The sequence below is a fragment of the Folsomia candida genome, unplaced genomic scaffold (genome assembly GCF_002217175.1).
Source record: "Folsomia candida strain VU population unplaced genomic scaffold, ASM221717v1 Fcan01_Sc005, whole genome shotgun sequence".
Lineage (NCBI taxonomy): Eukaryota > Metazoa > Arthropoda > Collembola > Entomobryomorpha > Isotomidae > Folsomia > Folsomia candida.
Genome location: NW_019091197.1, coordinates 8,014,518 through 8,117,815, shown reverse-complemented (window position 1 = coordinate 8,117,815; position 103,298 = coordinate 8,014,518). Strand labels below are relative to the sequence as shown.

Sequence of the window (103,298 nt, the reverse complement as noted above, 5' to 3'; positions counted from 1 at the left end):
AGTTTGAACGAAGTTAAAGTGGCATGATTGAGCGAAAATTGGCATTTTCCCCATTCAAATGCGTCGACCTTTGCGTTCATTTTTACTCTTTTTCCCTCACTTTCGCTTCTCGCAATTTTGCCTTTGAAAATATTTTTTTGAAATTTGAATTATAAATATAAGTATATACAATAAATGTATAACTGAAATAGGAAAAAAATAGAGTTATGTAGAATTAACGATAATTTTTTTAGATAAATTATTAACTTTGAGAATATTTTTGCCTTCTGCTATTTAAAAAAAATTATCGCAGGGTTTAAATTTAATAATTTATAGTAAGGATTATGGGAACCCGATCACTTGGACTTTTGACCTTTAAAGGGTCAAAAAATGATTCTGAAAATCTCAAATTTTGCTAGGATATTACAAATATTACTGTTCGCGATATCCGTAAACATAGAATACTTTAATCAATTATCCACTTCATATTTAATCTTTTTCTTCACATACTTCATTAGTTCTTTTTTGAAAGACTTTGCAAATTCGTTGTTAATTTTCTCCAATCAGAACCGAAATTTTATTAAAGTATCGACCGTTTCACGAACCTAGAAGTATTTCTTCTTATATAGAGTTCAAAATTTATTTTTTTTTGACTAAGACGAAGGATGTAGATGAGGTTTTCATTTTTCAACATCAAACTGATATTTTTTTCGATTTCTTCCTAGATGGATGCTGCATTGTAGATTTTAGCATTGGTCAGGTCAAAAACGTATATTGCATATTTTCTATACCTCATAATGTGTGGAATAAGATGACATATCACACATTCTTTGAAATCCATTTTGACATTCATACGACCATCATATACGCAAGGGTACTAAATATGGCCAAAATGAACCATCGCCTGCTAAACTACAGATTTTTTCGGAAATTCCAAAGAAAATTTTATTGTATCTTCGGTTCTCACTTGAGTGGGATATTAGGGGTGGAAAAATGGCCTTTCCGGATTTTTTGTGTGTGCTTTAAACATGTAGGACTCGTCGTGAATGATCAAACCTTCTGGTGAAATTTTGGTGCAAAACTTGGGACGTGTTGCGTTTGCCATTATTTCTTGAGCTTCCGTGTATTTTTCTGAACATTTTTCTTCATGCGCTCACACCCTCAATTTATTGGCTTTAATATGGTGCAATCAGTTTGTATTGGTCATTAATATCTTCGACACACCAGACACGGACTTTCATGGGTATTTTTCAAAAAACAAATTAAGCGTTTTTAACTTTCGTGGGGTTGTTATAGTGTTTTCTTTTCATAGTGCTTTTTGGAGGTTGACATTTTCGGATTCTACATACTTTTTTATGTATGTCTTAATTTTTGCCGAAATATACCCGTCTTCCTTGAAATGTAGTCAGGCATTCTCTTCATCTTCGAGAAACGAATTCTGGTACTTACACAAAACTCATTTCGCGAATTCTTCACTTTGAAATCGTGTAGGAAATTTGTTTGCCAATGAACATTTATGAAATTTTGAAGATTCGTAGTTACAGATATTTGTAACATTATACAAAAAATTTGGATTCCTAAAACGTTTTTTTGACTAGCCCGTAGCTAAAGTTTAAAGTGATCGGCTTCCCATAATCCTTACCTTATTAAATTAAATAACGATTATCGTTATTTTTACATGACCCTATTTTTCCCAATTCCAGTTATACATTTATTGTATAGTTTTATATTTTTAATTCTGACTTCGAAAATTATTCTCAAAGTCAAAGTTGCGACAAGCAAAAGTGAGTAAAAAAAGAGGAGAAATGGAAACAAAGGTCAACGCATTTGAATGGGGAAAAATGTCAATTTTTGCTCACTCATGCCACTATAACTTCGTTCAAACTGAGCATTATGAAAAACCCTAAACATGTGTCAAATTATTTATGTAAATCTACATAATTACGTAGTTTCGTCAAAATCGGAGCGAGACCGCTGGTGGCATCGCATTGTAAGTGGTGCCACACCCCCTCGGCGTCAGGGGCTGCGGTCGCGATGTGATCAATTAATTAATTCAAATGAATTAATGAATTAATTATTGATTAATTCTAATGAATTAATGAATTAATCATTAATTAATTCTAAGGAATTAATGAATTAATGATTAATTAATTCAAATGAATTAATGAATTAATCATTAACGAATTAATTAACTAATGGATCAATCAATTAATTCAATTAATTAATGGATCAATCAATTAATTCAATTAATTAATTGCGCAAATTAATTCTCAGCATTCTCAGCATTCTCAGCATTATTGCGCTACTTATGTGTCGTGCTTTGCCGCACTTTATTTAACAAAATATCCATAAAAATAGATTTCAGAATCTGCAACAACTTTTCGCGTGGCAAAAAAATGATAAAATGGGCCCGACGCGTGGGTGTGAATGACACGAAAAAACCGAGTTTGTACTCCTCCACACCTTCAGTTAAATCTATTTACTTAAAAAAATAATAATCTGGTAGAAATTTTGTTTGGTCTACAAACCCAACGTAAACATGACACATGCATAAATACATATGTGCATATTTATGCATACTGATATTTTCACGTAATTACAAAACGTGTTTCCAGATTATAGGAACAAGGGAAAAAATTGTGTAACTTGAGAACGGCTGGTCCAATCAGCGCCAAATTTGACAATCATAATTTTGTCATTATTGCGGTGCTATATTCTGAGTTTCAAATTTCTGTTTCAAATAATGGGGCCTAAAATTGACCCTAAAGTGGTGGCGTCAGTTTCCAAAGCCAAATTGGCCTATAGAGCTATCAAATCTGTTTTAAAAGATTCTGGAAACGACCTAGGTGTGACCACTATAAGTCGTATTATCAGTTTTGAAGGAATTAGGAGACATGCAGTTACATCCGGTCAACCTGTTCCAAGAAATCGATACCCTTCAAAAAAGAATTCGGCCACTTTGAAGAAAATTGATCCTCTCACTAATAAGGAAAATCCCCCAAGCAAGAGGCAGATTACAAAGCAATGCCAGATGTCCCCGGGGTATGTTAGTAAAATAATACATCAAGATTTGGTTAAAACGGTCCAGAAAAAAAAAGTCTAGTCCACGCCCTAAAACCGTCGCATATCGCAAACAGGGAAAAAAATTCCCGGAAGCTCTATGAGGGTCATCTCATAGAATGAGGTGGAAGGTCAGAATTTGCCGTTACACTGGACGAGGTACTATTCTTTACAGAAGACTGTAAAGGAACAATAAGAATTTACTATACAAAGGATCGAAAAAAATTATCAAATTATGTGTGCCAGAAGAAGGAAAAGTTTTCTGATCGGATGATGGTTGTTGGCGCAATGAACGGCCGTGGCGTGTTACCACTGATTCATGTCGGTTCAAATGCAAAAATAAATTCGAAGTATTATGTTGACAACGTGTTGCAAAAATTTTTGGAGGTGGAAATTCCAAAGTTTTACCCTGGCGAGCTGGACAAAGTTTACATTCACCATGATGCTGTAACATCCCGCAAAGTTCACGCAAGAATACGGCAAAGATTTGAAGCGAAATACAGGAATGACCTTGATAACTAACTCTGAGATCCCTATCAAGTCACCATGGACACTAGTCCCATGGATTTTTTTGGGTTTGGTTATCTCAAACAGAAGGTTTTTAAAAGGAGAGCATCAACTCTGGGTGGACTTTGGAAAGTTCTGAATCAGGAGTGGAATCTTGTAACACCTGAAACATGTCGAAAAGTGTTCGAAAACTGGAAATTTAGGCTCAGGCTTGTTCGGGCGATGTCCGGAGAACACATTGAGAATACTCAAGCAATTCATAATCGCCGTCGTCAGTAAATGTAAGATTTTTTCCCTTGTTCCTATAATCTGGAGACACGTTTTGTATATACAAATAAAGGGACATATGCAGGCTCAAAATATAACCCCTAAAAACGAATTAATTAAAAACAAACTAATTATCTTTAATTGATCACATGCTCTATACTGCGACATGTCGACAACACAGAAAAACATGTTTTGCCCAAATTTCATGCATATCGACCGCAAAATGCCGAAATTAGGGCGTGGCGACAAAATCTGTCGTCGAAACCTTACTGGCCATATTGCGACATGTCGACAACACCGAAAAACAAGGTTTCCCCAAATTTCATGCCAATCGCCCAAAAAATGCCGAAATTAGGGCATGGCGACGCTTTTCGACATGATTTCGACAAATTGGTCCCACCCCCTTAATAGGGTGTCACCCCATAGCCGTGAAGAGCATGTGTTGAAAATTTCAAGTCGCTGCGACGAACCGTTCTCGAGTTTTAGTGTTGACGGACAGACAGACGGTCGGACCGAAAGACTAACTAACCGATCGCGTTAAGTAGCTTGCGCTACTTAATAAGTGTAAAGAAATTCTGCATTCGTGGAATATGATTTGTAGTTATAAGAAAGTCAATACGCTTAATGATATTTGTAAGTAATATATGGACCAGTACTGTTCTCAAGTTATGTAAATGTTAGACGCTACGAATGATTTTAGCTTGACCACCACCACCACTATTATTACTCGTCCACACTTTAACATTATTTGAAAAATTGTATTTATTTATATATTTTGTTTCTCCAAATTTTAACCATACATTGTGAAACAGGTAATTTGTACTTAATAGTAGCTCGCATGTACACATGTATTCATTCATCTACTTATTTAATCTTTTTAGAAATAATGGCCAAGGATCATTCATGTACAATTCGAGTCTATGTATATTAATTTTACACCAGAGGTAGTAATTATAATGGTCACCATAATTTACCTAATTAATTATTATTATAAAGCATGTCAATTTTTCACCACATAGCCTGATGAAGAGATTCGAAACCGGTCGCAATGGTGAATAAATCTGATCCTCATTCAACAGTTTAAAGTGTTCCTTGTTCTTATTAGCAATGCAAACTGTGCAGCTTTTCTGGTATTTATGTACGAGCAAGTCTCCCCTGGATGTCATGGGAATTGATGTGCACGAGTTATATAAACAGTGTTTATTAAACACTATTTGTTGGAGATGGTTGGACTTGCGAAAAATACCAAAATATGTTGTTGTTCTTCAACTCTTACATACATATATACATGTGTATATACCAAGAATACATAGGATGACCTCATGTGTTGACTGGGTTTTCATGAGATTCCATGCCAACCCGTCATGTAAATCTTCCCTCAAGCAAAATAAATACATAAATATGTATGCAAAATCCAATCTTAAGTATTCAGACATACATGCATAAACATGTACATGCTTGTGTGCAAAACAACTTTTTTCCATAATTTACTCACATATGTATTTATGTATATCTGGATAGAAGAATTAAATAATAAATACTCTTGTAAATAAGCAAACATTTTTGAGCGAGTATAAAAAGAAGCTGTGACCCGTGTCGGAACATTCATTCTGCAAAAGGATTCATATTTCCATAGAAATTTATATCGCTGGATTTTCACCATGAAAAGAAGCCCTCTTCTTTTGTGTTTCTTTGTCTTGATCGCTGTGGCGTCCACGGTTGGTAAGTCAGTCGAGGGCCAGATTACGCATAAATAAGCAAATAAAAGTGTGTACCCTCGAAACAAAATTTTACCAAATTATCCCGGTCAGTAGCAATAAATATATTTATTGCTGCTCACTTACCTCCTTGTAACCACCGTGGTCACAATTTTCTCAGAGTGGTGACAACTTTCATACATACATCAATGCGTACAATGTTCAAACAAAAATTTACAAAAGATTACGGTAGATTCAAAATTATCATTACATTTCAATTAATTTCTTAACGTTAGGGCCACGTTTGAGTTTCGCAGAAATTATTGTTACTAAATATTCGGTGACGAATTCTTACTAGCTGAATACAGCCACTTGGTAGAGTGATTTTTCTAATATTACTCATTTACATATTTAACTATTGATTGATTTGTTTACCAGAATCGTGTCGATGTATCGGACTTGGTGAGTGTTGCGCGGGAAGAGAGTGTTCCCAATATCATGACGGGTCAATTTGTTCCGGAAAATGCTGTGTCCGAGGTCCTCGCACAACTGGACCCAATAATGCTTGTGGGGACAGATGCGCTTAATTAGTAATCACTTGCACACACGGAGGTGAACCAGTACATATCATTCTATCCAACACATGTAGAAAATAAATAACACTGAATAAATGTGTCTGTTAAAGTTTAATTGGTTGAATAAAAATACGGCTCAGCATCAATTAATTAATAATGGTGCATTTTTATTTGGTAGAATTATTTTAAAAAATATCCATAAAAATAGATTTCAGAATCTGCAACAACTTTTCGTGTGGCAAAAAAATGATAAAATGGGCCCGACGCGTGGGTGTGAATGGCACGAAAAAACCGAGTTTGTACTCCTCCACACCTTCAGTTAAATCTATTTACTTAAAAAAATAATAATCTGGTAGAAATTTTGTTTGGTCTACAAACCCAACGTAAACATGACACATGCATAAATACATATGTGCATATTTATGCATACTGATATTTTCACGTAATTACAAAACGTGTTTCCAGATTATAGGAACAAGGGAAAAAATTGTGTAACTTGAGAACGGCTGGTCCAATCAGCGCCAAATTTGACAATCATAATTTTGTCATTATTGCGGTGCTATATTCTGAGTTTCAAATTTCTGTTTCAAATAATGGGGCCTAAAATTGACCCTAAAGTGGTGGCGTCAGTTTCCAAAGCCAAATTGGCCTATAGAGCTATCAAATCTGTTTTAAAAGATTCTGGAAACGACCTAGGTGTGACCACTATAAGTCGTATTATCAGTTTTGAAGGAATTAGGAGACATGCAGTTACATCCGGTCAACCTGTTCCAAGAAATCGATACCCTTCAAAAAAGAATTCGGCCACTTTGAAGAAAATTGATCCTCTCACTAATAAGGAAAATCCCCCAAGCAAGAGGCAGATTACAAAGCAATGCCAGATGTCCCCGGGGTATGTTAGTAAAATAATACATCAAGATTTGGTTAAAACGGTCCAGAAAAAAAAAGTCTAGTCCACGCCCTAAAACCGTCGCATATCGCAAACAGGGAAAAAAATTCCCGGAAGCTCTATGAGGGTCATCTCATAGAATGAGGTGGAAGGTCAGAATTTGCCGTTACACTGGACGAGGTACTATTCTTTACAGAAGACTGTAAAGGAACAATAAGAATTTACTATACAAAGGATCGAAAAAAATTATCAAATTATGTGTGCCAGAAGAAGGAAAAGTTTTCTGATCGGATGATGGTTGTTGGCGCAATGAACGGCCGTGGCGTGTTACCACTGATTCATGTCGGTTCAAATGCAAAAATAAATTCGAAGTATTATGTTGACAACGTGTTGCAAAAATTTTTGGAGGTGGAAATTCCAAAGTTTTACCCTGGCGAGCTGGACAAAGTTTACATTCACCATGATGCTGTAACATCCCGCAAAGTTCACGCAAGAATACGGCAAAGATTTGAAGCGAAATACAGGAATGACCTTGATAACTAACTCTGAGATCCCTATCAAGTCACCATGGACACTAGTCCCATGGATTTTTTCGGGTTTGGTTATCTCAAACAGAAGGTTTTTAAAAGGAGAGCATCAACTCTGGGTGGACTTTGGAAAGTTCTGAATCAGGAGTGGAATCTTGTAACACCTGAAACATGTCGAAAAGTGTTCGAAAACTGGAAATTTAGGCTCAGGCTTGTTCGGGCGATGTCCGGAGAACACATTGAGAATACTCAAGCAATTCATAATCGCCGTCGTCAGTAAATGTAAGATTTTTTCCCTTGTTCCTATAATCTGGAGACACGTTTTGTATATACAAATAAAGGGACATATGCAGGCTCAAAATATAACCCCTAAAAACGAATTAATTAAAAACAAACTAATTATCTTTAATTGATCACATGCTCTATACTGCGACATGTCGACAACACAGAAAAACATGTTTTGCCCAAATTTCATGCATATCGACCGCAAAATGCCGAAATTAGGGCGTGGCGACAAAATCTGTCGTCGAAACCTTACTGGCCATATTGCGACATGTCGACAACACCGAAAAACAAGGTTTCCCCAAATTTCATGCCAATCGCCCAAAAAATGCCGAAATTAGGGCATGGCGACGCTTTTCGACATGATTTCGACAAATTGGTCCCACCCCCTTAATAGGGTGTCACCCCATAGCCGTGAAGAGCATGTGTTGAAAATTTCAAGTCGCTGCGACGAACCGTTCTCGAGTTTTAGTGTTGACGGACAGACAGACGGTCGGACCGAAAGACTAACTAACCGATCGCGTTAAGTAGCTTGCGCTACTTAATAAGTGTAAAGAAATTCTGCATTCGTGGAATATGATTTGTAGTTATAAGAAAGTCAATACGCTTAATGATATTTGTAAGTAATATATGGACCAGTACTGTTCTCAAGTTATGTAAATGTTAGACGCTACGAATGATTTTAGCTTGACCACCACCACCACTATTATTACTCGTCCACACTTTAACATTATTTGAAAAATTGTATTTATTTATATATTTTGTTTCTCCAAATTTTAACCATACATTGTGAAACAGGTAATTTGTACTTAATAGTAGCTCGCATGTACACATGTATTCATTCATCTACTTATTTAATCTTTTTAGAAATAATGGCCAAGGATCATTCATGTACAATTCGAGTCTATGTATATTAATTTTACACCAGAGGTAGTAATTATAATGGTCACCATAATTTATCTAATTAATTATTATTATAAAGCATGTCAATTTTTCACCACATAGCCTGATGAAGAGATTCGAAACCGGTCGCAATGGTGAATAAATCTGATCCTCATTCAACAGTTTAAAGTGTTCCTTGTTCTTATTAGCAATGCAAACTGTGCAGCTTTTCTGGTATTTATGTACGAACAAGTCTCCCCTGGATGTCATGGGAATTGATGTGCACGAGTTATATAAACAGTGTTTATTAAACACTATTTGTTGGAGATGGTTGGACTTGCGAAAAATACCAAAATATGTTGTTGTTCTTCAACTCTTACATACATATATACATGTGTATATACCAAGAATACATAGGATGACCTCATGTGTTGACTGGGTTTTCATGAGATTCCATGCCAACCCGTCATGTAAATCTTCCCTCAAGCAAAATAAATACATAAATATGTATGCAAAATCCAATCTTAAGTATTCAGACATACATGCATAAACATGTACATGCTTGTGTGCAAAACAACTTTTTTCCATAATTTACTCACATATGTATTTATGTATATCTGGATAGAAGAATTAAATAATAAATACTCTTGTAAATAAGCAAACATTTTTGAGCGAGTATAAAAAGAAGCTGTGACCCGTGTCGGAACATTCATTCTGCAAAAGGATTCATATTTCCATAGAAATTTATATCGCTGGATTTTCACCATGAAAAGAAGCCCTCTTCTTTTGTGTTTCTTTGTCTTGATCGCTGTGGCGTCCACGGTTGGTAAGTCAGTCGAGGGCCAGATTACGCATAAATAAGCAAATAAAAGTGTGTACCCTCGAAACAAAATTTTACCAAATTATCCCGGTCAGTAGCAATAAATATATTTATTGCTGCTCACTTACCTCCTTGTAACCACCGTGGTCACAATTTTCTCAGAGTGGTGACAACTTTCATACATACATCAATGCGTACAATGTTCAAACAAAAATTTACAAAAGATTACGGTAGATTCAAAATTATCATTACATTTCAATTAATTTCTTAACGTTAGGGCCACGTTTGAGTTTCGCAGAAATTATTGTTACTAAATATTCGGTGACGAATTCTTACTAGCTGAATACAGCCACTTGGTAGAGTGATTTTTCTAATATTACTCATTTACATATTTAACTATTGATTGATTTGTTTACCAGAATCGTGTCGATGTATCGGACTCGGTGAGTGTTGCGCGGGAAGAGAGTGTTCCCAATATCATGACGGGTCAATTTGTTCCGGAAAATGCTGTGTCCGAGGTCCTCGCACAACTGGACCCAATAATGCTTGTGGGGACAGATGCGCTTAATTAGTAATCACTTGCACACACGGAGGTGAACCAGTACATATCATTCTATCCAACACATGTAGAAAATAAATAACACTGAATAAATGTGTCTGTTAAAGTTTAATTGGTTGAATAAAAATACGGCTCAGCATCAATTAATTAATAATGGTGCATTTTTATTTGGTAGAATTATTTTAAAAAATATCCATAAAAATAGATTTCAGAATCTGCAACAACTTTTCGTGTGGCAAAAAAATGATAAAATGGGCCCGACGCGTGGGTGTGAATGGCACGAAAAAACCGAGTTTGTACTCCTCCACACCTTCAGTTAAATCTATTTACTTAAAAAAATAATAATCTGGTAGAAATTTTGTTTGGTCTACAAACCCAACGTAAACATGACACATGCATAAATACATATGTGCATATTTATGCATACTGATATTTTCACGTAATTACAAAACGTGTTTCCAGATTATAGGAACAAGGGAAAAAATTGTGTAACTTGAGAACGGCTGGTCCAATCAGCGCCAAATTTGACAATCATAATTTTGTCATTATTGCGGTGCTATATTCTGAGTTTCAAATTTCTGTTTCAAATAATGGGGCCTAAAATTGACCCTAAAGTGGTGGCGTCAGTTTCCAAAGCCAAATTGGCCTATAGAGCTATCAAATCTGTTTTAAAAGATTCTGGAAACGACCTTGGTGTGACCACTATAAGTCGTATTATCAGTTTTGAAGGAATTAGGAGACATGCAGTTACATCCGGTCAACCTGTTCCAAGAAATCGATACCCTTCAAAAAAGAATTCGGCCACTTTGAAGAAAATTGATCCTCTCACTAATAAGGAAAATCCCCCAAGCAAGAGGCAGATTACAAAGCAATGCCAGATGTCCCCGGGGTATGTTAGTAAAATAATACATCAAGATTTGGTTAAAACGGTCCAGAAAAAAAAAGTCTAGTCCACGCCCTAAAACCGTCGCATATCGCAAACAGGGAAAAAAATTCCCGGAAGCTCTATGAGGGTCATCTTGCAGGTGGAAGGTCAGAATTTGCCGTTACACTGGACGAGGTACTATTCTTTACAGAAGACTGTAAAGGAACAATAAGAATTTACTATACAAAGGATCGAAAAAAATTATCAAATTATGTGTGCCAGAAGAAGGAAAAGTTTTCTGATCGGATGATGGTTGTTGGCGCAATGAACGGCCGTGGCGTGTTACCACTGATTCATGTCGGTTCAAATGCAAAAATAAATTCGAAGTATTATGTTGACAACGTGTTGCAAAAATTTTTGGAGGTGGAAATTCCAAAGTTTTACCCTGGCGAGCTGGACAAAGTTTACATTCACCATGATGCTGTAACATCCCGCAAAGTTCACGCAAGAATACGGCAAAGATTTGAAGCGAAATACAGGAATGACCTTGATAACTAACTCTGAGATCCCTATCAAGTCACCATGGACACTAGTCCCATGGATTTTTTTGGGTTTGGTTATCTCAAACAGAAGGTTTTTAAAAGGAGAGCATCAACTCTGGGTGGACTTTGGAAAGTTCTGAATCAGGAGTGGAATCTTGTAACACCTGAAACATGTCGAAAAGTGTTCGAAAACTGGAAATTTAGGCTCAGGCTTGTTCGGGCGATGTCCGGAGAACACATTGAGAATACTCAAGCAATTCATAATCGCCGTCGTCAGTAAATGTAAGATTTTTTCCCTTGTTCCTATAATCTGGAGACACGTTTTGTATATACAAATAAAGGGACATATGCAGGCTCAAAATATAACCCCTAAAAACGAATTAATTAAAAACAAACTAATTATCTTTAATTGATCACATGCTCTATACTGCGACATGTCGACAACACAGAAAAACATGTTTTGCCCAAATTTCATGCATATCGACCGCAAAATGCCGAAATTAGGGCGTGGCGACAAAATCTGTCGTCGAAACCTTACTGGCCATATTGCGACATGTCGACAACACCGAAAAACAAGGTTTCCCCAAATTTCATGCCAATCGCCCAAAAAATGCCGAAATTAGGGCATGGCGACGCTTTTCGACATGATTTCGACAAATTGGTCCCACCCCCTTAATAGGGTGTCACCCCATAGCCGTGAAGAGCATGTGTTGAAAATTTCAAGTCGCTGCGACGAACCGTTCTCGAGTTTTAGTGTTGACGGACAGACAGACGGTCGGACCGAAAGACTAACTAACCGATCGCGTTAAGTAGCTTGCGCTACTTAATAAGTGTAAAGAAATTCTGCATTCGTGGAATATGATTTGTAGTTATAAGAAAGTCAATACGCTTAATGATATTTGTAAGTAATATATGGACCAGTACTGTTCTCAAGTTATGTAAATGTTAGACGCTACGAATGATTTTAGCTTGACCACCACCACCACTATTATTACTCGTCCACACTTTAACATTATTTGAAAAATTGTATTTATTTATATATTTTGTTTCTCCAAATTTTAACCATACATTGTGAAACAGGTAATTTGTACTTAATAGTAGCTCGCATGTACACATGTATTCATTCATCTACTTATTTAATCTTTTTAGAAATAATGGCCAAGGATCATTCATGTACAATTCGAGTCTATGTATATTAATTTTACACCAGAGGTAGTAATTATAATGGTCACCATAATTTACCTAATTAATTATTATTATAAAGCATGTCAATTTTTCACCACATAGCCTGATGAAGAGATTCGAAACCGGTCGCAATGGTGAATAAATCTGATCCTCATTCAACAGTTTAAAGTGTTCCTTGTTCTTATTAGCAATGCAAACTGTGCAGCTTTTCTGGTATTTATGTACGAGCAAGTCTCCCCTGGATGTCATGGGAATTGATGTGCACGAGTTATATAAACAGTGTTTATTAAACACTATTTGTTGGAGATGGTTGGACTTGCGAAAAATACCAAAATATGTTGTTGTTCTTCAACTCTTACATACATATATACATGTGTATATACCAAGAATACATAGGATGACCTCATGTGTTGACTGGGTTTTCATGAGATTCCATGCCAACCCGTCATGTAAATCTTCCCTCAAGCAAAATAAATACATAAATATGTATGCAAAATCCAATCTTAAGTATTCAGACATACATGCATAAACATGTACATGCTTGTGTGCAAAACAACTTTTTTCCATAATTTACTCACATATGTATTTATGTATATCTGGATAGAAGAATTAAATAATAAATACTCTTGTAAATAAGCAAACATTTTTGAGCGAGTATAAAAAGAAGCTGTGACCCGTGTCGGAACATTCATTCTGCAAAAGGATTCATATTTCCATAGAAATTTATATCGCTGGATTTTCACCATGAAAAGAAGCCCTCTTCTTTTGTGTTTCTTTGTCTTGATCGCTGTGGCGTCCACGGTTGGTAAGTCAGTCGAGGGCCAGATTACGCATAAATAAGCAAATAAAAGTGTGTACCCTCGAAACAAAATTTTACCAAATTATCCCGGTCAGTAGCAATAAATATATTTATTGCTGCTCACTTACCTCCTTGTAACCACCGTGGTCACAATTTTCTCAGAGTGGTGACAACTTTCATACATACATCAATGCGTACAATGTTCAAACAAAAATTTACAAAAGATTACGGTAGATTCAAAATTATCATTACATTTCAATTAATTTCTTAACGTTAGGGCCACGTTTGAGTTTCGCAGAAATTATTGTTACTAAATATTCGGTGACGAATTCTTACTAGCTGAATACAGCCACTTGGTAGAGTGATTTTTCTAATATTACTCATTTACATATTTAACTATTGATTGATTTGTTTACCAGAATCGTGTCGATGTATCGGACTTGGTGAGTGTTGCGCGGGAAGAGAGTGTTCCCAATATCATGACGGGTCAATTTGTTCCGGAAAATGCTGTGTCCGAGGTCCTCGCACAACTGGACCCAATAATGCTTGTGGGGACAGATGCGCTTAATTAGTAATCACTTGCACACACGGAGGTGAACCAGTACATATCATTCTATCCAACACATGTAGAAAATAAATAACACTGAATAAATGTGTCTGTTAAAGTTTAATTGGTTGAATAAAAATACGGCTCAGCATCAATTAATTAATAATGGTGCATTTTTATTTGGTAGAATTATTTTAAAAAATATCCATAAAAATAGATTTCAGAATCTGCAACAACTTTTCGTGTGGCAAAAAAATGATAAAATGGGCCCGACGCGTGGGTGTGAATGGCACGAAAAAACCGAGTTTGTACTCCTCCACACCTTCAGTTAAATCTATTTACTTAAAAAAATAATAATCTGGTAGAAATTTTGTTTGGTCTACAAACCCAACGTAAACATGACACATGCATAAATACATATGTGCATATTTATGCATACTGATATTTTCACGTAATTACAAAACGTGTTTCCAGATTATAGGAACAAGGGAAAAAATTGTGTAACTTGAGAACGGCTGGTCCAATCAGCGCCAAATTTGACAATCATAATTTTGTCATTATTGCGGTGCTATATTCTGAGTTTCAAATTTCTGTTTCAAATAATGGGGCCTAAAATTGACCCTAAAGTGGTGGCGTCAGTTTCCAAAGCCAAATTGGCCTATAGAGCTATCAAATCTGTTTTAAAAGATTCTGGAAACGACCTAGGTGTGACCACTATAAGTCGTATTATCAGTTTTGAAGGAATTAGGAGACATGCAGTTACATCCGGTCAACCTGTTCCAAGAAATCGATACCCTTCAAAAAAGAATTCGGCCACTTTGAAGAAAATTGATCCTCTCACTAATAAGGAAAATCCCCCAAGCAAGAGGCAGATTACAAAGCAATGCCAGATGTCCCCGGGGTATGTTAGTAAAATAATACATCAAGATTTGGTTAAAACGGTCCAGAAAAAAAAAGTCTAGTCCACGCCCTAAAACCGTCGCATATCGCAAACAGGGAAAAAAATTCCCGGAAGCTCTATGAGGGTCATCTTGCAGGTGGAAGGTCAGAATTTGCCGTTACACTGGACGAGGTACTATTCTTTACAGAAGACTGTAAAGGAACAATAAGAATTTACTATACAAAGGATCGAAAAAAATTATCAAATTATGTGTGCCAGAAGAAGGAAAAGTTTTCTGATCGGATGATGGTTGTTGGCGCAATGAACGGCCGTGGCGTGTTACCACTGATTCATGTCGGTTCAAATGCAAAAATAAATTCGAAGTATTATGTTGACAACGTGTTGCAAAAATTTTTGGAGGTGGAAATTCCAAAGTTTTACCCTGGCGAGCTGGACAAAGTTTACATTCACCATGATGCTGTAACATCCCGCAAAGTTCACGCAAGAATACGGCAAAGATTTGAAGCGAAGGACAGGAATGACCTTGATAACTAACTCTGAGATCCCTATCAAGTCACCATGGACACTAGTCCCATGGATTTTTTCGGGTTTGGTTATCTCAAACAGAAGGTTTTTAAAAGGAGAGCATCAACTCTGGGTGGACTTTGGAAAGTTCTGAATCAGGAGTGGAATCTTGTAACACCTGAAACATGTCGAAAAGTGTTCGAAAACTGGAAATTTAGGCTCAGGCTTGTTCGGGCGATGTCCGGAGAACACATTGAGAATACTCAAGCAATTCATAATCGCCGTCGTCAGTAAATGTAAGATTTTTTCCCTTGTTCCTATAATCTGGAGACACGTTTTGTATATACAAATAAAGGGACATATGCAGGCTCAAAATATAACCCCTAAAAACGAATTAATTAAAAACAAACTAATTATCTTTAATTGATCACATGCTCTATACTGCGACATGTCGACAACACAGAAAAACATGTTTTGCCCAAATTTCATGCATATCGACCGCAAAATGCCGAAATTAGGGCATGGCGACGCTTTTCGACATGATTTCGACAAATTGGTCCCACCCCCTTAATAGGGTGTCACCCCATAGCCGTGAAGAGCATGTGTTGAAAATTTCAAGTCGCTGCGACGAACCGTTCTCGAGTTTTAGTGTTGACGGACAGACAGACGGTCGGACCGAAAGACTAACTAACCGATCGCGTTAAGTAGCTTGCGCTACTTAATAAGTGTAAAGAAATTCTGCATTCGTGGAATATGATTTGTAGTTATAAGAAAGTCAATACGCTTAATGATATTTGTAAGTAATATATGGACCAGTACTGTTCTCAAGTTATGTAAATGTTAGACGCTACGAATGATTTTAGCTTGACCACCACCACCACTATTATTACTCGTCCACACTTTAACATTATTTGAAAAATTGTATTTATTTATATATTTTGTTTCTCCAAATTTTAACCATACATTGTGAAACAGGTAATTTGTACTTAATAGTAGCTCGCATGTACACATGTATTCATTCATCTACTTATTTAATCTTTTTAGAAATAATGGCCAAGGATCATTCATGTACAATTCGAGTCTATGTATATTAATTTTACACCAGAGGTAGTAATTATAATGGTCACCATAATTTACCTAATTAATTATTATTATAAAGCATGTCAATTTTTCACCACATAGCCTGATGAAGAGATTCGAAACCGGTCGCAATGGTGAATAAATCTGATCCTCATTCAACAGTTTAAAGTGTTCCTTGTTCTTATTAGCAATGCAAACTGTGCAGCTTTTCTGGTATTTATGTACGAGCAAGTCTCCCCTGGATGTCATGGGAATTGATGTGCACGAGTTATATAAACAGTGTTTATTAAACACTATTTGTTGGAGATGGTTGGACTTGCGAAAAATACCAAAATATGTTGTTGTTCTTCAACTCTTACATACATATATACATGTGTATATACCAAGAATACATAGGATGACCTCATGTGTTGACTGGGTTTTCATGAGATTCCATGCCAACCCGTCATGTAAATCTTCCCTCAAGCAAAATAAATACATAAATATGTATGCAAAATCCAATCTTAAGTATTCAGACATACATGCATAAACATGTACATGCTTGTGTGCAAAACAACTTTTTTCCATAATTTACTCACATATGTATTTATGTATATCTGGATAGAAGAATTAAATAATAAATACTCTTGTAAATAAGCAAACATTTTTGAGCGAGTATAAAAAGAAGCTGTGACCCGTGTCGGAACATTCATTCTGCAAAAGGATTCATATTTCCATAGAAATTTATATCGCTGGATTTTCACCATGAAAAGAAGCCCTCTTCTTTTGTGTTTCTTTGTCTTGATCGCTGTGGCGTCCACGGTTGGTAAGTCAGTCGAGGGCCAGATTACGCATAAATAAGCAAATAAAAGTGTGTACCCTCGAAACAAAATTTTACCAAATTATCCCGGTCAGTAGCAATAAATATATTTATTGCTGCTCACTTACCTCCTTGTAACCACCGTGGTCACAATTTTCTCAGAGTGGTGACAACTTTCATACATACATCAATGCGTACAATGTTCAAACAAAAATTTACAAAAGATTACGGTAGATTCAAAATTATCATTACATTTCAATTAATTTCTTAACGTTAGGGCCACGTTTGAGTTTCGCAGAAATTATTGTTACTAAATATTCGGTGACGAATTCTTACTAGCTGAATACAGCCACTTGGTAGAGTGATTTTTCTAATATTACTCATTTACATATTTAACTATTGATTGATTTGTTTACCAGAATCGTGTCGATGTATCGGACTCGGTGAGTGTTGCGCGGGAAGAGAGTGTTCCCAATATCATGACGGGTCAATTTGTTCCGGAAAATGCTGTGTCCGAGGTCCTCGCACAACTGGACCCAATAATGCTTGTGGGGACAGATGCGCTTAATTAGTAATCACTTGCACACACGGAGGTGAACCAGTACATATCATTCTATCCAACACATGTAGAAAATAAATAACACTGAATAAATGTGTCTGTTAAAGTTTAATTGGTTGAATAAAAATACGGCTCAGCATCAATTAATTAATAATGGTGCATTTTTATTTGGTAGAATTATTTTAAAAAATATCCATAAAAATAGATTTCAGAATCTGCAACAACTTTTCGTGTGGCAAAAAAATGATAAAATGGGCCCGACGCGTGGGTGTGAATGGCACGAAAAAACCGAGTTTGTACTCCTCCACACCTTCAGTTAAATCTATTTACTTAAAAAAATAATAATCTGGTAGAAATTTTGTTTGGTCTACAAACCCAACGTAAACATGACACATGCATAAATACATATGTGCATATTTATGCATACTGATATTTTCACGTAATTACAAAACGTGTTTCCAGATTATAGGAACAAGGGAAAAAATTGTGTAACTTGAGAACGGCTGGTCCAATCAGCGCCAAATTTGACAATCATAATTTTGTCATTATTGCGGTGCTATATTCTGAGTTTCAAATTTCTGTTTCAAATAATGGGGCCTAAAATTGACCCTAAAGTGGTGGCGTCAGTTTCCAAAGCCAAATTGGCCTATAGAGCTATCAAATCTGTTTTAAAAGATTCTGGAAACGACCTAGGTGTGACCACTATAAGTCGTATTATCAGTTTTGAAGGAATTAGGAGACATGCAGTTACATCCGGTCAACCTGTTCCAAGAAATCGATACCCTTCAAAAAAGAATTCGGCCACTTTGAAGAAAATTGATCCTCTCACTAATAAGGAAAATCCCCCAAGCAAGAGGCAGATTACAAAGCAATGCCAGATGTCCCCGGGGTATGTTAGTAAAATAATACATCAAGATTTGGTTAAAACGGTCCAGAAAAAAAAAGTCTAGTCCACGCCCTAAAACCGTCGCATATCGCAAACAGGGAAAAAAATTCCCGGAAGCTCTATGAGGGTCATCTTGCAGGTGGAAGGTCAGAATTTGCCGTTACACTGGACGAGGTACTATTCTTTACAGAAGACTGTAAAGGAACAATAAGAATTTACTATACAAAGGATCGAAAAAAATTATCAAATTATGTGTGCCAGAAGAAGGAAAAGTTTTCTGATCGGATGATGGTTGTTGGCGCAATGAACGGCCGTGGCGTGTTACCACTGATTCATGTCGGTTCAAATGCAAAAATAAATTCGAAGTATTATGTTGACAACGTGTTGCAAAAATTTTTGGAGGTGGAAATTCCAAAGTTTTACCCTGGCGAGCTGGACAAAGTTTACATTCACCATGATGCTGTAACATCCCGCAAAGTTCACGCAAGAATACGGCAAAGATTTGAAGCGAAATACAGGAATGACCTTGATAACTAACTCTGAGATCCCTATCAAGTCACCATGGACACTAGTCCCATGGATTTTTTCGGGTTTGGTTATCTCAAACAGAAGGTTTTTAAAAGGAGAGCATCAACTCTGGGTGGACTTTGGAAAGTTCTGAATCAGGAGTGGAATCTTGTAACACCTGAAACATGTCGAAAAGTGTTCGAAAACTGGAAATTTAGGCTCAGGCTTGTTCGGGCGATGTCCGGAGAACACATTGAGAATACTCAAGCAATTCATAATCGCCGTCGTCAGTAAATGTAAGATTTTTTCCCTTGTTCCTATAATCTGGAGACACGTTTTGTATATACAAATAAAGGGACATATGCAGGCTCAAAATATAACCCCTAAAAACGAATTAATTAAAAACAAACTAATTATCTTTAATTGATCACATGCTCTATACTGCGACATGTCGACAACACAGAAAAACATGTTTTGCCCAAATTTCATGCATATCGACCGCAAAATGCCGAAATTAGGGCGTGGCGACAAAATCTGTCGTCGAAACCTTACTGGCCATATTGCGACATGTCGACAACACCGAAAAACAAGGTTTCCCCAAATTTCATGCCAATCGCCCAAAAAATGCCGAAATTAGGGCATGGCGACGCTTTTCGACATGATTTCGACAAATTGGTCCCACCCCCTTAATAGGGTGTCACCCCATAGCCGTGAAGAGCATGTGTTGAAAATTTCAAGTCGCTGCGACGAACCGTTCTCGAGTTTTAGTGTTGACGGACAGACAGACGGTCGGACCGAAAGACTAACTAACCGATCGCGTTAAGTAGCTTGCGCTACTTAATAAGTGTAAAGAAATTCTGCATTCGTGGAATATGATTTGTAGTTATAAGAAAGTCAATACGCTTAATGATATTTGTAAGTAATATATGGACCAGTACTGTTCTCAAGTTATGTAAATGTTAGACGCTACGAATGATTTTAGCTTGACCACCACCACCACTATTATTACTCGTCCACACTTTAACATTATTTGAAAAATTGTATTTATTTATATATTTTGTTTCTCCAAATTTTAACCATACATTGTGAAACAGGTAATTTGTACTTAATAGTAGCTCGCATGTACACATGTATTCATTCATCTACTTATTTAATCTTTTTAGAAATAATGGCCAAGGATCATTCATGTACAATTCGAGTCTATGTATATTAATTTTACACCAGAGGTAGTAATTATAATGGTCACCATAATTTACCTAATTAATTATTATTATAAAGCATGTCAATTTTTCACCACATAGCCTGATGAAGAGATTCGAAACCGGTCGCAATGGTGAATAAATCTGATCCTCATTCAACAGTTTAAAGTGTTCCTTGTTCTTATTAGCAATGCAAACTGTGCAGCTTTTCTGGTATTTATGTACGAGCAAGTCTCCCCTGGATGTCATGGGAATTGATGTGCACGAGTTATATAAACAGTGTTTATTAAACACTATTTGTTGGAGATGGTTGGACTTGCGAAAAATACCAAAATATGTTGTTGTTCTTCAACTCTTACATACATATATACATGTGTATATACCAAGAATACATAGGATGACCTCATGTGTTGACTGGGTTTTCATGAGATTCCATGCCAACCCGTCATGTAAATCTTCCCTCAAGCAAAATAAATACATAAATATGTATGCAAAATCCAATCTTAAGTATTCAGACATACATGCATAAACATGTACATGCTTGTGTGCAAAACAACTTTTTTCCATAATTTACTCACATATGTATTTATGTATATCTGGATAGAAGAATTAAATAATAAATACTCTTGTAAATAAGCAAACATTTTTGAGCGAGTATAAAAAGAAGCTGTGACCCGTGTCGGAACATTCATTCTGCAAAAGGATTCATATTTCCATAGAAATTTATATCGCTGGATTTTCACCATGAAAAGAAGCCCTCTTCTTTTGTGTTTCTTTGTCTTGATCGCTGTGGCGTCCACGGTTGGTAAGTCAGTCGAGGGCCAGATTACGCATAAATAAGCAAATAAAAGTGTGTACCCTCGAAACAAAATTTTACCAAATTATCCCGGTCAGTAGCAATAAATATATTTATTGCTGCTCACTTACCTCCTTGTAACCACCGTGGTCACAATTTTCTCAGAGTGGTGACAACTTTCATACATACATCAATGCGTACAATGTTCAAACAAAAATTTACAAAAGATTACGGTAGATTCAAAATTATCATTACATTTCAATTAATTTCTTAACGTTAGGGCCACGTTTGAGTTTCGCAGAAATTATTGTTACTAAATATTCGGTGACGAATTCTTACTAGCTGAATACAGCCACTTGGTAGAGTGATTTTTCTAATATTACTCATTTACATATTTAACTATTGATTGATTTGTTTACCAGAATCGTGTCGATGTATCGGACTCGGTGAGTGTTGCGCGGGAAGAGAGTGTTCCCAATATCATGACGGGTCAATTTGTTCCGGAAAATGCTGTGTCCGAGGTCCTCGCACAACTGGACCCAATAATGCTTGTGGGGACAGATGCGCTTAATTAGTAATCACTTGCACACACGGAGGTGAACCAGTACATATCATTCTATCCAACACATGTAGAAAATAAATAACACTGAATAAATGTGTCTGTTAAAGTTTAATTGGTTGAATAAAAATACGGCTCAGCATCAATTAATTAATAATGGTGCATTTTTATTTGGTAGAATTATTTTAAAAAATATCCATAAAAATAGATTTCAGAATCTGCAACAACTTTTCGCGTGGCAAAAAAATGATAAAATGGGCCCGACGCGTGGGTGTGAATGACACGAAAAAACCGAGTTTGTACTCCTCCACACCTTCAGTTAAATCTATTTACTTAAAAAAATAATAATCTGGTAGAAATTTTGTTTGGTCTACAAACCCAACGTAAACATGACACATGCATAAATACATATGTGCATATTTATGCATACTGATATTTTCACGTAATTACAAAACGTGTTTCCAGATTATAGGAACAAGGGAAAAAATTGTGTAACTTGAGAACGGCTGGTCCAATCAGCGCCAAATTTGACAATCATAATTTTGTCATTATTGCGGTGCTATATTCTGAGTTTCAAATTTCTGTTTCAAATAATGGGGCCTAAAATTGACCCTAAAGTGGTGGCGTCAGTTTCCAAAGCCAAATTGGCCTATAGAGCTATCAAATCTGTTTTAAAAGATTCTGGAAACGACCTAGGTGTGACCACTATAAGTCGTATTATCAGTTTTGAAGGAATTAGGAGACATGCAGTTACATCCGGTCAACCTGTTCCAAGAAATCGATACCCTTCAAAAAAGAATTCGGCCACTTTGAAGAAAATTGATCCTCTCACTAATAAGGAAAATCCCCCAAGCAAGAGGCAGATTACAAAGCAATGCCAGATGTCCCCGGGGTATGTTAGTAAAATAATACATCAAGATTTGGTTAAAACGGTCCAGAAAAAAAAAGTCTAGTCCACGCCCTAAAACCGTCGCATATCGCAAACAGGGAAAAAAATTCCCGGAAGCTCTATGAGGGTCATCTTGCAGGTGGAAGGTCAGAATTTGCCGTTACACTGGACGAGGTACTATTCTTTACAGAAGACTGTAAAGGAACAATAAGAATTTACTATACAAAGGATCGAAAAAAATTATCAAATTATGTGTGCCAGAAGAAGGAAAAGTTTTCTGATCGGATGATGGTTGTTGGCGCAATGAACGGCCGTGGCGTGTTACCACTGATTCATGTCGGTTCAAATGCAAAAATAAATTCGAAGTATTATGTTGACAACGTGTTGCAAAAATTTTTGGAGGTGGAAATTCCAAAGTTTTACCCTGGCGAGCTGGACAAAGTTTACATTCACCATGATGCTGTAACATCCCGCAAAGTTCACGCAAGAATACGGCAAAGATTTGAAGCGAAATACAGGAATGACCTTGATAACTAACTCTGAGATCCCTATCAAGTCACCATGGACACTAGTCCCATGGATTTTTTCGGGTTTGGTTATCTCAAACAGAAGGTTTTTAAAAGGAGAGCATCAACTCTGGGTGGACTTTGGAAAGTTCTGAATCAGGAGTGGAATCTTGTAACACCTGAAACATGTCGAAAAGTGTTCGAAAACTGGAAATTTAGGCTCAGGCTTGTTCGGGCGATGTCCGGAGAACACATTGAGAATACTCAAGCAATTCATAATCGCCGTCGTCAGTAAATGTAAGATTTTTTCCCTTGTTCCTATAATCTGGAGACACGTTTTGTATATACAAATAAAGGGACATATGCAGGCTCAAAATATAACCCCTAAAAACGAATTAATTAAAAACAAACTAATTATCTTTAATTGATCACATGCTCTATACTGCGACATGTCGACAACACCGAAAAACAAGGTTTCCCCAAATTTCATGCCAATCGCCCAAAAAATGCCGAAATTAGGGCATGGCGACGCTTTTCGACATGATTTCGACAAATTGGTCCCACCCCCTTAATAGGGTGTCACCCCATAGCCGTGAAGAGCATGTGTTGAAAATTTCAAGTCGCTGCGACGAACCGTTCTCGAGTTTTAGTGTTGACGGACAGACAGACGGTCGGACCGAAAGACTAACTAACCGATCGCGTAAAGTAGCTTGCGCTACTTAATAAGTGTAAAGAAATTCTGCATTCGTGGAATATGATTTGTAGTTATAAGAAAGTCAATACGCTTAATGATATTTGTAAGTAATATATGGACCAGTACTGTTCTCAAGTTATGTAAATGTTAGACGCTACGAATGATTTTAGCTTGACCACCACCACCACTATTATTACTCGTCCACACTTTAACATTATTTGAAAAATTGTATTTATTTATATATTTTGTTTCTCCAAATTTTAACCATACATTGTGAAACAGGTAATTTGTACTTAATAGTAGCTCGCATGTACACATGTATTCATTCATCTACTTATTTAATCTTTTTAGAAATAATGGCCAAGGATCATTCATGTACAATTCGAGTCTATGTATATTAATTTTACACCAGAGGTAGTAATTATAATGGTCACCATAATTTATCTAATTAATTATTATTATAAAGCATGTCAATTTTTCACCACATAGCCTGATGAAGAGATTCGAAACCGGTCGCAATGGTGAATAAATCTGATCCTCATTCAACAGTTTAAAGTGTTCCTTGTTCTTATTAGCAATGCAAACTGTGCAGCTTTTCTGGTATTTATGTACGAACAAGTCTCCCCTGGATGTCATGGGAATTGATGTGCACGAGTTATATAAACAGTGTTTATTAAACACTATTTGTTGGAGATGGTTGGACTTGCGAAAAATACCAAAATATGTTGTTGTTCTTCAACTCTTACATACATATATACATGTGTATATACCAAGAATACATAGGATGACCTCATGTGTTGACTGGGTTTTCATGAGATTCCATGCCAACCCGTCATGTAAATCTTCCCTCAAGCAAAATAAATACATAAATATGTATGCAAAATCCAATCTTAAGTATTCAGACATACATGCATAAACATGTACATGCTTGTGTGCAAAACAACTTTTTTCCATAATTTACTCACATATGTATTTATGTATATCTGGATAGAAGAATTAAATAATAAATACTCTTGTAAATAAGCAAACATTTTTGAGCGAGTATAAAAAGAAGCTGTGACCCGTGTCGGAACATTCATTCTGCAAAAGGATTCATATTTCCATAGAAATTTATATCGCTGGATTTTCACCATGAAAAGAAGCCCTCTTCTTTTGTGTTTCTTTGTCTTGATCGCTGTGGCGTCCACGGTTGGTAAGTCAGTCGAGGGCCAGATTACGCATAAATAAGCAAATAAAAGTGTGTACCCTCGAAACAAAATTTTACCAAATTATCCCGGTCAGTAGCAATAAATATATTTATTGCTGCTCACTTACCTCCTTGTAACCACCGTGGTCACAATTTTCTCAGAGTGGTGACAACTTTCATACATACATCAATGCGTACAATGTTCAAACAAAAATTTACAAAAGATTACGGTAGATTCAAAATTATCATTACATTTCAATTAATTTCTTAACGTTAGGGCCACGTTTGAGTTTCGCAGAAATTATTGTTACTAAATATTCGGTGACGAATTCTTACTAGCTGAATACAGCCACTTGGTAGAGTGATTTTTCTAATATTACTCATTTACATATTTAACTATTGATTGATTTGTTTACCAGAATCGTGTCGATGTATCGGACTTGGTGAGTGTTGCGCGGGAAGAGAGTGTTCCCAATATCATGACGGGTCAATTTGTTCCGGAAAATGCTGTGTCCGAGGTCCTCGCACAACTGGACCCAATAATGCTTGTGGGGACAGATGCGCTTAATTAGTAATCACTTGCACACACGGAGGTGAACCAGTACATATCATTCTATCCAACACATGTAGAAAATAAATAACACTGAATAAATGTGTCTGTTAAAGTTTAATTGGTTGAATAAAAATACGGCTCAGCATCAATTAATTAATAATGGTGCATTTTTATTTGGTAGAATTATTTTAAAAAATATCCATAAAAATAGATTTCAGAATCTGCAACAACTTTTCGTGTGGCAAAAAAATGATAAAATGGGCCCGACGCGTGGGTGTGAATGGCACGAAAAAACCGAGTTTGTACTCCTCCACACCTTCAGTTAAATCTATTTACTTAAAAAAATAATAATCTGGTAGAAATTTTGTTTGGTCTACAAACCCAACGTAAACATGACACATGCATAAATACATATGTGCATATTTATGCATACTGATATTTTCACGTAATTACAAAACGTGTTTCCAGATTATAGGAACAAGGGAAAAAATTGTGTAACTTGAGAACGGCTGGTCCAATCAGCGCCAAATTTGACAATCATAATTTTGTCATTATTGCGGTGCTATATTCTGAGTTTCAAATTTCTGTTTCAAATAATGGGGCCTAAAATTGACCCTAAAGTGGTGGCGTCAGTTTCCAAAGCCAAATTGGCCTATAGAGCTATCAAATCTGTTTTAAAAGATTCTGGAAACGACCTTGGTGTGACCACTATAAGTCGTATTATCAGTTTTGAAGGAATTAGGAGACATGCAGTTACATCCGGTCAACCTGTTCCAAGAAATCGATACCCTTCAAAAAAGAATTCGGCCACTTTGAAGAAAATTGATCCTCTCACTAATAAGGAAAATCCCCCAAGCAAGAGGCAGATTACAAAGCAATGCCAGATGTCCCCGGGGTATGTTAGTAAAATAATACATCAAGATTTGGTTAAAACGGTCCAGAAAAAAAAAGTCTAGTCCACGCCCTAAAACCGTCGCATATCGCAAACAGGGAAAAAAATTCCCGGAAGCTCTATGAGGGTCATCTTGCAGGTGGAAGGTCAGAATTTGCCGTTACACTGGACGAGGTACTATTCTTTACAGAAGACTGTAAAGGAACAATAAGAATTTACTATACAAAGGATCGAAAAAAATTATCAAATTATGTGTGCCAGAAGAAGGAAAAGTTTTCTGATCGGATGATGGTTGTTGGCGCAATGAACGGCCGTGGCGTGTTACCACTGATTCATGTCAGTTCAAATGAGTTTCAAATTTCTGTTTCAAATAATGGGGCCTAAAATTGTGACGGCAGTTTTATTAATTTGCATATGGGTCTAATACTTGGTTTCACCCCTTGGTTAAATGCGTTTGTAACGGTTTATTCTAATTTCATAGTAATCACCCTTCTAGGGAATATTTTGTTAGCTAATTTATTTGAGTGTTACAATAATTATTTATAGTAATTAAACAAACAAGGATTTTTTATATTATTGCTTGTAACGTTCGTGACAAATTTTGAAATTTTTGCGGATACAAAAGTATTTTGCCTACTTCTCCATAACGTTTTTGGTCATATAGGAGAAAAATATTTTAACAACGTCCACGACTGACGTCACTGTCACTGATGTCAGCATCGTCCATTTCTGCATCCCAAATCAAGGTGCGTCCGTCGAATTTTACGCAGCCGCATTGGACCACATGGAAACAAATCTGGAGATGACTGGACTTTCGACCTAATCCTGGGGTAATCCGACTCAATGACGCGATTACGTTTCAGTCAGATACATCTCTGCAAGGTAAGCATTTAATGGTTGGTGGTGCGTTACGTCAAAATTACATTTCATGAAATATTTATTATTCAGGAAGAATAATCGGGAAATTCTTTCAGGATAGGGGCTTCCCTATAAATTATGAGTATCGAAACTGTTAATGATCATTAAAAACCTTGTTATGAATCGTAATTACCTCGCAAGTCGAATAATGAGAGTAAATTGATCAGAGACTGGCTCACTCTAAATAAAAGTTGTGGAAAATTTACCCAAGGTTGAGTAAAAGAGAGGATGACACAACAATTGTGGAAATTTTACTCAACCGATGGGTAAATTTTGTTCAACTTGTGCAAAATTTATCCAACGGTTAAGTAAAATTTACCCAATTGTTGTGTCATCCTCTTTTTTACCCAACCTTGTGCAAATTTTCCACAACTCTTATTTAGAGTGCTATAAAATCAAAATACACCTCATACTTATCCAGTTCATAAAAACCTAGCATATCAAACACTCATTTCCTGCAATTGCTTTTTGGCAATAAGAAAATTTCTAATTACTGCATCCGACTTTGAGAAAGATGGGAAATCTATGTATCGTGCTTTGCCGCACTTTATTTCAATTGGATCGAACAATGTGAATGTTATAAAACAATTCATTTAAGTTTATGTATATTAGTCAAGGATTACGATTCAATGAAAGAATGACGTTTGACGATGTCAAGCTATTCATAGTTATCAATAGTTTGGGTTTTGATACTTGTGAGTCATTAATAACGAAGTAAGCGAACATATTAGGGACTTCCAAGTTTGTTTTTAAAAAATCGTTTTTCTCGCTGTTTCTGACTTTTTATGTATGCACAATCTACGAAAAAAATCAGAAAAAGCGAAAAAGCTTGTTTTTGCTTGCGAAATTTTTTGACAAACTTGGAGGTCCCTGTTGTCACTTTTCCATGTGAATTACATATTTATGTATGCACATGAAAAGTAAAAGTGCAAATGTATGTCAGTTACGTTGACGGTTTGAATCACCTTTTCAATGCTAATGAAACATTGAAAACGCGTTCGATTTGGGCTTCCCAATGAATTATTACCAGAGTCCGGCTAAATATGTTCTTAAACACTCCGAAATATGCTGTAAAATGTTTAATCAAATCGCCGAAATATTTATAAAAACATTTCTTCAATTCCTTTTAAATTGCTTCAAACTTAATTTATTTAGCATCAAAAACGCCAACAAGAAAGCTTTTGCACTTTAAACTGACCAGCTGACAATATTTCTACATGCTATGATGCCATACATCTACGATAATCGGACAAATAATATGACCACACCCACCTCCCGGCTATTCTGCACTCTTGGTGCATTTTTCAATTTATCCCAATATATTGGCACCATTTTGCATAACCGATTGTTCAACCCCAAAGGTGCTAGTAATTCCAAAATTGTAGTCTTTTCTCAATCGATGTTCTGATTTGATGTGCACCAATTGCGTCACGGGTTGTTTTATACCAATGGTGCGACTAAGATATTCAATACTGGTCAAGGGGATTTTTTATTACCTGATGTAAAAAAAAGCTCGTGAACAGACAGACAGACAGACGGACAGCCGGACAAGAGAAATTCAATAGCTCCCATGCTACGCAGGGTGAGCTAATAATGACATCCATATAATTTAAAGAAAGTGATCTGCTCATATCCAATATAATCATCTGACTTTTACAATGCCATGTATTTATTTAATTTCAATAAAATTCCGTCAAAATATGCTTTTCAGTTCTCAGTACAAAGTTCATATGATTCTCTCCCAAAAAGTTACCATTGCAACAGATTCAAGAAAAGTTTAATAGAGTTATAATACCATTCAGTATTTGATTCATGATTTTATTGTTGCTAAAGTTGCATACAATTTATTTCACTAGAAAAAGGTCACGACCTTGATTAAATGTGATTATCAAGTGATAAAATATACTAGTCGATTGACCATTCCTTTATTTATCTCCCAACTTTTCCACCACCCCGATACTCCACTGTGGACCTTTTATTGCTGCAGCTCCCATAGTCACAGATTTTAGAGCAGCAATCGTAGCCAAATTTACAACCACTCCCATCCGATAGACAGCCCTGCACGCGTATTTATGGACACTTTAGATTGCACAAATCATAAATGCAAACTTTATTGGTTAAAACTCCTTACACATTTCTTGGTATCTGGGTTGCAATCATTTGTGCAACAGTCCTCAGGATCCACACAATCTTTCCCGACACGTGCGCATTTCTACTCAAAAAAATGTACATAACTCGATGCTGTCAAGTGTAACCCCCCGATTTGGTTCAAATTATGAAATTATGTGGTTCAAGTCAATACAACCAATTTTCCTAGAACGAGAGACATCCAAGAGTTAGATGCATTAATAAATATTGACCCACGTATCTTGTGCATACGACATCTCTTTGATGTCTGATTAGCTTCAAAAATTCCGACGTTTCCGATCCTGTGGCAGGGACGGTTACTTTTAGTAAAATCATGACTACCAATTTTATAGTGAACAGCTTCATAGTGCTGGTGTTATAATCTCGGAATAATTCGTCTGACTGATTCAAACCACAATATCAAAATGACATTTGAATGTTCAGATATTTTTTATTCAGATTTGTCATTGTTGTTTGAAAGGCCATAAACTTGAAATTGCATCCTGTCTTTCAATTTATGAATGAAATGTTTGCCCAACATTTCATTGATAATTATCGGAAGTAACGGAAATAATGTTGTTTATTCCCTAATGAATTTAATTTTAACACCGGATTTCGTTCGGGTCATAAATACATTCTTCTACGTTTATTTGATATTACACTATTCAAGGATGACACCAATTTATAATACTTTCCGTTATGGTTTATTTTTTTAGAATCTGAAATGTATACATTTTAAAGTACTTGCGAGAGTTTTTGAGAATCTGAGTTTTTTGGAAATCTCAGGCCGAGATCTACCCTTGCAACGGTGTTCGTCTAATAGAAGAGCTGACAAAGAAATTACGATATTCTTGGCTCATTAAAGGAAGTCGCATCATATCGATAAAAAATGTATGAATCACCAATACTATGGATAACCGGGTGTAGGATCCTGCGGAGAGTTTAAAAAATATTGTATAATATTTTTAAAAAAATATTACGCCGCGGGTAGCTATAATGCTACCTATTACCCGACCCGCTACCCGCAGCCCAACTACCCGTACCCGTGCTTTTTTTATTTCGGCGCGAATTAAAAAAATCAAAAATATGCACGCTTAGAATTACATTCTTTAGAATTTAAAAATTCAGGCTACACAAATTTTGAAAATTAGCCATTTCTAGCAATTTTTTAAATTTCTAACTATAAAAAGATCTCCAAAAAACGAATTTTCAAAATTTCTTGAAATGGGATTTGTATATAATGAAGGTACTAATTCTCAGCATACATGTTTGTATTTTTTAGAATTGTTAAAATTCAAAAATGTATACTTATTTGAATATTCGAGATTTTGCCGGAAAAAGGTTTGAAAATCCCGCCCTGTGCTTATATGCGAGCACTAAAAAAACAAAAATATGGGTCCGCTTATTTTTGATGGTAAAGTCCAAATTAATCCAATCAAGATGTGAATATTACATGTGAAAACCTTATCAGTCCACTGAAAATCAAATTAATACGCAAATACCTATAAAATTAATAACTATTAATTTGCTCAAAATTGTTTATTGAAATAACTAAATACTTTGATAAAGAACGTCCGGGAATGAATGGGAATGCGCGCTCTAGCGAGTATATTGACAAATCAATAAACCCGCGAACTATAATAATTTAAATTTCTGAAAGCCCACTTCATTAGGGTCAATTTGGTATATCACTCTTAAATTTCAAAAATGGATAAGGGTAGAAGAAGCTTGTTTGAAAGGGAGCTGTTAGCAAAACGAGTGATGGAGTTCTACAACACGACAGCCAACCGAGACTCCAAGGTGACCTAGAACTTTTTTAAGCAGGAAGGAATTCCAAGTTCAAATGTGTATTCCTACATAAAAAAGTTCAAGGATTCCGAAAATGTGCAATTCAAGAAGCCAGCTGGTCGTCCGGCGAAGCTAGCGACCACTCGAGTGAAAAATAGAATTGAAAAAATTTTCAAAACCAAGCCATCAACGTCAGTAGCTGTAGCTGCCAGGAAAGTCAAAATTTCCAAAAGCTACCTGGGGGAAATTAAGGTCCATAAATTAGGAATCAAAGCAAGGACCAAAAAACCTGCACCAAATTACAAGCCCGTACAAGAAAGTCGGATCAAGGATTGCTGTCAAAAATTGTTGAAGAAAATGCGTGGAAAAGTAGTGATCCTGGATGACGAAACGTATGTTCCGGTTGACCCTTCAAATCTTCCAGGGCGTCATTTTTTTCATAGCTCGGATCCCTCTGAAGTGGCTTATGAAGAAAAAGTACGAAAAAAAGACAAATTTCCAAAGAAATATTGCATTTGGCAATGCATCTCCAGTCACGGACATGTATCAGACCCGGTAGTTCTCGAAGGGAATATCAATCAAGATATTTATCTGAAAAATTGCGTCAAGGCTGGATTGGAAGCATTTATTAATAGGTTTCACAAAAATGATAAAGTTTTGTTTTGGCCTGACCTCGCCACTTGTCACTATGCAAAGAAAGTGACCGAGTACCTCAGAAAGAAAAATATTGATTTCGTACCAAAAGATATCAACCCACCTAATGTACCCCAACTGTGCCCAATCGAAAAATTCTGGGCACGTTCTAAGTCAGTATACTCCCGGCTTCAAGATGTGCCTGACACCTTTCGAAAATTCAAAGGACGATGGAAGAAAATCACCTCGGAAGTGGCAAAAACTTCGGGAAAAAATTTAATGAAAAATCTTCGCAAGAAAATCGAACTAGTCGCCAACGGGGGTGTGGCGGCCTTAGCTATTAATTAAATTATGTAGGTACGTATTTGGTATTATACATATGCAAAAAGTTTAAAATTCCGATAACTCATTGTGATTTTATGACCACATTTTCAGACCATTCCCATTCATTCCCGGACGTTCTTTACATGTAGATGTACAGTTGCGTTCCTTCATAATTCCCTTGCCTAGTTCACACCAATAATTTGATCATTTTCCACGTAAAAACTGCCATCCTCCATTGCAAAATTACCCCGACATGTTGAAGAAAAGGATGCGAGCCAGAACGCAGAGAGGAAGAGGTTTGAAGTAAAACCGTTCATTCTTCCCCTGTTTTGGTTTAAATTTTTTAGGATTGCTGCAATATTCTGTGGGCAGCTTGTTAAATTTTGATACAAATTCCATGAATAGCAGTTGCTTTTATATCCGGTTCCAGTAGCATTTATTTCGGTATCACTCAACATAGCCAAAATTTATGCACCTCTCATAAATAGTGGGCAAAACAACGAGATAGAAGAAAGCACACACACAAACCTTCCCATGCTAATAACCTTGGTTAACAAAATTTTGATAAGCTCTTATCAAGCTTTATTCTGATATACCCGTAATCCACCCGATAAATAAGCTTCCGTGTAGTCCAAGCACAAATAATTATTTCATAAACAAGTTCACTCAACTTTACTTTTCGTATAATATTTACGCTAGTAATCTAACTCGTGGAACATATACAAATGTTTTGTTTGTCTTTGTTATAGATTTTCTTGACTTTTCAAAATAATGAAAACAGATAATTGGCACTATTACGAGTTAGATTACTAGCGTAAATATGTATTATACTAAAAGTAAAGTTGAGTGAACTTGTTTATGAAATAATTATTTGTGCTTGAACTACACGGAAGCTTATTTATCGGGTGGATTACGGGTATATAAGAATAAAGCTTGATAAGAGCTTATCAAAATTTTGTTAACCAAGGTTATTAGCATGGGAAGGTTTGTGGGTGTGCTCTTTTCTAAGTCGTTGTTTTGCCCACTATTTATGAGAGGTGCATATATTTTCGCCATGTTGATAGATCCTGATATAAAAGCAACTGCAATTCATGGAATTTGTATCAAACTTTAACAAGCTGCCCACAGAATATTACACCAACCCTAACAAATTTCAAACCAAAACGGTGAAAGAATGAACGGTTTTACTATAAACCTCTTACTCTCTGCGTTCTGTCTCGCATCCTTGACTTCAACGTGTCGGGGAAATTTTGCGGTTAGAATTTCCCCCACGTCGTCTACCATCAGTGGGAGTCATCAATTGGTATGCTTTTTCACTCTTCATATCAAATTGGTATTATCAACTATGTTATGAACATGGTAATATTTTCAGATCATTACCCCTGATGACAATTTGAGTCAGAAGACAATTTGGTATCCCTAACGAGGCCGATTTGAAGAACGGTGTGCGAATCGATTTCGGTAAGACCCCGAATGACGCCTTCGTCAAAAGCCGCACCCCTTGGAATGACCTCTACAGCACCTATGGATGGCAACAAGTGACCTCTCGGATGACGGGGCAACTCGGCTCCTCGTTCATAGAGCGGGAAACCACGAGAGTCATAACCACAAACGACTACACGAACGAGAGCGAGCAAAACGTGACGATCCGGGAGACCTTGTCGCACGCCATTGTGGACTCGGTGGAAACCACTTGGAGTGGAGAAATTGCACTAGGAGCGAGTCATAATTTCAACATTGACGTCCTCTTCATAAAAGGGTCAGCCACTTTGACCCTCAACGCCAGGATTGGGTACTCCAACAAGAAAACTTAATCCTCAACTGTTGGATCCAGTACGGAAGTTGCACTAGTCTTAAAACCCAAGAGCTCCGTTACTATCGAGATTGTCTCCAAGATACAGTGTCGGACAGATGTCTACGTCCACATAGTCGCGTCAATTTCATTTTCAAATTGTCACTGAACTACTGAACCAATTTTCATCATTGATATATCAAATTCTCACAAATTTAACGTAATTTCATAAAACATATGAGTTATTTCTGAAAATTCTGGGAAAACTGAGAATCATAGTGCAGAGCGAGAGAGGATGAAATTTGAGCGGAAAGAAAGTCTACGTCCACTTCACTTTAATTGTCAACAACAAAAATCTCTCCAATTTATAAAATCAGGTAACTTAATAAATCTATCAATAACATATGCCGCATTAATTTTTAAATAATTTTCTTCCAGAAAAATATGATGGCGTCGACACGCAAGGAAATTCCTATCGCTATTCGAGATCTTGTCATTCAGGACTGGAAGGGTGGACAAAAAGGGGGCTGTCGCAGAGACAAATATGGACCAAGTATAAATTAGCAAGGACAACCATCCAGACAATCATTAAGAACTTTAAAGCTAATGGTTCAGTCCAAAACAAGGTCAGAAGTGGTCGAAAACCCATTTTGGCTCACCGAGAAGTACGCCACGTGCTCAACAAAGTCAACGTTACACCCTCACTTAGTGCTCCAAAGCTATCTACCGAGATCAAGGAGATGTTCGGCAAACAGGTTAGTCCTATGACCATCCAAAGAACACTGAATAAGGGAAATTTGAAATCCCACAGAGCAGTCCGGAAGCCTCTTATTGTACCGAGGAATGCAACCAAACGAGTGAAGTTTGCCAGAGACCACATTTCCAAGCCACAAACATTCTGGGACATATTTTATGGACTGACGAGTCAAAGTTCAATGTCTTTGGGTCAGATGGGCGTCGTAGAGTGTGGAGGTATCCAAAAGAAGCTTTGAATCCAAAAAATCTCAACCCCACAGTTAAGCACGGCGGCGGGTCGGTAATGGTGTGGGGATGCATGGCTTCAAGTGGGGCAGGAAAAATGGAATTTGTTGACGGAATTATGGACCAATACAGGTACCAGGGAATACTTGACCGTAATATCCAGGAATCTGTTCGAAAACTTGGACTTGGACGACGATTTGTCTTCCAACAAGACAACGATCCGAAACACTCTGCCACGTACACCATGGAATACTTCAAGAAAAAAAAATTTCGAAGCTAGAATGGCCTCCGCAATCTCCAGACTTGAATCCCATTGAGCATCTGTGGGACCACATTGAAAGAGAAATAAGAAAACAATCTTTTTCAGGAATTCCGGGCCTTAAATCCAGAATTCGTGAAGTTTGGGAAACCATTTCTGAAGATGTGACCAAGAATTTGGTAAACTCTATGACTCGACGCCTTGAAGCCGTCCTTAAAGCGAACGGAGGCCCAACCAAATATTAAAAATTAATTGTTATAACATTCCTTATAAATTACAGTTTTTTTTGTATGTTTTCTCTTACTGGACGTTGACTTTTGTCCATCCAATTGTTTTCATTTTGAATTAAAATACATCTCTGGCCTAAAATAAATTTTTTAGCGGAAAACTAATAATGTGCTATGAAATTACGTTAAATTTGTGAGAATTTGATATATCAATGATGAAAATTGGTTCAGTAGTTCAGTGACAATTTGAAAATGAAATTGACGCGACTATGTGGACGTAGACATCTGTCCGACACTGTAGGTGAAGGTGAGGCTAGGATGAGGTACAACGCCAGGTTGGAGGGTTACGTGGCAACAAATTACAATCCAAAGTACAAGAATCATCATTTCTGGGCAATTCCGGTAACCAGCGTGCTTCGCGCACTAGGAAAACCCAACCCAACCATTGTCACACAAACGATTAAGAGTTCGGTCTACTTTACTAAATCAATTGTCGTTCGGGATCGTAGATCCAGGGCAGTTTTACGTGAGTTTGACGTCAACAATCGGGACCAAGTCGTAATTTATGAAATGGAGGATGGCAGTTTTTACGTGGAAGATGATCAAGTTATTGGTGTGAACTAGGCAAGGGAATTATGAATGGGACGCAACTGTACATTGACCTGTATCAAAGTATTTAATTATTTCAATAAATATCTATGAACACAAAAATTGTAACCAATTTTATAGACATTTGCGTATTCCTTTAATTGTCGGTAGATTAATAATGGTAGTTTTTCTAATGTAATATTCAGATCTTGATTGGACTAATTTGAACTTGTTTACCATCAAAAATGTGCGAACACGTATTTTTTGCTCTCATTTAAGCGATAGGTGGGACCTTGAAAAAATTTTCCAGCGAATATCTCGAATACTCAAATAGATGCAAAATTTGTAGAAAGCATGTAAACATAACCAAGTAACATTTGTAGATATGTACTATGCCCACACATCCTTGTTCATTACATACTTTAGGAATTTGTCCAAAGTATCATCGTGTGGTTAATTATTTAATTAAGTTGATTCTGAATTTTAAATTCCCAATTGCTTGTTAGTTTATTAATTTTATATTTAATTTTAGCAAAGTATGTGGACAGTTGTTCTGGCGAACGTTGTAAAAATTATGAACGTAACATATGCAACTAAGCATTTCTGCATACATGACATCTAAAAAAAATTGCATGAAAAGGTTTTACCTAAAAAAACTTGCATTGCCAGCATTTAGACGAATTTTACTTCTCAGAGTTAGTTAAAGTGGTGCATCATACATAGGTTACCCGATTTGCGAAAAATAATCAGATTTTACTGAAATCTTGCAACCATTTTAAAATTGTGACGCACTTCCACCGAGTCAAAATAGGTTAATTTCATCAAGAAAATAAACAACGGTTCAAAGTTGATCTGCCCTCACGAACCTGATAAATAGATTTGGGGAAAATAATTTTTGGATCCCTATGGGGCAAAAATGTAAAGCTAATCGGCTGATACACATCGCATAAAAAATTATTAAATTTGAATGAGAAATACTTACAATGGAGGTCTCCCAACGTATGCTCACCTATTTTGACCAAACTGGCGTCGATCGACCACAAACATAGGTTAGGTTAAATAAATCCAGCAGAATATATTGATTATGCCTCGCACTACACATATTGTCCTATTCGTGGTTGCATGTTTCAGGTGGGGATTCAACACTGAAAGTGCGATAAATTGGGATGGCATATATTTTAATGCGGACATAACGATGTTGTGCACTTCTGAGTGTTACAGAGACCTTGAGGTAGAAAGTGATCAACATCGTTATTTCGACGAGGTACGATTCTTGAATCCCTACACACAGTTACGTCACTTTACAATGTGTCACACCACAAGAATTTTTCATCTTAGGAGAGGAATTAGCTTTGTTGGCACATTTAAATGTCCCGCCACCGAAAAATCAGTAAGACATAAGGCCATCTTCATAAGTCTGGCTGAAACCATGGGATACCATCAAGGTTATTAATTGAAATGCGCATACCTCCTTTCTGTTGCGGCTATTGAAATGCGACAAGATTTCGTTTTTTCGGATATGTCATTTGTTGACGGAGGAAATGGCCAATGCGTCCGACAAGCTGCTCGAACGATTGGAAGTGCGAAACTGATCGTTTTTGATGAGAGTGTAAAATCACCGATATATATTCCGTGCTTGACGTATGATCCGATCAAGTATGCAAATGTGGGGGGTATTAGCTTGTCAGGGATAAAAAAGGTTTGGGACGTGCAGAATATGAACATGAACAAATACCTGGCGTACGTGTTGGAGGTCGTACTGTGGATTTATTATAGCCGGTCACCTCATTTGCATATTTTGACACATTCGCGAGAGACATAGAGTTTATTCAACATGGAAAGCCCGCATCGCCGAAAATGGGCATAGTGAGATTTATGCAAATGAGGTGACACGCCTAAGTAAAAGGATAGTACGTTTAACTTGTGGCCATTCCTTGTGGATTTCCCAATGTAAGTGTTGAGGATATCTGTGTGGTGGGAAGAAGTGGGGGGTAGTATAATCTGGCTTTGGTTAAGTTTAAGGAAGATGAGTGGAATACAAAACTTTTCGGAGGGAAAAAGGGTTTCGGACCGATTTTGTATTTAGCGGACGAAGCTACGTACGACACGTCAATTTTGGAAGTTCGGCTTTTGTCTTTTAATTTTATAACTGTCACCGGGAAAGCAGCGCCATCTAGTGGGGTGGAGGCTTTCGGTTCCCCTTTCGACTCGGTTACATGGATTTGTACTTTACTTATGGTCGAGGCATTTAAATTAAAGACAATTTAGTCTATATCTTGCTGAGAGGCTTGTTGGCCGATCTTGTAATGCTTAACAACATTGGAAACTTGAAATTCGAATTACTTTTTCAATTGTTGACCGAATTTCAAAATTCCGCCTGTTTTGGGAACTTCAGGTCAAACGGCGAAACATACATTCCCAGATTTTTCAAATTCGACCACACCCCCTTACAATTAAGGTTACAAGTTCAAAAACCACGTAAAATAAAAATAATTCCTGTAGCGGAATTCCAAAGTATAAAATCGAATCACTTTTCGAAAACATGCCCTGAGGCACAGGTCACATTAAAAAAAATTCAAATGGTCACATGCCCACCCCCAGTGGGTGTGGTCATGGGCGTTTTTCGGGTTTAATCGAAATCCCGTCATGTGATATATCATTTTTCTCAGCCGGATGAGGGGATCTCAATGGAATTACAAAATTTCGAAACCACACCCTTAGTGGCTGTGGCTAAGGGCGTCTTTTATATTCAATTTGAACCATGTCATGTGATAAGGTATGATTCATAAATAGTTGGCCATTTTAAAAAGAAAGGTATTACAACACGAATAGTGGAAACTACAACAAGTTTGCCAATATTTGTCACAAATACGATTCTTCATATAAAACCAAATAGTTTGGCACCGTCGATACCTTTGTAATCAATTTCTGGTCGGTTTTTCCACGTATGGTTAATTATGGAATTTCCCGACTGTCTCCTCGCACTCGTCAGCTTTGACCCATGACAGGTCGAAAACATAACGGGTTTTTCCGTGTAGTCGGTCGTCTTAAGTAATATCTTTTCCAAAAGGTCCAAAATCTTTAAATACTTCTTGCTTGGGGGACATTGGACGCTTTTCCAATTTAGACAAAAAATCAATTGTTTTCTCCTTGAAGTAGCCAGAAACGTCTTGACGATATTGGCAAGTAACCTTGTGAGCACAAAATAAGACTTGGGTTTTTTGATGACCACTTATCAAAGTAATTAATCGGTAGTTTATACGGCTTGATCGGTAAAGAGATGCGGTCATGGTCTTATCCGTAATGCAGGGCTGCGAAATTGCTCCATTTTCGTTAACCAAACGGGTGGATTTTCGGAAATTTTGATTTAAGAATCATCTTGTCTACAAATTTTACATCCCCACTAGTGTGGGGATGAAAAAATTCCTGAGTGCAAACTTCTCGTGGGGTTATTTGGATGCACGCTTGGTCACAAGGGACAGGTATTTTGGACCACATTTTTTTCCAAGATTTGTTTCCAAGATGGTCTTATCTGGGAGTGGTTGTCTAACGGTGGTTATCAGGGAGTTGTCGTCCGATGGTCTTATCTGAGAGTGGTTGTCTGATGGAGTGGTCGTCCGATGGTCTTATCTGGGAGTGGTTGTCTGATGGAGTGGTCGTCCGATGGTCTTATCTGGGAGTGGTCGTCCGATGGTCTTATCTGGGAGTGGTTGTCTGATGGAGTGGTCGTCCGATGGTCTTATCTGGGAGTGGTCGTCCGATGGTCTTATCTGGGAGTGGTTGTCTGATGGAGTGGTCGTCTGATGGTCTTATCTGGGAGTGGTTGTCTGATGAAGTGGTCGTCCGATGGTCTTATCTGGTAGTGGTTATCTGATTGTGGTTATCTGGGGAGAAGTGAAAGTGGAGTTTCATCTCTGTCGCAGAACAAGCCACTTCTGTGGAAGTGAAGTCGAAGTGGAAGTAGAAGTGGAGTTTCATGACCATACTGCAATCAAGCTTGACTTCAGTGATGACATTTTTTGGATTGATCTCGACACATTGTGTACACTCTCAAATATAACCACCTCACTCCATTCCTTGGACTTGTTCACCTGTAGCAACAGATCAAATGGTAATTTTTATTTGTGAATATCATAATTTTGGTATATGTAGCTTGGTCCTTGCGCCAAAGATTGATGGTTAAATTGTACTGAATTATCTGTATTTGATGAAAACGGACATGTGATTTAATTTATCTCTAAGGCAACCATTCAAGCCTGGTTGTCTAGAAAAAATCAGGGTAAAAAAACGCCGCGAAATTCAAATTCCCCCATATGATCTGCTTGGTTTTGATTGTTTTTTTAAGTTTAAACAAGGTGGCGGCCTGCACTCATTACGAGTCATATTTTCATGTAGGAAAATAATTCATTTACATTTCGCGACCTTTGTTTCAACGAAGCCGGTAAAGTATACTACAATACCATAGTCAGTGGAAGGCCCTCACCTACTCATTTCAAAATATTCACTTTATTATTTTTTTTTCAAGTCGTTAAAATTTTAGAAATTACGGGGTTTCTTAAATTTTATCGGAATATAAATATGTAATTGGTTGATATAAAGTGCCGAGTCTTTTCAAATAAGATTCATTAGCCTATTATCTCCCATTTATCTTTAGTTCTCGTTTGTTTTAAATTTAAATTTGCAACTTGCTAATCTCTCTCCTTGGTAAAAGCGTACCTCAATCAGATTTCATTATTCTGCATTAGTTAGCCTCTGGAAGACACGGAGTGCCACCTCTATTATCCCTGCCAACCATAGCCCGCAAAATGTCTATGAACCGTCCTCGGTCCATCATGTTAACAAATGATGGACCAAGGACCGTTCATAGACATTTTGCGGGCTATGCTCCCAACTAACAACTGATTCTTGGTTCCTTTCAGGAAGGTATCCCCACCCAATGGACGATTCAATGTTTCTCGCCTGCAATGACGAGGAGATGGCAGAGTTCAGCTGTCCTTCCCCACTAAAATTTCAGCAAGAGATGAAATCATGTCAATACCAGAACCAGACGGAAGAGCCGCAACTCTCTTGTTCTGGCAAAGTTCTACCCGGTATCCCCTGCTCTCTTTACTACGTTTGCGACTCGGATGGGACTCCCAACATCTTTAAATTTTGCATCAGCCCTCGTGTTTGACCCCACTAAATCCGACTGTTGGGTTCCTGAAGAGGTTTCATGTGCCACTGAACCTAAACACCCTTTACTGATTTAACCAGATGGATAAATCCGAACCAAGTGCCCCAATAATGACGAATTTTCCGTGCACCTCCCAGAGAGTGTGAAGTTTACAAAATAAATTAAATCCAGATTTTGCTTAGTACACATAATAAAATTTATATTTGTAAAAGATATACATAAATTATAAAGATAATTTTAATAAAGCAGTAACACAATTTGATTGGAGGCTAAATTTCTACGTACGCCAACGTGCAGGTCGACTTTTTAGGTAATATTTACTTCCAAAAGTTAGTAAGCCCAAATTTCTTCCCCTGGCCTTCTCTGAAAATTTTGCTGCCATAATTCTTCATGTTTTATAACCAATTAATAATGAATCATTTTTGGTTCAAGTTCCAGAATTTTTACGTTGGCAAATGCTGAGCAATTTAAGACGAAACATCGATTCCATTACATTTTTTCTAAATATATTCGTATTTATTTCATGTCATTTATGTATAAAAATGTGGTCATGTAAATCTTAATGTTTTAACCCAACACTCAAAAGCCCATGGCTGTATCAAATGACTACGGAAAGATATTTTAATGATTATGTAAAAAAGATCTTCACCCACTTTATCAATAATCGTCGTGTACTTTTCTGGGCACGGGAATATACAATTATGCAATACTTCTTCTGGATTACCTGCGGTTAAAAAAATCGAATTGCATGAAAAAAAGGATAATGCACCCAACGTCCCTCAGACCATAGGTGCGCAGCTTCCGACTTCCGGAAGTCGGAAGCGGCGATTTTTGCTCGGAAGCTGAAGCGCTGGAAGTTGGAAATTTTGGTCGGAAGCGGAAGCACTGGAAGCTGAAGCGAAAATTTTGGTCGGAAACGGACGCCGGAGGTCCTCGGAAGCAATGCTGTAGATGCTGTCGGAAGCAACATCCGGACGTCTGAAGCTCGATTTTTGGTCGGAAGCACTGGAAGTTGCAAGCGAAAATTTTGGTCTGAAGCAGAAGCACTGAAAGCTGGAAGCGAGAATTTTGGTCGGAAGCGGACGCCGGAGGCGAAACCTGTTGGAAGCTGCGCACCTATGCCTCAGACAAGATAGGAATGATAGGGGTCTATGGACCGTATCAAGCAAAAAAAGTAAATGGTAGAGACCTTGTTTATAACTCCTGAAAATGTCTTTGGAATTCGGAGAGTTAGTACAATTGATTAAGGAATTAATTGTTTCAGATTTTACAAGCATTTTTTCAATAGTTTCTTTCTTTTGTACTCACACCCCATTTGTGAATGCATATTTATCACTATTAGCGAGACGACCAGGATTGCGTGCTTATGCACTAGATGCGTGGCTCACATCGTGGGATTAAGTCCGAAATCTCAACGTTTTTGATAGTGTCTTTATTTAAAATATGTATATAGGTGTATGAAGCTAAATATCGTTCCCTTGGTGGGTATTCATTAAATTTTTAAGATTTATCACGAAAATAAACATCGCAAATATTTTTTTTGCTAGCTTTCAATTTGTAATAGCTTTTGGGTTCACATTAATTAACTTACACGGTAACAACATCTCATATGTTCATCTGATGTGCAACCCTGCCATATTATTTTTTTGCGATGAGATCCATACTGATAAGTGAATCTCATGACGTCAAGAACAGATAAGTGGAATCTGTATACAACCTACTTCAAATATTTTCCCCACAACCAACTCATTCGCACAAGTCTGCTTCGCACGTCATTACTAACACATTAAACAGCAAAATATAAACTATTCGGTGCGATGAAGTTCTACATACTTTACTGGATCTTTGCCATCCTGCAGTGCGCCACCCTTCAGGACGCTTTGACATCCACAACTGAACCCTCGGAATTCAAATGTCCGTCGCATTGTGATTACTGTTCTCACCAAATCTGCCACCAATACTTTACAGAATGGCACTATAGAGACAGCCTTCCGGGATGGTATGTAAATTTTAAATAAATAACTTTGACTATTAACATGAATTGCTTGTGGCGGTGAACTTTATCAACGTTTAGTTTCCCTCGCTAAACCGAATGCTCTAGTTTCCTAAGGAGGACAACCCCTCACCGACAGAATCAGGGATTTCGATGCCCTTTGGATATGTTGTAGTACTAGGTGAGTGTCTAGCAAAAGTGAAGAAGGATTTCATTCCATGGCCCCATTTGCACCAGCCACGCCCACTTAGAGGTGCGAAAAACACGAAAAATGCCTTGTTTTGGTTCATTACAAAAATCACCAAAAATCAAATTTTGATCGGATTTTCATAATTTAAGCGTTTTTGTGATCTTAGATAGTTGCTTTATCATATCCAATAGCAAACTCACCTTTTTTAATTTTTTGAGTATTTTCGAAAATTTCCTGACCAAGGGTATGCCTTCGAAAAAATCAAAATTTCAAAAAAGATGAGTTTGCTATTGGATATGATGAAGCAACTATCAAAGATCACAAAAACGCTTAAATTATAAAAATCCGATCAAAATTGGATTTTTGGTGATTTTTTAAATGAACCAAAACAGGGTATGTTTGCACCTTTGAGTGGGTGTGGCGGGCGCAAATAGGGCCATGGAATCAAATCCTTCCACACTTTTGCTAGACTCACCTAGGACTGCAACATATCCAAAGGGCATCAAAATAGGTGATTCTGTCGGTGAGGGGTTGTCCTCCTAAGATCATCCGCCTTTATTTTGTATCGTTTTAACTGAACTAATTGATTTAATTAGTACTGTTGTTATTGCAAGTTGTCACCAAAACTTGGTAACAAAAGTTTTCCTCACTAACTATCGTTATTATTTGTCGCTGGTTTCAGGGTGGGTTTGATAATGGGGACTTCAGTCGCAGTCGGAATTGCGATTATCGTCGGTATCATACTTTGCTCGTGTTTCTGCTGCCGCTGTTTCTGTTTTGCATCGTACCCGAGACAGAACGATCCCAAGATGCACGTTGTTTGTAAGTCCTTTCTAACGAAGCGATAAAGACCATTTTCTATAACTTGTTTTCAATTATGATCGTATTTAATTAGATCATACTGACGAATTACTTCCGCCAGACTTTGAGCACATCAATTGTCACCAAGTAAACCAGTTGCCAGAGAAGTCTTGACCACTTATTTTCAATCTTGCGCCCTCACACAAATACTAATATTAAGACACATGCACTATAAAAAATTATTTGGTTCGAATAAATCGGAAAATGTACGCGTTAACCAATTTTTATTTGCGCAGCATATCCAAAATGAGAATAAAATTATGTATACCCGAAATACTCGAAATTTCAAAAATTTCAATTAAAATTATGTATTTATTTTTAAATGCCAATTTCAAAACTAATTTTCAATTCTGCCCCTGGTATTTTTGAGAATATGTTGAACAGTTAAAACATGTATGTATAGTTCGCAAGAAGAAATATGTTACGAAATGAAGGCGATTAAACGTCCACACATACATATGCTTACAAAAGGCTAAAGATTGCTATGTGATCACGTTTTGATGAGCTATAGCTTGGGAATGAGTACCAACAGACAGCCTAAATTATGTACATATCTAACAAGGGAAGGTCCCCGACTGCTTATCGTGTCCAGGGTACCCACTATGTTTTTTAGAATCTACTAGGACCCTAGACGAAGGATCCATTCATGTTTCCGTGTTAATCGCATATTTGGCGCCATGGCGTGGCGATAAAGACACAACCACAAAGGTACAAGTTACATACCCAACCCCTGACTTGATCACCTTGCCCAATCCATCATCTACATAGCTAAAGTAGAAAATGTATGATTGAATTGATTACGATAAGCGAGGTTGATGATGTCTGAAAATTAACCATGTACTTTGTAATCTAATTTACCGTACCTTCACTTATAGCCAAATAATTTTATTCATTATATGTTCAACTGCTGATCATACAAAATTATACAAAAATGTTCTGTGGGGTACACTTTCTCATATTTTTCTCTGTCTTCTCCCACATTAATTGTGCAACACTCGAGAGTTCATTTCCATCCACCACCGAACCCTCGGAATTCCAGTGTCCGTCCCATTGTAGTTTTTGCACCGTGGATGAAATCTGCCGCGTATACAATGGCACCTTCTACTATGACGATGAAGTCCCTGGTTGGTAAGCAGATTTACAGTAAATGAGGTTATTCCAAGATATTTATAAATTATCTGTATTCATACATGTTCAAAAAATATTCATTCATTCAAAGTTCATACATTAAAGCCTTGAAAACAAATATTCATTTCTTATTCACTTATTCATAATTTGTAAAAAAATATTCACTAATTATTAAACACTTGTTTATTATTCACAGTATTAACTGAATTTCTCAACTGTCCCTATGCATGAAGCATTGGGTAAAAAATTAATGATGAAAAAAATATTCATTCATTATTCATTCATACCAATTGAATAGATATTCATTCAATATTCATTTATTCAAAAACCAGAATAAAACATGTATTAATTCAATTATTTAATATTGAATGAATAATTCATTCATACATCATTACATGAATGAATGTGAACATGTATGCTTGTATTACAGAAATGTTTAAATGGTTTGCCATCAAAGGGATGCTTATTTATTTCCTAATCTATTTCTCCTGGTTTCAGGGTGGGCTGGGTAATTGGTCTGGAAATCGCAATCGTACTCATTGTTCTTATCGGGCTGATCCTTACCTGTTGTTTCTGTGGCCGCTGTTTTTGTTTTTCATCCTATCCGAAGCAGAAAGAACCCAGAAAGAACGGTGTTCTGTTCCACTTTCAGAGTAAATAATTAATGTATTAATGCTAAACATTACTCGTTTTTAATTAAGAATTAATGTAATCAGATTTCGTCCACGAATTACCTCTAGGTGAGATAACTAAGGGCCGTTAGCCTGTAAGGTGCTGACAATCCTGCTCTCTTATTTTCAACCCTATCCACACCTCCAACAGCTGAATGGATACGATAAAGGAAAATCTACTCAAATCGCCTGTACATATTATAGTGAATAGAATATGTATAGAATATATTTAGAGAAAATAATACATTCTCCATCCTTCCAACTTTAATTAAAGCTTGAATGGTGTAAGGTATATTTTATTTTTCTTGTACATATGTAATCGGCTACCCCGGTCTCAATTTCTTAAAACGACAGCAATGTAATTTTATTCAACCCAAATAAAGCATTCTTTCCTTTACATATTTATCCATGCTCGAGGTAGACATCGCACGCAGTAATTTTTCATCATTTACGATTAATTGAGTGCTTGGTTAACATTGTTTGGCGTTCGTCCATTTGGTAGGATTCCTAACTGAGATACTTATTACATTTGACCGTGCAAAATTTTTTTATAACATTTTTGAAATTATTATTATATGTTTCACTCGTATTTTTATGGAAAACGGTAAACAATTTCGAAATTTGACATCATATCTCGTATCGATATTGTTTAGAATGTACACTTATTGCTAGATTTATACATCTAGCACAAAAAACTAAACTAAAAACGTTTTTCCATATTGATACCATTGCACACCTATACAATACATGATATAATTAGATGAATTCAGACAATTCTGCTTAATATCGGACCATACAATTTTTACTTTACAGGAAGCCCCAAATATTTCATTTAGAAAATTCTGATGACATGAATTCTTATTGCATCATCATATTTAATTCGTACATGATAAATTTGTCCTCCATTCTAAAGGATTAAGTGATATAAATTGTGACATAATTTGTTGACACGGTACAACTTTTTGCACGCAACACTACCTCGACAGGTCCTACTCATACCTCGATATCTTATCATTGATTAGATAATTCCAACTTCAAAATGATATCGATTCATCACTATCCCATGACTCTGATAGTAAAAATCTGACTAAATAATATATCTTAGTCGTCACCCAATTAAATTAATCAGTCCGCTAAATTGTGTCCTAAACACAGGTTTAACATTTCCCAAAATGTATCTACTCCCACTAATCCTTTCTGTAATATTCATCCCGACAGTATCCAGCCAGTTGACCGCTGTCCGATGCAACTCCACCCTTTGGACAAGACTCTCAAGCAGTACGTCCATCTACAACGGGGACGACTCCATCTACATAATTGGAGGAGTGGAAAACGTCATGAAACAGAACGTAATATGGAAATATTCCATATCTGCCCATCAAGGGGAACTCTCCGCCCAGCTGCCACTGCGCATGTCGCACGGAACATCTTCTATCGATCCCGCGGGGAACATTTACTACCACGGAGGCTATTCGCTCAGTCAGTGGGAAAGAACCATTTACAAATATTCCCCCACCAACGGAACTGTCCATAATGTAGGACAACTTCCCATGGCGTTTAACCGCGTCGCTGTCGCGCCGCAAGGATCCGATACCAGAGCTCCACGCCGCCGATTTAACGCCGGCGCGCCGCCGACACCGACTCAATTTTTGACGCCGCCGCCGCCGATGAAAACGGCCGGCGCGCCGCGGCGCGCCGCCGGGCATAAAATTTAAAATAATGTAAATATGGTTCGGACGCCGATAATTTACATGATACACGTGCTGCGTATATATACCCCTTACACTACACTCCAAAAACAATTGATGATGTTAATAATGCACGACTCAACCTTGGATATTCTTACACGCATTCGAAAAGTACTCCGCGTACTTTTAGAGCATATTTTCAAATTGTATGCTATATAAATTTAAGGGTATTTAAGGTGAATTTTTGCGCAGTAAATATGATAGTACATACATATGTATTTGATATTTATTTTCTGATTTTTTGAGGAGGAAATCCTTGAGAAAGTATGTGGGAGAAATTCTGTCGGAATTTTGTTAAGAAATTCCTTGCATAATTAAGAAAAAATTCCTGGGAGAATTTAATCGAAGAAATTCTTGAAAAGGATTACAATAAAATACAATTTCTTACAATAAAATCTCAAAATTTTCATGGAAGGCAAACTGGGCAAATTCTCAGGTAAGCTTTGTAGCAAAATTTCTGCGAATTTGGTTGAATAATTTTTTGATAAATATCGTACAAAAAAAGTTATTTGCTAGAACAAATCAATAATTTTTGACAAACAAGTTTTTGAGACAATTTTCAGGTACGCAGAGTGAAATTAGGTGGAGGACATTTTGCAGGGGGACCAAATTTTTGGGAAATTTCTGAAGAGAGATTTGAGGAAAAAACTTATGAAATTCTTGCGCAATGATTCATATAATTCTGAGGGGCAAATTTTTATGTGATTCTTAGACATGAAATTTGTACGGAAATTTTCTAGGGTTGAGTTGCAACAATTTTCTGGGATATTTTTGGGATGGAAATTTAATGAAAATTGTGGTGTACAAATTCATCATAAATCTAGAATCTTTTCTTCCGAAGAAAATTCTGGATGGAATTTTGCGGAAGAAATTCCAGAGAAATTGAAATATTTTTGGGTGCTGGTCAAATTATAACAAAAACAGGTTTATCGACTTAAATAACGAAAACAAATTTAACTCGAGCCCAATCGGAAGAAATATGTGCAAGTTAAAATATGATATCCATCCATGACAAATATTTTTTCGAATTTAAATTTTGTATTTTTAAACAAAATACTGCATTCATCAACGGATTTTACGAATTAAATTGTAATTATGGAATAAATGCAAATTTTGTTCGCTTTGGTTGAGTCATTAAAAAGTGACAAAGGGACGAGTCTCAAGTTGCTCTCATCATTGTGGGAAAATTCCTCCACATGGTCCAGTACGTCTAATGTCGAAGTGCACAGTGGAATATTTACATTGAACTAATCGAATATCTAGCATAATGGCCGCCCCCACTTTGGATTTGCCAAATCTGCTAATATCAGGGACATTATCAGTGCTACTCTCATCCAATCCAAATAGTGAGGTATGGCGATATTTTGGCAAACTTGCCAATTTTGGTGAAGTTATTCTACAGAAACAATCTAAAGTGTTTTGCAAATTATGCCTGGACTCTGGAAATTTTAAGGAGTAAGCCAAAATTAAATCAATTACCTTTATTAAAAAAAATTTAAATCTTAAATTTGGATAGGTACAAATCAAGATTGTAATATAATTTAGGTATTCTTGCCACGTAAGCACTGGAAATCTGCACACGCACCTGCAACAAAACCACCAAATTGACACGAAAACTAAAAGCCATGCGAAGCAAATGCAAAAATTGACAGCGTATTTTGAAGGGACGTCCAGGCCAACTCAACCTTCGGACGAGAAGTGGAAACTGGGGCGTGAAATTTGTCTTTGGTTCTGTAGGGACCTTCTTCCGTTTCACACCGTCGCAAAAAATGGATTCCAGAATTTTTGTTGTCAATATGGAATCACTAATTCATCGCGGTCGTTACCAGACGAGCAAACAATAGGAAGTGCGGCTTTGAACGACGTGTACAATCTGACGTTAGGAAAAGTTAAAGCTGCCCCATCCTCAGCCGGAGATGGCGTGTCCATAACTCTTGATTGTTGACAGACAATTACAGAAGAATATCTTACATCACCTACACATGTCACTGGATAGATGATCTTTGGAAATTGCAAAATATTTCACTTGGAACTTCACCGTTTCCCCATCCTCATACTGGCGAGGCGATTGCAGCTGATATTCAACAAACTCTGAAAAATTTCAGCTTGGACGGGCGAATATTCCGAGTTACCACGGATGGTGGTGCCAACATAATAAAAGCACTAAAATTATGTGGACTCCAACGCCATCCTTGCTTGGCGCACGGAATGCATAATTTGATAAAAAAGGATTTTTTGGACAACGGAACTGAAGATTTAAAAACCTGCAGTGAAATCTTGAAAAAAATTAGAGCAGTTCACAGGAGTCTACTTTATAAATACGATGAACTATCCAGTTCCGCAACGGAAATTAAGGCTAGAGAAGAAACCTCCGAAACTGGTACTATTTTATTCTTGCATTGAATTAATTTATCTCCCTGAAATGAACAAATAAAAATGAGATATTTTTTAGAGGAAATTCTTGCACTTGACGATCAATATGACACGATGCTTTTGGATGAAAATTGCACGGGAACATTCACTACTCTCAAGCGCGACGTCCCCACGCGATGGAATAGCATCCAAACGATGTTGACGAGCTTTTTGGAAAACAGGTAATTTAGATAGTTTATTGAGCACTTAACCAATTTACAAATCTCAAGATTTGTTATTTCAGCGATTATTAAAGACGTTCTGGAGAGACACCAACTGTACGAGAAGATTTCATTGCCCTATGAAATTAAAGCAGCGATAGAAATTAAAAAAGTTCTCGAGTTCTTCGAAATTGCTACTGATGTTTTGCAAGGTTCCAGTTATCCTTCTATACATTTGTCACTTCTGATAAGATCTGAGATCGTCGACAGGTACATTTAATAAATTATTGGGCGATGGGAAATTTAATCTGTTATATATGCATACATACATATACAAATGTATTTATTAGAATTTCCATGCAAGATGCGGATTCCGATTTGACTAAATCAATAAAGAAAACTTTGTTGGGTCATTTGGAGCACCGGTTTCCTGTTACCGAAGATATCGTATGTGCATGCTTACTTGATCCAGGCATGAAGCGATTAACAATTATTGAGACCTACCTTGCTGAAAAGAATCAATCGAAGTTAAAATTCTTAATGCAAATGTGCAAGTCATATGGCACCCCGGTTCGTGGCGCTATTGTTCATAAAGAGGTAAATTTAATTTTTTCTGTATTCACTTCACACCCATTTTTACAAAATCAGAAAAACATCAAAACTAATTTTAAATTAATTAATTAAATTTGTATCCGCTCCAATAGGGCGCAGAGAATGACGTCAAGGATGAGCCAAAAACCAAAAAGAAGAAAAACTTTGTGGACATCAAAAATGAGTTGCTGAAGAAACATTCTCTGGTAATCCCTGATGAATCCTTGGACGCTGAAGTAAAGAAGTACCTTCTTGTCGCCATCAGCTCGGAAGATGTGTTGGATTGGTGGAGGAAAAACGAATATGGATTTCCAAATCTAGCAAATTTGGCCAAGAGGTTTTTAAGCATACAAGTAACTAGTGCGCCATCGGAACGGGCATTTTCGACGGCTGGGTTAGTCGTCACATCTCGCCGATCGTCGCTGCATCCGTTAAAAGTCAAGAAGATTTTGTTCGTGCATGACAACTATGATGCCATGCTCGATATTTAGTTAACAGACTGGTAATTATCATATAGTCAATCTAAATAAATTCTGACAAATGTATACTAAATGGATGAAGACAACGTTTGTTTTATTCAACCATAATCAACTCTCAATCTTATGTGATCCTGAGTTGTCTTGCATGTACCCATGCAATTTCAATGCATTACTTTTGGACGTTCCGCAGTGGTATGTCTACTTGATCACATTCTTACATATGCTCATGTCCCTTGATCGCGGCCTATTTTCGCCTCTAACTAATCAATTTACCATATTTAATTTTCAGAATTAAAATATTTTGCATGAAACTCATTAGACAGAATTCAATTCCCATGAAAATATATTCCACATAACTCAATTTCTACGAAAATATTTTGCACCCAATGAAGATTCTCTATGAAGATTCTCAACTCAATGAAGATTAAAATATTTTGCAAATTACTCAATTTGCATGAAAATATTTTCCACAAAGTTAAAAGTTAATACTACCGTTAAGTTAAGACGTAAAGTTAATAATTTTATATTATATTAAGTTCAGTGTTCCTGCTGTTTAAAAACACCTGCACAAAATTAGTGCATAAAAATGTTTTCATGCGTTTAATAACATCCACCAAAAATCTGGAAAAGTGCACAAAAACAATTTAGCTGATTACCATGCAGCAACGCTGAATATTTACGATATTGGACGAATCCTAAGTTATGTTACGATGTTTTTCATTCAACAATATTAGCAATGTCAACCCATTTTTTAATATTTGGAATTTAGAAATATTTTTCGTAATTTCCGCCTTGATAAAATTTTAATTGTTAGAAAATGGAAATGCTTGATTCTTGTTGAGCGTATATAAAAGTGAAATATGAAATTAATGGCATTCTGACTCGATGTTCATTATTATGCATTTTTGTGCATTTTATGCACTATGCATGCACAAAAAGAAACACTGATTACGTTATAATGGAGCGAGACACAACTATTACTATAGAATAAAGGAACTTGTAAAGTTAATAAACTGACCCGCTTTACTGAACTGAAGAGTAAAAAACATCGGCGCGCCGGTGACAGAAGATTCGGCGCCGCGGCGCGCCGCCGCCGACCTAAGATCCGGCGCGCCTCGGCGCGCCGCCGCCGCCGAAGGTTTCCCTCGTTCACGCCGCCGCCGCCGACTTTTACATCGGCGTGGAGCTCTGTCCGATACGACGTACCTCATCTTCGGCGAGTCAGCACCCCTGGTCGTTGTGGCGCTCAACATGGAAACAATGACGTCATCGAATCTCTCCTCGTTAGGAAGAGACAATTACGGCTATTTCACCGCTACCCATCACGACGGCGAAATTATCATCTTTGGAAATAACTTTGTCTGGGGCGATCCTCTCCCGCTTCAATCCGTGGCCAGATTTCATCTCACCTCGCCCTACGAGTATAGTCATGGCGGAAAACATGCCCGGAATAATGCGTCAATTGTCATCCGTATCGGACGGAGAGTACTCTTACGTCGTTGGGTATAAGAACAATTCCTTAATTCAATATGATCCAGTAACTGGGGACAATGTCGTTCTTTACGTGGAGAATTTTCTGGCGGACCAGACATCATATTTATCCGACGCTAGTACCGTCTACGTTGAAAAGTTGGATAGGATTTATATCTTTGGTGGGATATCGTACGAAAACGGGACAGAGAAGCGGCACCGCGATATTTGGTATATTGATTTATCCCATAGAACCACACCCGAGCCGGATCTCCTCATTTGCACTAATAGGACAGATGGGATGTATGCTCATCACGAATTTTGCGGTAGGCTGGTAAAGGAGTTTTATTATTCCCGAGTAGCCAAGTCCTGCAAGTTTTGTACAGAATCTTTCAATAAAATCTGTACCGATTTTCTGCCAGTTTGGCCAATTTTTGTTACAGAACCGGTACAAATTTACTGGCAGTACAGATAATCTGTACAAAACCTGTACAAAATCTGTACAAAACTATCTGTACTAACCACCTGTACAAAACTTGTACAAATTTACGTGCACAAAATCTGTACAGATCGTTGTGTACAGATTTTGTACAGGTTTTGTACAGATTATTTGTACTGCCAGTAAATTTGTACTGGCTCTGTAAAAAAAATTTGGCCAGACCGGCAGAAAATCTGTACAGATTTTATCTGTATTGAGGCTGCTACTTGGGGTATTTTGAAAATTTTGGTTACAACATTTAACAACTTTTATTGCAAAACTTATAGGTTTATCAACTGTTATGGAGGCATAGCTACAGGGTATGAGTGCCCACTTCCACTCCTTTTCGACCCAGTTATGAGAACCTGCAATCATCCAGCTATGGTCAGATGTGACTTGGAATGTACGACTCGTCCAGATGGAATTTACCCTCATCCGATTTCCTGTAAAAAATTTGTTATCTGCTATGGCGCCGTAACGAACGTGTATGACTGCCCGGAACCCCTCATATTCGATCCCATCCTCTTGAGATGTGAACATCCAAATATTGCCGAGTGTCAAGTATAGATGTTGGGGAGGCGTAATAATACGTACATATTATCTTTCCATGCAAAATTCTGCACACTTTTATGATATAGTTAAATCTGGACTTTCTCTAAAAATAAATCACATGAAGTATTAAACTGTCACAGATTGGACGAATCAGTTTTGTTTTTCACTTTAAATTTTGTGTCAGTGGATCAAATTATTAAACAAATAAGTGATCGTTGAGGAGGGTTGCAATTATTTGCAATGTGGATTAGGTAACGCATATGAATCTTTTATAAATTTCACCCTTCCAATCACTTTCGATTTATATAAACGTAACCCAAAATATTTACAATGTAGTGGGTTGCAATTTCTATTAAGTTGGGCAATCTTTTGTTATATTGTGATCAATAGATTTTGACTCTTTGGGAATTTTTTTCATCAAGTAAAAATAAAAATTTCTACAAATTAAAACAAATTATAAAACTTTGTTATGCATAGTTTACGGGTCGACCAACGTCGCCTATGACTTTCTGAAAACGTTCCCGATAAATATTGCCACGAGGTTGGTTGGCCCAACGACATTCGCCTTACACTCTGCAGTGGGAAAACGTGGTAACCTTGCAACGGTCAAGCAATGTCAAGCCGGGCAAAATAATTGTTTCCCCCAACTAACAATAAGTTTATGGCAGTGGTAGGTTTGGCATATACTCGTAGTTCATGTAAGAACTTTTGAGTAGTTTGTATTTTCTAATTCATTTAATGTAAAATTTACTCTGTTTAAGTGATTGATATCGTGCCAAGAACTGACAGCAGTCTTATATATTTTATAATATACCCAAACTGCGCAATCACGAGAAAAACACGGGTTTGGAACGAACTGAGGACACCGGTTTTCGTATTAGACATGTATACAACGAGTAGAGAATACGTGTAAAACATGGGGTAAGTGTCTCCAATATTAACGTGTTAAACTCGATCCTGGAGTTAATTTTTATATAGGTTAAATATGCATTTAAATCCTATTAGTTAAGGAAATATTGGTCAGTAGTTTCAATATTTGATTTAAAAAACTTTTAATTCGCCCATCTTTAATATGTGGTAGACACATACTTATACAATAATTGACGACCAACGAATCTTACTGCAGGGTTTATTTAATTTTTCACGGGCTTATAGTTTTATTTAATTGTGACCTTTTTTATTTACTACGACAAGCCGGCAATTAGCCTATAATATGCTACCACCGGTTGTTTGCTATACTTATTAATGACAAGTCAGGCCACCCCACAAAGTAAATACATCCTACAACAATGTTTACACCAGGGTTTCTGTTTTTTGCACTTTTACTGTTTTTTAGTGCAAAAAATGCAAAAAACTGCAAAAAATGCAAAAAAATGCTAAAAATGCAAAAAATGCAAAAAAAACCTACATTACACCAACCGCGAAACTGATTTTTTGACTGCGTGAGCATGACTTACGTCATACTATTTTTACAGAGTTATTTTAGTGAACTTTTTAAAGAACATAACGGATTTTGATATTTCAATCTTTGAGTCACTATGTATGTATTTCGTGGGGGCGATTGCCACTATTATAAATAAATAGGGCCCTCACGCTGCGGTAGCTCAGATGGCTAATTGCAGACTCCCCAGTACATTCGCTTGCGCTGTTACTGTCCAAAACCCCTTTCCCCCTAAGCTAGAAACCCTGTTTTGGGTCACGAACCGCCCAGATTTAACTATGAATTTAGTTAGATTGGGCAAGGACATGGTGATAATTGACTCTGGTGGCAGTGAGTGCCTCCCAGAGATACTAAATCTCAGGGCACAGTACCTATCACAGTCTCCCAAGAAGTGGAAAACAGTCTCAGGGCCATTTCCGCATTCGCAGGCGGCCTCATCAACTATCCCCATACTTCTTAGGTGACTGTTCAGGGTACAGTGCCCAGATAAGATTGATATTACTGACCGGAGATTACTCCGTCTCAGTTGAAGTAATTGTTTAGCGGGGCCGAAACAAACCTCTCCGTTAAACTTGCGATGAACCATTTATTTCACCCCTTCGTTACGCCCGTTTAACACGGTTTATTTGTAATATGACTACATCAAATAATAATATTATTACTAAATAGTTACTACATATAACTAACCAAGTATCATTCATCTTAAGATTAGCCAACTTCACACAAATACAATAAATGGCAAACCTTCTCATGGAATCATCACTACTTGGAAAAGTCTCTATCTTTCATTTAAGAGAACATTGGCTAGTAAAACCAACACTGGCCATTGTGCAGACGAAAGTTCCACCAAATGTTATCAAATGCTTGCATGATGATGTATTTTGGAAGAAAAACAACAAATCTCTACCAAAAGTAAAATACAACAAAGAAACAACTACGATCACCTGGTTTGAAAAGGAGTTCAATGTTTCCTTCTTAAACTGGAGGAATTTGGATAATAAGTGTTCTAAGCTTGTTCTGGACACGAGTCAGGTCCCAAGTTTGGGCCTATGAATTTCAAATGTATTAATACAATTTGATACAACAGCTTTTACAAGATGCAGGCTCATTCCACCTCAAACCCTCCGATGCTCGGCGCATCGATATTTTATATCGCATTAATTTTTATATTATAGGTGCACCATACACAATTAAACATATGACAAAAATTAAAATTTCGAAATTAAAATATTTTGAAAACTTACAAATAATTCAAGAAAAACTTAAGACCGCTAGAAAATGTTATAATTCGCCAACTATGGGTCATATAGGATAGGTTGCATTTATGGATTGTATTCATTAATCAATCATTCATATGTAAAATTTAAAAAATTAAAAAATTTCGACAATTCAGAAATTAGTAATGCATTTTCAAACTCAATTATCTCCTAGTCGCAAAAAATTCGGAAATACAGATATATGCGAAACGACGCCTTTTGACATATTAAAACGGTTAACTCTCAATTTCCGATTTTTTGCGACTAGGAGATAAATGAGCTTGAAAATGCATTACTAATTTCTGAATTGTCGAAATTTTTAAATTTTTTAAATTTTACATATGAATGATTGGTAAATGAATACAATCCATAAATGCAACCTATCCTACATGACCCATAGTTGGCGAATTATACCATTTTCTAGCGGTTTTAAATTTTTCTTGAATTATTTATAACTTTTCGAAATATTTTAATTTCGAAATTCTAATTTTGGTAATATGTTTAATTGTGTATGGTGCACCTATAATAAAAAAATTAATGCGATATAAAATATCGATGCGCTGAGCATCGGAGGGTTTGAGGTGGAATGAGCCTGCAGTTTTTCTACTGTCGTTCTAAACTTGGCACCAACAGCCATGCGAAATTCATTGCGTGGATAAAACCATTCAAGTCATGGATCTGGGGCAACCTGATATCTACCATAGTAATCTCGGCACTGTTATTCGGAGTTACCTCAAGGACTAGTTTTGAGCACACCTTTTTCTCCGTGTTGAGAATATCTTATAGACAAACGACTAGAACCAAAAAGATACTTCATACTCCACATTCTGCTCGGCCTACCAAACATTTGTTTACGCATTTACTAAACTCCCAAATATTTCGTGGAAACATGCGGGTTTTGAAGTCAACTTTTTAGCATGGTTGATATAGGCAAAGTTCCAACATTTGCCAAGCAAAACTACCAAAAAATCCACTTTTCACCATTTTTTGATAAAAAAACAAAGAAAAACTCGAACATTGAAGTTTTGAGTATCCTTGGTGTCAAGGGAATTTATGCAGTGCACACATGTGTGTAAATGGTAAGCAACGGAATTAATTTCGCTACGCATATATGTATGTGTAATTGGTAGGCAACAGAGTAAAAAATATTACACAAATGTGTGTAATTGGTAGCTTTAAAGTTTTAAATCCGCTTAAAGGCAATGATTGACTTAACCCGTTGTCATGGCTACTTCGAAGAATTATGCATTCTTAAAATTTCAAGTTATTTACCAAAGTTAGTAATTCATCACGTTCTAAAAATTCTTTATCGTTTCTAATTTATTATTTAGTTGGCAAAGTGCATAATACTAAATATTAATATTTAACGAATATGATAATTTTGTGTTAAATTCCTCCCACGCAACATTTCACTAAGCATGAACATAAGTTATTGCAATCCATTGAATTTTGGGAAAGGTGCATGATTTATTATTAACCACATATGAAAAATAAAATAATGAAATCTATTTTTCATATAGAAATATATTTAATATATTCTAAACATGGACAAATTAAATAGAGGAACTAGTACATTTAGTAGGTACGCAAGTCTGATCGGACAATAGATTTAAACATAATGTGATGCTAATCTTGGAAATCTCTGAATTTTCCAATTCAGCTTATAACGCATCCATTAATCACGCTACATGATTTATCACGCTACAAAATGACTTCTTTGGTTTAACTAAATTCGTCAGTCTACAAATGGTAACGAATTGAAGAGGAGCAGAATATGGAACATTTTATCACCTTTTCGACAGTATTCCTCCTTATCTTCGGACTACAATATGAAGCAGGTTTGTGAAAACAAATTTTATACGAGTAAACGCAATTTTTTAGATTCTGGGGTTACTCCGCAAATTTAATTAGCGCCAATCCATACATTAAATGTATTGATTAACCAGTGTTTCAAATATAGCTTCTGCCCTTTTTCTTTAATAAATAGACTTTTTGGGTGATTTTTCGAAACACAAAAATGAGCGAAAAGAATGGAATTATCAATACAAAATAAGCAACTTTTTCTGCTCAATTTATCAAGTTGTAATTCCCTATGTATGTAATCAGTCTGTTATGTTGTAAGATAAGCATATATAATTAGATTCGTTCTAATAAATTTTTAGCATTTTAAAACTAATTTTTAATTGACTATAAACTTTTTCAGCAGGAAGTCCAAACAAAGCTACGGTCACGAATGGGGGCATTGATTACAATGAACGTTGTACTTTGAAGGACAAATGCAAATATACCAACACATCCTGCATTGATGGCATCTGTCAATGCCAACCCGGCCACGCGATCCGTCTACGTGGCAAGCAATTCTTATGCGCAGGTTCGTTCATGGACTATGTGATAAATATTTGAAATATTTTTAAATGTTGTATAATTCCAGAAATTATTCAAATCCACAACATTGTCACAATCGAGGTAATTGAGTAAATTTCGTTATACAATTATTAATACATAAATTACTTCAGGATCATCCCTGGGTTATTAAGAACGAGACCTGCTTAAAATCATCCAGTGTGGATAAATCGTGTCGAAATAGTTCTTGCAACTCTGGATTCCTAGTCGACCTAATTCGCAAAATTGACCAAGACATGAGAAATATGAATAATTGCACAATTACGGAAGTGTCTTCGATAGGGTCACTGGACTCGAGTACTAATCCTCCCACGTGGAAGACTGGGATTATGGCAATAGTTGCGAATAATGTATTAAATTGAACACCACAAAAGTATATTTAAAATAAAAACTCTTACAATTTTTTATTCTTGCTAGCAAACTGACCTTGCAATGGCACCATTTGGAGTGAAGCATTTGAGGGTCCCAGAACTCGGAAAGATTATGAGATTTTCGGCCATATTTGTACATAACACTATCAGTGCTACCAACTTCATGTTCGGGTTTCCTCTTGCGTCCGAAATTATTTGGCAGTTTGACCTTATGTAAATTGAAATAGCGTTAATTTATAAGACCGCTCATTTCAAACCGTCAAGTACAAGTTGAATTTGCAAAACTTTAACTGACTTTATACTTTCAGGACCTACAAACTAGCTAAGCAGCGATATTTAGAACAACTCCTAGAGAAATGGTTCGTCAATGGAACGTCATCTTGGTCAAAGAAAAAACAGCTCACGCCTTACGAGCCAAACCGGGTTTGCAGAACCATGTAATGTGGAACTAAATGGACTAATAATAATCATGCAAATTACTATGACGCCGCACATTTAAATAAACATTTTATTAATCATGCAAATATTTCTCCAATCCATACTGATAATTATTGTAACAAAAAAAACCTTTGCAAAATTGAAGTCAATTTTTCTGTTTTCAACATTCACTCCCCAAAGTGTGAAACTGTTGAAAGCTTGAAGACAACAAACGTGTTATATTTTTTAAACCACCTCCTCACACGGTGTAAGTCACACAGAGACAGTATACTAATCACTGATACATTTTGATACATTTTCTACCAAACCATAAGTTTCACATGCACCAAACCTACAACTAGTTGTAGTTTGTTAACTAACGGTAAATTGGTGTAGTAGTTTAAGGTAGTAATGCGAGCGTTAAGGAAGACGATTTTAATTCTTTCAAATATATCGATGTGTTACCAGGATTGTTTTAATGGAGGTATGCAAAATAGAAACTCCAATTTATTATTATTGTGAAATTATTTCGACTGCGGCAAGTGAGATGATTGAAAATAAATACTTCGTATTATTTATTGGGTTACCACATACCAGATTTTCTGAAACTTTGCTAAAATTCTTAAATATTTCTTATAAAACAATCCGTAATTCTTTACAAAAGCAAACTAGCGGATCTTGTCGATACCAAAATTTAAAGTAGAAATAAGTATTTAGTATACTCGGCTAAACATTTTGTATAATTTTTGTGAATACCATTAATTTTTTGGAAACACTATTTCTACTTACTGAAATTACTGCAAAGGAACTTTAAAATTATAATTTGTAAATGAATAAATAAATATGCTTCAATGTTGCGTAACCCTGGTTAGTCCATGAAGTTTCCTGGGGAGGAATTGTCGCTCATCCATCCAAAAATATTAACCAGCCAAGCCAGGTTGTCCATTTGGGGCTCCACATGCGCCGGCAGCTCCACCTGGATGACCCGCACCACCATTTCCTCCTGTCCTTAAAATCTACAGTGTAGACTTCATATAGATGGATTATAATACTGTCCTATTGTGAAATATATAATTTTTTTACCATATTTAAAAATCTGAAAATGCCTTGGTTCTAATTCTCATACGCTGAAATCAGCTGATAGTTACTCATACGGCGGAGCCGTAGCATTTTTAGGGTGATATTTACTTGAGTCACCATCACCATCACCTGGTTCCCCAGTCAGTGCTTGATTGAAATGAATATAGATATTAATATTACTGATGAAATGACGCAAATAAAAGATTACAATGGGTACATTATAAATTTAAAAGAATACAGAACCATGCTATCAGTGATTGACCGATTAGACAATAGGTAAGGCGTGATAAGCCAAATTAAATTCCAATTAATAGTTCATCGCTAAACTTGGGTGGCCAGCTCTGAGTTATGTTTCTTAATTCAGTTGAACTTTTGGAATGAATTATTAATTTTAATGAGGTAAGAAAAGTGCTGAATAACAAAGTAATCAATCCTACCACAAAAATAAAGTGCGGCAAAGCACGATACATAAGTAGCGCAATAATGCTGAGAATGCTGAGAATTAATTTGCGCTATAAAGCTCAAATTAATTAAATTAATTAATTAAAGTAATTAATTAATTAATTGACTGATTGATTAATTAATTGATTAATGATTGATTAATTAATTAATTGACCACATGCTCTATACTGCGACATGTCGACAACACAGAAAAACATGTTTTGCCTAAATTTCATGCATATTGACCGCAAAATGCCTAAATTAGGGCATGGCGACAAAATTTGTCGAAAAAAGTTTCGAAACCTTAATCGCCATATTGCGACATGTCGACAACACCAAAAAACATGTTTTGCCCAAATTTCATGCAAATCGACCGATAAATGCCTAAATTAGGCTATGGCGACAGAATTTGGCGAAAAAAGTTTCGAAACCTTAATCGCCATATTGCGACATGTCGACAACACCAAAAAACATGTTTTGCACAAATTTCATGCAAATCGACCGATAAATGCCTAAATTAGGCCATGGCGACAGAATTTGGCGAAAAAAGTTTCGAAACCTTAATCGCCATATTGCGACATGTCGACAACACCAAAAAACATGTTTTGCACAAATTTCATGCAAATCGACCGATAAATGCCTAAATTAGGCCATGGCGACAGAATTTGGCGAAAAAAGTTTCGAAACCTTAATCGCCATATTGCGACATGTCGACAACACCAAAAAACATGTTTTGCACAAATTTCATGCAAATCGACCGATAAATGCCTAAATTAGGCCATGGCGACAGAATTTGGCGAAAAAAGTTTCGAAACCTTAATCGCCATATTGCGACATGTCGACAACACCAAAAAACATATTTTGCACAAATTTCATGCAAATCGCCCAAAAAATGCAGAAATTAGGTTATGGCGACGCTTTTCGACATGATGTCGACAAAGTGGCCACACCCCCTTAATAGGGTATCACCCCCTACCCGTGAAGAACATGTGTTCAAAATTTCAGGTCGCTGCAACAAACCGTTCTCGAGTTTTAGTGTTGACAGACGGACAGACAGACGGACGGACAGACTAACTAACCGATCGCATAAAGTAGCTTGCGCTACTTAATAATCACAATTTATATTTTACGAACATGATCAATTATACATTTTTGTAATATAGTTATGAAGCATGGAGAATAATTTATGAATTGACAATTGTGTAACTCCATGATGATGGCTGATCCATGAAATATTAATGAAGCTGTCTTAAAACGATCGAATGGGTGGTATTGTTTGATACCCAATGAATTTTTCAGAATATTAATTTTAAAAGTGTGGGCTAAGTTGGTATGCATTTTTGCCCATGAACCTGAACGAATAATGATTGCCGGATTATACAATTTCTTTATTATGGATCACATGCCAGTATTCATTCTTGGGTGGCGTTCGCACTTCAGATAAAATTCTCCACTGCTATTCTATATGGATCAGAATTTTTAATTGGATATCTGATCTGTCATATTCTCATATTTAAGAGCCTCGTATCCCACGGAAAAAATCAAAGTCGTTTCATTTAGCTCAGTTGAGGTTTAGAAGAAATAATTTCGTAGCTTCGTTCAGTTGCCATTAAAATATTGGATCTTGGGGAAACGGGACAATTGAATCGTTTAAATGACTTATTCCTCGGTTAACATTCTGCTCCTTGTGGCGAGTTTGGCATCATTCCTGCTCCACGGTAAGTGTACTTAATTTGAAGAGTAACCAACACTGCGATGCACCACGCGAGAATTTCGATCTATACATGGCAAGTATATTCTGGTTACATTTATGCAGATTCCCATGCCTGCTCAAGAACAATTCTTGATGTACGAGGCTGTTCATCTGCCGGCGCAATAAGTTTCTGTCCGGCTGGATATACAATGGTGGTTGACCACAACAGGATATGCTCCTGCAATAAGTACAAAGACCCGGATGTGGAATATGACAATTGCGCATGTGAGAATTACGTTCATACTTGCTTATACGTTGCAACACTGACTCCCACTGGCGCATGTGGGCGTGCCCTCCGTTATTGCAATGATACCCGAAAAGCGCAACTTTGTAGCGATGATCCTCAGTATGCAAAATTTAAGGCGGCTTGCGCATTTGACAAAATACCGCTGACGAACCTACTGTCTCCTGTTCTTTATCAACCTGCATTCCCCCTGCCCCTCGAGCACCAATAGCCCGTTCCTGAACCCGACTATTTTCGACATATTATGTAACTAATGGGTATTATGGGAAGGATATGTTAGAAATAAAATTTAGAGTAGTCCTAGCAATGTATTAACGCTTTTTAATTGGGAATAAAAACTTCCGTAATAAGCATCAAAGAACAAATGTATTTGTTAATACACTATTAGTCTTATTAAACCGGACACTTTTCCAACGGCTGTACCTCGGCGATATATAAAGATAACAATCTTATATTTTGCACAAAAATACCCAAAGATTTGTGGGTGGATCACATTTCGATTTTGAAGAAATATCGCCCAGATCAAAGGTGTTGATTGTCTTACATTGCCTGCACCATAAGGGATTTTTTTCCGTGGGGATTTTATTTTTTAAAGATTTTCAGGAATTTTCTAATAGTGCAGTTTGAAAAAGTTGAGAAATTGACCAAAATGCCATATTAGTTGATCTATCAAATAAAGCAGGTTTAATTTAATTCGGACCCCGCATTGTGAGCAAAATTACTCATAAACTTTCCATTGATTAGACACTTTATTATTTTTATGAATATGTGAGGAAATAAATATTACGTATTTAAACAAAGTTTGGAGGGTCGCGACTCATCATGCATTACTCCACAGGAAGACGCGCATTAAAAAAACTTAATCTTAGACATAATTGCATAGTTTGTCACAAGACGGACTCAGATTATGGAAAACTATCCTGAAGCATTAAGGGACGCGCGTCACCCCCATAAATTTGCCCCTTATGTGTAGACAGTACATTATGTTTGCACCCCCTGGCGTCACATTTAAGTAATAGTTGACTATGGCACAGGTTTCCCATCCCGTTAAAAATATCATATCCATCGTGCATGCCACTTCTAAGTTGGTTAAGAAATTCCAGTTCAATCCTGTTCGATTCACACCTGGACGACTTGACAGAACAACATCTATTGTTTCGGCTCCACCTGCAGGCCAAGATTTTCAGTCTGGAAGTATTCACCTCAACAAAATCTCTTTCTCCAGATACAAATCACACCTTCAATGATGGATGAGAATTCAGATTGAGTAATCATAACTAGAATAGAATTTGTCATAGTAAATGAATTTTGAAAAATGAATATGGGAAAAATTTGCATTCTGAAAGATACAAATTTGTTTAATGCATAATTAAGTGTATTGCCTGGTCAGTAGTTAGCCTGCACTCTAAATAAATTTGATTAAAATTTGCTCAACTTTGAGTGAAAATCGCAATAACACAACCATTGGTGCAAAATTTAGTCAAGGCTGAGTAAATTTTAGTCAACGTAGTAGGAACTTCGCTCAACGTTGGCTAAAATTTACACCACTGGTTGTGTTAGTGCGATTTTCACTCAACTTTATTGAGAGTGTGCCAAAAAATTTTAACGAATACGTCATCTGGCCGATATCAAGATTATGGTGATGATGCATTGTCTTTTTTTTACAGAGACGAGCCTGAGTAAGTAGGGGTCTGTATAAAGTGAATGTTATGTTTCATGGAATATGAATTAATTTGTTCCTGTAACAAGTTTATTTATACGAAGGTGTGTCTTACGTGAGTAACAAATGTTTTGAGAATTAATGAAATAAACTAAAATAGTCGGATCGAGTCATGGATTTCTGCATGACAACAACTATTATAAGAACTAGATGAGATCAAGTTCACATCTATATCATAATTTCGAAAAGTCCGTCCCGTGAAATTTTCCGTGACATTCCTGCATTTTGATTGGCTGTTGGCTTTCTAGCTCAACCAATCAGAGAACGGATTCGATCTTTGATTACGCTTCTGGTTCTCATTCTGATTATTATGCGGATGAAGAATAGACGGTGCCATAGCCACCGCACAAAATTTATTCAGCAACCTTAAAAAAATTCCCTAGCAACGTAAAAAAAAATTCCTTAGCAACGTCAAAAAAATTCCCTACCAACGTTAAAAAATTCCTTAGCAACGTCAAAAAAATTCCCTAGCAACCTTAAAAAAATTCCTTAGCAACGTCAAAAAATTCCCTAGCAAAGTCAAGAAAATTCCCTAGCAACCTTAAAAAAATTCCTTAGCAACGTCAAAAAACAATCCTAGAAACGTTAGAAAAATCCCTAGCAACCTTAAAAAAATTCCCTAGCAACGTTAAAAAAATTCCCTAGCAAGGTCAAAAAAATTCCCTACCAACGTTAAAAAATTCCTTAGCAACGTCAAAAAAATTCCCTAACAACCTTAAAAAAATTCCTTAGCAACGTCAAAAACATCCCTAGCCACCTTAAAAAAATTCCTTAACAACGTAAAAAAAATTCCTTAGCAACGTCAAAAAAATTCCCTAGCAACCTTAAAATATTCCTTAGCAACGTCAAAAAAATTCCCTAGAAACGTCCAAAAAATCCCTAGCAACCTTAAAAAAATTCCTTAGCAACGTCAAAAAATTCCCTAGCAAAGTCAAGAAAATTCCCTAGCAACTTTAAAAAAATTCCTTAGCAACGTCAAAAAAATTCCCTAGCAACGTTAAAAAAATTCTTTAGCAACGTCAAAAAAATTCCTTACCCACGTTAAAAAAATTCCTTAGCAACGTCAAAAAAATTCCCTACCAAAAAATTCCCTAGCAACGTTAAAAAAATTTAATATTGTTGTGACCACATTATTCAATTATTTGTGCTCTTATTTAATGCCGTAATCATAATTTTCGTTGAGTCCAGTCAACTGGATAATGCTCTAATTTGATTTTGTTACATTACTGTTAAACAAAATGTGGCCCGTCTTTAAGACGGGCTTATAGGCTAGTCTATATTATAATTTCGAAAAGTCCGTCCCGTGAAAATTTTCCGTGACATTCCTGCATTCCGATTGGCTGTTGGCATTCTAGCTCAACCAATCAGGGGACTGATTCGATTTTTCATTATGGTTTTGGTTATAGTTATGGTTATGGTTATGGTTATAGCTATGGTTATGGTTATGATTATGATTCTGGCTATGGTTATGGTTATGGTTATGGTTATGGTTATGATTATGGTTATGGTTATGGTTATGGTTATAGATATGGCTATGGTAAAGGTTATGGTTACGTGAAAAAAATCCTTAGCAGCATTCAAAAAGTTCCTTGGCAACGTTAAAAAATTCCTTAGCAACTTTAAAAATAGTCCTTAGCAACTTTAAAAACATTCCTTAGCAACGTTAAAAAAATTCCTTAGCAACGTTAAAAAAATTCCTTAGCAACGTTAAAAACATTCCTTAGCAACGTTAAAAAAATTCCGTAGCAACGTTAAAAAATTCCTTAGCAACGTTAAAAAAATTCCTTAGCAACGTTAAAAATATTCATTGTCAAAACTAAAAAAATATTAAGTTAATTAGATTTACAATATACAGTTCGAGTCGTATTGTCGGTCTTGATTCATGATTTTTACATAAGGATAAGGATTAACTGGCGGAATTAACCCACGTGAATTTTGTCCGCCAAGTAGTCAGAAGCTGAAAGGTTTTTAGATGACTAAATGCATTTCTGCAAGGTAGTAAGGTCAAAATATTTCTACTCAAGTTGAAAAACAAATTCTTTGAACTACATGATTTCCCTGGAGACCATCAAGCAACTATAATATAATAAATATGATTGTAGAGGAATTTATTCTCAAAAGAGATATTTTTGGGAGTTTTAGCTGCATTGTGTACTTGAGTATTTTATAAAGCATTTCTTAAGCAAAACTGCTTTGAACCGCTATGATTTAATAATTTTCATAGTTTAGTGTCCAATTTTAAATGGGGCCGTCTTTAAGACGGGCTTATAGGCTAGTATTTTATAATTTGAATCTAAAGTATATCGTCGCACTAATTCTAAAATGACGTAAGCGCACTCGACGCTTAATTCTAAAATGACGTAAGTGCACAAAAAAAATTCTAAAATGACGTAAGTGCAATTTCAAAATTATAAATAGGAATTACCTACTAAAAATTGTCCTGTCAAGGGAAATTTTAATTTCTTGGCCCCCCTAGGGAGTAATGAAAGAAGTCTCAAAATTAACAAACCACACCCTCAGGGGGTGTGGTTCTAGGCGCCTAACGTAAGGTGAATAAAATTCTGACGTATTTATTTCATTTCTCACCCTGATGACACAGTCCTAAACGATTATTTAAAATTTAAATACCACACCCTTAGTGGGTGTGGTTCTCGGCACCTATTTTGCACTAAATAAAACATGGCATGCAATATGTCCTTTTTCTCAACCCGATGGTCCAATTTCCACAGTACACTAAAAATTGGCAAACCAAAACATTTAGGGGGTGTGGTTCTTAAATTCAAAACTGAATTTTGACTTGGTTACACCCCCATAATTTCCAAAATTGTATTTTGGAAATCGTAACTTTACTACGATCTTAACTTGCAATGCGCAGGTGGATTTCTTTGCCCCGTACACTCCATTAGCATGAGTCACCAAAATAAAATAAGTGCGCATAAACTCGTTCCCGGCTATCTGGTTGCTTTTAATGTGGGCGAGTTAAATTTGTAATTTACTAAAGGGACAACTTCAGAGTAATCTGGGAGTTTATAATGAATTCGCCAAGCCGACAAAGTCCCAGTATTGTTGCAAGCGTTGAAGATGAAGAGGAAGACACGTCGTCATCTACGACAGGTCGTGAACCTGACTTGATTACATCAGATTCGACAAGTTCTTCTGATTCAGGTTGGTCCTTCATAGTTTAATAGGGTTTAGTTTAGTATTCGATGTTCGAAGTAAAACCTGAGCAAATATCCTTGACCAACTTATTATTATTATTATTTCAGTTGTTCAGCAGCGAAGTGAGGTGTGGAAATATTTTAAGCTTGATCCACAAAGCTCAGCACATTCAATTTGCAACATTTGTAGCACACGGGTACACAGAGGTGTTGGTAAAAAAGCAACAACTTCCACCATGATCAAGCATCTGAAAGGGAAGCATACATCCGAATATAACGGCTTTCAAAAATCTCGTTCATCTATTGAACCTGGGAACAATGGAGAAGTTGAAGAGGAGGCCACATTTCTTCAGCCAAAGAAGCCAAGGTTGGCACAGGTGGGAATTAAAGAAACATTTCAAATGTCGAAGCCGTGGGACATAAACGACAATCGCTCCATTGAAACTCACCGAAAAATAGGCGAAATGATTGCAATCGATTGTCAGCCGTACAAATGTGTTGAAAATGAAGGTTTAAGAAGGTAAATTGCTCATCTACAACCACGTTATAAGGTACAACAGGGATGACACTTTTTGTATTTATTATAAATTAAGCTTTAAAGTGTGTGTGTAGCTTCACATAACTCTAATCTAAATAATTTGTATATCAATTCTACCTAGGTGCCAGGACGCACTTATTTTACTGAGAAGATTGTCCCACAATTGTATGATGACGCAAAAGCAAAGGTGCAGTCCTTATTGAATCGCGCCTCAGTAATATCAATTACCAGTGACATTTGGACATGCAAAGAAAACAACCTAAGCTTCACCAGTTTTACGGCACACTGGATTCATGAATTTGAAGCTTTCAATTTCGTCCTCTGCGCAAAGAACTTTGTAGAGAATCACACTGGACTTGCAATTTCGGAAATTGTCAAAGAAATGTTGAAATCGTAGCAAATAGTCGAATCTAAAGTTCATGTTATTGTCAGGTATATGAAATTCCAAAAAAATTGTAACAAATATCCACACTAGTGCTGTTCACGAACCGAGCCCAGCTAGTTCGACTTCTGCTGGCCTCGAATCCAAGATAAAAGTGTCGATCTGACGTATTTGAATCGGGCCGAAGTACAGTTCGGCTTGTGCTGAAGTTTTAACTAGCTGGCTCTAGTATTCACGTGTGAATTAAGCTAGTTAGCAGTTTCGTTCTTTTCTTTGCTCAGCGTCTCTAATAAGAAGTTGGGTTTGCTTGAATATTAGTTTGAGCCTGGTCGAGTCGAATCGTCGTAATCGAGCCGGACTAGCTCGAACTCGTGAACAGCACTACGAAACACTAATAAAATGTTCACAATTTTTTAAATGTTGTTTGTGATGTGTCAGGTGACTGTGATTTTGTATCTTTTAGGGACAATGCTGCCAACATGGTTAAGGGAATTGATGACGCGGGACTTGCCAGTGTCTCTTGCTTCCTTCACAAGCTGCAATTAGTAATTAAGGATTCAATTCGTTCACGACAGTTAATGATGTGATGACACGAGCAAGGAACATTGCAACGCATATTAATCACTCTCCAAGTGCGTGCTCTTTACTGCAATCAATTCAGAAGGATTTGGGTTTGCCGTGTCATAAGATGGTGCAAGATATGCCGACGCGATGGAATTCTAGCTATTTAATGTTAGAGCGTTTATATGAACAGCGCCGTGCAATATCAGCCATAGCACCCGAAATCAATTTGACAATCCTTTCAAACAACGAATGGAACATTTTGGGATCCCTGGTATCTCTACTCAAGCCATTTGAAGAATTGACTAAGAAAATTAGCTTTAATCGTTGTACAATTGCGGATGTGCTTCCCTCAGTAGCAATGTTACGCAGATATTTGGAGAAGGACGCTGGAGCTCACAACGGCGTTAAAACATTGAAATCAGAGTTACTGCGCAGCTTAAATATACGTTTTGCGGCTATTGAAAAATGGCAACTTCGAAAATCCACCATGAAAATAACACAGAATAGCGACCACGCGAAAGTTAAAAACGATAAATTTTTCTTTGAAAAAATCTCCGCCCACGTCCGTGCATGGTGCGGCCAAGAAGTTAAAGCTGAATATGAACTACGTGTATCACATTAAAGCTTACATATTGAGGATCAAAACGTATGCAAAAAAATCTGCACTAAACCATACGGAAGGTCAATAAAAAATGGAGAGCACAAAACTTCCCAAGCTTGACAACAAAATTTCACCAAAAGATTTGTTCATTCGTGAGGAGTCCTGCGTCTTTAAAACCTGGACTTAAAATCCAGGAATGCAATTTTCCCATGCCAAATATCCCTCTAAAGCAGAACCCAAAGAGAAAATAAAATATTTTTCAAAATTTCCGAAGTAAGTGAAAGAAATGTCTGGTCAGGTTAACATTAGGGTCATATTGGAGTTTGACCTTGAAAGATGAAAACCTTACGAACGTCCCTCGTTTTCGCCCCATACAAACATTTTGGCCCATATACTAGAAGACATAGTCGTAGCTACGAGACGCAGTCGATACTTCAAGAAAATTTCGGTTCCCATTGGAGAAAATTAGGCACAATGTTGCAGATCCTTCCAAAATAGCACTAATGGCGGACGCGAAGAAAACCATTAAATACGAGACGGATAATGAACTTGAGTCTTTGTTGTCGCGGACAGCTAAGGCTAGACATATTTGTAATATTATGAAAAATTTTGAAACTTTTCGAATCATTTTTTTAACCATTTCCTGGTCAAAAGTTCCCATCACCACTATTTCCCATGGCCCCTCTAGGTAGGCTTATCTTGAAGCCACGAATGTATTGACTCAGAAAATGTTACAAATTACAGTTATCAGAAAGTTTTATCACTTCTAGCGGAAACTGAATTTTAGCCGTATGTTAACGGAAATTTAAAAATGTGATCCTAAAAGGGGAAAAAATTTTTATTAGTACGTGCAACTTCGGAGCCCACTCCATATGGGTCGACATTATGTCAAAAACCCATTTTTGAAATATTGAAGGACACTAGTGGGACGTGGTCCTGAGTTAACCTTTTCCTGCGGAATGAAGCATATGTCCTTCCTAAAATATTTGGCGTTGCTGCGGAACGAAGGAAATATCTTTCGCCAAAAATTCGGAGTTATGGCGGAGCAGAGGATATTTCCATCCTAATTTTTAAGGCGTTGCGACGTAGCAACGGATTTATCCGTTATCTCATAATTCGGCATAGTTACGGAAGAAAGGGAATATCCGTTCTTCCGGTCATTGACTTTTTTTCTAGAGTCTAGGATATTTCCTCTCATTCGAAAAATAGTTTTGCCACGGAAGGGAGGATATTTCCGCTTCTTGAAAAAATCCGAATTTGAGCCCGAGTCAGGGTTTAAATATGTACCAGATTTGCCTGATGTCTCTCTTATTTGGCTTTTCTCTCTGATTTCTCTGTGCTTTGTTGAAATGACCATTTTTGAAATCATTGGCCTCTTCTAAGTACACCTGCATACTTCAGTTTGGAAGATATTCTGCCTCACAAATTTGCCAGACGGTCAAAAATTTGTCTTTCATTAGTTTTTATTGAATTCGATTACAAATTTTTTCAAGTTCTTGCTATCAGGCCGATTTTTTCTTGGCTAACCTATAATCGATAATAACAAATTATATCCTAAGAGACAGCTACTGAAGTGGTCTTTCAGAAAATGGTAGTAGTTGGTTACGAACAATTCGAACTATTGTAGACTCAGAATTATTCATGGCGCGCCCATTCCCAAACCTTAGTGGGTGCTCTTTATTAGCTCACCCTGCGTAGCAGAGGAGCTATTGAATTCCTCTTGTCCGTCTGTCCGTCTGTCTGTCTGTCTGTTCACGAGGTTTTTGCATCAATTGATGCTAATTAATTTGCCCCATGTGCAAATTTTAGCAAATTAGTAGCACCATTGGTCTCGAACAGTCGGTAACACAAAATGGTGCCAAACAATTGAGAACATAGATGCAAAACACACCAAACGTGCATAAGAACCGAAAAAAATAACTAGAATTTTTACTTCGAATTTGTCAAGATTTTATGTCAAAACTATGGATGCATTTTCCTCGTTCATTTTCCACCATTGATGGAAAATTATATCACAACTAGCCTATCAGCCCGTCTTAAAGACGGGCCGCTTTTAAGGTTGCTAACGAATTTTTTAAATTGCTAAGGAATTTTTTTGACGTTACTAACGACTTTTTTTACGTTGCTAACGAATTTTTTTGACGTTGCTAAGGATTTTTTTAACATTGCTAAGGATTTTTTTTAACGTTCCTAACAAATTTTTTTAACGCTCCTAACGATTTTTTTAAAAGTTGCTAAGGATTTTTTTAACGTTGCTAAGGAATTTTTTTAACGTTGCTAAGGAATTTTTTTACTTTGCTAACGAATTTTTTTAACGTTATTTAACCATAATAAGAACCATAATGGGAACCATAATAAGAACCATAATAAGAACCAGAATAAGAACCAGAATAAGAACCATAATGGGAACCATAATAAGAACCATAATAAGAACCAGAATAAGAACCAGAATAAGAACCATAATAAGAACCATAATAAGAACCAGAATTAGAACCAGAATAAAAACCAGAATAAGAACCATAATAAGAACCATAAGAACCATAATGGGAACCATAATAAGAACCATAATAAGAACTATAATAAGAACCATAATAAGACCCATAATTAGAACCATAATGGGAACCATAATAAGAGCCATAATGGGAACCATAATAAGAACCATAATAAGAACCATAATAAGAACCATAATGGGAACCAAAATAAGAACCATAATAAGAACCATAATAAGAACCATAATAAGAACCATAATGGGAACCATAATAAGAACCAGAATAAGAACCATAATAAGAACCATAATAAGAACCATAATAAGAACCATAATAAGAACCATAATAAGAACCATAATGGGAACCATACTAAGAACCATAATAAGAACCATAATGGGAACCATAATAAGAACCAGAATAAGAACCATAATAAGAACCATAATAAGAACCATAATAAGAACCATAATAAGAACCATAATAAGAACCATAATGGGAACCATAATAAGAACCAGAATAAGAACCATAATAAGAACCATAATAAGAACCAGAATAGGAACCAGAATAAGAACCATAATAAGAACCATAGTAAGAACCATAATAAGAACCATAATAAGAACCATAATAAGAATCATAATAAGAACCATAATAAGAACCATAATAAGAACCATAATAAGAACCATAATGGGAACCATACTAAGAACCATAATAAGAACCATAATGGGAACCATAATAAGAACCATAATAAGAACCATAATGGGAACCATAATAAGAACCAGAATAAGAACCATAATAAGAACCATAATAAGAACCATAATAAGAACCATAATAAGAACCATAATAAGAACCATAATGGGAACCATAATAAGAACCAGAATAAGAACCATAATAAGAACCATAATAAGAACCAGAATAGGAACCAGAATAAGAACCATAATAAGAACCATAGTAAGAACCATAATAAGAACCATAATAAGAACCATAATAAGAATCATAATAAGAACCATAATAAGAACCATAATAAGAACCATAATAAGAACCATAATGGGAACCATACTAAGAACCATAATAAGAACCATAATGGGAACCATAATAAGAACCATAATAAGAACCATAATGGGAACCATAATAAGAACCAGAATAAGAACCATAATAAGAACCATAATAAGAACCATAATAAGAACCATAATAAGAACCATAATATGAACCATAATAAGAACCAGAATAGGAACCAGAATAAGAACCATAATAAGAACCATAATAAGAACCATTTTGAGAAACCGTATTAGTGCTCTGATTGGTTCAGCTGGAATGCCAACAGCCAATCAGATTGCAGGAATGTCACGGAAAATTTCACGGGACCGATTTTTCGAAATTATAATATAGATTATGCGCATCTTTTGTCCGCTTATTCTGCACCATTAATGCAAAATTATGCCAAAATTGGCTATCAATTGTATCCGCATATGCGGCACCATTGGTGCTAAATATTGTCAAAATTTGGATTACAGGGTGAGCTACTTCTAACGTTACAACGGTTTATTATTGTTTAAATATCGGCGAGTACCCGGCCGGGTACCGGGTACCCGGCGCATATTTCAAGCCGGGTACCGAGTAGCCGGGTACCGGGTAGACACACTACCCGGGGCATCCCTGGACATATGTAAGGAGGCAAGCTGACAGGCGGCTTCAGTTCTATAAACGGGCTGCAAGTTAAGCACTATGACTCATAGTTAAGAACTATGACTAGAAGGGCTTATGATGGGTGACCGTCTAGCTCGGAAATCTCCTAACGCCTATCCGGCTCTGTGTTGTACGGGATAGGTGCTCCTCTCTAAGGTTGGGTGAACCCGGCTGGACTGTCCAGCAATGCCTAAGAGGGAGTCCACTGAAGATTCCAGTTCTTTGTGGTGATGATCCTGTCTCATCGCTTTGTAAATATATAGATGCATATATGTGAGCAGGACACCGTCATGGATTGCAAACCAGCACGCAGAGACTCACTGGAACCTCGTAGAGCTGATATCCACTGACGTTTAAACGGATTTTACCATTTTTTTACCACTATATAAATTATTGTCATCAGTTTTGAGATGGTCACTAGGGGACGCTTAATTAATGGTAACATAAATGAGCTCCAAATCGGATTAATGTTCATCCCTGAATCTCTATTGAGAGGATTCATACTTTTCTGTATGATGAGTCCTTCTCTGAATTTTCTATGAAAATATCTGTGTTCGGAAAATATGAGACTGGCTGAGTCAAAATCAAGCTGACGGTCCAGTCTAACAATGGCAGGATCGTCACCCCACCAATACATACATACATGAGTCAAAATCAATGACGTGTGAAGGGTTTTCTTTTATGTGGGTTGCAATGGCAGATTTTTCGGACTTGTTTTTGAGATCTCGTTTGTGTTCTGACACGCGTTGTTCTACGTAACGCCATGTTTCACCAATATATGGGGATATGCAGCTACAAGGTATTTTGTAGACTCCAGCTCTAATTCCCCTGTTCTTTTCTTTCTGATTACAAAGCAATTGTCCAAGTTTCTTTCCAGTGAGGCAACCAAAAGTACAGTTCAATTTTCGTCTTAAAAATTGAGTCCATCTGGTTGTGAGAGGTCCCATATAAGGTAAAATAACACGAGGTTTCTGTTCTTCATCATTAGTTTGTTTGCTGTTGAAATCCTTTTTTCGCATTCGTTCTAATCTTTGCGAGAATAGTTTCTTTGGGTAACCGTTTTTGATAAGTGTAGTTCTCAATGTCTCAATTTCTGCTTGAAGTGAATCGTCATCACATACCACGAATGCACGAAAAAGAAGAGAGTCGATGACGGAAATCTTTTGTGACCTATGGTGGTATGAGTTGAAATTTAGGTAGCGTCCAGTGTTAGTTGGTTTTCCGAATACACATCGTGAAAGGTTTCCGTCGTCCTTCTTTTTTAGAGTCACGTCTAGGAAATTTAGTCTTGAGTTAGTCTCCTCTTCAATGGTGAATTTGATATTTGAATGAAAATTGTTGAACTCTTCTAAAATACTGTCATCTGTATTGCATTTTGTGCAAGCAAAAACGTCATCCACGTATCGTTTGTAGAAAAATATGTTGGGGAAAGTTTATACAGTGCCGAAGTGTCAGTTCACGTGTACAGTGTAACAGTTTCCCCAACAGTCAACTGCTTTCTCGGCACTGTTATTCGGAGTTACCTCAAGGACTAGTTTTGAGCACACCTTTTTCTCCGTGTTGAGAATATCTTATAGACAAACGACTAGAACCAAAAAGATACTTCATACTCCACATTCTGCTCGGCCTACCAAACATTTGTTTACGCATTTACTAAACTCCCAAATATTTCGTGGAAACATGCGGGTTTTGAAGTCAACTTTTTAGCATGGTTGATATAGGCAAAGTTCCAACATTTGCCAAGCAAAACTACCAAAAAATCCACTTTTCACCATTTTTTGATAAAAAAACAAAGAAAAACTCGAACATTGAAGTTTTGAGTATCCTTGGTGTCAAGGGAATTTATGCAGTGCACACATGTGTGTAAATGGTAAGCAACGGAATTAATTTCGCTACGCATATATGTATGTGTAATTGGTAGGCAACAGAGTAAAAAATATTACACAAATGTGTGTAATTGGTAGCTTTAAAGTTTTAAATCCGCTTAAAGGCAATGATTGACTTAACCCGTTGTCATGGCTACTTCGAAGAATTATGCATTCTTAAAATTTCAAGTTATTTACCAAAGTTAGTAATTCATCACGTTCTAAAAATTCTTTATCGTTTCTAATTTATTATTTAGTTGGCAAAGTGCATAATACTAAATATTAATATTTAACGAATATGATAATTTTGTGTTAAATTCCTCCCACGCAACATTTCACTAAGCATGAACATAAGTTATTGCAATCCATTGAATTTTGGGAAAGGTGCATGATTTATTATTAACCACATATGAAAAATAAAATAATGAAATCTATTTTTCATATAGAAATATATTTAATATATTCTAAACATGGACAAATTAAATAGAGGAACTAGTACATTTAGTAGGTACGCAAGTCTGATCGGACAATAGATTTAAACATAATGTGATGCTAATCTTGGAAATCTCTGAATTTTCCAATTCAGCTTATAACGCATCCATTAATCACGCTACATGATTTATCACGCTACAAAATGACTTCTTTGGTTTAACTAAATTCGTCAGTCTACAAATGGTAACGAATTGAAGAGGAGCAGAATATGGAACATTTTATCACCTTTTCGACAGTATTCCTCCTTATCTTCGGACTACAATATGAAGCAGGTTTGTGAAAACAAATTTTATACGAGTAAACGCAATTTTTTAGATTCTGGGGTTACTCCGCAAATTTAATTAGCGCCAATCCATACATTAAATGTATTGATTAACCAGTGTTTCAAATATAGCTTCTGCCCTTTTTCTTTAATAAATAGACTTTTTGGGTGATTTTTCGAAACACAAAAATGAGCGAAAAGAATGGAATTATCAATACAAAATAAGCAACTTTTTCTGCTCAATTTATCAAGTTGTAATTCCCTATGTATGTAATCAGTCTGTTATGTTGTAAGATAAGCATATATAATTAGATTCGTTCTAATAAATTTTTAGCATTTTAAAACTAATTTTTAATTGACTATAAACTTTTTCAGCAGGAAGTCCAAACAAAGCTACGGTCACGAATGGGGGCATTGATTACAATGAACGTTGTACTTTGAAGGACAAATGCAAATATACCAACACATCCTGCATTGATGGCATCTGTCAATGCCAACCCGGCCACGCGATCCGTCTACGTGGCAAGCAATTCTTATGCGCAGGTTCGTTCATGGACTATGTGATAAATATTTGAAATATTTTTAAATGTTGTATAATTCCAGAAATTATTCAAATCCACAACATTGTCACAATCGAGGTAATTGAGTAAATTTCGTTATACAATTATTAATGCATAAATTACTTCAGGATCATCCCTGGGTTATTAAGAACGAGACCTGCTTAAAATAATCCAGTGTGAATAAATCGTGTCGAAATAGTTCTTGCTACTCTGGATTCCTAGTCGACCTAATTCGCAAAATTGACCAAGACATGAGAAATATGAATAATTGCACAATTACGGAAGTGTCTTCGATAGGGTCACTGGACTCGAGTACTAATCCTCCCACGTGGAAGACTGGGATTATGGCAATAGTTGCGAATAATGTATTAAATTGAACACCACAAAAGTATATTTAAAATAAAAACTCGCAAAGGTTATGAGATTTTCGGCCATATTTGTACATAACACTATCAGTGCTACCAACTTCGCGTTCGGGTTTCCTCTCGCATCCGAAATTATTTGGTAGTTTGACCTTATGTAAATTGAAATAGCGTTAATTTATCAGACCGCTCATTTCAAACCGTCAAGTACAAGTTGAATTTGCAAAACTTTAACTGACTTTATACTTTCAGGACCTACAAACTAGCTAAGCAGCGATATTTAGAACAACTCCTAGAGAAATGGTTCGTCAATGGAACGTCATCTTGGTCAAAGAAAAAACAGCTCACGCCTTACGAGCCAAACCGGGTTTGCAGAACCATGTAATGTGGAACTAAATGGACTAATAATAATCATGCAAATTACTATGACGCCGCACATTTAAATAAACATTTTATTAATCATGCAAATACTTCTCCAATCCATACTGATAATTATTGTAACAAAAAAAACCTTTGCAAAATTGTAGTCAATTTTTCTGTTTTTAACATTCACTCCCCAAATGTGAAACTGTTGAAAGCTTGAAGACGAGAAACGTGTTATAGTTTTTAAATCACCTCCTCACACGGTGTAAGTCACACAGAGACAGTATACTAATCAACACCGTTACGAGTTATATTTCTATTCTCTATTTTTGATCCTCTCTCTCTTTCTACTCCTAGCTGTGTTTTCTGCACAATAAGATGCACCCATCTCATTGTGCATAAATGCATTCCGTGACATTTCCCTCGTTAAACTTTGCTTGGTCTCTCAAGCTCTTAGATCATATTTCGAATGTTGTAATTTAACCAGATTATGCCTATGATTAATGAATTAATTAGGTTACTTTATCTTACTATGCTAAAATAGAATAATGTACTAGTCAAATAAATGCGATGTAAAATGACTCATTTCTCATACGAGACAGATCACAAAGGAGGGGCGTATATTGAAATTACAATTTTTGGATTCACACTGACTAAAATTATAATTTTGGGAGGTTTTATTTTGGGTCTTTTTTGTATCAGTTACGGATACAATTTCACTTGTTTAGATAAGTTTAAAAATTCATTAACAATTTTATCTCCCGAAGAGCAAATACACTGCAAAACCTGCACACAAACAGGAATTAATTTATTCATTATTCGTGGTGTGAAGCAAGAGTGTGTACCCTGCCAGAAATTTCCATCAGAAAACGCTGATGGAAATACCGCTTACCATTTTTTGCCTTACATTTTATTGGGGCCGAAAAATATTGCACTCATACCCTCCTGCTTGCTCGTTTTCGAACCAAAGACATAGGATGCGGCTACCGAGGTAATTATATCTGTTTGACACATATCTTCTTGAATGCACATAAATCGTATAGTTTTTTATGTATATATATATATATTTATTTAAACTATTTGAATTTTGTTTTTAGCTCAACTTCCGTGGTGTTTGCTGCAGAGTGCGGCTAACAATATTTGTATTAATTATACGGCGTATATTTCCAATTGGACGGATATGGTAAATTAAACAAATTTACAAATTTAGCGTAGATATGATATTCATACATTCGTATTACAATTTCCTTAGGAAAATCATCGTCAAATAATTACTTTAGCGATGAACCAGACCATCCTTGTTGATGACGATGCCGTTGAGCAGGAAAAGGAAAGTACCAATCTGACGACGGTAATTTTGGATGACGATACCGCTGAGGATAAAGATGGAATTGTTGTTGGTGAGAACGGCATGGGAACCCCGCATGAAGAAGATGTTGACTTTGGTGAAAGTGGTGTTGCAGATGTCAATATTTCCTGGACAGTTTCTCCTCCTCTTGAAATATCAAATTCCCATTTGAAAGAAACGAATGATGAGGTGTCCAATTTGTCGATTGTGTTGGCAGTAGTACTGGTGATGGCGGTGATGATTTTGGCTGTGCATTATTTTCGAACGACTATTTGGCAAAAATTGAGCTCGAGGCTCTGGTTCATGTAAAACATGGGAACAAATAAGAAAATGATATACATACTTATTTTTTAAGTACCCTGTTTACGGGAAGTACATTCATATGTAAAATACATACGTTTTATTAAGAAGAAAAATGTTGCATGCTTTAATCACGAGATGTACATAAACTTGTTTAGATGGACTTTTTTAGTATGATACAGTTAATACGGAGGCTTTATTGGCATAATGCTATAATTCGCAGAACGCAGGATTGAGGATGTTTATTTGAGGAAACTACGCCAATCTTTTTTCGCATAAATTTTACATTTACAAAGACCCAGGATTACCTACTTAAAGGTCTGAATAATCATTGTGAAGACAATAACCAAATTCGACATAATAATCGTTTTTCTCCTTTATGCACCGTTGAAAACTATCTTCAGAATAATTTGAACTATGTTTCCCAACGCCTCAATGATTATCAACAAGGTCTCACTAATACTCCTCTTTCTCTTTCCAAATCACGTAGCCTTGAAATTCAAAGTCTACTAAATCGGTATAGTTCTTCACGCAATCGACCTGAACCGACACCGTCTTCTTCCCCTTCACCAGCATCTTCCGAGGAACATATCTCGACTACTGCGGTTTCATCTGTTCAATTGCATGCCCCAAATCCCGCCTCTCAATTTGAGGACGCTCGTCAGCATTTTCGCTCACGCCGGCTTCAGCCATCGGTTAGACCCATTTTGCCCCGCGCATTTCCGACTGTGATTATCCATCCTGGTAACCACCCAACCTCTTTACCTCCTTCTTTTCTAAATGCATCTATTGCGACAACTACTGTTCCTCTGGATTCCTTTGAACAAACTTTCCAGGAATATAACAAACTTTGGGGAAGAAACCCACGGAAATATATCCACTTTACTCCATCCCGACAAATGTGCAAAAATCTGTGAACATTTATACGGATATTCAGTCATCCCTAAATGTATGTGAACATACATCGAAGAAGTGCCAGCAAAGTACATAAAGCAATAAACTTACAATTGAATCCAAGTTTCCAACAAAAAAACCACAATTGGGATTATTTTATAGCACAAAAACCAGGCGCCAATCCTGGTAGCTCCAATAAATTCCACAAGCACTTTAATCTTTTACCAAAGGTAGGGCTAGAAAATGCCCAAGCTTTATTTCTTACGAACTTAACTAAATCTAACCTAAACTACCGTAACTTAACTACTTATACTACTCTTAATCTACTCTAAACTACGACTGACTCTCTTTTCGCATTTCGGGAGAGAGGAGAGCCCAAAATTCTATTTTGGTCTCTCCTCTTGTATCCCCGAGTTCTTATGCAAATCGGATGCACCCATCCGATTTACGCGAGAACATTACATAGATTTGCTACACGCAACATTCCCTCTTTCTAATTGTGAGCTTGGTCCCTTCAAGCTCATTATTGTAACTAATGGGTTAGTAAAGTTAGTATAAAAACCTGAATTATTTAGTTTAAATTATCCGAAATTTAAGCTTCATTTCTTCGTCATCATTTCTTTGTAGACGTTCAAGTTGAAAGTTAATTTTCTTGGTATGGTATGCCCAAGAATGGTCAAGAAACTTAACATGTTAGAATAACAGTACTTTTTGCATTAATTCAATCTGGACACCGGTTGGGATTCTTGAATTGTACAATTTTGATCTCCAAAAATTATCCAAAATATTTCCATTTAACATACATAAAGGAAGACAATAATAATATCTAAATCCAGCTTAACCCAAACTGCAGATTAGATACGTCTATAATTTAAACAAATTGAAAACAAACACGACCATAATGTATCAGTCTCATACATGAATGAAAATACAATCATATAATATCAAATAGCATGATTTCAAATACATAATTTCATCAGTTCGAAGAAAGTTACGTAGGCGACCATACGACGAACAATTTAACAAAATGTTGTCAGAAGGCGATTTAAAGGCGAAGAAGTCACATGTTCCTCCCTCCGTTAAAATAAAGTCCACGGGACGACGTGAGGATGAGCGAAAGTGAGGAAGAAAAATCCGTTGTAACAAGGCTATGTAGCAAGTCGCCAAAATATTCGTGTAGAGATGATGGCCCCAGATGTTTTGTACGGAAACGCCTGGATTGTCCCATCAAAATTGTAGAAATAGATATATTGGACGAAATAAAACGTAGGCCGAGTACGTCTTGATCCATACACACTAGATAGATTAAATTATCGCATCAAATAATACAGAAGTCAAGAATAATGAGGTGACTGGGCAATACACATAATTTAGCGTGGCTTTACATATGATTTCAATTTGCGTACTTGCCAATTGCATGTAAATTTTGAACTGCAAGAGCAGTAATTGAGACATCTTTAGTGTGTGAATGTTGTGTTTGTTTGTCAATATAGTGATTACATAAAACGGCTTACAATCAAATCGTAAAAGTGCATAGCGTATAATATATACATACATACATATAATGCATCTGCACATAATGAATTAAATTGATTTACTGAAGACGGAGAATACTCAAAATTTATGGGAGTCATAAAAATTAGTCACTTAAATTGATAAAATAATTAATAATTATTAGAAACACGTAAATAATTTGTGAATGACAAATAAATTGACATAGACAGAGAGTAATTGAAATCTTAGTTTTTTTTTCTTACCAAATACATACATATTCCAGTAGTACAGAAATAGTGGTAACAGAAAATTTAAACAGTCATATTGAAACATGACATTTGAGGTAGTATTATTAAAATTTCTAATAAATGGTAACTTACAAACGTAATGTATGAAATATTCCGTAGAACGATTTAAGAAAACTGCAAAATTTTCATTCACAGTGAAAACGCATTGGGAGTGGGTGCACACCCAACGTGTTCCATATGTTGATGCACATATCAACAAGTCAAAAGTGTGAGGGAAAGTGATCAATTCTCCCAACACAATTTCAACCTGGAGTAGTCGAATTTGATTAGTAAATATGGTAATAAAATCATTCAATAAACCAAATTCAGAGAAGAAAGGTTATAATGAAGTGAAACAAATCGCCGGTACACATTTTCAATTTCAAGCATAAACCGTAATTTCAACTTTAAAAAATAATTAAACTCAAACCATGCATCATTGAGGGAATGCAACAAATGCCTGTGCACTCGGCAATTGTTTCAAAGCCTTTTTATATTTTCTTACTCCTTAAATTTATCCGTTTTCTCTTAAAAATGTGTCGATCGTCGAACGACACCCCCTCCACCTCTAATAAGAAGCGAGAAGTTTGCCCTACTATGAATCTTGTATCATAGCTTTCGACCCTGGGTTTTGGCCACTACCAGGCATCGCTGACCAACAATATCCCCCTCCCCCCATATGAGGCGAGTGGATTGCAGTTCCGACGAAAACTCGGGATCTGCCTTCCAATTCTTCAACTTTTTTAATTTGTTTTTTCAACCCTGGGTTACCTACCAGGCATTGAAAATATTCCTCCAACGCGTTTCAGTTCATTTGTATATATTTCATTTCGTTTAATTGTTATTTGTATTTATTTCATTTATTTTAAGTTATTTTGCATGTATGTCATTTCTTTTCAGTTCCTTTGTATTTATTTCATTTATTTGTATTTATTTCATTCATTTGTATGTGTTATTTCATTATATTCATTTTTGCTCAGTATCCGTATTTCCGTTTTTAACCCATAATTGGGAATTTTTAAATTCAGCCCTCTGAAAGTAAATATTTGCTTTTCGTGTTTTTTTTTTGGGGGAAAAAATATTCACTATTACTGCTAAAAACATGTCAAAAACTCATCCTCAGTTATGTACTCGTAATTTAGGCTAAATTTAATTTTTTGACGTAAACAAAGTAACTGTACTGACAACCTATCAAGATTTTATAATTTCAAAAACCCTGACATCCTTTGTCGTGTCAACTCCATATATTCATTTTCAGATATTTTCCATGTCTGGAAAATAACCGAACTGAAATATTATCAATTTACGAGATATTTTTAAATGTTACGAACTTACATGTACTGAAAAAATAACGAACAATGGAACCCTCACTGCATAAAAATAAAAAAATTGAAAATGCACGAAATCAGAGGTCGACGCCGACAAATTTTCGGCGGCGGTGGCGCCAATTTTTGGGGATTTTTCGGCGGCGCGGCGGCGCGGCGCGGCGTCCCAATGTTGAAGGAATAGGAATCAAATTTTTCGGCGGCGGCGGCGCCTAAAATACTACCGGCGTTCGGCGGCGCGGCGGCGTGAGATCGGCGGCGCGGCGGCGTGAGATCGGCGGCGTCGACCTCTGCACGAAATTGTACGAAATACTTGAATATTCATTTATTTTATTTTATTTTTTATTTTTTATATTCATTCGTTATTTATTTATGAGCCACATTTGTGAGCGTATTCTTTGTCTGTTTTCTTTTTCATTTTATATCCCTTGTTCCATTATTTATTTATTCCTGTTTGCAAATAATAGTAGTGAAATTCAACCTTTCATGGAGTTTCAACTTGTACTAGCCATTTTGCCTTTTCTGGAAGAACAAAAATACAATTATTAATCGTATAAATCATAAAATATAGAACCGCACTATGATATATTTACTAGCAAGACAATTTTGAATTAATGTCCAAGCATAATTAACCACGGAACCCTGTCTACATAAACTTGTTTACCACATACAATTGAGGTTTAGAAATCCAAATGTGCAGGACATATGTACATAAAGGCTAGAAACCGAGCAGTGGCGTAGCCAAGGGGGGGCTAGGGGGGCTTGAGCCCCCCCCCCAGAGCCGGAAAAAAGTAAAATAAAATAAAACAAAATAAAATAAGAAAATAAAAATATAAATAAAATTTAAAAATTAAAAAACTATTAGTTCACAAATTGAAGGTATAAATGTGAGCAGATGTATTAATAAGCGATTGTCTTTACTTTCGAGATTAAAGTCGTATTATCCCGTTTTATGTCGGCAAATTGTTACGTAACAATTGCTTGCGGTTTTTCCAAATCCGAATTTTGATGTAGTTTTTGTCACTTGTAGTTTCCCCATCTCAAAAATCAATCTCAATTATGCTGCTCCTTATTAGCTTATATATTAAAATACATAAACAATATAGGTATGTTCGTTCCACCCACATTAAGAAACTAAAATACAGGGGCTGGCGAGATTATAATGTGTAGCTATTTTGCATAATTACATGAAACAATGGCGGTAATTCCTAATATTTGAAACTTTTCAGAAACTTCGGTTCAAGCTGCATTGCGAACTCACTCTCTCAATTTCGAAAATTTGAAAACGGGTCCAAAAATTAACCCCAAATGGTTCCATGCGATGAAAGATTTCGCAGCATCTGAGATAAGTATTCGGTGCGAAGCCAAAATGACCCCTACAAATTTATTGGAAAACATTCAATTTCAAAAAATAAGACTTTCCATAAGGTCCATTATTATAATAAAGAACTCAACTAGAGAAAGGCACAAGACTGCAGAACTACGACGTCCATAGTCGCCCAACGATCACTCCCCGCATGGTGCGACACTTGTCACAAAAGTGAACCGTGACGCACCAAGTCTCCCGACTAATAATAGGCCAGATGATTCATCAAAATCTGTCGATTAAGACATTTAGGAGTGCGAAAGTTCACGAACCACAAACTTTTTGTTAGGATCACCATCCAGATCTCGAACATTTTTTTAATATAAAAGATTTAAATTATTTCGTAAAAGTAACCTTGTTACATCCACTTATGCCCCCCCTATTTTATCTTTGATGAGAAATGTCAAATCTACACTTAAAATTTCCATCAAAAATTTTTTTAAGAGTTTGGCAGACTTTCAAATGAAAAGTGATTTTGGAAAACTCTGCTATCGGCCTTTAAATCTTCGCTTTCTAACCTAACCTAACCTAACCTAACCAGAAATCATAACTTCACTCTTTATCAAAAAAAGGGTGAGGAACACGATGAGAGAACCTAGAATATTCCGCAAAGCATATTTCGCCCAAAATTTAAGATCAGCGACACGTTCTATAATCTCGCCGGACCCTCAGTAAACATATTAAGTGATGCTAAAATTTGTCTCAAGCTAAACAAACTATCAGCACGAGTTAAATACAAAAAGCGTACCAGCGACCCGAGTAAAAATTTCAACTATTTTCCTGCAGAAAATTGCCCCAATATTCTGCAGAAAAAGTGTATGCATAATGATTTCTGCAGAAATTGTGCAGAACTATGCAGAATTATGCAAATATGTTTCTGCAGAAAAAATGGACAGAAATTTCCTGCAGGATTATACAAAAAAAATTATGCATAATGCAATATGCATAGGGTTTTTGTTGATTCCTGCAGAATTCGACATAGTGATTTCTACTCGGGGAAGCACTGTCCCATCCTGATTTTTGTTCGTATTGTCCTAACTGAGGACCATCCTGAGCTATGATTTCGTGCAGCTAAACTTTCACATAGAAAATGCCATGCAAAATAATGTTTTTGCGAAATATTTGACAAGAGCTGTACTAAAAAACTAAAATGATTTTTTTAGCATATAGCACTGCCGTTGGAATGATGAAATGTTTAAAAGTTATTTTCCTTTCCGTAATTTCATTTTTATTATGAATACGCAAAAATTTGCAAGTTTAATAAAACTTGCTATTAAAATATTGTCAAAATGTGGAATATTTTGTCAATTTTCGTTTTTTAAATTCTAACAAAATTTAAAAGTTCTACTTCTATCAATTGCAACAAAAACTGTTTTAATTGTTGTTTCTTATTGTAAATAACATTAGCGGAAATTTCATAAATTGAAATTTATACTTACATGACAATAAGACAAAATCTCCTTGCTGCTCTTTTAACGCATTTTTCCAATTGTCTGCTAAGTTGATTTTTTTCTCATTTCAAAAGAGGTTGAAAATTTCCAGTTTTTGACGTGCTTAACAAAATAACTTTTACATACTTCATTGCAAAATCTGGTTGGTGCGAAGCATGGAAATATTAATTTGGACTACAAATAGAGATTTCCTAACCCTTTTGAAGCTTGAAAATATAAATATGAAGCAACCAACGAGTGTATTCATTTCGAGTTCGCATATTGGCATAGCAACGTAACTTTTTCGAAATTGCGAATTTTTTGAGGCAACAAGGTAAAGTCACTTCGCAAATTTAAAGTTTCGTTTCAGGAAGAACAACATTCTGTTTAAGAACTTCTTTCCAAATTACAAACGTAGTCTCACTTATAAATTATTTTAGAATTTAAGAAAAAACTAAGCAAAGTTCAAGAAATATAGTTAATTTAATCACAATTTTCGAGAAACTGGCAAACAACTGGATCACGTTTTTTGTTAACCATCATGAAATTACGTACATGTAAATAAGCTTTAAATATTCCGTTCCCAGACTGCTATCAATGTTAAAACAGCATTAGAATTATACATTTATTCGCAGTTCACGCCAAATATTTTTGAAAAATCACGCCTTCGCGAAGTCGAAGAAGTCTTGCTGCAACTCAAGTAAATATAATGGCCAAGTTACGCTATAGGAACAGCCAAATTAGAGTTTATGGAAGGAAGTCAAGACGGAACAGGAATTATGGTTCTCCGACTGCAACACGATCAATTAGAAGTTTATGTGCATGCAAAAGTTTTTGGTATTTAATACATACCTAGTGCTAAACTAGATGTGCTTATATATTTATTCTGTGTTAAAATGTTGTGCTTAAAATGGTATGAACCGCTAGGTAATTGCACGTAGAAATCTTAAAGTTAAAAAGGCCCATATACTTAGGTAAAATATATTTTTCCGGCTGAGCCCCCCCCAGGACCCAATCCTGGCTACGCCCCTGAAACCGAGAAAGATATGTATGTAAGATATGTGTTAGCAGAAAAGCTGGAAATTGCATCGTACAATCGCATCCTCTTTTTTTTGAATGTACCAATGTGTGAAATGTTTGTGTAAATTTCTGTGTGGAAAAGGGGAGGAGTGGAAATTCTGACCGGAGATCCCCTACGATCAGAATTGTGAGCAAAGGAATTAGCGGTCTGCATATCCATGTAGACGGGTAGAATTAGTAAGATCATTGGTACATATGTGTGCACGGAAAAGGGTAAAAAAACTGGAGCATGTTCAATTTGAGCTACTTGAATGATACCCGGATTTCTAAGTTTAGATATGAGGGTCTACATATGTATGTCGGATGGTATGTATTTTATACACTAACTAGCAGAAATACGTAACTAAGCGACAAATATGGTGAAAATATATGTAATCGCATCTAAAAAGTGTCAGCTCGAAAAAGAATTGGGATATCGTCAATCTGAGCTCTAAAACAAACCAACTGCACGGGAGAACAAAAATATCTGGAGTAATAAATATCCAGAAATCCAGAAATAAATTGGGATACTTACCGACCAGGCGCCATTTGTAACCGATATTGGTTCCTGGTAGCTCCAATAAATTCCACAAGCACTTTAATCTTTTACCAAAGGTAGGGCTAGAAAATGCCCAAGCTTTATTTCTTACGAACTTAACTAAATCTAACCTAAACTACCGTAACTTAACTACTTATACTACTCTTAATCTACTCTAAACTACGACTGACTCTCTTTTCGCATTTCGGGAGAGAGGAGAGCCCAAAATTCTATTTTGGTCTCTCCTCTTGTATCCCCGAGTTCTTATGCAAATCGGATGCACCCATCCGATTTACGCAAGAACATTACATAGATTTGCTACACGCAACACTGATACATTTTGATACATTTTCTAACAAACCATCAGTTTCACATGCACCAAACCTACAACTAGTTGTAGTTTATTAACTAACGGTAAATTGGTGTAAGTAGTTTAAGGTAGTAATGCGAGCGTTAAGGAAGACGATTTTAATTCTTTCAAATATATCGATGTTTTACCAGGATTGTTTTGATGGAGGTATGCAAAATAGAAACTCCAATTTATTATTATTGTGAAATTACTTCGACTGCGGGAAGTGAGATGATTGAAAATAAATACTTCGTATTATTTATTGGGTTACCACATACCAGATTTTCTGAAACTTTGCTAAAATTCTTAAATATTTCTTATGAAATAATCCGTAATTCTTTACGAAAGCAAACTAGCGGATTTTGCTGATACCAAAATTCAAAGTAGAAATAAGTATTTAGTATACTCGGCTAAACATTTTGTATAATTTTTGTGAATACCATTAATTTTTTTGAAACACTGGTTTTGTTTCACTCATACCTGCATAGATATGCATGCATATTATTATTATTATTATTATTTATGTCTTCAGACATGGTGTGTACACTGCCTGTATCGGGATGCCGTTTCCTACTTGTGGATAATGCCCACAACAGTGTACATACTTTGGCTGACAGACTAATTTAATTTGTTTATGATAAGATTATGTATGTATGAAATTGTATAATTTCTATAAGATTTAAATGATGTCTGATTGTAAAGGCTAACGCCATATCGATCTTGTTTGAATAAAACCATCCTATCCTATCCTATTCTTATTACTTTGTGACATTTACCAAAGGTTTAATTATAACTCCTAATGATTGTATATCTACAAAAGGAAAATGAAATTAATAATTATTGCTGCATATTATAATATACTCCGGGACGGTATTAAATTCTCTATTATTAAGTAGTTGACTATAATTCAGTACCTTTGACACTGACGAATAGATCAGTCTTGAATTAAATTTTAAACACATTTTAACCTACGTACATACATAAGCTCAGAAAACTAACAAGTTTCGTGCAAATATTTTCTATTTTTTTTAGAAACACGTCCAATATTTGGGACGCGTCGTAACCTCAGCCCGAATGACTCTCGAGGAGATAGAGGTGGCTGGAAACTATTTGAAATTGCCGGTTCAGCAAATTAAGATAATCTTAGAGTGGAAAAAATTAGACAAAATTATAATGTCAAAAGCTGGGGTATTGAGATTCTAATTTTCCAAGGAATCACTTTTATATTTATTCAGCCTAAAATATCTATTGTTTCCAATTCTAAACCTGAAATGGATTTAACCAAATTAACATTAGTAGTTTTTAATGAAAGGATGAGTTTGTAAGCCTATGCATCTTGCGATGGCGTTTAACTAATTTACTTATTTTTCAGAGGTAAATATTTGCTTATTTGTAACATACATTTATGTAGATATATTTGCATTGTTTTTTTTACAAAATTACACTCTAAATAAACCGTTGCACACGAAATGTAGCAAAGGGGTGAAGTGACACGGTCACACGGCCATCGCACGACGAAATGATGGCGATTTCTGAAATCCCCGTCCAAAACTACGTCTAAAACGGTGGATACAAAGAATTCTACAATTTTCGACTTTGGCGTCGTCTACACGGTCACACGGTCACTGCATGTCGAAATGATGGCGATTTCTGAAATCCTCGTCCAAAAATACGTCTAAAACGGTGGAAACAAAGAATTCTACACGTTTGACCATTGGCGTCATCACTGTGGCGACATGACCTTATGAGCTACAACTCCCATCTTCGAACTCGTGCGTACTTCAAAAATTAGAAATACTTTGGCGAAAACCGCATGTCGAAATTCGCATCCGTTCTAACGTTATCGAGGAGATAGACGGACAGACGGACAGACAGACAGACGGACAAGACATTCCCATAAAGGGGTTTGCACCCCTTAATAAATAATATTATGAGGATAGAGAAACCAATTAGCAACATGATCCATAACACGTAGATTGATTTACAAGTTCGATTTATGTAAATCAGGTGAAACGCCTAAATACGAGGATAGTACATACTGATATAACTACGTACGCTCATACTATGGCCACCAAGCAACCAATATTTTGCGAAATAAATATGCAGGCATGTATTAAATTGCATGCAAACCTCTACATACATACACGTGTATTACGTTTTTGCAATGCTATGCGTAAGCATAGCATTGCAAAAACGTAATATGCACGTACATTGAGCAGGTTCTAATTTTTTGCAACATTACATATTTAGGGGTAAGATTTCTTAGTAAGAGGAGCCCATAAAAAAATTTTTACCAAGAAATACGACGTGGTTCCACACTCGATCGTCTTTTATACACGGCTATTCAAGTACTTAACGCCTTTGGCAGTGCGAGTCAGTCTTTTTCTTCAGATCGCCCATGGGAACGTTCATAAATTATGTCATGATATTGCTGGGTGGATAGTTTTGGTCTTCGTATCTTTCCCATGTTGAAATTCCCTATACCTTAACGTTCATGTCGGGTGGGTGAGAAATTGAGAGATTTTGATGACGTAATATATGAATGGCCCCCATCTATTCAGTCTCATTTCAGTTGGTTTAATCACTGTCAGGGGTATGGTATGGTGGTTTGCTACGTAATTCTAATCCACCACCCGACCAGAGCAGATACAATACAGTGCATCTCGGCTGGTTTCATTTTGACGGAAAACTCTTCAAATACAAAACGTATTATCTGTCTTAACGATTTTTGAGTTGGTAGAAAGATACGATGCATACATATGTAACGTAATTGATTAGTACCGCTGGATCCATTAATAATACTTCATCAAGGAAAGAAAGAGCTGTTTGAATTGGGTTAGGTTAAGTTAGCAATTCTTAAAATTTGTATTTACTGAATTCGTATCGCACAAGTGGAAAAATGGAGGCAAATCTACCACCCCCATCAAAAATACGGATTGGAGAGTATTCCCTTACCGAGGAAGGGCATGAATCTGTCGAACCCCACGTACATTTTTCATAGCGGGGAAGGGTTGCTGTCATCTCCGTCTTGTACTGGGTACGTGAATAAATTCCTACATATTTAGATAAGTTCTTATCATGGAAACTCTAATTAACCGGGTGACAGAAAAATTTTTCCCCGGCACTATGTGACTCTACCGTGGGTAATAACATTTACAAAAATAATTGACCAACGTTTCAGCAACAAGTTATATGTAAGCCGAGCCGGTGACATTTTTGTTACCAGAGCATTTAAAATCAGGACCAGATAGGATTTTGCCTCCGTATTTATGTTACCTCAAAGTGATAATTTCATATCACCAAAACGGTACAGTCGCATATTTAGGAGACAATATTTTGCAAAAATAATATTTAGAGTGTATCTAACCTGAAAATGCTAGTGTGTTTATATTTTTTCAGTTTATAATAATCCTCATCCCAGCTTCGTTCATATTTTCCGCCGCATACGTCGTAGTTGCAAAAGATTTCGACATAAATGCTGCCACACCTTCTGATTCTGTTTCTCAAGATTATGATGAATTCGACACTGTGACTCCATCATTCTCCACCGGGGACGAAATTAACCCATCAAGATCTTCATGGCTGACCCAATTTGAGCAAGAATATTTCGGATTTTTCTTCATATTATGCGGACCTAAATCCGGTGCTAGCAGCGACATGAAACTATTCCGGTTTACGGCTGGGTATTTCGCCCTGATTTACTTAATCATGCAGTGTATCCTGGGCGGGAAACTTATGCAAGGAGAAAGAGACGTAGGTGCACCAACATATTTCTCGTGTTTGCTTAATTGGAATCTATTTTTTAAATCATTGCATTTTTTTGATATATTTAGTTACATTACTGGAAACTTAGTTACATTACTGGAAACTTCAGGCTTGGTGGGAAGGTCAGGTGGGGATTTTTTTGGTGTCCGTTTATCTAAATGTGTGCATCTTGGGACAACAAGACGACAGCGTAGTGACCCTCGCCTTCTCCCGCCGACTTTCTACCGCCCTCACGGCCCTGACCTTGTTCACATATATTTCCTACTTTGTCATGATTTGGACCGTGTATCAATTCACGAAGGAGCTCAAGTTGAAGGGGATAGTGTATCCGGACCCTGATAAGGACGGGAAGAAGGAAAAGTTGGAAAAATCCAAGGACGGGTCCCAGTTTACGAAGGATTTACAAGCGATTCTGGACTGGTTGAAGAATGCCCAGCTCAATAATAACGGGTTACATCCTGCTGTATTGAGATGCAATGTGATGGCAACATATTTGGTGGAAAAAATGGTTAAATTTGGGAACAAAATGGATGAATCCCTGCCACATGAGCATTAGGTGTGCATATGCATGTGGTCAGGCTCTGCAATTTAACGCCATAAGCAAAACGATAATGATGAAACACTTCATACACCTTGCTGGATAATCGTACACAAAATTTAATTTTGCATTAATTACATTTACACAAATCATCATTCTTAGATAAGTCTGTTCTGTAATTAAATATTTTTAATTCCTGAAAAATTCAGATTAGGTTACCTAATCTGAAATAAATTGTATGCGGGGCAATACAAATTTTAGAATAAATATTGGGAATTCTAATGGACATTTTACAATTGCAGTGAGGCATTCATCAAAATGAGTTGCTTGATAGCCATACTGGGTGAGCTATTTAATTGCGCTCGAACGATTGGCATTGACATTTATCATAAATACATAATTCTGGAGCATGTTGATCTAATGGTTTCATGAATGAGGGTTGGGTCGTGGAGCAAAGCTATAGTGAGGAAATGTCACGATATTGCTGTGGAAACAGATTACGTACAATTGCAGGAAATTTTAATTTTCTGCATTTCAGTTATTCCACAACGTTAATAAATAATTCGCATATTGGCGCTCACACTATGGCCACCAACCAGCATTACGCGCAATAAACATGTAGACATAAATTAAATTGCATGCATACATCTACACCTTTACAGGGTGTCACACTTGCAGGTCCCGATGATTTTTTTGGATTTTTTTAAATACAAACTCAGCTGTTACTTTGGAATGTGTGAATTAGGATGTGACTCACAGACTGTCTGGAAATGGAAGAACAAAAATGTTATCGAAAACAAAAAACAACTAAGGCGACGCAGAAAGCTGTCGCCTAAAACAAAAACAATGATTAAGCACCAACTTCACAAGAAAACCGGGAGTTCACTGCGTAAATATGCACGGGAGCTGAATGATTCAAATCGGTACAAACAGAAGGGGAAGGAGATTAGCTATATTACGGTTCAAAAATTTGTGAAATCAACAAGGTGGGCTCACACAGCTTACAGACTAACCAGAAAACCTCATATGTCGCAAAAAAATCTGGAGATCGGCTGAAATTTGGAGAAATTCTTCAAAAAACTGGCAATTTGAGTGAAAAAATACTCGGTGAAGAATAAAGAAACCATGACCTTTGGACCGACGAATCGATTATCGAGTTATATCCAAAATTGAGCCAGCATAATGCCCGATACAGGACGGGAAGAAAATCGGATACACCTTCAGTAGCGATCCCGAAATTCGGCCTGAAAGTTCTGGTAGCGGGTGTTTTTTTTGTTCTCATTAGCTTTACCCTCAACTATTCAAACTATTCAACGTAGTAAAAAAATTTGAAGCGAAAATAGTTTATTATACGTAAATACATAATAGCTAGTTTAAGTCAATAGTTTATCACCGCTTCGCTCAAGTCGTAATAATTTATTTCATGAATTTTTACATGGAATTTATTTAAGCTCGTCGAAAATGACCTTGATCCCTGCCATGAATTCTTCACATTGCGGCAAAATTTGATCTGCGGGTAAAAGGACGGTGTATTGCCCTTTGTCCCTGAATTCATAGGTCAGATGTATCTTGGCGGATGGAAAATTCAAGTACGCCCAATCCATACTGGTCCCTGGGGCCGGGTCTAGAAACAAATATTCAAAGACAATTATAAATCGTGAAATTTACTGGACGAAATGATTGTAAAAGCATACGCCAAACATCGAACACACTTCCGGTTGTGTAAACCATGCCATGTGGGATTTGATGGGCTGCCGCGGCCAAGTTTGCTATTCTAATCTAGATTAATAAAATATTTATGTTCGTTGGTATTTGTTGTGGCAGAATTGGGTAAAATTTTTGTTAACGCCTGTCCATAAATTAGGTAACGGAAGGAGCATTTTATATAAATTTGTAGAGGGTGATTTTGACTTTAAATCTATCGAATAGGGTAAAATTTTGAGTTAGACAATTTACAAACGGCGGAATACGCACGTACGTATTCATTATATTCCGGTATTTGCGTAGAGTCTCGTCCCGTCGGAATTAAAACGTTTTGCCCCCAGCTGTGCAGACTTATGTAAGCAATAAGGTTGGCACGGATGGAGTCTAAATATTGCGCAATTGCGATGCATTCCAACTCTGTGAAAACGGCGTCTCCAGCGAAATAAAGGTCGCAGGGGTCTTTAGAACCCCCATCGTTTTCTGAAAAATAGAAAATAGATACTAATTGGCGTTCAAGTTATAGAGAGAGTTAGCCCCCATAAAATGGACGCTTGCTCAAAAGCAATAACCTGCGAATCGGTTAATTATCAGTAGAAAGGTTGAAGTTTTGAAAACTACTAAAATTTACTAAAATTTCCAATTTTTTAATACTATTTTATACTATGTCCGCTACATTGTGACCTTCTTGTCGGAACTAATTAAAAAATTTGGAGAGGAAAAATATGCAGAAAACTCGCAGGGGTAAGAAAAACAAAGTCTTTGTTGAACCTTACCTAGCCAGTAGGCGTCGAAATTTCTATTCGGATCTACGCCACGGCATCCATTTATTGCCGTGGCAGAAGTGTTTGATCGGGTCTTCCTCCAAAATCTGTCCTACTTAGGAATAATAATGGAATTAGATATTTGTTGTTGTGAAATGTGGCCTCAGAAGGTCGGGGGGGAGGGCTTTAGTATTTTAGGGTATGACGTGGATAGTTCTTGCCTATGTGGGGAGATTCTGGGACATGAACAAAGGTCGCCATCCGCGGCCAATGCAGTAAAGGGTTAGCAAATAGGTGGGGGGGGGGCAATCCAGTATTTTTTGTTTTAAGCGCATAAAGTTGAACTAATTTGAAGTAAATTTGTTTAAACTAATCAAAATTAAGCGAGTAATGTGAAAGGTAACTTGATAGGCTGCGAGTCGGAAATTGCGTTTGCGAGATTACTCCATTTTAAGAGATTATGCGCTTTAACTAAAAAAAACTAAATAGGTCTCCCTCGACATTCATTTGAATTTATACGGTTAAATGAGAGAAAACGAATCCGTCCGGGTTAGCCATGGGTAAAATGTGAAAATTAAAATCGTCCAAGTAAGCTTGAATCTCAATATCTGGGCTATTCAGGAGTTGATCGATTAAATAGAGCCCGACCGCGGATGAAATCCATTCTCGGGCATGCTAAAATAAGGTTCCATTTGAAGAAATAATTAGCTTAAAAATGGCGGTAGTAATATTCTTACAATATTAGAATCAATCCATATAATTGGTTTCGTGGTGCTGCCCTTGTTAATTTTGAGGAGAAATAAGTCCCTTCCCTCGAACGATTTTCCGATCGTTGTGAGGGTCACGAGGTCAGGATGTCCGACACTTTGAACGGTCAGGTATTGGTTGATCTATTCAAAAATAGAATTAGCGGGAAAATCAGTTGGTGAGATTTGAATGGAATTGAATAGATAAATATGTAAGTTTATTAACCGAGTCCAAATCGTAGTATGCGTCCCAACTGATATCTCCATTCATTCTAGTCATGACCTTTTGAGAACGGATTGACCTATTTTTTTAAAAGTATTTATGAGGCAAAGGAATAACTGTTCTTGATAAAATTGTTCGATTTGGTTAGGTATACAAATTTGTCTGCCTTCAATAAATTATTTGAAAAAATAACATGGATTGGTTGCAGAAAAGTTGAGAGTATTTCGAGGGTATGGATTTCCTGGTAATGTAGGAAATTTAAGACGAGGGTTGCGGGGGAATAAAAATGAGGGAAAAATCTGGGGAAATCTCAAACAATTTTCTAAAATTAGAAAATGATGATTAGAAATATTAGAATTAGAAAGTGAAATTAGAAAATTAGAAATTAGAAAAATTAGAAAATAAAATTAGAAAATGAATCCCATTTTAAAAGCGGCCTTACCTTCCTACATCAGGATTAGTTAAAAGATGCTCAGTTTCGAATTTTTTCAAAGATTCCAACACAAAATCCAACACTTGTGGGGAAGCAATTACATGGGAATGATCCCCAACAAGAGGATCACCTCCAATAAATGATACCTTAAAAGTAAAAATAGAACAGAATTGATTAATAATTATTTTGATTTGAAATTATTACTTTCGTTATATTCTTAAAGGTCAAAACAAAAGAAAATTGATTATGGACACATAGAAAAGCGGGCAATGTTTAGTCTTTTGGAAAATTTGACACCATTTTTGTATATATACGTTGTTCATTGTATGTAATTATTCAGGTAATAAGACAATTACAAGGCGATGAGTCATCGCCGATGACTCAATGTCGTTACGCAGGCACTTATACTGTCTCCTCATGGTAATAGTGTTATTACCAAATTATTTAGAGTGCCCATACCCCTTGGTGTTTACTCAGGTCCCTTAAATGATCTTCTTGTCGCTTGGTCTGTGGTGTGACTCTAAGCATGCTGTGCCCATCGTACATGGCACCAGTGGTGAGCCCGATTAATGTGGAAATAAAACCCACAGTTAGTCCAACTATTGGTAACATAGTTGTTGCGAAGGATAATTAAACCTTGAAATTATTTTTGTACGCGACTCTCTCCTCTAATCGACCGGATCGGAGGACCTGGAAAAGGCAACTACTCAGTATAACGTGTGTGAAATGTCAGTTATCAGATTTATTTTCTCACATTTGCTTGATTATAATGATTAATCAGAAACAGCTCAGTGACTCGATACTGACTAGTTGAATAATGGCGAATTTATGGTGGAATGCCCATACATTACATAACGAACTGAAGAGGGATATGAGGAATTTCTTTGTGATTGATGGCAAAAGGTAAAATTTTTGGGAATCTAGAATGACCAAATTTACGCAGAGACCCTCGACCCATGGAATATTTCGTTAATCTTTCTCGGAACGTTTAAAAATTTATTGTATGATAACTTTGGCTATGCACAATCAAGGTAAATTTTTCTGCTGGGATGGGAATGTTAAAGTGAGGATTTAGTTAAGGATTATCACAAATCCAGAGATAGGGACGTTTCTATCTGCTCTCATTAATTAATCTTTTACGTAATATGACGTAAGCTGAACTCCTATCGCAAATATTTTGATTGTTGGGTAACCTGTGAAACGTCAGCACACTCTAGATAAGAGTTGTGCTAAATTTACACAAGGTTGAGTAAAAAAGAGGATGACACAATAATTTGGCAAAATTTACACAATGGTTGGGTAAATTTTACTCAACTTTTATTTAGAGTGCATTATTTTTACATTCGTGGAACACGATAATGATATCGGAATCAAGAAGTTTCTGGATTCTCCCCATTAAATTAAGTCGACGATATGTAGATGAACAATATTCCAAGAGATTATTTTTAAAAATTGTTGAGAAAAATTAAGTGGTGTTAAACAAATAAATCTCAAATTACGCGTAGTCTTAACCATTTTTGAATTTGGATTCAACTCTCTTTCTTTTGAATTTCTTTAAAATTTTCAAATCTCTGAAGGTCTTAATTGTATTTAAAAAGCTGCAGAAACCATGAAGCAGGATGGTGACATGAATATCACCCTCATTCCGTCGTCGGTAAAGTTTATTAATAACCTTAAGAAATCCAATCATAAACTTGATTAAACATTCGTTAATTTATTTAGTACCGACTTTAATTCTGATTTCTCAATATTATTTATCTGACGATAATACTTCGATTGTATTGCTTGTATCGTAATAAATTGTTTATCCAAGCTCATATCATTCCAGAATTTAATGTCCTAGTTTTATAATGTCAATAATAAAAATTATTTCGGCCCAACCATAAATAACCAATTTGGAAAATTACTTTTTAAACAGATTTAGAGCGTATCGATTAATTCTACGTACTAAACGATTAAAAACTACTTGCGAAATTTTCCGCCTTCTCTATCTTCAGTCGACATTTTACCCCGAACACGGAATAAACTTCGCTATGGATTCTGATCTTCGAAGAATGCGAAAGGCTTTCGACACGTACGCTAAATTAATGCAAATTATCGCTAATCCTGTCATCCAGTGGGATATTTCTACTCAAAAATGGATCTACCAGACGAATCTGAAACTTACTCTGCTCTGGTATTACAACTCGATCGTAATGGTTGGGTTGTGGGGTTTGTCTGCCTTCGCGGTTTTGTTAAATATTCTGCTCAACAAGGAAGCAGATCCCGTACCGTTGCACGTCGTGCTTTTGCAGCTACTGACTGTGGCTCTGGCGACAATGACGGCAACAACAAGTTTGGCATTGGCGGCGTACGGTCGGAGTTTTGTGAACGGTTGGGAAGCCCTATTCTGTCTTAAAAAGGAGCTTGGACAAACGAAGGGTAAGTTCTGTGTACAAAATCATAGAGTTTTAGGTTTTTGTGATATGTGATTTTTGTGTTCTGTGTGCAAGGTTTCGGATGGTATTAACCAGTGGCGTAAACTAACTCACATAAATTGGTAAATACCGGTTTAAACTGATATTATCTGAAACCAGTTTATGCCATAGCGTAAACAGGTAAAAACCGACATGTACTCGTTAGTGCTGGTCAGTGGTTTAAAACCGGCTAAACCCACCGGCAGTTTGAAAAATTGGGATTTACGAAATCCAGTTTCTGTGGTTAATTGTGATTTTAAGAGTCGCCATATAGCGGTATTACTTAGTTAACATATTCGCTGCAAGACAGCGACTGTAAAAATCACAATAAACCAAAGTACTCAAATTACCCAGTAAATTCTCAATAAATAACAAGAGCCACAGTGCAAATTGAAATCACAAATAATCTCCCAAAAATCAGAAGACTATTGTAACTCTTTGCAGGCGATAACCCCACATCTCAGGGGATACGATTCTACAACCTATGGCAAATCATGACTCTCGTCCTGTACCAATTTTATGTCAACTTCTTCATCCTCGTTCCATGCAATCTTTTCCTAAATCTGGACGCAATTGGTTACATAATCCATATTTCGCATCTACCACCACTACTATATTGGCCTTCTCAAATTGTCCGCAGTTATATAATTACGGCATCAGCATTTGAATGTCTGCGTCAATATCCGCTCATATTCTTTCTCTGTTTATCCTTTATGACTACACTGGGCGCCATTTTGGAGGAATTGGCGGTATGCGTTAAAAAACGAAAAGAGGTTAAATCTTCCCTCATCGTTTACGCCACACTACGCCTAATTTATGGCGAGCTGAAATTCTTTGCCGAATTCTGCGTCGTAGCGGCAATGACGATCGGGCTATTTTTGGCGCCCTTCATGGCATACATCTCGATCAAGATGCGATCCCACTTCCCTGTCCACGAGTTCTTCCCGGGTATCTTTTTCGTCACCGTGATCTTTATCCACGTTTCGTTCAACATTGCGCTATATGTTCAGGAGAGATCGGAAAACTTGTTAAGAACGTGGACAAATTGCATCGTTAATGGTCAACTTGAAGGGAAGATTTTTCGTAAAAGTATCAAATCATTGCGAATCCTTCAAATTCGAGGTGGGGTGGGAAATTTTACACTAATTAAGTTAGAGAGATCCATAAGAATAAAATATTACGAGGAACTTACGACACACACGGTTAATTTATTGTTAGGTGTGTAAACAGGTATGACCACATTTTCATAGAAATACTACCGTCAGCAATGTTGAGGATTTGAAGAGTGTAATTTTGATGATCTCGCACTATTTTGACCGTTGTTGTGCCCTTTTAAATCCTATGAATATGGTGTAGAATACGAAATTTTGCACGCACATTGTAGACGATGTTGTCTTAAATATCAAAAAATTTGGTTCTATACACTAATTGGCGATAAATTTACGTAGGTTCAAAACCGTGTTTGTGGTCTAACAAGGGAAGGTCCCCGACTGCTTATCGTGTCCAGGGTACCCACTATGTTTTTTAGAATCTACTAGGACCCCAGACGAAGGATCCATTCATATTTCCGTGTTAATCGCATATTTGGCGCCATGGCGTGGCGCCAAATTCGCCAAATTTGTACGTTTTTATTTTTGAAACCGCCATAACTTTTGAAATCCTTGGCGGATTTTCAAAAAAATTTCCAAAAACCATTACAAAGAGTTCAACCTTCGTATGCCATGAAATTTTTCAAACAATTTATTGTTTGAATTTTTGTCAAAATTTTGGAATTTTCTTACGCTTGGGGATTCGCCAAAAAAATACCAAAAAAATAAAATTTTTTCATTTTTCATTAATTTCTTAAAATTTTGACCTTTGGGATCATTTTAAGCCCAAGATTTTGAAAATCCCCCGGAAACTAGATAAGTTATGGAGGTTTGAAATTGGTCGAAAACGCAGATTTTTAAGTTTGGCGCCATGCCATGGCGCCAAATATGCGATTAACACGGAAGCATGAATGGATCCTTCGTCTAGGGTCCTAGTAGATTCTAAAAAACATAGTGGGTACCCTGGACACGATAAGCAGTCGAGGACCTTCCCTTGTAAGCTCAACTACAATTGCGTAGTAAGGCCCCCGCAACCGTCACTGCAAGCAATACTTACCAAATTATCAATTAGCGATATAAAATTTGCAAATTATTTTTAAGGTAGTATCTCAACGAATACATAAGTATTTACATCCAAATAAATTTATGTACTCCTTCTACTTCAAACAAATGTTTTGTTGTGAAATATTTAATAATCTGTGTTGGACTCGGTTACGCATGTGGACATCAATCTAATCTCATTCTGTCAAAGATTTGGTGGACATTTATGTTCAATGGGCAGGCAATAGTGATTAATTAGATCAATGCTAAGTAGGATACTGTTAGGTACTTACATACCTATGTATAAATCTATTATGTATGTACACACTCCGTCTTTAGCTCTGCTTCAATAAACACTCTTCTCTCTCTCACTCATATTGTATCTCATCTCATTTATGTATAATTCCACATACATAACATTGGTGAACCTTACAGAGTACTTTCTCTCGCTTCTCCCACTCAACATGGATTTTAAATTTTTTGACATTATTCGCCTCATCACCACCCCCTCAAAAATTTGTACGCCGACGAAGCAATTTGGCCACCGTCCACTAGAGCTTGCCATTTTGCTTCAGATAGGGAAACTTCCCCAAACTTCTCAAAAAAAAAACTGTGTGTATTTCCTGTGAAACTTTTGTGTCTTTTTGTGTGTGAATTTTCGTCATCCGGTCTGTAATGGATTATCCTCCCGGATGCTATCAGGTCTGTAAATTGGTTCTGAACCACCCTGAAAATCTTCTTGAAATTACCAAATTTCCAGTTTTAAAAAAGTCGAGCAAATATCTGTTGAAATTATGTCAAATTTTCACTGCATTTTTACACACCAAGAGAAATTTGTGTAAAATCGACCTTCAAATTTGTAAAAAAAATCAATTTAATTTTTGAAAATTTCCATCAAAATCCTGTCATATTTTCTGAAATTTTCTGAAAAATGTATGCGAAAAAGTCATTTGTATGCATTTCGTCTAGACAATTGTTCCCATTCCGTATCAACTTTTTTTGCAAAATTGTAATCTGATGCACTTTGTCTCAAAATTCTGCTGAACTTTGATGCTCGATCTGCGTTGTCACCACTTTCCCAGGCTCAGAATGAAATGTAACGCCTGTCAGATTAATGTTTGTGAGCAACGTCTACATAATATTTGCAATCCACATTGTATATAGTTCCCTCATTTAAAGAGTTAAGGTTACGGGTCAGCCACAGAAAACCCCTACGTCTTCGAGTTTCACGGTTATGGGTCAGCCTCTCAAAACCCCACTCTCATACAAGTGTGCGTATCCCACTTGTCACTTCGCTGCAATTTCCCTGATGGACCACATATGAAAACCATTAAAATGTATTTTTCTTTGTTCAACCGTTTGTCAACTCGTCAAGTTTTATATATATCCACCACCACCACCACGCCTGAGACGACACAATTCTACCACCGATTGCGAGCCTCCCATCTTCTCAAGTTCCAGCCTGCCATAATTATGACGTCATTCAATGTATTCAATTATTCAACGTGTTAATTATGCAAAAATCTATTTTTCATGTATGTTTTCTGGAGTCATTTCTTATTTCATTTTTCCATGAAACTTTTATCTGTGCAAACTCAAACTTATTATTCAAATTGTTACTTTCCAAATTTCAATTCGATAAACCTAACTACTCTTTCCGAATATTTTTCAGGAGAAA

At 36.4% G+C, this 103,298-nt stretch overlaps 5 protein-coding genes and 5 long non-coding RNA genes across 15 annotated transcripts; 5 read left to right on the top strand and 5 right to left on the bottom strand.

Annotated features, from left to right (window-relative positions):
- Positions 1-5,054: 5,054 nt before the first annotated feature.
- On the top strand, positions 5,055-25,753 carry LOC110850032. Its single transcript, XR_002547912.2, has 7 exons — positions 5,055-5,535; positions 5,949-9,491; positions 9,905-13,441; positions 13,855-17,272; positions 17,686-21,222; positions 21,636-25,053; positions 25,467-25,753. It is a non-coding gene; the product is annotated as an uncharacterized LOC110850032 (long non-coding RNA).
- A 2,947-nt stretch (positions 25,754-28,700) lies between these two features.
- LOC118435696 lies at positions 28,701-84,295 on the bottom strand. 2 transcript variants are annotated; one of them, XR_004834965.1, is made up of 5 exons: positions 81,129-84,295; positions 39,392-40,220; positions 39,043-39,320; positions 29,542-29,622; positions 28,701-29,468 (listed from the first exon to the last, which is right to left on the bottom strand). It is a non-coding gene; the product is annotated as an uncharacterized LOC118435696 (long non-coding RNA). The 2 variants fall into 2 exon arrangements; XR_004834964.1 differs by having other exon boundaries at positions 39,043-40,220.
- Positions 42,529-44,625, top strand: LOC110850230. Its single transcript, XM_022097695.2, has 3 exons — positions 42,529-43,301; positions 44,168-44,307; positions 44,381-44,625. Exons 1-3 carry the CDS (start codon positions 43,120-43,122, stop codon positions 44,458-44,460), a joined length of 402 nt encoding a protein of 133 aa, XP_021953387.1. The 5' UTR covers positions 42,529-43,119; the 3' UTR covers positions 44,461-44,625.
- Positions 45,216-50,774, bottom strand: LOC118435698. Its single transcript, XR_004834967.1, has 3 exons — positions 46,209-50,774; positions 46,039-46,119; positions 45,216-45,467 (listed from the first exon to the last, which is right to left on the bottom strand). It is a non-coding gene; the product is annotated as an uncharacterized LOC118435698 (long non-coding RNA).
- Positions 58,314-60,033, top strand: LOC110850007. 2 transcript variants are annotated; one of them, XM_022097497.2, is made up of 6 exons: positions 58,314-58,571; positions 58,940-59,104; positions 59,165-59,199; positions 59,250-59,486; positions 59,554-59,720; positions 59,816-60,033. In XM_022097497.2, the coding sequence occupies exons 1-6, from the start codon at positions 58,508-58,510 to the stop codon at positions 59,946-59,948; spliced, it is 801 nt and encodes a 266-aa protein (XP_021953189.1). In that variant the 5' UTR covers positions 58,314-58,507; the 3' UTR covers positions 59,949-60,033. The 2 variants fall into 2 exon arrangements, with proteins under 2 accessions (XP_021953189.1, XP_021953187.1); XM_022097495.2 differs by having other exon boundaries at positions 58,319-58,571; positions 58,937-59,104.
- Positions 60,473-61,541, bottom strand: LOC118435697. Its single transcript, XR_004834966.1, has 2 exons — positions 61,008-61,541; positions 60,473-60,940 (listed from the first exon to the last, which is right to left on the bottom strand). It is a non-coding gene; the product is annotated as an uncharacterized LOC118435697 (long non-coding RNA).
- On the top strand, positions 62,970-63,807 carry LOC110850008. Its single transcript, XM_022097499.2, has 2 exons — positions 62,970-63,163; positions 63,262-63,807. Exons 1-2 carry the CDS (start codon positions 63,100-63,102, stop codon positions 63,651-63,653), a joined length of 456 nt encoding a protein of 151 aa, XP_021953191.1. The 5' UTR covers positions 62,970-63,099; the 3' UTR covers positions 63,654-63,807.
- Positions 84,296-84,461: 166 nt separating the features above from the next.
- On the bottom strand, positions 84,462-88,828 carry LOC118435695. The gene is made up of 2 exons (XR_004834963.1): positions 88,514-88,828; positions 84,462-87,948 (listed from the first exon to the last, which is right to left on the bottom strand). It is a non-coding gene; the product is annotated as an uncharacterized LOC118435695 (long non-coding RNA).
- Positions 88,829-91,479: 2,651 nt separating this feature from the next.
- LOC110849723 lies at positions 91,480-93,469 on the top strand. Of its 3 annotated transcripts, XM_035851942.1 has the most exons (4): positions 91,480-91,902; positions 92,047-92,172; positions 92,246-92,618; positions 92,719-93,469. In XM_035851942.1, exons 2-4 carry the CDS (start codon positions 92,135-92,137, stop codon positions 93,184-93,186), a joined length of 879 nt encoding a protein of 292 aa, XP_035707835.1. In that variant the 5' UTR covers positions 91,480-91,902; positions 92,047-92,134; the 3' UTR covers positions 93,187-93,469. The 3 variants fall into 3 exon arrangements, with proteins under 3 accessions (XP_035707835.1, XP_035707833.1, XP_035707834.1); XM_035851940.1 differs by lacking the exon at positions 92,047-92,172; XM_035851941.1 differs by having other exon boundaries at positions 91,480-92,172.
- Positions 93,470-94,553: 1,084 nt separating this feature from the next.
- On the bottom strand, positions 94,554-98,450 carry LOC110849972 (carboxypeptidase B). Of its 2 annotated transcripts, XM_022097456.2 has the most exons (10): positions 97,790-98,427; positions 97,495-97,725; positions 97,045-97,181; positions 96,606-96,681; positions 96,371-96,523; positions 96,153-96,308; positions 95,646-95,745; positions 95,147-95,352; positions 94,863-94,947; positions 94,554-94,792 (listed from the first exon to the last, which is right to left on the bottom strand). In XM_022097456.2, exons 2-10 carry the CDS (start codon positions 97,645-97,647, stop codon positions 94,611-94,613), a joined length of 1,248 nt encoding a protein of 415 aa, XP_021953148.1. In that variant the 5' UTR covers positions 97,648-97,725; positions 97,790-98,427; the 3' UTR covers positions 94,554-94,610. The 2 variants fall into 2 exon arrangements, with proteins under 2 accessions (XP_021953148.1, XP_035708411.1); XM_035852518.1 differs by lacking the exons at positions 94,554-94,792; positions 94,863-94,947 and adding an exon at positions 94,950-95,086 and having other exon boundaries at positions 97,790-98,450.
- Between the last annotated feature and the right edge of the window lie 4,848 nt (positions 98,451-103,298).

What these genes read in the sequence shown, in the direction of transcription:
- LOC110850230 (XM_022097695.2), top strand. Translation starts at nt 43,120, where the DNA reads ATGAAGTTCTACATACTTTACTGGATCTTTGCCATCCTGCAGTGCGCC. An exon ending in AGAGACAGCCTTCCGGGATG is followed by an intron (nt 43,302 to 44,167) that starts GTATGTAAATTT and finishes CGCTGGTTTCAG; the next exon opens with GGTGGGTTTGATAATGGGGA. An exon ending in TCCCAAGATGCACGTTGTTT is followed by an intron (nt 44,308 to 44,380) that starts GTAAGTCCTTTC and finishes GTATTTAATTAG; the next exon opens with ATCATACTGACGAATTACTT.
- LOC110850007 (XM_022097495.2), top strand. Translation starts at nt 58,508, where the DNA reads ATGGAACATTTTATCACCTTTTCGACAGTATTCCTCCTTATCTTCGGA. An exon ending in ACAACATTGTCACAATCGAG is followed by an intron (nt 59,200 to 59,249) that starts GTAATTGAGTAA and finishes AAATTACTTCAG; the next exon opens with GATCATCCCTGGGTTATTAA. An exon ending in ATTTGGCAGTTTGACCTTAT is followed by an intron (nt 59,721 to 59,815) that starts GTAAATTGAAAT and finishes TTATACTTTCAG; the next exon opens with GACCTACAAACTAGCTAAGC.
- LOC110850008 (XM_022097499.2), top strand. Translation starts at nt 63,100, where the DNA reads ATGACTTATTCCTCGGTTAACATTCTGCTCCTTGTGGCGAGTTTGGCA. An exon ending in GGCATCATTCCTGCTCCACG is followed by an intron (nt 63,164 to 63,261) that starts GTAAGTGTACTT and finishes ACATTTATGCAG; the next exon opens with ATTCCCATGCCTGCTCAAGA.
- LOC110849723 (XM_035851940.1), top strand. Translation starts at nt 91,832, where the DNA reads ATGAATCTGTCGAACCCCACGTACATTTTTCATAGCGGGGAAGGGTTG. An exon ending in TCATCTCCGTCTTGTACTGG is followed by an intron (nt 91,903 to 92,245) that starts GTACGTGAATAA and finishes TGAAAATGCTAG; the next exon opens with TGTGTTTATATTTTTTCAGT. An exon ending in TTATGCAAGGAGAAAGAGAC is followed by an intron (nt 92,619 to 92,718) that starts GTAGGTGCACCA and finishes CTGGAAACTTAG; the next exon opens with TTACATTACTGGAAACTTCA.
- LOC110849972 (XM_022097456.2), bottom strand. Translation starts at nt 97,647, where the DNA reads ATGTTACCAATAGTTGGACTAACTGTGGGTTTTATTTCCACATTAATC. An exon ending in CATACTACGATTTGGACTCG is followed by an intron (nt 96,524 to 96,605) that starts GTTAATAAACTT and finishes ATTTTTGAATAG; the next exon opens with ATCAACCAATACCTGACCGT. An exon ending in AAGTGTGTTCGATGTTTGGC is followed by an intron (nt 94,793 to 94,862) that starts GTATGCTTTTAC and finishes ATTTGTTTCTAG; the next exon opens with ACCCGGCCCCAGGGACCAGT.